Source organism: Hevea brasiliensis, chromosome 13 (assembly GCF_030052815.1).
Source record: "Hevea brasiliensis isolate MT/VB/25A 57/8 chromosome 13, ASM3005281v1, whole genome shotgun sequence".
In the NCBI taxonomy this organism is placed as follows: domain Eukaryota; kingdom Viridiplantae; phylum Streptophyta; class Magnoliopsida; order Malpighiales; family Euphorbiaceae; genus Hevea; species Hevea brasiliensis.
Window position 1 is genome coordinate 89,772,070 of NC_079505.1, and position 117,937 is coordinate 89,890,006.

The window sequence follows — 117,937 nt, forward strand, 5'->3', positions numbered from 1 at the left end:
CCCTTCCTGGGCCCATCAAATCAGTCATCCATCACAATATGTAAAATTTCAATTTAGTCTTTATAATTGATCATTTTTTCAAAAACTGCCCAAACAAGCTCTAAAAATTCTAAAACTTTGCCCCGCGGTCCTTAGCAATATTACTAGGCTATTGCAAAAAGAATCATAATTTTCTGAGCTACCACGAATATTTTATGGATTTTTAATCCTATTTAAGCACTAGAAAATTACGAAAAAGCAAGGTTCGGGTTTACCTTTGCCGATTCCGACTCCGGGGACGCGCTCGGGACGTCTAACAATGGTGGGGTAGCCAAAACCTCGATTCAATTCGGAGACTTTTTCCGGTAGCCGGTCTGTCTGGCCGGAAATTCACAGACCTGGACAACTGTCGAATTTTCGCTAATTGAAGATACCTACATGAAGCCCACAACACGGGGGTTAGTACATAAATTTTACGAAATTTTCTAAGCTCATTAAATGCTCGGAAAAAGACTGCGAAGTTTCGTGGGACCCACCGAAAAACGGTATCGAAAAAATTTGAAATTTATATCTCCGCGAAGCTCTCGACGAGTGGAGTGCTCTGGTACTCTCGGTTTTCTCGTGGGGTTCACGGTTTGCGAGAAATCTAGCCCAAAAGTCGAAATGGGCTAAAACTTCCCGGGCAAAAATTGGACAAACCGCTCGATGGATTTCAGTGTTCTTAGTGTCTATGGAAAGCTCTCGACGAGTAGATGGATTTAGACACAAGACCCGGTCCGATTGGTGGCCGGATCGGCCGGATTTTGGCCGGGAAGTCGAAAAGTCGCGTGCGCGTTTTTCGGCCGCCTGGGGCGTCGGCCGGCCGTGGGGAAGGGGTGGGACGGCGCGCCGGTAAGCTGGGGTGGTTAGGGAAGCGGCGGCGGGCAAGGGGAGGAGGGAGGAGAGAGAAAATGAGAGAGAAAGGGAGAAGGAAAAACGCGCGCGGGAGAGGAAGAAAAAGGAAGAAGAAAGGCCGGTCCGATTCGACCGGTCCGATCCGGTCTGTAGAGCTATATTTTTAGTTTTGTCACGTGGTCTTTAAATTAATTTTTAAAAATCATTAAAGTTTTATATTTTCGAGAAATCAAACCCGATTTCGAAAATCCAAAAATTTTCAAATAATTTCCTAAAATTTAAATAAAGTTAAAATATTAATATTACTCACAAAATAAAAAATTTAAAAATTTAGGGTGTTACAGATATGCAAATAATTTATTCCCCCAACAGTGCACTGAACTTTCAATGCAAATTTAAATTTAATGAACATATAAATTCTAATTAAATTTTGTATTTATAATTTTTATGTCCCAATGATTAAAATAAAATATAAAATTTATTAAATTAAATTTTATATTTTAAAAAAAATTATCGAAGCTTTGCATGATAACACTAAAATTTTCAAATCTTTATTTTAATATATATATATATATATATATATATATATATATATCAAAGCTTTACATCACAATATATATTAATAAAAATATCAATTTCTTAACTTCCTAACTTTTATTTTACAAATTTTTTTAAAAATTAACATTTTTATCACTAAAATTAAAAAAAGTTATCATACATATTATAAAAATTTATACACTATGTCAACATATTAGAAAAGCAAGTTCATTTTTTTTTTCTAATTATCACAAACTTAATACTATAAAAAGTAAAATCATAATATTTCACATCACATAAATATGCTAATTTAAATTTTGAACTAATTATAATTATTTAAATACATGACGCTAAATTTATCACATATCATACATATTAATAAAATTATTGTAATTAAAATATTAAATAAATATATCATATCTTATCACAATAACATTTTATATTAAATTTGAAAATATATCTTAATTGTATTATTTTTACTTCTTAATGTGAAAATCCAAGTAGGAACACAACTTGAATATACACACACAAAGAAAAAAAATTACTAGATACAAATAAACAAAAAAAAAAAATGAAAGAAATAAATCAAGAAGACGAGGAAAGAAGAAAGCACTTGATGCTTAAGGAATGGAAAGTCTTCAATTTTTAAGACTTGTTTTTGAGTTTTAAAGTCAGTAGAAAGCACTTGATGCTTAAGGAATGGAAAGTCTTCAATTTTTAAGACTTGTTTTTGACTTTTAAAGTCAGTAGAAAGCACTTGATGCTTAAGGAATGGAAAGTCTTCAATTTTTAAGACTTGTTTTTGACTTTTAAAGCTCGTAATAATTCACGAGCAACAAAAGCTCACGCGTGAGCAAAGAGAATTAAATTTTTTAGGAGAAAAATCAAATCTAATTAATTTTCAAAAATTAAATTTAACTAAGTTATTTTTTAATAAAAGATAAGATTTGAATAATTAAAATTTAAAATATTTATAAAAAAACTGAATTTATATCAAATGTTAATATATAAAATTTTTATGGTAATGAATATAATTTTGTATTTTATAATACAATATTTAATTTTAAATTTTAAAATAAATTGATTAATAAATTATTTTATATTATCTTTTAATTTAATTGTCATATACCAATAGAAAGTACAAATAAAATAGAAGAAAAAACACGCACGGTGATTTTTATATCTAAACTACTATTTTTAAAATTTTCAAATTTTAGATATAAGAAATATTTTTAAAATAAATTCTTAAATTTCATAAATAATTTTTTTAGTGAATAATTATTTATTTATATATTAATATAAATTTTCAAAAAGTAATTCACCTTTCTTCTAATCTAATTAAAATTTGTTTAAAAAATATTTTTTAAACATTATCTAATACTAATAATATGATTTATAAAAAAAAATAAATTAAAATTAAATTTAAAATATTTTAAAATTTACAAATTTTAAGCATTTTATATTTTTTAAATAAAATTATTATTTTAATTATGCCATGTGTCAAACAATCGTGAATACTTTTTGTTAACCAATATATATATATTAGATAACTAAAATTTCAGATGCTTTACGATTATAATTTAGAAGTTAAATAGTTATTTTTGCTAAATTTATTATTTAAAATATTATTAAATAATAATTTAAAAATTATTTTATTATTCTAATATTATTAAATAGTAATTTTTCAATATATTTTACTCAATGACTGTTACATTGCTCCACATTACTCTAAATCTCATTTACAACTTTTTTTTTTTTAACCAAAAAATCAATAATAATATATTCTGTCAGAAGAGAGCAAGAAAGTTAAAAAACACACGAAGGTGGATCTAATGGACCAATGATATTGTTCTTTTGATCTAATTGACCAATGATATTTCTGCTTTCTTTTATCTTTCTCTTCAAAAATACTTTATAGTTAAATTAATAGTTAGCAAAGACGGTAAAAAATAATGAATAACAAATAAAATTTAAATGGTAAACTCATTAATTTGAAAAATCTTATTGGTTAAGTGCATATCAACGCTAATATATTTCATACGTCTATTTATACTAATTTTAATGTTTAATTTCAAATTTAAATTATATAATTCGAATTTAAATAAATAATTAAAAAAATTTATCTATTAATTCTATTACCTGATACTTTTTTATGTATATATGCTTATTAGGAGGGGCAACCATAAGACTTGAGGAATTGATTTATTGTAAACAGTAAAATAGACATAGAAGATACTATGATATACTAAAAAAAAAAAAAAAAACTTTTCAATTATGATTTCAATTTTAGTTGGTTATCGATTGAGTTTGGTTTTAATTTAATTTAATGATTAAAAAAAAAACTAGATAATTAACTAATTGAAGAGAGATTAATAGAATGCAAGTAATAGAACGCATTAACAAGCATAGTTATAAATGCTACACACAGCATATTATCTTGGAACGAAAAGGACACCCTTCACCTTATTGGCAGCTAACGAAGAGGTGGCAGATTTCAAGTAGTTACGCTAAATGGGCACGGACATGGTGGAATGGGAATTTCAACAACTCCTTCAAGCATTTGTATAACTTGCTTCATCACCGGTCGCAGAGATGGATCTTCTTGAACGCACCAGATGGCAACCATCACAAACCTCTGTAGATTCTCTCTGTCATCCAAGGCGTCGGTGTCTTGTCCAACCAGAGTATCTAAACTCCCTTCACAATAACAGTCATAAGCCCAGTCAGTTAAAATTGCATTCTCTGTATTGGTTCAATCGATATCCATTTCCACACTTCTTCTCTAAATGATCTCTAGCAGGACAGGACCGAAGCTGTACATAACTTTCACTGTGATGGGCAAGTTCCTAAATCCGTGCAAATCACCCTTTGTTCCCCTAATGGCAGTAAGGGTATAGCTCTGATCCAAAGACAAAAGCTTTGCCAATCCGAAGTCACAAATCCTTGCATTGTAACAGTCGTCCAGAAGTATATTCTGGGGCTTTATATCACAGTGGATAATCTGAGTGTTACATTCTTCATGCAAGTATAGTAGCCCTCTAGCAATTCCAAAAGCAATTTGGATTCTTTTGATCCAACCGGGTTTCTTGTCGCCAAAAAGAAAGCTCGATAAAGTTCCATTCCTCAGGAACTCGTATACTAGTAATCGATGCTCTCCATCATCACAGAACCCCAGCAGTCGAACCAGATTTTTATGATGGGTCTGACCGATCACATTTAACTCAGTTCTGAATTCCTTCATAGCATCTCTTGTCAAAGTGTCTAACCTCTTTACTGCAACAGGGATGCTACACCCCACATTTATTACTCCTTTATATACGATGCCAAAAGCTCCTCTCCCCAGCTCTTCCTTAAATCCATCTGTAGCTTCTTCGAGCTCTTTGAAACCAAAACACCGCAAATTTGTTTCTACAAAACTATCCTGCTGCGGAATTCTTTTGAGTTTCTTTTGACGGATGAGGAAACAACCCAAACAAATTGCACTAACCAATAACAAGTTAGCGAACATGGAGCAACCCAAAAGTACGGCTCCAACTACTACCGGATCGTCTCTGTTTTTCTTTTCTTTCTCCAAGATTTCTGGTTTAATTCTCGGGACATCACCTCTCCTAACTTTGATAAGTGCCTTTCCGTCAAGATTGGGATCTACCCTTCCATTTGAGAGTGGCAGCTTCTTCTTCCAACACATATCGCCTGATCTGAAAATAGCAACAGCGCACATACAATCCTGTAAACAGGATTGCCTACAGCCATCTTCAGTAAAAGGCTGCAAGAGGGCATAATCCGACGTTGGCCAATCAGTATTTAGAAGCACTTCAAAACCATATAAATCTTCCACCGGACCCATCTCACTTTCTTCACATCTCTGTGTGAAGTTTGCTTTGCAACCGCCATACTGATCATTTGGATCAAATAAAGAATATCCGCTCGGGCATTCACAGGTCGGTCTCTGATCTTGGACCAGTGTGCAGACACTATTGAACCCACAGACGCCACTACCAGCGGTTACCCTACTGTTTTGGCAAATATTAATCGGTTTATTCCAAAGAGGAGTCCACCTTTCGTTGCCAGTTGATGCTTTTGGGCGATAATAATAAGTAAAAACTCCATCAAAATTGAGAGTTGCTCTGTGATAGAAGTTTCCAGTTGGAGGTTCCACACCGAGAGTGAATTTTTGGCGATTTTCTCTCAATATATACAAGTATCCTGATGAATTGAAGATCAATTGGTAACCAGGACTCGAGGAAATTGAATCGCCTTCAGTGCCGCTTTCATAATAAGGTTCATTAGTATGATCAGAGGGCAAGTTTACTGTAGCAAGGACAAGATTACCATCTTCTTGAAGTTTCAGCTGAAACCTTCCCCTGGAAAAATTGGTATCTGAATATCGAGAAGAAAGCACCCCTTGCCTGTCCAAGGTTTGTGAAGGCAATATTGTATCAGTAGGATTCTTGAAGCTTTCCCAAGCGACAGAATGACCATCTTGAAGCACAAAATTGCCAGCATCCGTCATGGCACCAGAAGTAACAGCGCCAGTTGTCACGGATCTCCATAGCTCCGCTCGTCGTGGGTCAGTAAGGACTAGCCCGCCATCGGTTAGCTCGACTTTTGAATTCTTGGGTGCAGGGTCATCTCCATTAGCATACCAAACAATGGTTTTGTCTGGTATTTGGTCATACCAAATAGCAAGCAAGAAGAGATCGACGCTGTTGTTCAGTTGACGAAAACCAAAGGCAAATTCACCAGAAGGTGAAAGCCATGAGGAGTTTTGATCAGATGCAGTGAGAGAAGCACCCACAGTTAGATTACCTCCGTTTTGAGCAAGAGCAAAACTTGGCAGCAGAAAGAGTAAGGAAAAGGAAAGAGGAACAAGAGCAAAAGCCATTAGCGAAGGCAGCCTGGTTACATCGTCAAAGTATAAGAAATTTAGAACCCACCAGAGCAAGGAGATATGATACAATTAAGAATTTTCCATGGAGCTTTAAGTCAAGTTCCAAGTCAACAGCAGGGTCTTTCTTTGTGGGGCCATGGTCCCCACAAACCCTTAATTAAGAGATGGACCCTCTTTGAGTCTTGAACACACCAAATGGCAATATCTTTAGGTTTTCTAGGTCATTCATGGCATCATTATCATCTTCAACCAAGATGTATAGTGTTCTGTCTCTATTAGCAATCATAAGCTCAATCAATCAGAATTGCCTGGTCAATCATAAGCCCAATCAATATTTTGAGGCTTTATAAATCGGTGCTTCACTCTTCATATAGGTAGAGAAGTCCTCTTGCGGTCCCTGAGGTCATTTCAGCTCTCAATCAAGGCTTTGATTTCCCAAGAGAATTTGTTCTAAGGTGACATTGCTCAAATATTCATACAACACTACCGGAGATGTCCCTCGTCGCAAACCTCTCTTCCTGCTTCTCGCTTGAAATCATTTGTAACTCTTGCAAGCTCTTTCTATGTAAAACAATGCACATTTGTTTCTACACAGATTCTTCCCTGACCATTTATTCTAAGTTTCTTTCGTTAGGAGAAAAAACCCTAGACAAAACGTTAAGTTGATTAAATCTCACCTGAAGATCATAATCTTTCTAAAGACAGGAGCCTACCCACTAAAACTTACATCGAGTCTTCCATCGAAGAGGGGCAGCTTCTTCTTCAAGCAGCTAACTGCAACTGAACACAAACAATCATGCAAGCAATAATTTCTGCATTAGTCCTTTCTGAAAGGCCTGAGCAGCTCCTTATCAGAAGTTGGCCAATCAGTATTCTTAAGCTCAACAAAATCAATCAAATCTTCCATGGGCGCAAGCCAATCTTTTTCACGGCTTACTTCAGAATCTGGCTTGCAGCTTCCTTGATCATCATTCGAATCAAGCGAGGAAAACCCTTGCGAGCAGGCAAATTGGCCTGCCTTTGCATATCATTAAAGAAACAAAGCCTACCAGTATCTGCACTTATTTTATTTTAATTCCAAAGTTCTTTTACATTCTATATTCAAATAAAAGGCATGAAAAAGTGGTTCAATACGTGAAAATGAATAAAAAAAACTATCACATAAGCTTTGGTCCTAACAGTACTGGCATGTTACACTAGATAATAAGCAATGCTTTCTGTAAATTTTTTTCCCCTGGCACAGCATCTTTTTTTCTAAGTCGAAATTCCCATAGATTTTAGTTTGGTCATCGGCTTTCTCTTTTCAACATTCTTTCTTCTAAACCAGTATTTATTGTTTTCGCCAAAAAGTATTATTGGCTTTCCTCCAAGTTAATTGCAGGTTATAACAGGTTCTGAACATTCAAATGTCAAATCATGGTAGAGCAAAAAAAAAAAAAAAAACCCCATAAAGATCGAAACCTATTTATTGTTTTTTATTCTACTTCTATTACAGCAGTGCACTGCTCATCCTGGTCAGGATACCATATTTGTTTTGTCTGAGACAATGGGACCATAAAGAATGACAATGCACTGAAAGACAGTAAAAGAAGAGGAGGGGGTGGAGGGTGAGATGGGGGCGCGGGGCGGCGCGCATATCATTCGCGTTCTTATGACCTTAAAGCATATAACCACCTCATGTATCTTCACACTGTTCAACTACAGGATTTTTAATCCGGGAAATATTTGCTTCTCCTCATCCCTACAAAATAAAAAATAAATTTCAATTTACGAACATTTCAATATTGATCACTGATATGCAAGGAAACTGGCAAACACACACTTGCACAGAGAAATTACCTACAGCTTACTTTGAGCGACGTCTTGTTGCCTTCTTTGGTCGTCCCCTTCTCCGTTTTTGTTTTCCCTCATACCTTCATAATTGAGTTATTGTTATCTATTGCCAACTTAAGAACAAAAAGAAAATTCTTGTATGTGTAAACAAAGAACATTTCCAAAACCAAACAAATAAATATATAAAGAAACAACCAGAAAGTTAATTGAAAGAAACAAAGAGTTAGTCCAATATTTAGATTGAAGAAAATTCCCTAAGTCTATTAGACTATTTTTCTATTTGTTCTGAAATTTTTGTTGTCTCCATATGTATTCATTTATCTATTTGGGGACTCCATTTATGGTCAAGGAATCTGTTTTCAGTGGCTTGAGAAGCAGAAATAACAGAGGTTCAAGTGATACTCACTCGTTAGGCATTCCCCCTCGGAACAAATTTTCGCCACTTTCTTGCCCTTGCAGACCATAAATGATTGGAGAAGGGAGGGATGATTCCTGGTTTAATAAACAATTAATGCTCTTGCTCCTTTGACTACCATCACATTCACTAAGATTCTCTTTCTCAGGCATTAATGCAGTCTCTGTCTTTGCCAAGTTATCAAGCATTGATGTTGTGTCCTTCTTTGCCTCTTGCTCAGGCATTGTTGTTGTGTCTGCATTTCCCTCCATAACAGAAGCTTTTGCTTCCTTTACTGCTTCCATTCTTTCAATTTTCAACCGACGGTACATTCTTTTCTTTAATGGCAATTCCCTTTCTGGTTCAGAAATCCTCAGCATAGATTTTCAGTGAACTTTTCAATGATAAAATTGGAAGGAATGCAAGAGGAAAAGAAAAATAATAATGCTGCATGAGAAGCTTACAGAAATTCAAAATTCAAAAAGAAATTCAAAAGCACATAGAATGAATCGCAAGAAATAAGCTTCAAACTAACCAACTTCCTCCTCCTGGCACTAAGATGGGTAACTGACTTGATCATTTTTATTGAAACAACCTTTATTGGCCTATCTGGCTATATCCGTAAAGCCAAAGAGTTCTCTATTCTGTGCTTTTCAAACAACAAATGTGCCATTTCCACACTATGTTTAGTTGAATCAGCCCCATGACTTTCATGAAGGCAAAAGTATTTGCAGTTGTAAATGTCAAAACAGAACCTAAAAACTCTGAATAACTTCCAAAACATTAACAATACATAATGCTATAATATGCATCCTGTAGACACCATATTTTGGCCGACCTTCGAAGGCAAAGATCTTTTAAAATTGAAACTTTATTATCCGTTTTCGACCGATGTTCCAATCACAGGTAGCTTTTCCGAACTCACTGATCGCTCGTCCCTGGAACAAATCGATCTCACGCTCAAGTTAGATTGCTTTCCGATCTCTTGATCTTTATCAGATGAGTTCGAGTCAATTTTGAGTCTTCGGACCATCCAATCTTGCCTGCTATTGTTCTCCAATCTCTCTATGTATAAATATCGCAGAATTTCATTTGACTAATGTTGTGATCGGGCTCCTCACTTGAATTCCCCAGATATTCCTCAAAATGAAGTTAAGGTTTTTATCCGGTCTAATAATAGTTCCGACCTTAAAAGTTCAAACCAGTGTCAAATCTTGGCAATTCTAATATTCTAAAGTTCCATTTGGTATTTGGTCATGGCTCCGTCCAATCTCATGTTCGCGTGTAATGTTTTTCCGATCTCTCAGAGTAATTTGATATCTTTTGATTAATAGTCACTCTTAGGTTTAATATTCAACTGCATTCAATCAATTAAGTACTCAGACATTTTGGTTTGGATGCTTTCCGATCTTATCAAGAAATTGAAAATAAAAGACTTCAATTCATTTCAAAAATAAAATATATACAAGTCAATTAGCAAGGGGGGTCTTCTCCGCCCTGCGCCCCAGTTACATTCCTCTCTCCCTCCTCACCCTCGTGCTCTTCATCGCTGTCCTCTTCGGCCTCTGGGATGAGCTTATCCATCCAGAAGAAGTCCTCCTCAGGATAGCGCTTCTTTAGTTCGGACAGGAGATCGTTATGGGCGTTCACATATGCCCCAGCCTCTTTTGTAGTACTCTCCTCCTCCTTTGCTTGGAGCTCCTCCTCCTTCGCCCGAAGTTCCTCATAAAAATGAGCGAGATCAACAGATCGACCAGCCTAGGAGACTTCAAGTTCCCACTCTGCTTTAGCTATCCTCTCTTTGCAATGCTTCACCCGATCTTCCAGTTTGACGATGTAATCATTGGCAGTGGCGAGCTGAGCCTTCGCAGCTGATGCATCCTAGACCGCCTTAAGAATCTACTTCCTTAAAACGTGGGCTTTTTCTCTGATCACATGTTGATTTGCAATAGCCTCCAAGCCCAAACTCATTGTTTGAGTTAGAATATCGTCAATACTCTCCTCAGCCAACCGGTTCCGATCTTCATGGAAGCAGATGGAAGCGCCCATAACCTTGGCTAGACCAGGATTCCCTCAGGTGGAACGGTTTCTTTCCAGCGATTGGATAAGGAGTTGAGCTCCTCGGAAAAGCGTTCTAACAGTAGGGCCAGAAGACTCCCCTTCTACATTGAAAGAGATTGGAGGAGGCGGACATTCAATCTGCTGAGGTGGAGAAACGACGACCTCTACTTCCGATACCGGCTGCTCCTAAGGTCGAGGAGGGGAGAACGGTACTTCTACCAAGTCTCGTCGAGGTGTCTGAGTAGCGGTGGCAGTAGCCTCTTTCATCTCTCGTACCTTTCAAGAGACCTCCCTCTTTTGCTTGCGGCTCTCTTTGGAAGCGTTACCACCCGCCGTACCTACACAAAGAAGAAGTCAGTGAGTTTGCTAAGATTGAGAGACTAGAGATCTGGATTATACCAGTAGCAGGACCGAGGTCAGAAAGCTGAAGCTCGTAATCTTCGTCGGAGATCAGCCGCATCATCCACCATTTCAGTTCGGCCATGACCGCATCTAAGCACTAATATTTATGGGTGGCCGCTTGAGTTTTTAATTCTTTCACCATGGCGTCTTCGTTTTTATTTAAAGTAAGCTTCTTAGGGACTTGGAGGATCAAATAATTCCAATTACATGGGATCCCCTCAAAGCCGTTTCGATCCTTGCTCCTAAGGATGAAAAACCGATCCTTTCAGTTCTTCAGCGAAGAAGGGAGATCGATGAAAAGCCCGCAGTTCGGCTTTACCTGAAAGAACTAGAATTCGTCATCCTTTCTTTGGGCAAGCCTATGCAGCTCGGCAAAGACCTTAATCGTGGGCTCTAGTCTCTTGGCTAGGCAGAGGCCTCTGAAGGCTATTAAAGTCCGCCAGGAGTTCGGATGCACTTGAGCTACCGAGACATGGTGAAATTTTAGGACGGCCTTGTAAAATCCATCCAAGGGAAAACGGAGCCCGGACTTCAGCTGTTCCTCGTACACTATGATAAGATCGCCTTCTTCAAAGAAGTGATCGGCCCAAAGATCGCCATGGCATCTGATCAATTCAAAAGAGTCGATCCGCAAATTGTATTCTTGACTTATGGATTGGAGATCAGTTTCTCTAAGGACTGACGGCAGTTCATCAACTGGCAGGTTTTCCTTTCTAGAAGACATTCCTCGCTTTGGTCTGGTAGCCAGACCAGTAACCGGAATAATGGCTGTGCTGGATCGTCCGCTTGGTCTAATCGCGTCGCCTTCTTCCGAGGTCCACGAAATATGGACGGAAGGCAGGCTCGCAGCTCTCTGACCCTTGGTACCACTCATTTTCACAAAATAAAAAGGAAAATTTTTCGCAAGGTGTTTTGCGGTCGCCTGGACGAACACTCACCGAAGTGGGAAAAGTGAAGAGTCGCCACTTTAATTTTGAGGGAAATTAAAGAAAACCATTTGTGAAAGTAAATTAAAATGAAACCACTTCAAAAACAGAGATTCTAGGTTCGGGGTCCGTAAACGGGCGGGGAAGGTGTTAGGCACCCCACCTCGTCCCTTAACAAGGGTAAGCAGATTTAACTTCACGTTCTTTATAGCTAGGAGGGCTTGAATGGAAATGTTAATCCTTTTGACAAAAAAGAATATTTGATTTTTCACTAATCCGGATTACCCAGATACATAAGTAAATGAGACAACCTTAGTGAGTTGCTATTGTGTATTTGTTTTATTTTAGGGGGGATCATCTTACGTAATTGTTAAAATTTAATTTGGGAATCGGATAAGAACTCTCTTTCGATCTCCTTAAAATATTTATTAAAATTTTTAGGCTTGAGAATCAGATAAGAACTCTCCTCCGATCTCTTTTTAAATATTTATTAAAATTTTTAAGTAAAAATCGGATAAGAACTCTCCTCCGATCTCTTTTAAATATTTGTTAAAATTTTTAAATGATAACCGGATAAGAACTCTCCTCCGATCTCTTTTTAAATATTTGTTAAAATTTTTAAGTGAGAACCGGATAAGAACTCTCATCCGATCTCTTTTTAAATATTTGTTAAAATTTTTAAGTGAGAACCGGATAAGAACTCTCCTCCGATCTCCTTTAAATATTTGTTAAAATTTTTAAGTAAGAACCGGATAAGAACTCTCCTCCGATCTCCTTTAAATATTTATTAAGATTTTAGATTGAGAATCGGATAAGAACTCTCCTCCGATCTCTTTTATTTTAATAGGGGTCGGATAAGGACTTTTTCGATCCCTCGAAATTTGATTACAGCTACCCATCACGGAAGCCTAGAACTAAGGGTTCTGGCATTCAAAGATGCCGGGGCTCGGAATAAGGCTTCTTTTAACTCATTGGTTCCTTGTGACTAGTCAGGGGATACCAAACTGAATTTTCCGACCTTCCTATGTGGTCGCCTTACCAGTACCTTTTGATACCCGATCTATCTCATTTGTTTATCTTAAGGTTCGGTTTTACTCTGCCTTGTGACGTCTTACTCAATTGTCTTTTGTGTTATTCTAGTGATTCGGCCTTGCTATTTTCCTGACTTATTATTCAGACCGTTCAGTATTTTAAAGAGACCCTTAAGATACAGTTATCTACATTTTATCCAACCACTTATACGCTACTTGGGACTAGAAGATTTACATTCAGAAATAACAAAGATTAACAAAAAGAATGGACTAGTCAACAAGGAAGTAAACTCGAGAATAACCTTCTTCATGTTCTTTAGCGCAATATAAACTTGGAGAAAATTACATATATAAAAAGAACAAAGGAAATACGTAAAGTAAGAACGAGCACTTAATAAAACGGCAATATGAGCACTCGCCTGTAAGGAGTCGGACTTATTGAACTAACTACGGGATCACAGAACGTAATGGGGGCCGCGGGCTGGTAACCTGAAGACTAAGGTTCGCCTTGAAATGAAGAATACCTTGTTAAAATGCAGTCCAATCAAAATTATAACCAAGTATGAATGAAGTTGAGCTTGGACAACGGAAGTGGGAATAAAGATAACAAAGATAGAAAGTGAGAGTGTCACAGAATAATGAACGAACTGAAAATGGAGAGTTTCAGTATTCAGGAATCCTTTGCAAGAAAATACTTCAGAAAACTGGTTTCAAAAGTTTTTCTTATGAAAGCTCAAAAATAGCAGAGTAACGAGCTTAATTAAGTTTTAGAGTCCTTCCGCTATATTCACTATTCGTCCCCCTTTGAACAGTTTTTCATGCAGGTATTTATAGGAACCGGGTGCTCCCCATGGAGGGTCAGGATCTTTTTTGAGGGAGATGGAGGGTTAAGATTTTGAAGAACATGATCTAAGGCTCGGGAATTAAAGAGAATCAGAACGGACGACTGAGATCCCTTCCGGAGTATTTGTCCTTTTCTCTCTTCTAATCTGACGGCCCAAAATTTTCTTGTCAAGAGCGATCCAAGGGCTAGGAGTGAAAGGCGCTGATCTTGTCGTCTTCTTCTTCGATCTGAGGGCTCCGAGCTAGTCCTTACAAGTAAGATCAACAGTGGAAATTAGGATGTACAGCGCTGTCATGACGTAATCTAGCACATGTCAGTAATGCGGGCGATTCTGGGGCGTGCAGTGGAGATTTCGTCTGCGACGATTTAACTACCTCGGCCCTGATTATGACGATAATCAGCAGAAGCTGTCTTATTCTCTTTGTCTTCCTCCTTTCCGGTCTTTTCAACGTGATCTTTTTCCGATTTCTCATAACGGGCTCCTCTCTTCCAATCTCTCCTGACACGCTCCTTTTCCGGTCTTTCATGCCGACCTCCCTTCTTCCGACCTCTCCTACTCTGGTCTTTTTTTCATCAGGTCCGGTCCAGTCAAAGCATTTATTCCCTCAATTTCCGAGGCGTGCGCTTCGTTTTCTGCTTAGTAATAAATGCTCAGACCACCCCCTATATATATACCTTCAGCAGGAAACCCTTCCTCATTTGATTTTTTTCTCTTTCCTTCTCACTTTTCTTGTTCTAGCTGCTCCGGCAATAATTCCGGCCATGGTGACCACTTTTGATCTTTTCTCGATTATTCTCTTTGTTCCTTGTCTGAAAATTTACGATCCCGGTGATCGGAAAATCATGATAACCCTATCCGATGAAAGTGAGAGAACCGGACTAATTAACCGATCTGGATCGAGGACCTCGATCGTACCGGTCTCAAATCGTTCGTCCGATATAATCGGCAAATCGATTTCAGGCGAGAAGACTGCTAATATTCCCCTCAACACCGGTGACTGCTCTTTGGCGTTCATCTGGCTCCTCTCCACACTGGGTGTTCCGACAGCGGCTCGATTTCGAGCGGTAACTTTGATGACGACCTCTCTCACTCTCATGAGAGTCATAGTCCCCCCAGTCAGTCTCCTGGTCAAACACATCTTTTGACTCAGCCACGAGACTAGGCTTTGACATAGACCTTTTAGATAGGATGTTCCACCGATCTCTAAAGATCGCCCTTATGATGTAATCAGACCTTTAATGTAATCCGATCTCTAGAGATCGCCCAAATGATGTAATTTGACCTTTTGGAAATAAAATTTATTTTGTCAGTTATCACTTTATTATTATTACATTGATTATTCTCCGATCTCTGGTGAGTTTACCCTATCTGGTTTCCAACTGAACAGCTCTTATCCGATTCGTACTTCCAAACATTCGCCTTAATTAGCCGATCCCTAACTAGCTGATCTCTCCTTATGGAATTTTTGGAATATTCGTGAGACGTGTCAGAACAGCTGGCGAGTCCCACTACCCGATGCACTGCCTGGAACATCGTGAGCATTAAATGCTCTGACGAGTATAAATAGGGGTGGGGTTAGCCAGTTGCTCCCTTATGCCATTTTCAGTTTCTCGCGAACAACTTCAAAATTCTCTCGTTTTCTCAAGTTCTTCCGACACCGATCAGACTCCGGTAAGGGTTTTGATCTTTCTTTTAGTTTAAATTCCCTATTTCTTTTGAAAATGAGCGGCGCAGAGAGTCAGAGAGCGGAAAGCCCCCCTTCTGTTCAGTTCTCGTGGTCGTCCGATGAGGTAGAGATTGCTGGGCCAAGCGTGCGACCTGAACCGTCTAGGGTTTCTATACCAGCTCGGGGGCAAGCAGCACCATCAAGGCATGTACCTTCTTCAGGGAGGGAGAATCTTCCCATGGATGAGTTGCCATCAGTCCTTCAAGAAACCGATCTGCAGTCGTTCAGCCAAGAGTATAACATTCGGCCTGATTCCTACGAGTTGATTAAGTGTCACGGCGATCTTCGTACCGATCACTTCTTCGAGGAGAACGATATGATCGTGGTCTACGAAGAACAATTAAAGGCCGGTCTGCAGTTCCCTTTGGACGACTTCTTCAAGGAAGTTTTAAAATATCATCAAGTGTGCATCGCTCAAGTTCACCCCAACTCGTGGCGGATCCTAGTAGCCTTCCGAGGCCTTTGCCGAGCTAAGGGACTCCGTCCTACAGCTAAGGTATTCGCCGAACTGCATAGGCTGACTCGTCGAAAGGACGATGAGTATTGGTTCTTCCAGGCGAAACCCCATTGTGGACTTTTTACCGACCTGCCCTCCTCCCTGAAGAATTGGAAGAACCACTTCTTTATCCTGAGGAGTAAAATTCCGAACGGCTTTGAGGGCTTCCCTCGCAGCTGGCTGCACCAGGGCCCTATTCCGAAGCGCATCACCTTAAATAGAGAAGAAGGCCTGATGGTGATGGAGCTGAAAGATCAGGCGGGCAGAGAGAAGTTCTCTTGTTTGGACGCAGTTACTGCCGAACTGCATCACTGGACAATGGAATTGATCACCGGCGAAGATCGCGGGCTTCAGCTCTCTGACCTCGGCATCGGTATTTTCTATATCTTAGACCTTTGGACCTTAGCTATCTCACTGACCTCTTCTTTGTGCAGGTATGGCAAGCGGCGAAGCCTCTAAGGAGAGCTGGAAGTGAAAGAGAGAAGTCTCCCAGAAAGTGCGGGAGATGAAGCGATCCGAACTGCTCCAGACACCCAGGCATGAAGCTGAGGAAATGCAAGGGGGCTCATCTTAACCTTCGGGGCAGCCGATCCCCGAGGTAGAAGTGATCCGATCTCCTCCTCGCCAAGAAGAGCCGCCTCCAGCTCCTCCAGTCTCCTCAGGTGTGGAAGGGGGTCCTTCTCAACCTACCACACGGACCCTCTCCCGCGGTGCTCAAGTGCTGATCCATTCCTTTGGAGAAGAACCGAACTGTTCGAGAGAATCCGGGTTTGGCTAAAGTTCTGGGGGCTTCTATCTGCCTTCGGGAGGATCGGGACAGGCTGTCTCCGGACAATCTTGATGACATCCTGACCCGCTCCATGAGCCTAAACGTGGAGTGCTTAGTGAATCAGCATATCGTCCGGGAGAAGGCTCACCGCCTGGGTAAGGAGGTCGAGAAGATGGGTCATGAAGTGGCTTCCCTCCGATCCCAACTCTCATCCGCTCAGAACTACATATCTGAAATTGAGGGGCGGATGAAGTTCTACGAGGACAAGCTGGCCGAGCAAGCTCGTGTTCTAGCCGAGCGAGATCGTGTTCGTGAAGAGATTCAGGCGCTCCGGGCTGGTGAAGTTGCTCAGCTCACTGAGGAGCTCAAAGCGAAAGAGGAAGAGGCGGTGACAAGGGAGGCCGGCGCTTATGTGAATGCTCACAAGGATCTCCTGGCCGAGCTCAAAAATTGGTACCCCGAAGAGGACTTCTCTTGGATGGTAGATCTGGCTCCCCAGGACGAGGGTGAGGATAGCGAGGAGGAGGCTGAGGGTGGGAGAGGAGATGAGCAAAATGTAGATCAGGCTGGGGGTGATCCTCCAGCCGAATGACTTGTACAAACTTTAATATGAAATGAAATTCGCTTTTTGTTCAGTGAATGGATGTGATCGGAAAATCTCTAAATTACTTAAGCACTTGATTGTCTGAGCATATTAAAACAACTAAAGGTGATTATTAATCTAAGTGTAAGAGGTCGGAAAACACCATAAGCATAAGATCGGCAGGGAACCAACGCTAAACAAGACTTAATTTAAAATTGAAATTTTGGCTTGAGTACTTAAGATCGGGATCGCCATTAAACCGGATTGGAACCTTAACTTGATTATTCTTAAACTTTTAAAATGAAGATTTAGTGCTGGTTCAGTTTCGTCTGACGAGAGAGATCGGGAATGTAATTGACTATTCAGGAGATTTGACAATTGGTTTGAGAGATCGGCAAGGCTTTAAATGACAAGGGGACTTAGTATTGATTTGATTCCTTTTGAGGAGAGGTCGGAAATGTGATTGTTCGGTAAAGAGAGATCGGAAATGTAATTGGCTGGCAAAGGGAGACTTAGTGCTGGGGATCAGTTTCGAAATTTATTGATTTTGGGGATCGGCCAAAATATGATGTCGACAAAATTAACTGAGAAAAGATCAAAACCCTTACCACAGTGTGAATCGGTACCTGAAAACTTTAGAAAATGAGGGGAAGTGTTGAAATCGCTAGGGGAAGGTCTGAAAATGACATAAGGAAACAAATGACTCACCTTTCCCCTATTTATACCAGTCTGAGCATTAAATGCTCACGAAATCCCAAGTGACGTATCGGTTAGTAGGACCGGGCCGCCTTTTTGACACGTCACAAGAAGATTCCAGAAACATAGTAAAAAAATCGAATAAATGAGATCAGTCAACTAAGGTCATCGGATTGAACAAATTTCCAAACCCACATATCGTCTAATGGCGATTCGCCTAGGGATCAGATCGAGTACACTTATCGGAGATCGGAAAAATAACCAATGCAATAACAAAACAAAAACATTCAAGTAAAAATTTCATTTCATTTCCAAAAGATCAGATTACATCATTTGGGCGATCTCAAAAAATCATATTACATCATTTGAGCGATCTCAAAAGATCTGATTATATATCATTTGGGCGATCTTAAAAGATCAGCACTACATTCTACCTAGCTTAATACTACTCCGAAGCCCAGAATGCTGGCCTATGTCAAAGCCTAGTCTTGTGGCTGAATAAAAAAATGTGTTTAATCAGAAAGCCAGCAATAAATACTGGGCAGATGTGCAGCTCAGGTGGGGTGACTATGACTCTCGTGATATTGAGCGACGCATTGTTGATGTCATCGACCAGAACCGAGCTGCAATCGGGACCCTCGAGATGGTAAGGAACCAAGTGAACTTAAGAGGCGGTCACCGATATTAAGATTGAAATTAGCGGTCCTTTTGACAGAGATCAGTCTACGAGTTATGCCGATGGGCCGATCCGAGATCGGTGCGTTAATTAGTTTTGACCTTGATCAGTTAATTAGTCCAGTTTCCTCACCATCATCGGATGACAACCTCATAAACCTCTGATTACCGGAGTTGCTCATTTTCGGGAAATGAATAAAGAAAGCATTCAAAAAAAAATTAAAGTGGTTGTCATAAGAAGTATTCTTGCCGAAAAAGCTAGGAACTGAAGAATGAAACATTGAAGGTTCACCGGAGAAAGTTGTCAATATGCAAAGGAAAATCCCTCGGCATATATAGAGGGCTTCGGCATTTATTGCATACAGAACCCGAAGCGACGCATCAGTAACTGAAGAATTTATTACTTTGAACAATGCAAGTTAGATAGAGAGGAAAGATCAGGAATGAGAGAGATCGCGAAATAAGAGGGGACCCGATGCAAGAGATAGAGATCGGAATAATGACCCTAAAAGGGAATGGTCATAATGGAAAGATCGGAAAAGCAAGGAACGACACGTAAGATCGGAGAACTCAGGGAGTTGAATAACTACCGATCATGGCTTTTAATTAGCTTCTCCCACCGTTAGATACGAGTTAGTCAAAGCATTGCAGGCGTGATCAGATCCTCACCGCACATCTCATTTGCAAGGACACCCTCCTAGCCGCCAGATGCCAAAACAGTTAAAGCAGCCCTGTACATCCCGATCTACACCGTTGATTATAATTGTAAGGATGGATCTGGAGCCCTCAGATCAAAGGCAGATGACAGATTCGATGCCTTTTATTCCCAGCCTTTGCATCCATTTTGCAAGGCGAGACCCTTGACTGTTGGATTAAGGGGAGAAAGGACAAATATTCTGAACGAAATCCTGACCCTCCATTTTGATTCTCTTTAATTCTCAGACATCAGATTATTTTCTTTTGAATCTGAGCCTTCCGTCTCCCCCTAATAAGATCCTGACCCTTCATTTTGGACACCCATTCCCTATAAATACCTGCATGCAACACTGTAGAAAAGAGAAGGTGGTGATTATCGTGGAAAGACTCTAAATTCTGATTCAATCTTACTACATTGCCATTCGAAGCTCTCAAAGTTTTGAGAAACTTTAGAAATCAGTTTTCTGAAGTATTTCATCTAAAAGAGCTCTAAATCCTGCGATTTTCATTCTCAGTACCTGTGCACTACCCTGTGAAACCATCCTCACTCCGCCTCATTCCCACCGCCCTAGTATCTGTGCATAACCCTCCGAGCTCAACTTCGTTCCGATCTATTCCCATTACCTCGGGTAAGCTCAAGTCCTTCGGCCGTTAGCTTTCACCTCTCCAAGATTTGTGGATACCGGAGTCAGCTCGCCTGTCTCCTCAACTTTCCACAGGTAAGCGTCTAAACTGTCATTTTGTTGAATACCATTGGTTTGTTTTCTCTAGTTTTCTTTTAAAGTTTCTTTTATATCCAGTCACACTAAATCTCAGAATAGGTTATCTAGGCCCTATAGTTATTTCCTGTGCCTTATTTTTCTATTTATTCATAAACTCCATTTATCATCACCTAGTTTTCATTCCTTTTGAGAGTAGACGTTCGAGTCATCAGCGACTCGTAAATACTCTAAAAAATATAGGCAGGAGTACTTTACCATGAGAGTTTTTGGTCTGAATAAATGAAAAATGATAAAGGAAGATAGATGTAACAAAGGTCGAATAGGTTGGAAACAAGATTAGGTCAAACAAATAAGTTATGAGATTGGGTCTTGGAACGAACCCAGCCGATAAGACAATAGATCGGGAATCGAGATAAGTTCGAATCTCGGGCAAGCGACTAAAAAGAGATTGGATGTCGCAAATCAAAGAGTTCTGATAAAGCGATAATGCGGATGATCGGCAAGGAGTTCGGCCTATCATCCGCCATCTAGTTATGAGGTCCCGTAGGCTAGGAAAAGCTTTACACAGGGGTTTCCTGTATCTTCGGTACTTCATTCCTCAGCTCAAAGTTCTTATAAAACGCCATTCTAATAAATATATTAAGAGATCAGGGGAGAGTTCTACCCGAACTCAGCCTAATTTTTAACACAACATATTAAGAGATCGGGGAAAGTTTTACCCGAACTCCGCCTAATTTTTTTAACGTAACATATTAAGAGATCGAGGAAGAGTTCTTACCCGAACTCAGCCTAATTTTTAACGCAATATATTAAGAGGTCGGGAGAGAGTTCTTACCCGAACTCAGCCTAATTTTTCAACGCAACATATTAAGAGGTCGGGGGAGAGTTCTTACCCGAACTCAGCCTAATTTTTCAACACAACATATTAAGAGATCGGGGGAGAGTTCTTACCTGAACTCAGCCTAATTTTTTTTAATGCAACATATTAAGAGATCGAGGGAGAGTTCTTACCCGAACTCAGCATAATTTTTTAACGCAATATATTAAGAGATCGGGGGAGAGTCCTTACCCAAATTCTCAGCTAGAATATTAAAAAAAGTATATAGAGATCGGGGGAGAGTTCTTACCCAAATTCTCGGCCAAAATCTTAATAAAAAATATAGAGATCGGGGGAGAGTTCTTACCCGAAATCTTCCGCTTAAAATTTTAACAAAATACACTAAAAAATCGAGAAAGAGTTCTTACCCGAATTTTCTTAACTTAAATTCAAACTAAAATATACTAAGAAATTGGGGGAGATTTCTTACACGAAGCTCTCGAATTAAATGCTTAATATACCAAAGGATCGGTGGGAGAGGTCTTCCCAAAGTATCCCGAATACTAGGTTGAGGCTCGATGGAGAGTTCTCCTCACGGTACTCATATTTATAGGACAAAAATTTTCCCCCTGAGATTATCACAACTTCAGTATTCAAATTAACCCCCAATAAAAATCCATTACACAATACCTATTCACTGAAGGGTCATCTCATGTACTCGTGTTCTTGGGCAACCCAAAATAGTGAAATATCAAATATTCCTTTCATCCGTACAAAGGATTAACAACATCATTCTAACCCCTAAATTATCAATTTATAAAGAGCATGACATTAAATCTGCTTACCCTCGTTGAGGGACGAGGTGGGGTGCCTAACACCTTCCCCACCCGTATACGGACCCCGAATCTAGAATCTCTGTTTTTGAAGTGGTTTTGATCTTTACAAACGGTTTTCTTTAATTTCCCTCAAAATTAAAGTGGCGACTCCTTACTTTTCCCACTTCGGTGAGAACCGTCCGGCTACCGCAAAGTCCTTGCGACACATCCAAAATTTATAGCAGCTTGTGAATTTTACTTCACATGATTTTAGAATATGTGATAGATTAGCACAACTCTTTGACAATGTTACATAAATGCTCATGACACATATGCAGACACTATAATTCTTTATACATCCAACCATTGTGGCCATAAAGCTACATTTAGGGAACAACATTCGATCGGTTTGGTTCCAAACCGAACCGAATACCAAAAATTGAAAAAATGAATCACTTAAAAATATAAACCGAACCGAACCGATCACATAAAGAGAACCGAACCGAACTAAACCGAAAAATATCGATTCGGTTCGATTCCGTTGCATTACCTTTTTACATTAGTTTTAGATGAACTGACGAAACATATACAAGAGAGTATTCCTTGGTGCATGATGTTTGCGGATGATATTGTTCTGATAGATGAGACACGAGGAGTCAATAGAAAGTTAGAACTTTGGATAAGTACTCTAGAGTCAAAGGGTTTTAAGTTAAGTAGAACGAAGACAGAATACATGCATTGCAAGTTCAGTGAAGGCTAAACTGGTGATAGGGAAGGAGTTAGTTTGAATGGAGTGATACTATCCCAAAGTAATCACTTTAAATATCTAGGTTCAGTCCTTCAAGTAGATGGGGGATGTGAGGAGGATGTTAGTCATAGGATTAAAGCCAAATGGTTGAAGTGGAGACATGCCACGGGAGTTTCATGTGATCGTAAGATTCCTAATAAATTGAAAGGAAAATTTTATCGTACAGCTATACGACCGGCTATATTATATGGTAGTGAGTGTTGGGTACTGAAAGAGTCGTATGCATCTAAGATAAGAGTTGCAGAGATGAGAATGTTAAGGTGGATGAGTGGCCATACTAGACTAGATAAAGTTCGTAATGAGAGTATTAGAGAAAATGTAGGAGTGGTGCCAATTGAAGATAAGTTGAGAGAAGGGAGATTGAGGTGGTTTGGTCATGTGAAGCGTAGACATACGGAGGCTCCAGTTAGACAAGTAAAGCACATTAGGTTAGAGGATACAAAGAAAAAAAGGGGTAGACCTAAATTGGCTTGAAGGAGAGTAGTACAACATGACTTGGAAGCATTACACATTTTTGAGGATTTAACCCAAAATTGTTCAAAGTGGAGAAAGCGAATCCATAGAGCCGACCCCAAATTTTTGGGATAAAAGCTGAGTTGAGTTGAGTTGGGTTGGGTTATGCATCTTGAGCCTTGAGGCTTATGCATCTTGGGCTGAAAAATTATTTGAGGCATTTTACTATTCGGTTTAATCAGTTTAACCGATAAAAAATCGAACCGAATCGAAAATCGAATATGTTCAAATTTTCAAACCGAACCGAACCAAACCGATAAAACTAAAAAACTGAACTGATTGAACCGAAATGGCTCGGTTCAGTTCGATTTTTCGGTTCACACCGAAAACTGCACAGCCCTAGCTACATTCATTGAATGAGCAAATCATGTTGGATATTTATAATGTGGATTCTGCATCAATCAGAATGAAGAGTCAAGTAGCTGATGTTGCTCTCATTACAAGGGAAGTTGTAGTTCACCTGGTCGAAAAGAAGTTGCTTGCAGTGCAAGGACAATATTAGCTGAAAACCTGGACCTATCTTCTTCCCTATTATTTCACAAAAAATGTAAAAATCTGTTTCATACTAATGGACCAACAGCTGATAAAGTTTGTCATCAAAATTTAAGCCTCCAAAGCAAAAATGAGAGAATTCATTCTTAAATTCTTTTTCATCAACAAAAGAAAGTTTTTGAACATGAAATATAGATTGAAGGATATATTCATAAATGAACCAAATTGAGAAACTCAAAGATGTTAAGGGTACATTAACAATAAATAACTAGAATATATGCGTGTCCTCCAAAATAGTTTTAATAATTAGTTTGTATACGAACTGATACGATATGACAGGAATAGAAAATGACAATAAGAATAGAACAAGTTCACCTATCAAAAGTCCCAGATAAATTTGATTTCCTGCCTCCATTGACAGTTTCTTCAATTTTTGGGGACACCTAAAGCACATATGCCAAAAACAAGCTATTGTAAGATATTTTTGTACATGCTAATCTTTGTCAATTAAATCAAATTCAATCAAGCACCATTAAGCCCAAGAAAAGGAAAATTGACGACAACAGAATCAATGATGAAACCAAAGGGGGCTTTCAAACTTAGATTAAATGCTTGAAAAAAGAAGAGGTCAAATGAAGGACTAATTACATGGCTAGGCCTCTTCAACATATAATTCTCTTTTCCAATTTTCTTTTCTACATGATTTAAGGATTTTGTTTCATCAGCTAGTGCCAGCTGCGACTGATCATGCAATTGCATTGCCTGAGTTTCTCGATCTGAAGGTTTTCTCAGTGGGCAGGATGACCATTTAATGAGCCGATTCACCTCTTCAACCAAGAATCGATCATCGAAGCATCGACCTCGTGAAGAAAAATAAGCAGACCTTGAAACTTCTTCAGGTGGCAGAGGTAGCAATGAACAGGACATCCGGCTGTTTCGAATTCTCATTTCAAGAATTGAGAGGAATTATATGAAAACAAAAGATGATTGCTTACAGATCAGATTGTGAAAGGGACGCTATGGCGGTGACTGCTAAAGACTATCTCAACTGGCCCTTACAAAATATGGAAAAAGAGAGTCCCAATCTGTCCGTTGCATGGAGGTCGTCAGGTCAGCAGCTACGTGGAGCTCTGTTCTGCTGCATTCATTGCACGTGCAGTAATTAGCCATTTTCAGTTTGGGACTAACAAGGGTAGACGACAGTGTGCATGAAATTATGTGTACTCACGTGTCAAAATCTTGAGAAAGATTAGATTGATCTCATCTTCAAGCTCACTCTCTTTTCAGAATGAACTGGTCTTCTCCTCCACCAAGCTTCCTTGTGGAAATTTCTTTCAACATTAACTCAACTTGGAGACTATATTCACTTTGGAAACAAATTAATCATGTGCATAACAAATTGTATGGATGAAATTAAAAGAAAAATGATAACCTGATGTATGACGATATTTATGGAGTTAGGAAATTAATTGTTCAGATAGGAAACATACCAGAAATGGACAAGATGATCAAGAAAGGTGAGAAGGAAAGAAAAAAGAATGTGCATATCGGCATATCCTGAAACGATATTGTTCTGCATTCTGACCACAAAAATTTTAGTAAGTAAACTCAAAATGGTGGAATTTGCAAGATTATTCCATATATCATTTCTTCACTATTGAGAATCAAAAGCACAAAAAAGGATTATTGAAAATAAAAAGGAATTTCACACCTAAAAAGAAATTTTGATGCATTAAAATGAAAATATGACAGCTCCTAGGCCAAAAACAACAGCACAACACTACCTTGGCATGACAAAGCACATCAGCTGGCTCTGCAATCCAAAGTACATTATCAGTAAATTTGGAATTGCTCTGTATTACAAATCACGCATTCTGGCACATGAAAATAATCATATTTTGTTATACGAAGTTAATATTAGACTATCTTTTCATGCACCGTATAAGGTATGGCATGGCAAAATTTTTTGGCAGTTTCTATTTACATGCTCAACATCACCCTAAAACAATCTTATTTAACTTGGATACACCCTCCAATCTAGAGATTATACAGAGTAGCTAAGACAGTTAAAAAACCATTTTTTTACATTAAAGGTTCAAATGGTCATTGGGCTATAACAATAAGTACAAAGAAACTGCCTCGTCATTTTTATTTTAGATTCTTACAGGTGTAAAACTTGTGTATGCTATGCTGAAACTATCCCCTCTCAATTCAGATCTACCAAAGGTTTGCAAGAAATACAAGTTATAATTCCAATGAAAATTTAGAGATGCCGAGAAATAATGGTATAATCAAATGGTATGCCGAGAAAGAACGGTATAATCAAATGGTCCTCCTCACATTCCTTTTGCATGAGCAGTAAATGGAGATCCAGATGGAGGGCATCAAAGAAAAAAGGGACGCACCAGTTCAGTGGAAACCGAAATGATAGATGTGTATGCTATCTTAAGGCAACACTTTCAGCCCAATTAAGTCCAAACCATTATCATTCTCCAGTTATACTGTAATTATTCACAATTCAAATAGTTAAAAGTTAGTGTATTCTAAATTTCTAGTTGCAAAAATAAAATTATGTATTCAAAATGGGTATCAAATTACTTGAATATAATATGAAATCACAGTCAACATTTCTAGTTACGCCATATGAGGTTAAATTCTCAAGGATCATTTAAAAAATTGCAGTTAATAACTGTACAAGCAATCGAGTCATATAATATGTGTGTGTGTGTGTGTGTGTGTGTGTGTGTGTGTGTGTGTGTGTGTGTGTGTGTGTGTGTGTGTGTGTCTGCAGACCATGAGTGCACGGGTGTAAGCATGGTGATAAAACCATTCCAGTTTATCCTGGGAAGCTGATAAAATCATAGAGTGTGTTCATCAGAATTAGAAATTAATGAGATGCCAATATTGGGATTTGTTTGGGAAGAGCAGAAAATGGGACAGAGGGCCCACAAATTTGTTTCTTCTTATATAAGCCCTGCATCTTATTTCCCCCTCCCAAACAAAGCCTTCTAAAAGCAGTCAAGATGTTGGGAGAAATGAAATTGATGAGTAAGATGATGTACTAAAGAACATTGACACTCAAAGAATCACAAATGTAAAGGATGAACCTGACTGAAAATTATAATATGCTTGGGGCAACAGGGTGGATGAAGAAAAATAGAGAGATTCATGATATCGCTGTAATGTTTTATTCTCTACCTAAAAGGATGTGCAAATTCTAATAGCATAACTGTTACATGGAAAATTTAACAGGTGCAGCCTCTTTTCATTAGTTTTTTGCCAAAAGATTTTAAAGCATCCATCCCATCCCTGCATTGCTCTTCACATGAGGCCACATGAAAAAATAACAAAAGCATGAGAGAAATTACATATTCTGAAAAAGTTTAAATCTAAAGGAAGAGATGAAAGAAAGAAAAATAGTTATAAGGTAGAAAAACAGAGCAAAATAATCAGACTACAGTTACAGTTTTGAAATTACTAATTGACAAGAAACTGGTGAATCTTTTGGAATAACTGAATCTATCTCTAATATAATTTTTACAGAGTTCCTGTAAATACAATTCCACCTTACATCCTCCATAATTTATTATAAAGACAGAGACTTAGGGGAAAAAATAAATAAATTACAGATCCATTGCTTGTAAAGGGAAAACCAAAAACAATTCTTGTACCTACTAAACAGTGAAACCAAGGAGGAAAAAAGAACTGCAAAAATTTGGAAAGAGAATGAGTTTCTCTTTCTTTTTGAGATGTCTACATGAATATTACTGATGTTACTTGTTCTGAGTAGGGTTTGAAAGGCTTGGTGGTGCCTTTCTCAAACTTGTCTCCAAAGAATTATGGAGATCTTTAATTGCTCCACTTAGATTGACTTTGTTGGATGAGAATGAGGAGATAGATGCTAGTAGTCTCCTAGGTTGATTGCCATTTCCCGTATGGATCTCCCTCTCACAGTGGAGGAGAGACAGTAGAGAACACGTGAGAATATGAATAAGAATCAAGGAAGCAAGAACTAAAGTCCTACTAGTTCTCATGTTTTTCTTTTGGAAAGAAGACGAAACAGGTTATGTTTTGGAGGTAGGACATATGATGATATCTTTTCCAGGAAGGCGGCAGTGGATTTTTACAGATAGTTCGCACTCAAGTCTGACTAGGTTTAATATATAGATGCTACTTAACAACACCGACATTCTCAACAGACTTTGTTTGGTAACTACGGACGAATAAGTAAGATTATAGGCAGAGACTTTACACCAACCAAACTTACTTACACTGTTAAAAAGGGTAGATTTAATCAATCTCAAAACAGGGTCAGCAATAATTGGAACAAGGATATCCCTAAACTCAAATTTATGCAAATGTATGATTATGGAAAGTCATTCAGGCAGAGGAAAGTAACAATGACAGTGAGACAGCAGGTCAATGAGGTATCCCAGAAGTGCATGGGAGGAATTCACTTATATGCATGTTTAAACTAGTAGAAACATGATTGGTCCCTGTAACAATTTCCTTGTGACGTATAACTTCGGAGATTTCTTAATTTTATCATCATTTTAGTGATGGTCCTTTTATTCTTTAATTGGTTGGAACTTGGAAGTAGCTAATCATGTGATACTGAATAGAGTATTGTATTTATCTGACTTCTGTGCAGACCCTCCAAATATTAAGCATAATTTCTCATGTGATAAGTTACATGAGATTAATTCAGTCATCAATTTTCTGTCCTTCATTGTTTAATAAAAAAACTAAATGGTTATGCACCTCAATTTTAGGGTAACAAATACAGCTAAAGTAGGTCAGCGAACCTGCTTTCCACAGCATAAATCAGCCTATATTCTTCTAGGAAAAAAGCCTTATTTCTCTTCCACCTCTTATCTGGTAGGACTTACCATTTTGACCTGGGTTCTATCAAAATTTTCCCCAAAGATGATCCCTATCACTGACTCTTACAAAGCTTAAGTTGATTTATAAACCTGGAGTCAATGCTATATGCCTCGTGGCTAAAATAACATATTAACCTTTTGCACGCACTAAATTTAGCTGGCTTGTCAGCCTTTGACAAATGTTTTTTGGATTCATAAATATATTTGAATTCAAAATTACCCTCATGGCCACTTATTTTTTCTCAGTATAAGAGATGGATTTAATTTAGAACATAGATTTAAAACATTACGGCATAGTAAAAGAAGTATCCACCTGTTCAAGGTCCATCAGCAATGTTTGAAACATCATAGAGGAAGATATTCTTCCAAACTTAGCAATCCTTCAACCATTAAACCGTGTGATTCAGCATCACTGCTTAGTTACTTCACATTATTCAGCTTATTCGAAGTGCTTTATTCATACAAATTTCAACCTCATCGCCATGGGTAGAAGAGAGGTAATCATAGAAGCTAAAGAAGAAATTATATTGCAAGATATGATCAAGGAGTTTGAATAAGTGCTGTGATGGTTTCATCATCTTTGATAACAAAGTGCATGTGGACTGCAGATTTTGTGTAGAAGAAACAAGTTTTCTGTTAACAGGATCAGAATAGAAGATACAATACTAACTTTCACATTACTTGAATGAAAGATCACCGTAAAATTTGTCCATAAATGGCACAATCATGCATGTATATAATGCATAACTTGAAGTATTTGGGAAAACATTGAGAAGATTTCACTCATTAAAGGCGCCGATCCTGGATCTAACAATATTACTAAAAGTTCACTAAAATGATAAACCACTATTTACTAAAAGGTTACTATCCCAACATGGTCAACAGAGGACAGTCCCTTCCATGGGTGTTTTCAGTTGCCTTTAAACTATTTACATATCAGTATAATATAACAACCTCAAATGCGAAAACTTTCTATCGATGATCCTCTACTTGCTGTCTCTATTCCTCCAATTCCTTGAAATAAATTAACCATTCTTAAATCCCCTATGAAAATCAAATAATATACTTAAGTGTTGCAGAATCCAAAAGTATTCAGTTTCTGATACTATTTTCCAACGCATATGTAACACATCACCTCAGATATCTAAAACAGATTCAACTTTCGAACACATAACGATAACTAAAACTTACTGATTTTTCTTCAAGGAATAAATCAATTATACAGTGCAAAAAGTACATGGTTTTTCTACCATGTCTCATTCAGCTTTCTCATTATATGACAACATCGAAGCATAAGCAGTCATATTTTTCACTTTCCCATCATCTGATAATACCGAATTATTTTCCTTCCAAACAAGACTACTAAAACCAAACAGTCGAGCAAAACAAGAAAGCAACTGCTCATGGATTACTTCATCAGAAGGAAGCGCAGTAACTGTCTCCCTTCTCAAAGCTGTAACTTCTTTATCCACAATCCCACAAGGTACGATATGCTTAAAATAGCTTAAATCGGGATCAATGTTGAATGCCAATCCATGAGAGGTGATTCCAGATGATATACGAACTCCAATTGCACCAATCTTTCTATCTGCAACCCAAACCCCCGTCTCACCCTTTTGTCCAACACAAGCTTTGAAGCCATACAGTGATGCCAATTCAATCATAGTTAATTCAAGTTTCTCCACATAATTCCGTGCACCAAGTCCAATCTCACGATGGGAAATAATGGGGTATAAAATGGCCTGATGGGGACCTTGATATGCAATGTCACCTCCTCTTTGTGTATAGTGAAGTTCAGCTACTAGCTTCTGGAGTTCAGATGTGGGGATCAATAGATTATGATCAGTCCGCCGTTTGCAAAGGGTATAAGTGTTTGGATGTTGCAGTGACAAGAGTGTCTCTGGAATTTTATGAGCTTTTCTATCAGAGACCAGCTTTCCCTGCAATTTCAGAGCCTCCAAGTAGCTGAACGTTCCCAGTTTCCAAACCTGAAGGCTTCGTGAAGATCTCATTCCCTGCAAACCATGAAATAATTAAATTCTTTGTCCAATGCGGAACCAGGTATATGATTCGCCTATTTCAGTTTTATAGATCCCCAAACTAAGAAGGAGAAAGAGCTACCAACAAAAGCAAATATTCAAATCTCAAAATAATATTAACCAGACAAAAGGAATACATTATTGAATATTTGAATACGTTTTTTAGAGCATTTTACACTTGAAAAGAATATTATAATGTATTAATTTTTTTTTTTATATTTTTCTCCCCCGTCACTTATTTCAAAAAATATATTTGTCTTTTAATTAATAAAAATATTTTATGTACACAAATTCAAACATTTCAATAATAAAAAAAAAATTCATTAGAAAATTAAACAATAATAATAATAACTTATATCTAAAATTTTAAGGAAAAATAAAACATAAACATGGTTGAAAACTCAGATTAAAATTCATAAAATTTCAAAATCTCCATCAGTCTGAAATTTTCGCCTTGCTAATTTTGTATCTAAATCAACAATGATGAAAAAGAAACATGATTTCATGATTGAAATAAAAAAAAAACAATTTTTTTATCAGGCAATTCATATTCCTACAAATCGATTACTATCATAAACAAAATTCACACAGGTGATATTTTTCATTTCCCCGACTCCATGAACTACTAACCGAATAAGCCAGTATCCTTAAGTTTGCTGTAAGTTTGAAAAACTCAAGTAGGTTTCCCATTCACCATGAAATGGATCATAATCCCGTATGAGAACAAAAAAATTAATAAAAAATATGTTTCCACCTACTACCAACTATAACAACATAAAGCAACAAGGATAAACACATTTTACATTTTATTGTCGGAACTCCCAAGGAAAACTTGATTCAACAATTATATACAAGTTAAAAATAAATATTATTTTGATATTTGTGATACATGCACGCAACTTATGAAAGAACAAGAAAGCATGCAGACTCTGGCCGACAAGCCCAAAATGGTGGCAGGCGAGCATATTTTTCCATTCCTGGTCGTTCGTCATTCGGCCGCTCTATTAATTTAAGCAACCTCCTAACTTCCCCCAAATCACCTAGTTCGGCTGTGTCAATGGCTGTCTGGCATAAATAGTTCCGGAGAACATATTTAGGATTTACAGAATCCATCTGAACCTTCCTCTTCTGAACCTTCCTCTGCTCATCTGAAATACCGCTAGCAGCCAGCTGCAAAAAACAGAAAGGGATTGTGTAAAAGATTTTGAATTAAAACCTTGCAAAATGAGAAACACCTCCCTATGTATTCGCAGGGGACAAAATTAAGGGCATAACAAGGACTTTGGCTTTACTAGTGTCAGAATATCAATGGAAAGTTGAAATGTTAAACCAATATGTCAATGATGTGAGTGTCACATCAGTGTAATTTGATCTATAAGACATCTATAGAGATGCATACGGCTGATGCGATGAGTTTTCCCAAAATAGTTAAGGGTATAATATGTATTTAGCCAACAACAATCACATAGCAAGTGCATAATGAAGAGAATATTTTCTGTGTATTTTCTTGAATGAGATACAAGGTATTTATACATAAAGAGTCCTATAATTAAGTATTCTAATTAGAAAGAGATCCCAATAATTATGCTAACTAATTAATAAAGAATATTATATACATAATTATAAGATTTACTTTATATAACACTCCCCCTCAAGTTGAAGAAAATATATTAATCATGCCCAACTTGTTACAAATGTAGTCAACCTGAGCCCTATTCAAAGCTTTTGTAAAGATATCTACTAATTGCTCTCCGGTTTTGACATGCTTTGTTGAGATGATCTTCTGTTGAATCTTTTCTCGAAAGAAATGACAATCAATTTCAATATGCTTAGTACGCTCATGAAACACTGGATTTGAGGCGATATGAAGAGCGGCTTGATTGTCACACCATAATTTGACAAGAGATGAGGTCTCAAGACCCACTTCTTCCAGTAACTGACGTGTCCACATAACTTCACACACAGCTTGGGCCATAGCTCGATATTCTAATTCAGTACTCGAACGAGAAATTACAGTTTGTTTTTTACTTCTCCAAGATACTAAGTTTCCTCCAACAAAAATATAATATCCTGTAATGGATCTTCTATCAATCTTTGAACCTGCCCAATCTGTATCTAAAAAGCACTCAATATTTAAGTGCCCATGATTGTTATATAAGAGACCAAGACCTGGAGCACCCTTCAAGTAACATAAAATTTGCCCCAAAGCTTTCCAATGGGTAACAGTAGGAGAGGACATAAATTGACTTACAATACTAACTGAATATGCAATATCTGGACAAGTTACTGTGAGATAATTAAGTTTATCAACTAATCTTCTATACATCTCAGGGTCCTCAAATAGTTCACCACTCCTGCTGTGAGCTGAAGATTGGGATCATCAACATATATTATAAGTAGGATTAGTCCAGCTTTAAAATGTCTAAAAAACACCGAATAATCAAACTTGCTCTTTTGCATACCAAACTGCTGAACTACCTCACTGAACCTGCCAAACCAAGCTCGAGAACTCTGTTTCAAGCCATAAAGGGATTTTCGAAGTCTACATACTTTGCCTAACTCCCTCTGAGCAACACATCCTGGTGGTTGCTCCATATAAACTTCCTCCTGGAGATCACCATGAAGGAAAGCATTTTTGATATCCAACTGATGTAAAGGCCAATCATATCTAGCTGCCAAGGAAACAAATAAGCAAACAGAAGCTAGTTAGCAACAGGTGAAAAAGTGTCAGAGTTATCAGTCCCATAAGTCTGAGCATATCCTTTAGCTATAAGGCGAGCCTTGAGACGAGCCACAGTACCATCGGGGTTCATTTTTACTGTAAAAACTCATTTAAATCCAATAGCTTTCTTATCTGGAGGCAGATGCATCAATTCTCAAGTACCATTAGTATCTAAAGCCACCATTTCCTCTTCCATTGCAGCACGCCAGCCAGAATGAGACAATGCCTTAGCAACAGTTTTAAGAATGAAAATAGTGTCTAGAGAACTAACAAAACAACGAGATGAAGGAGACAATTAATCATAACATACAAAGGAAGAGATAGGATAAGTACATTGACGCTTACTTTTGCGAAGAGCAATGGGAAAATCTAAGTCAGACTGAGGAGCAGTGGATGAAACTGGATCTTCTGACGAAGAAGGTAGTGGAGGATCTGAGTCAAGAGCCTCCAATCTCCTGAAATAAACATGAACAATAGGTGGGCAATGAGGTCGAACATGTCACACCTTACCCCTCTGTAAGGCATAACATGATCCCGTAGAATACATAATAAACTATCGAACTTCACCTACCGATAACTCATTAAGTACCCTACAAGAGATTTTAAAACAATTTTCTTACTTTTGTTAAGTAGTGAACATTTTCTAATAGGTATTTAAAACATATGATTAAAAGTAAATCTAGTTAATATTTTTGGCCCATTTTATTTTTTCGCAAATTTTATAAAAATTTTGACAGAATTCTATCTGTATTTTGAGAAAACAGTTCTTCAAATACCTGTAAAAAGCACTTCTAAAAATTTTTCTCAACCACTACTTCAAATTCTCAATCAATCTCAAATCTCAAAATTTCACCATCAACATTTCTCAATTTCCAAAATTCAATAATTCTCAAAATACTAGCAATTCATCTCATTCAAATTAAATAAAATAGTTCCACTCATATTTCATTAGAGACAAAATAATTTATATATATACATCATTACAAAATTTACATCAAAGGAAATTCTAACTAAATTTTTATTACAAACTTTGTACAAGCTGCTCGAGACCCATTTTACATGTCCATACATTTATGTGCAATACATACATCAAAATAAATATTTATAGGCAGGGTATAAATTATACCCGATAACTTCAAGTTGATAGATCCTCAATCCTCAGCAGCTCAATCTGCTGCTCCTTTAGTCTCTATATCTGCGACAGCAATAAAAGCTATGGCTGAGTACTAGGACTCAGTGGTGCACAATATACTAAAATAATCTTTATGCAAAATATAAATTACATTTATTCAAAAATTTGACTAAATATGAGCATTAAACACAAAACATGAATTATGAGATTTTAATGCAAACCAAGTTCATTTCAAAGTATCAAAACACATTTCATAAAACCCACAGTTAGATCATGCTATTCGAAACAAATAGAATCTCAATAGCCAGAGGCTAAAGAGAAATCACATCACAAGGCTAGCTAGCTCAAATATATGGATATCCATTCTCATCCTCTTCTACTGGCACACCTCAACACTTCTCCAGAGAAGGAATCAAAATTCGAAACTAATTACCCCCACTAGTCGTGCTAGTGAGGTGTTCAAATATATGGTCATGACACTGTGGTTTCAAAACTTATCTTAAAAATTTGCTAAACATTGTCATTTCAAATATACACAGTAACTTTCACAATTTAAATCAAACATCATAAGAATGTCATAATCCAATATTTCACATTATTCAAAACAGTATATAAAAGATGATTATAAAAAGTATACGTTGTGCACAAACCTCAAGCGAGTTGCCTCTTGGCCTCGACTCGATTACTCGGGTTCTTTCCCAGTATTCTTTCCAACTGAAACACACAATTTTATAATGCTTCAGTACTAAAACTTAACATAAACCCAAAATAAATTTAGCTTCACTTTTACCTAGCTCTAACGAGCTAAACTCGACGTTCTTGAAATTTTTGTGTTTCGGGTTACTATTCACTACACCATTCAAGTTAAATTGTTGACTTTTTAAGGCTTAATAGGTATGGGAACTCCAGCTTCACCCACATACCACATTTTGGTCATCAAACTTGTTAGTTTTGGTCCTTTTCTCAAAACTTAGGTCTTTTAGGCAAAATTGCCAAATTTTTAGTTTTGGTGTCCCTAGTTGTACTGTTTCATTAGTCAGTTTACTGTTTGAATTTGGCAAAACTTTCTTCATAGAAAATGTTCCCTATTGTCTTAAGTTTATTCTCCTTTTTGAATCACCCCAATTGAAGTTTTGTAACTCAAGTTAGAGCCCAAATACAGTTACTGTTCATGCTGCAGAATTTGGTTCTGCAGATTTATTGATCCAACTTCATTCAGCAATTTGATAAGTTAAGTCCATAATTTGGTCTAATTTTCTTCATATGAAATGTTCTACTATGTCTTAGGTTTCCATCGGTTCAAGAATCACCTAAATCAGAGTTTTCTAGAGAGAGTTATAGCCATTGAAACTTTACTGTTCATATGACAAATCTGCAGTTCTGCAGGTTCAGGTCACCAACTTTGCTCAGTAATTTGAGTGGGTTAATGGCATAATTTAGGTTTGTGTTCTTCATGAAAATTTTAGATCTATATCTCATCTAACCATTGGTAAAATTTCAGGTCATTTTGACCTGCCTAGCTCGAGTTATGACCAAATGAACAAACACTGTTCATTTGGTCAGTTTGTGCAGAGGCAAACTGTGATTTCTTAACTTTGGTCAATTTGTTCACTAGGTTTTAGTCACTTTTTGGGCATGCTTCCTAAATGAAAATTGTGTCATTTAGTGCTTATTTTCATTTCCAATTGGTCTCATACCAATTGGACTTGCAAAATTTCATTTTTGGTCCCTCAAAGTTGACTTTTGGTAATGGTGCATAACCAATCCGAATTTGGCTTTAATTCAAACACTTCTAACACACTTAATTAGGTCACACATGGCCATTTCTTTCCTTAAACTATGTCAAAGACATCATTTAGCACTTCTTCACATTTTTTGTCCCTAAACCCTAATGTCCAAACCCTAATTCACACTAAGTTTTGCATTTACTTGATTCCACGCCTTTAACCATAGTCATTCAACTAACTAAGGTTTATATACCCCTTTCAAACCATTCAATTCATGCAAATCATCCTCATAACCAAGCTAGCCGAAAATTAGTTTAGTCCCTCAACATGAAAATTTTTTTCATGTTTTTATGCAATTAAACTCTTGTTTAACCACAATTTCATACTAAAAATTCAATTCAAATTCAAATTAAAAGAGGAAACTTACCTTAATTGAAGCTTTTTCAATCTCCCTCAAATCTTCAAATTCTTTTAATTTCTTGCTCCAAATCTTCTTCTTGAGGGTCAATTTAATGGTTTCTATAATTATTCTCAAAGATTAGGGGGTGAAATCTAAAGTTTAAGAAGCTTAAATCTAAGCTTTAATGGTAGAACAAAATAAGAAAAGAGGGAGAGAAGAGAGCTACGAGAATAAGAAAAAGAAAAAGTAAAAAAAATCTTTTTGAATTTTTGTTTTTATGCCACATAATTGACTTGGTCAAAGATTAAATTAAATAAAATTTATTTTTAATGTCATGCATGATGTCATTTGGGTGATGTCATAATCCTATTTTCTTTTCCTTTTGTTTTTTTTTTGTAATTATTTAGCTATTTGACTTGGTCAAAAAGGTTGAAAAATTAAAATTAATTTTGACATCTTATATGATGTCATCATCATAATGTAATAAGTCACATTTTTATTCTTTTTCTTTTTCTTTAATTCTTCAATAGTTCTTTAATTTAATTCTTGATCCCGAAATTTTCTTTTCTTCGATTTTATTTGACAGTTAGGTCAGGAGTCAGCTCTCAGGGTCAATTGACCAAATTGCTCTTCGTCTGTTCATCCCAGTTTGTAAATAATTTAATATTTCTTTCGGCTCCCTGACCTAATTATTTAAATGACTTAACAGTTCTTTTTCGTGATTTTCTCTTTTCCACTGTGTTCATAAGGGTCCTAAGGACCGCGGCGTCACATTTTACAGTTCGAAATTTGAGTTTAAAACGACTTTGCAGTCATTCCCGAGAAGGTCACCCATCGCTGTAACTCTCGGCTCGTTTAACTTCTTATGTTCTGTTTTTCTTATTTATACTTAACTAATTGACAATTACTATTTATTTGTGTTTATGGCTTATTTAGTTGTCTTAGATGTGGTTCTAATCCCCTTAATTGTCCAGACCGACTCCGGTCACCGGAACAGTAAAATATACTAGGCTATGCAATTAGGGGTGTTACAGAGCAGGTGCTGGTGCAAGAGGATTCTGAGGACTTGGCCGAGGACTTGACACTGGATGGACAGAATAGACTAAGAGATCATCTTCCTCCCCTCTAACTCTCATAACTAGGAGAGGGAGGGAAGAATGAAGTAGATTCAAAAAAAGGTAACATCAGCAGACACAATATAACGTTTAAGGGTTGGAGAAAAATATTTGTATCCTTTTTGAAGTCGAGAATAGCCAAGGAAGAGACACTTAAGAGATTTGGGATCCAAATTAGTAACATGTGGACGAACATCTCTCATAAAACAAGTACTGCCAAAGATACGAGGTTCAATAGAAAACAAAGATTTAGATGGAAACAAAATCGTATAAGGATTGTCACCATTAAGCACAGATGATGACATACGATTAATCAGGAAACAAGCTATAGAAACTGCATCATCCCAAAATTGTTTAGGGACCTTCATTTGAAAAAAGAATGCCCGTGCTACCTTAAGAAGACGTCTATTTTTTCTTTCAGCAACCCCATTCTAGGATGGAGTATCAACACAAGATGTTTGATGAAGAATGCCCTTTTGTGACATATAGGCTTGAAAATTGCCAGAAATATATTCCTTAGCATTATCACTTCTCAATATACGCACATAAGTATTAAATTGAGTTTGAAACTCAGCACAAAAGACAAAAAAATAAAAAACAATTCCGAACGATTCTTCATTAAAAACAACCAAGTAACAAGGGAATAATCATCAACAAATGTAACAAAATACTTGAAACCAGTTTTAAAAGTAATAGAACAATAATCTCAAATACCAGAATAAACTAACTCAAAAGGAGATAAAGCCCATTTATTGACTCTAGGTGTAGAAGCTAAACGATGGTGCTTAGCAAATTGACATGACTCACACTCTAAGAAGGATAAAAACTGAAATCGAGGACATAATTTCTTCAAGATAGCCAAGGAGGAATGGCCCAAACGGTAATGAATTTCAAGCGGAGTTAAGGTGCTGGAGCAAGTAAGAGATTGCAGTACATATTTATTCAGAATGTAGAGACCACCGGACTCATATCCTCTACCAATAATCTGCTTTGTCGTAAGATCCTGAAACAAACAATAATCAGGAAAAAAGAAAACCGAACAATGTAAGGCACGAGTAAGTTTACTAACTGAAAGCAAATTAAATGAAAATTTAGGTAGACATAAAACAGATGATAAAGAAATAGATGACGTTGGGTTTGCAGTACTAGAACCCATGACATAAGAAGTAAAACCATCAGCTAAAGTAACTGTAGAGAAGGTAGGATGAGACTAAAAAGGTGATAGAAGACTAGAATTACCTGCCATATGATCTGTAGCATCATAATCAATGACCCATTTGGATGAGGAAGATATAAGACATATAGTGAATTTACCTGACTCAGCGATAGCAGTGACAGGGGAATTAGAGGCTTTTAGAGATGCTTGATATTGGAAAAATTGTGCATATTCCTCTACAGATATTAAGACAGTTTTCCCAGATGAGGGTGCAACTGTAGACTCATCTATTGCCATGTTTGCCATCTGAGACCGCTGATTCTTCCTCTGAAGCTTTAGACAATTGTATTTTGTATGATCAGGCTCATGACAATAATAACAAATAACTCCTTTTGAGTCCAGATTAGAATTGGTTTCCCCATTATGCTGATTACTTCTATTGCTTGAATTTCCTCCTTTATTTCTCTGTTGTCCATTCATATTTTGACTAACAAGAGCACCACTAGTAGTTTGTGGAAGTTGGGTACTTTCTGTACGAAGGACACGTGTGAATGTATCATGTAGAGAGGAAATTTCAGAGCTAGATAGGATTTGAGATTTAGCAGTCTCATATTCTGAATGAAGACTTGTAAGAAAACTCATAACAGCCATCTGCTCTCGTTGAGCCTGCTGGACTTTCACATTGGGGTTAAAAGGCAACAAAATATTAAGTTCTTCATATACTTTCTTAAATTCCATAAAATAGGCCGTGAGAGACTTATCTTGCTTCTCAACACGATAGAATGCTTTGCACACATCATAAATACGAGAAATATTTCATTTACCAGAATACAGGAAATCTAAGTAATCCATCAATTCCTTAACAAATTCACAGTGATTAATTAAACTAATTACCTCACTATGAATCGAATTCCGAAGTTGCAAAAACAACCAAGCATCTTCTCTAAGCCAAGCTTGCTTTGTATCATCAGTGGGTGAATCTTTAATCAGATGATCATCCTTGTCAATACTTCGTAAATAGAGCCTGACAGTCTTACTCCACTCCAGGTAATTTGAACCATTAAGTTTGTGTTTCGTAATTTTAGTCATCATTGGAATCACATCAGAAATAATAGCCTTATCGTCCACCATTAGATGAAATTAACAAAATTCTAACACAGATTAATAACCAACTCTGTCCCAATCTTCAAACAAATTCAATAAAACTTAGAAACAAAAGAATTCCGTAAAAACAGAACCTGAAATTGCTCAACAGTGAATTGCCCGAAGGAGAGAAATATTTAAGATCCATAAGAAATGGCCCAAACTGAACAATGAACCACGGAACTAAAATCACAAAGTTAAGGCGACCCTGGGACAAGAGGCGCGACTGTCGAACGTCACCGGAGGACGGCACACGCGCGTTCACCCTCTGACGCGTGGAATAGGGATCAGAACTTAAGAATGGCGCATGAAGGCTACGCGCTTCAAGTCCGGTCACCGGACTTCCAAGGGTGGTCAATTGGCACCTGGGCCTTCTCCTGAGATGGGTGGTGAGACATTGTGATAACTCTATTGAGTTCTCCTAGAAGATAGCACTTGTCGGAGGAGAAGAACCAGAGAAAAAAAATATATTTCAAAAAAAAAAAATTCCAGGCTAGGGAACCTAGGCTCTGATACCATGAAGAGAATATTTTCTGTGTATTTTCTTGAATGAGATACAAGATATTTATATACAAAGAATTCTATAATTAAGTATTCTAATTGGAAAGAGATCCCAATAATTATGCTAACTAATTAATAAAGAATATTATGTACATAATTATAGGATTGACTTTCTATAACATATAACAAACAGTTTCATTGCAAGCTATCCTCCACAAGGAGTATAAGCCACGTGCAATGTGAAAACTGAGGACAAAATTCTATATCCCAAGTAGATAGAAGAAAAGAGAAAAAGAAAAACAGAAAGAGAGAGCAGGAAAAAAAAAATACAAGATTGATGAAGCAATGCATATTTGAGACACACATTTATTGTACCTCCTGCTCATAGGATTGCACCCAGTTGGTCCATGCCTCTTTGCGCTCCTTGCCAATATCTAGCAGAACAGCCTTCAGAGGAACTATCAACTCATCTTCAAGGATGTTTGGACCTGCTTTGATATTGGAAAGTAACCAGAAGAAATTCGTGTAGTCATCTTTATCTACAGCCATATTATTAAGAAGTTTACTGATCAACTGTTTATTGTACTTTGGGAGACCAAGTTTTCTAGTCATTATAGCTTGATACTCATCCATGAATTTTGTTCCATATCTGTAAAAAATAAAGAGAGAATTTTACTAAACTGAAACTCAGGAATTTACAAGTAAATTTCTATTAATAAAAAAGAAATTACAAATACCTTTCCGTGGCATAGTTTACCTCCTTATCATCAATCAACTGGGCACCGGATAGAGAAGCTGTGAACTGTGCAATATTCCACAAACCAATGTCGGGCTGATTTGCAAAACAGTACCTTCTACCAGGAAGATCAGTAGTATTTGGAGTGTAACTTGGATCAAAAGCATCTAAAAAGCCAAAGGGACCATAATCAATTGTAAGACCCCATATACTCATGTTATCAGTATTCAGCACACCATGAGTAAAACCAAACCCTTGCCAGCTTGCAACCAAGGAAGCAATTCGTTCAGCAGCCTCCACTGTCCAAGCTGAAATATTCCATCACATAAAACAGGGAAGACACAAGATAATGAATACTTTCCACACTACTTGGAGAAAAGGATCAGATGGATCAGGAAAAAAATATTAATCAGTGACTCACTAACATAAAGCTGATAAGTGAAAATAAAACATATCCCAGTGTTATATTAGCTGCAGGTGAAGGTCAGCTTGTAGATGGCAAAACACATGTAAAGAAGGAAATGGGAGTGCGAGTCCCCATAAAGCACCATCCTTCTGTCAATAGAACAATAATCATTTAATGAAAACCAGGAGGATGATCTGATGCAAACTGCCCAATCATTACCATCTCTAATCCCAGTGCATAGTGAACTAGATGGAGCATTGCTCAGATACAATTTTGTTATATTCTTCAGAAGGTAGAATGTACCTGCATACTTGTTTGAGGTTAGATCCACAACCGAATGATCTTGATTGCCCGTACTAAAAGATAAGCTCTCACTTTTGCTCATGTTCTCAATGTGAGGAAAATGACGCCTAATTGCATAGTCAGCTAAAGCACAAACAATATCAAGGTCTTCTTTTCCTCTAGAAGCATGTATCTGGTAGGAACCAAAACGAAGAAAGGATTGTGCAACTCTGCAACAATTGCACCAGGTTCTTCCTTTGGATTGCCACTGAATATGCAGACATAAAAACCTGTGGTCAGCATTCACTTGAAAGCATCTTAAACTTGTCATCTAAATTTATTGATCAAATGATTGTTTTTATAAACAAGATATTTATGTGCTCATAGTATAAAGTTCTAGTCTCCATTTCCAGCTGTTAAAGTCACCGCCGCACCCAAGGTCAAGTTCAAAACATGAAGAAAAAGACTGTTTCTGTAAAGAAAACAAAAATACTTGTACATATTTCACATGAAGCTCAAAATTAGAATATTCACATGAAGCTCAGAACTAGAATATCTTACAATTCTTGTGTCAAAGGAGTAAATGTATTTTGAAATCCTATCAAACCTCAGATCTCCCACGCATAACAAAATAGAAATTCTTACAATATCAAACAATTTCAACAGAGCATTAGCGCACAAAGAAAATAGTTACTGTGAAGTGCAAAAAAATATTTATCATAACTCAGATTCTGCTAACATACTCATAGAACATGTCTCTAGTGACATATTTCCCTTTTGTCAGAAGAGAAAGAGCACGAGTTGTTAGGATGCCTAGATGGTGCATTGCTTCACTGCAAAGAAATTCTCGAATGCTACTTCGCAGCACGACCAGGCCATCAGCAAAGCGGTTGTATGGAGTTTTCCCTGCAACTTTATGCTGAAGCTCCCATCTTTCAGACTTTGAATTTAGAACCTCACCTAGTGTTATAGCCCGGCCATCACCCAGCTGACCAGCCCACATGCCAAATTCATGTCCCCCATAGCACTGTGCATATGGCAACCTGCAGAAGAGAAATCAATCAAAGGATGAAAGAAGGAAAGGTGAGAATGTAACACCTATAATTTTTAAATATATTATTTTTGGGCAAATATTGATATTTTAATTTTATTTAAATTTTAGGAAATTATTTGAACTTTTTCGGATTTTCGAAATCGGGTTTGATTTCCTGAAAATATAAAACTTTGATGATTTTTAAAAATTAATTTAAAGACCACGTGGCAAAACTAAAAATATATTTGGAGTCTACGAATTTTTCTGAGTTTTCTGAAATTTTTTTCGGAATTTTTGGACCTCGTTTTTTGTCCCAAGGCAGAGTAAAAATTCAAAATTTTGTATCCTAAATTGAACCGGCCGAATCGAATCGGACAGGATCGGACTGGTCGAATCGGACCGGTCTTCTTCTTCTTCTTCTTCCTCCTCCCCGCGCGCGTCCCGACCTCCCTCCCCTTCTCTCCAGTTTTCTCTCTCCTCCCTCCTTCCCTTGCCGCGCCGCCGCCTCCCCTGCCACCCCAGCTCGCCAGCGCCCATCCCAACCGTCCCAGCCCACCTGTCGCCGCCTGGAACGCCGGAAAACGGAGCCCGAAGCGACGCGACGCGCAAGCGCGCCGCTTTGTCTTCCCGGCAGATCCGGCCGCCAATCGGACCGGGTCTTGTGTCTAAATCCATCTACTCGTCGAGAGCTTTCTATAGGCACCAAGAACACCGAAATCCATTGAGCGGTTTGTCCAATTTTTGCCGGGGAAGTTTTAGCCCATTTTGACTTTTGGGCTAGATTTCTCGCAAACCGTGAACCCCACGAGAAAACCGAGAGTACCAGAGCGCTCCACTCGTCGAGAGCTTCGCGGCGACATAAATTTCGAATTTTTCTAACACCGTTTTTCGGTGGGTCCCACGGAACTTCGCATTGTTTTTCTGAGCATTAAATGAGCTTAGAAAATTCCGTAAAATTTATGTACTAACCCCCGTGTTGTGGACTTCATGTAAGTATCCTCAATTCGCGAAAATTCAACAGTTGTCCAGGTCTGTGAATTTCAGGCCAGACAGACCCGCGACCAGAAAAGTCTCCGATCCGAACTGGATCGAGGTTTTGGATACTCCACCATTATCAGACATCCCGAGCACGTTCCTGAAGTCGGAATCGGCAAAGGTAAGCCCGAACCTTGCTTTTTCGTAAATTTCTAGTGCTTAAATAGGATTAAAAATCCATAAAATATTCTTGGTAGTTCAGAAAATTATGATTCTTTTTGCAATATCCTAGTAATATTGCTAAGGACCGCGGGGCAAAGTTTTAGAATTTTTAGAGCTTGTTTGTGTAGTTTTTGCAAAAATGATCAATTATAAGGACTAAATTGATATTTTACATATTGTGATGGATGACTGATTTGATAGGCCCAGGAGAGGCTGTGTGATGTGATTGAATTGTGGATATATGAGTTGCGAATATAGAAGTGTGTTTTGAGCCCTTTTGCAGGTTGAGTAGGTCTTAGGTATCGGGGAGACTCTGCCAGATTTTCGGCACGACTTAGGACGTATTTAGTCTTTTCATGATTTGTATTGAGTCAATTGTGTTAAATAATTGTAATGTAATTGTCAGGTGAGCCGGGACAGCTTTCTTCCTCCGCTCAGCCGTCACAGTGACCGTTGCCAAGTCTGTGAGTAAAATATTAATTTTAAGATATTATTATATGTTTAAGCATGCCCATGCATCACTTATATGTATGTATCTATGTAGTTAAACTCTAGGCAAGTTTTATGTTGCATTCATAACTGTTAAAGTGCCATGGATGTTATTGTGGTAATTCGGAGCAGTGTGTGTGCGTTGCTGTGCGTGTGATATGGTGTGTACTATGGATAGGACGGGTAGTCACGGCTTGAGATCTTCGTTGGGACCCAATCCTTCGGGGTAGTCAAGGCTTGAGTTCTTCGTTGGGATCCCGATTTGGTTTATTAAGCGAAAATCCGGCTTGAGTTTTTCGCTGGCACCAGGTTGGATTTAAGAGAGCTGTATAGGGGATCAGCTCCCATATATTATTATTGATATTACTGGGTGTGTGAGTGCTCCAAATTACATTTTTGCTGTTATGATGTGAATTTATTGCTGATGTTGCATTTCACTCTACAGGGTGCATTAGTTTCAGATTGTTATAGAGATTATGGTTAAAATTGATATTTTACTCTCTGAGTCGAACGCTCACTCCTGTTCAATATTTTTCCAGGCCACAGGAGGATATTTTTGAGGTTAACCCGCTTTCTCCCTCGCAGGTTATTTATTCATGTTTGTGTAATTTTATAAATTTCTAGAATTTTCGTCTGTGTTAGAAATATTTAATTGATTTGGGTCTATAATATAAATTGTTATTTTGGATCTGTAAAATCATTATCACATGCATGTTTGATAGACTGAACGAGGGAGCTGAGCTCCCATTTATTTTTATGTTGATATGAGTATGTTTTGGGTGAGCTGAGCTCCCCAATTGAGTATTTATTTTATTTACAGGTCGGGTGAGTCAAAAACTCCCCGTTGAAAGGTCAATTTTGTGGCCGGACTCTGTCCGGTTAAATTCTTAAAATTGGGTCCAAATGGACCTTAGAGTTGGGTTAATGAATAGTTAAGTTTAATACGGATATCGGGGGCTTTAGGCTGGCCCAGGTCCTACTGCCGGTCCCACCCATAGGTTGGGTCGTGACAGTGAATGAGAAAATAACTGGAACAAAAAAACAAATAGATACATAAAAGCTTCGTTATTCGACTTTCATTCCAGTCAATCACAAAACAAATTGAACTAGGAGGAAGTCACAAAACTTACGCTCCAACCAAAGGAGTTGCCACAGAAAATAGAAGTGGAAAATCCGGTCTTTCAAATCTGCAATCCAGGCAGGAAAGTTGGCTCTTAGTTGAATTCATACCGAAACAACATATACAGAAGAGATAGAACCAAGTAACCAAAAAAAAAAAAAAAAGTTTAAAGATGTGAAGTTGATAAAGGATTACGTCATTGTTCCCGGTAGATGTATCCAATTTGACCAATATCTGTAATGTTAGAAACTAGCAAATGCGCTTGACCTCCCAACAAGAAGGAACACAAGGCGAAACTCACTCTTTAGGATCCAAATCAAGTAACTCCAGCTACTGACTCTGACCACGTAACAAGCTGAGGATTCTCTACCTCAGCTGATGGAGAAATTTTTGTTAACAAGCATGCAACACCTGGAAAAGTAAAAAACCATTAGAGTATGAATCACTATTGCATCTCAGGCTACAAAATAAATGGAAGAGAACTAAATTTAGAAGCATCAATCATGCAAACCCTAAAGGTAAAAAAAATATGATATTGTTTCAGGACACTGATTAAAATCAGTACGTTCAAATAGAATCGCAGGATAACCATAAGAAATAAATTATTAAAAAAACTATAAATTCATAATTATTGTGCACTTATCCGACATATCCAAATAACAAAAACCACAATCGAAAACGAAAAGAAGAAATTGGAGAACCACGAAAATCAAAGAAACGAAGCAAGAGACCAATACCTGACGCGGAATGTTGTCGGTTCTGGGATCACCAGGCAACTCTGTAACAAAAGAATGGTCCCAATTCAGATCTTCAAGCGTATATTTATCCTTACTAGTATTGTTATTGCTGCTATGATCGTTTTTATCATGAAGACTATCATCGGCGCCTAAACTCTGATTCTTGAAGTTATCTGTGAGCGAGTCGACAGAGGCTATGGCTTCCGGCGAAGAAGAGTCCATGAAAACGCTGCCGGCAGAAGGGCAGGGTCGCTGGGGGAGAGGATAAAGTTGAGAATTGAGGAAAGAGGAAGGGTAGAAAGGGAATTTGAAAGTACGGGAAGAGGAGAGAAGAAGGCGGAGAGAGAGAAAAAGAGAGAGCGAAGATTTTGGAGAGGAATGAGGCAAAAGAGGCAGGGTTAGGATTTGGGATTTGTTTTAAGTACGTTCTGGAAATGCGAAAATGGTTTGTATCAAAATGGAAATGTGAACCTCAAAACGATGACGGTTTTGTATATACGGTGATAATTAAGTACCAAAAATGAAATATTTAAAATTAAATTTAAGATGTATTTCATAATTACTTACTTAAACAAAATAAAATTATTCTATTACTAAAAATTATAAAATGATTTAATAAAATTTTATAAGTAATTTCATTCAATTTTTATAGAATAATATTTTTTTATAAAATAGTTAATTATAAAAATTTATTAATTTAAAAAGAATTAAAATATTATAACATCTCAAATTATTATTTTTTATAACATTTTAAATTTTAATCAAAATAATAAATATGAAATATGAAATGTTAAATAAATATATTTTATTTTTTATAATATTTTTTATATTTTTTTATGTGAAAAAATTTTCAATAATTCAAAAAATTTGTATAATTTATTATTTAAAAAAATTATTTTATAAAAATTTAATGAAATAATTTATGAATTTCGCTAAATTACTTATAACAAAATAATTTCATTTTATTTTAAATCAAGTAATATTTAATATATTTTTATTATAAAAACCTTTTCTTCTCAAACAGCGCTAAAGCGACACCGTTTTGCACGCCGCCGCGGAACTCAAAATCAACCATTAACAAAAAGAGAAAAAAAAAAAAAAAAAAAAAGAGCGACAATAACCATTTCAAGTCCGGCTTCCCTCTCTCGTTCAACCCAAGCTCGTTTTCTCCTCGCTCAATCAAATATCTGTTTCTGAATTCTCACTCAAATTTCTCTTTTAAACCTCAAATTTCTCGTAAAACTAATCCCTATATCTCTCAAAAAGATTACTACTCCAAATTTGAAGTACTCAACGTACCTTCTCAAAATCGTTATGAGGGCTCAAAATTGCAGTTTTGAAGCACCTGTTGTCCGTCTTTTGGAGCGTTGAAGATTGAATTTTCGCTTGGGCAACAAAGAATTGGCTGTGAATTTATGGGTTTTGAATGCTGCAGGGAGCTCAAAGTTCGAGTCTTTCTGAAAGACCTTTCTCAATTTCGAATTTGCTTACTTGGACCATTTAGTATTTGTTGAGGCTTGAAATTCGAAGAATTTTAGCAAAAATTTCAGTCTTTGACTATTGCGAGGTGCTAGCAGTTCCTTTTTTTTTTTTTTTAAGCAAGCGGTCAATTTCAGAGGTCATTGAGTTTTTTAAGGTTTGGAGAAGCTTCGATGGACATTCAGGCCATGGACAGTAGCGGTGAGTTTATGGTGGATTTTTTTCTCTTCGTGTTGAGTTTGGTTGTTTTCGGGAGATTTTAGGAGCTTTATTTAGAGAATTAAGCTTTAATTTTGTTAAATTTTTCTTTATTTTCTCTATAGTAGCGTTATTGTTGGTGTTTAGATCTAGTAGTAACTCGCGAGATTGTGGAGCTGAGTTCAAGATTGTGCGTCTAGTGAATTTTATGGTTTTAGATAGAGTTTCCAGGAGCTTAGATTCTTGCAGGAGGGATAGATTTGTCATTGAAGTTCAAATGGGAAATTCATTATTGATATATTTTTTTTTTTTTTCAGGTGTTTGTTGCTTGGGTTTTTGAAGACCCACCCCCCCCCCCCCCTCTTTTTTTTTTTTCACCTTTTTAATGTTTGCCGAGTTCATTTCTAGTGTTTGCAAGACTAGAACGGCTTGATTTTGAAGAGTTGCAATGGACTATGAGCTTTCCGATAGTAGTGGTGAGTTGATGAAAATTTTGATGAAGATTTTTTTATTTTCATAATTTAATTTGCTCGTGTTTTTTTAGGACCTCATTTGATGGATTACAGTTTACTGTTGATATGAGGTTGGTTTTACGTTCTAAGGTAGGAGAAGGAACTAGGTAGAATGTTGAAACTTCTAAACTGGATATTATGTTCAGTATTTTAAAGAATGCGGAGATTCTGAGGTCATTATCTAGTTTTTCTTGGTGTTATAGAGAACCTTTGGGGCTCTATCTATGTGGTGAAAAGTTGGTTTGAGAAAACGCAATGGATTACTCTTGGGGTTGTATGTTGATATTTTGTACATACATATGACAATTTGCTAGCATGTTATCATGCATGCATTTGTTAGATGAAACTTTTTCTTAACCCGGGATGTCGTGGGCATGGTTTTAAATAACAGCCATGTTATGTTACCGAAAAACCATTATTTAAAGATTTTTTGGCTTATCGATACCGTTATCACCTTTATTTAACAGATTTTTAAATTTATAACGGTAATGGCGATCACTGAACGTTATGTAACAGTCATAACGGCATTTACTTTTCCAGCTAAGAATTCTTGGCTATTTTTACCTCTTTCATGTGAAATTTCATCGAGGGAACTTTTTTGGGCAAAAAATTATCTTGACTCGTTCATTTTAGCACCTTTTCATTTTCTCTTTAGGCAACTAAGCCATTTTCTCTCAAAATTTTCTCAATTTTCCCCATAACTAACTTAAGTGTTTAAAACTATATTGTCTATTTGATGATCCATGCTCTTAAGCTCAAAAATTTGTAGAGAAATAAATGAGTGAAGGAGATTGAAGAGTGAGTTTTTTTTTTTTTAACTTTAAGCTATTTTTGAATATTTTTAGGTAAATACATAAATAATTAGAAAACCATATCAAAGAAAATTTCAAGCTTTAATAATATTTGCTAAGTATAAATTTAAGCTTTGGCACGATAAAATTTAAGAAAAATATATAATCCTGAAATTAACTCTTGAAATTGATTTTCTAAATTAAATAGTCAGTAAGTGTACAACCTAATTATGTAGTAAGTTAATAACCTAAGTACATAGCAAGTTTACAGCCTAAGCTAATAATCAAAGTCCAATCCTAGGATCAAAGTCAAGATAATCAAGAATCTCCTAGACATTCATTTTATTGGTAATAAGGTTAGTAAATTACATACTATCTTTTTAGTACTAATGATGCATAAGTAGTGGATTTAATTTCTTTATTTGATATATTTGTGTTTATTATTTAGTTGTATATCTTAGTTTTAATTATATATTTGAATATTTATTCATTTAATGAACTTTACAAATTTTTCAAAAAAATTTGCGGGGTTTCTGTTACTCGCTACTGTGAACGTGTCGCAGCCACGATTAAAAATCATGATTGTGGGTTTGTAAACTTTACTGCTTATGCATGATGCCATATGGTAAATAAACTGTCTTTGAGCATTGGTTGAAGTAGTAAACATTGGGATGTGGTCAAACTAGTTTCCAGTTTCTAATCTTACCAACCGCTCTGAACGCATAATACTATTTTTTGGGAGTAATCTCATTATAGAAAACCCTGAATAGGAAATTTGAAAGAATAGCATAAAAAACATTTTCCTGAATAGAAGTAATAAAACCTGGAAGCTGTTAAATAGCTAGAGCTTTCACGTATTTGGCAGTGTTGAAGGAGCTGTATTATTGTTCACAATATTTATTATAACATACCATTTGCGGCAAAAGATAAATAACGGCATTATGGTCTCACATTAGGTACATGGTTAATCTTGAAGGGCAGTGCTCTCTGATGCATCAAAAACTTGAGGTTTAGTTAATTTGGTTTTACATAACTTCTTGATTGTTTCTTTTAAATTGTTTTTATACTTTTTATAATATATATTTGTTTCATGCATATATATGCAAGGGTGGGGTTTGTTATCTTCATTTATTATGCAGTAAAAGTTTAACATGCTGTGTTCTTAATCATTTTAATGGTAGGTACTGATGATGACCTCCCACCATCACATCGAAATAGATTCCAAAGTGGGGTACGACCTGCTGGGAATGGAAGATCTGCAGCAGTTGGTTCTGCTTCATTACCTAGGGTTCATAGTGACATGGAAACTCAAATACACAACATTGAGCAAGAAGCGTATACTTCAGTCCTACGGGCATTTAAAGCACAATCTGATGCCATTACTTGGGTATCTGATTGCATACTTCCTGTATATATTATATTTTAACTTCTATAATTACATGTGTAAACAAAGTTGGATGTGTTTTATAACTTTTTTTCCCAGGAAAAGGAGAGTTTAATTACAGAACTCAGAAAAGAGTTAAGGGTATCAGATGAGGAGCACAGGGAGCTCCTATCCCGGGTTAATACCGATAACATCATCCGCAGAATAAGGTCTAATTATTTCATGGCATGTTCTGCTGAGCAGCTTTTCCAAAAATCTAACTTCTTCTGGTCAGTTTTGTTCTTTAACGGGAAAGTATAATGCATTATGATGCTAGGGAATGGAGAAAGACAAATGGGCTTCAACCTGGCATGCCAAGCACAGCCCAGCCTGCTCATGATCCCACACCTAGTCCTACTGTTTCAGCATCGCGCAAGAAACAGAAAACATCACAATCAGTTGCTTCATTGTCTATGGGTGCACCTTCTCCTGCATTGCCATCTACGCAACCATCTTCATCAGCGCTGAGGCGGGGTCCTCCACCAGGGCCTAAGAGCAAGAATCCCAAATCAGTAAGTTGAATAGTTTTGCAGGGTCAAGAAAATGATGTGATTTATGTTACCTGCTTTATTATTACCTTGAGTTTTTGTTTTATGTGACATATTGTGTGCTGCACCTTCAATGAAGTCCATGCAGTATCCTTCTACAGGTTTGACCGGAAGAGCACAAGCTGCTATGCGGAGTTCTTCAGGTGCATTTGCCCCCAATGAACCTGCAGAAGCTACCAGTTATGATCCATTGATTGGAAGGAAAGTTTGGACTCGGTGGCCCGAGGATAACCAATACTATGAGGCTGTTATAACTGACTATAATCCAGTTGAGGTATATTTTATTTGACTGTTGATATACAGTGTTCCAATTGTTTTTAGGCTTCTTTTGAACATGATCATTTTCTCAATGTTAACAGGGGAGGCATGCTTTGGTTTATGATATTAATTCAGCAGATGAAACTTGGGAATGGGTTAATCTGAAAGAGGTATAATTTTTACCTTGTTCCTATGGACTAATAACTTTAAATGCTTCATTTTACTTTTAGTTGTTCTTTTGCTAGTCTTATATTATTATATAAATGCTGAATGTTGTGAATTCGTAAAAATATAAATGGGAGAAGTTTTTATTCTCTTTCTTTTCTGAGGGTGGTGGAACTACATGTATTCTGTAGTGTGCAGGTCTTTTTTAATGCAATTCATCATACTTAATTTGGTGTCATTTGAAGAGTTAATGGCTATATCTTGCTCATCAATGGAGTAAGCATGAAACAAATTGATTTCTATTTATCTGTAATTAACCTCTACTAGTTAAATGAATATCGGAAACCACATGTTATACAAAAGTTAGATTGAATATCCATTGAAATGAAAGTTCCTGGTTTCTTCATCTTGATCTTTTGATATACAAACCTTTTATTTTACCATATTTTGTTGGAAAGGGGAAGGGATTATGGCAAAAAGCATTGTACTGGCTATTGATATGTACATATATTAATTGGCAGATAACTCCTGAAGATATTAGGTGGGAGGGTGAGGATCCAGGAATTTTTCATAGAGGTGGCTGGCCTGGACCAGGCCGTGGGAATAAGAAATCTATGGCACGTGGTGGAGCTCTTGCTGGGGCAGGAAGAGGTAGAGGGACCATGAAGGGGCAGTCTAGAAAAGATTTCCCATTATCACAAAATGGTATTGGAAAAAAGGCCGTAGGGGACATTGAGATACTTCACACAGATACTCTAATCAAGGAGGTAAGTTGGTGGCTGGGGGACTCCTTCAAAATGCACAATGGTTCCCTTTTCCCCTAATTTTTTGATTCTGAACAGGTGGAAAAAGTTGTTGGTGCTAGCCATCCAGATCCAATGGAAATTGAGAAAGCAAAGAAAGTACTGAAAGTAAGAACCAAGTATCTTTTATTGGTCCGTAGTGTTACATTGCGCGAATTTTATGTTTTCTTTGTTGCAGGAACATGAACAAGCGCTGGTTGACGCGATTGCAAGGCTTGAAGATGCATCTGATGGTGAAAGCGGTAATAACTAACTGCACATAACCATGTTTATATTATAGAGTGTCCTATAAAGACACACTGCCCTTCTATTGTATCATCTAATTGTAGTTTTTGGATCTTCGGATATAACCTGTAATAGTTGTGTACAATTTTATCACTTTATTAGTATTGCTTCAATTCAGTGCAAGAGAATGGGCTTAAATGTTTATTCTGTAGTTCCCCAAACATTTAGCTGCTTTTGTTTTTATTGTCTCTTGAATTCCAAATCATAATTTTTCCCACTTTAAGCATCAGTGAGATGAGATGGAAGAGATAAATAATCCAAATCTTACTACCATGTTGGGCTTATTATGCTGTAGATATCCCGTTCCCCATTATGGTGGATTTATCTCACTAGGAAGGAGCACTGGGTCGATTATATTGATTGTGAAAACAATCCAATCTGTCTTCTTCTTTTCTTTTTTTTGGTAAAAAACAGATGGGGAGCATCCATCTTCCCATGGACAATCAATGGACCAAGATCGAGGATGGAGAAAAAGGCCATACGATGATATGGGTGGTGAAGGTAGAGCATCAGATGGCAACAAAATGGCAAGAGGTGGTAGGGTTGGATCTGGTGAACATCAAGTGGATGGCGATGAAATATAATCGTTAGCCATATTGATGATAATGACTCTTTGTTGTATCATTAGGACTAATTTAATGACAACTCAAGTGCATGTAGCCCCTGGCTTATAGTCTACTGGTCAGACAGGGCGTAGTTTGGTTCCGTTGTAATTTTGATTTAATTGAATGTTGGTAAATGCTCATGTAAATTATGTTGAAGTGAATAACTTTTCTCTGTAAAGATCTCTTAAAAATTCTCTCCTCCATTGAGCTATAATATTTGGTTAAAAAACCAAATTCACTGGGAATGGTTGCTGTATTTTCACTGTGATGTCACTCAGCATATATAAACCATCAATTACATCCTGCAAGTTAAACAAAGATTAAAAATCAGCAAATGCTAACAATACACAGTGATCACAGAAGGCAATCTAAACCATCACAAGTAGAAGATACCTACGAGTCCTATAGATGAAATAAACGTCAACTCAGACTACCTAATAGTCCTATAAAGATGCAATAAATGTGAGGATAAGGTTCACCATCTGAGTATCATAAACAGGGCCTTCCATTTGGAAGTGGCCAGCTCCTTCAATTAGATGTGTTTCAATGCGCCCTGAAGCAGATCTTAGCTTGTTCTGCAGCTGCTTAACACTGGTAAACCCATCCCGGGTTCCCATAACAAAGAGTTTTGGCTTTGGAGACTGTAAGATGGCCTTGTGATGTCGCCCAAAAAGGATTGAGGCCATCATGCCAAAAGGGTATCCCAAACTTACATATCCAACCACTTCCTTAATCTCATCTACTGCAGATCCTGCAATTGGAGCACCTGTACAAGAAGGCATACGATTTACTTTATCCAAAATTAGTGACCAGCAGCATATGAGAGAAGCCCCTTTTGCTAAGAGGAAAATTCCCACAATTGACAAAATGGGGAACTGGAGAAAAAATTGACACTGACTGACATGGTTGTACAGATAGATTGGAACAAACACTGCAAACAACATAGCTTTCTTTCTTTCCATGAAATGGCCATCGAACATTTTATACCTTCTTTCCATCAAACTGAAATTTGGTCAGATGTGTATACTGCCAAACACATTTTGCTCCACTATTCACTTTTCCCCTTTCTAAGGGGAAAAGAAAGAAGAATTTTTTTTCAAAGTTCGATGGATTTTCAATAAAAAGCAAAATGGGATAGGAATAGGGTACAGCCAATTTTCTGGAAGAAGAAGTTCACCTGAATATGTAAATGATATTTGAAGGAGCAACTTTGCCAGAACAACAATATGATATTCAAGAATTCCATACCCAAGTGTTAAAACAGTTTTCATCACTAAAACTGCCCACCATCATAACTAACTGAACCTTTCAACGACAATCCACTCAAGAATATCCATATCAAAACAGACAAAATCCATGAAAAACAGGGAAATTATCAACAGAGCTACAAAAAATCCCCAAACAACACAACAGTCCAAGCATCTCAAATCATAAATTCCCATCTATGCAAATTGATTTGAAACATCAAATCCTATCTAATCAGCCCTTGACATCAAAAGTATGATATAATTTTTGCCCAGACGTGTTGAGAAGCAGTTAAATGTTTTCCCTTTTTGGACGTAAACAAAATCAGCAACATAAGAAGAACCTAATAGCTGTAACGGATTCACAAACGAATAACCTTCATAGATCTAAATAGTCACCCATTAATACCAATCAAACGAGCATTTCTAATCATTATCCACTAGCACGTCATCCATTAATCAAATGAAAATAATAGCAAAAATCACGAAATCACATACCTGCAGAAGAACCCACCAACAAAATCCTGTCAGTTGATAGATTTTCACAAACCCATTTGCAGACAGCAATTACATCTTTGATTTCAGAAAAACCAGTGAGAGAAGGCCTCCCTGTGGACCTCCCAGCACCTCTCATGTCAAAAGTCACAGCCCTGTAACCTTTCTCTGCCAACCCAATTGCTATTCCTTTCAAAAGAGCTTGACAACCACCCAAGACTGAATATGGATGGACAAGAACAATCACCAATTTGTCTTTGACCTCATCGTCGTTGGACTTGAAGAGCCTTGTCCGGAGCTTCACTCCATCACTGGTCTCAAGTGTGGTGGACTCAACTGCATAGCTTGACATGCTTACAAGAGATGAAAATAAAAGCTCAGAAATGGCAAATTGATGATTGAGAGAGTTGGACAATACCGAAGAGAAGTTTTAGAGACTTGGGTCATAAATTTCTAAGTTAAATTAAGCATATTTTTTGGTGAACTGGTGGGCTGCCCTTTGGACTTGGCTGTTGGGATTCATTACAGACTTTATCATCTACAGTTGATCAAAATTGACAGATTAATTTCTCACTAAATTCATCACATAATCTTAATTTATGTGGAGAGCTAAAATTTGATGTTATATTTTAATTAAATATTTTCTCAGTTTCATGAAGATAAATGATTAATAAAAATTTTAGTTCCATAATTCTAAATTATAAATCAAAATAATAATATATTTATGAATTTATTAATATGCTTATATTCTACAGATATTAAAAAATAAAATTTATTAATTTTAAAAATTTAAAACATAAATTATTGAATTTTAATAAAAAAAATATGAGTAGAGGGTATGTTGAAAAAGACTAAACACAAATTATTATGCTAATTATATTAATTACATTTAATAAGATTTTTAGACTTAGACCGATCATAGAATCAGTGAAGACAGATGGATTTAAAGTTCAACTGAAATTAAATCAGTATAAATTGGTATACTATTTAATAAATATTATAAAATTATTGATAATGATACTTTATTATAATTAATATTTTTATATATTTTATAAACAATTATTTAAAGGAAATAATTGAATTTTAATGTGTAATTTTTTAAAATAATTTAGATATTTAATTAAAATTTTTAAATAATAACATTTAATCATTTGCAATAAAAAAAAAGTTTAAAATTGAAATTTTTTACAATAATTTTATTCATATTAATAAAACAAAGCATTAATATATTAATCTATATAAAACAACAAATCAAAATATATAATAATAATAATAATAATAATAATAATAATAATAATAGAAAGAAAATTCAATAATTTAAGTCAACATACTAATATAATAAATTATTAATATCTTTAATTATTAAATTTGTAAGTGAATGAAATTAAAAAGAAAGTTATTAATTATTTTAAATTAATATATATGCATTCAAATCATTATAAAATAATGGTGTGGTTAAGTGGCTCAAAATTGTATATTTGGTCTTATGTTTAATATTTGTTGCTGCCTATTGTAAAATTTATTTTTGAGTAGATCAAACTGGAAATTAGTTTAAACTCAATCATCTCTGATTCTCATAAAATAAGGGTTTAATATCTAAATCAGATTGGACCATGGTTCAATTCCTGATTAAACCAATATGATCAATTGGTCCGATCCAATTTTCAAAATTATGATATTTAATAAAATTATTTAAAAACAAAAGTAAAAATATTTTTATGGAAGAGAAAATATTAAAAAACATAGCAATACTTTGGCTGAGATTTTTTTTAATTACAAAAGAGATTAAAACACAAGCCCTAAACAACAAAATTATGAAATATTAATATTTATCGTTTTTGAATTATATTAATAAAATTATATTATTTTTAGAAAGTATTATTAAAAAAAATTTAAATAGATTTGCATCAGTGATAAATCCTATAGATATTTATCAATGAAGATGATGTATGAGTGGTTGTACATTCACATAATATTGATTATTTTAAATTTTAATCAGACAAATTTAAAATTTTAGTGAAATAAAATATCATTAAAGTAAAATATTTAAACAAATAAAGTTAGTATGAGTAAGTTTACTTTGAGAATAAATTTAAATTTCTAATAGGATAAAATGTTATAAAAATTAAATATTTAAATAAATTAATAATATTAATAAAGCAAAATTACTTTAAGAATACATTTAAAATTTCAATAAAAACTAAATTAACATTTTAGTAAAGAAAAATTCAATGTAGATCCACCGCTGATTTGAACTAAATATTTGATATGAAATACTGGACCAAATACTTTAATTTAACGAATAGATGGAGAGCCTACCACTAACGGTTTTCTCTTCATCCACCAAACGCAATAAATTTCCTTTTTTTTTTTTAATAAAAAATGTGTATGATACAAATATATTGACCACACGTTTAATAAAAAAAATATTATTTTTTTATATTTATATATATTTAGAAGCATTCCATCTTCTTTACGTAATCTATGTTAAAGTCAAAATTTAAAATATTTTTATGGATAAAATTAATTAAACATAAATATGTCTCACATTAAAAAGTATGTGATAAAATTTGAACTTAAAAACCTTTAAAAGAATCTTTCTTAACACCTAAATCAATTCTTTAAATGCAAATCAAATAAATCTCTATTAATTAATGAATCAATCTTTAATATCTTCCTCTTTTTTTTTAATAGTTTAGAAATAAAGCTTTTGGCTTAAAAGCCTACGTCTAATTTTGTTAATAAAATAAAGTTTAATTAGAAGTAACAAAAAATTAATATATCTCATATACTAATTGCGTATTTTCTCCTCATATTTATCATTCATTTTGCCACATTTAGAACATTCACAAGCCTAGTGGAAGCAGTGACGGAGAAGCTCAGAGAGCAGGCATTGCATCATGGAAGATGTTGCCCATTAACCTGTAGGGTCAGGACCCAGAAAATGCATTTTGCATGATTAACCAAACACAAAGTGCAGAAATTAGAACTTAAGATCATCCATTTATCCTTATCCTCGTACATTTTTTTCCCCATTTAACAAGAAGTATATCCTCAAGATTATTAGCCTATAAGCAGGGATTAGATGAAATTTTTGACATTGGAAATTTTATGAAAAATCAATTCATCATTAGTTTCATAATTTTCTAAATTTGTTTTAAGGTGGTAAATTTTTATTCTGCTAAACTAATATTAAGTTTATGACTATAAAAGAAAGCAAAGTGCAAAAAAAAAAAACCCAAGATGACCTATCATTCATGTGATCCCTATCTACATATGCTATGTATATGCAATGACTACTACAAACATTCTTTTACAAGTTCATAATACAATCTCATTCTCTTCTAATCCTCTCTCATTTATCACTGAATAGTAACAATCTAAACTTATAAGCATTTGAAAAAAAAATCCATATATATAACTCCGAACAATAATCACATCATACAGCAATCATCATCACCTCCTTGACCTCTTCCTTGCCCTCCCACCTCCAACCTCTACACGTGCATCACCATTATCTCTCCCTCTCTTCTTCCTTATGCCACCACCCGACTCCACTGTACTTTTTGCCTGCTTCTTTGGTGGCCTTCCAATTCTCTTTGCACTTCCACTCTCTTCTCTAGCCCTAGAACTCCTTGTAACTCTTTCTGTAATTCCATCTCTATTTCTTCCTCTTTTTCCTTTCTCCTCTTTTTCTTTCTCATCTTTACTCTCATCCTCAGAGGAATCATCTTCAACATCATTCTCCATAACTTGACTCGGTGAATTTTGCTTTATTCTTTTCAAAAAGCTAGCTGCTCCTTGCCTCTTCCTTGTGCTACTTCCTTTTCTTTCCACCTTCATCTCCAAAGCATCATGGGAACTAAGCTCATTGCCACCATACTGATGCTTTATCTCTCCATTTTTTTTGGTGTTATTAGAATTTCTATGACAGGATATCGACCTCTCTTTTGTCATTTTCTTCCTTGTGCCCTTCTCCTCAATCCTAACAAAGGAACCTTCAATCTTTTTCTCATTTGCTTTTGTTTTGTTTTCACCCTCCCTATCTTTTTTATCAACCTTTTTAGTGGCACTTTCAGATATTCCCTTTGCTGAATTTCCCTTGCCACACACAACGATGGTACAAGATTTGTTGGGCTTTGAAAACGAAATGGGTTGTTGTATGGGTATAGGTTTCACAGTGACAGGTTCAGGTTTTGCTTCACAAAGCTTCTCCGTCATTTCCTTCCGAACTATAGTTAGGAGGTCACGAGCAGCAAGATTTTCTGGTGAATTTTTTCCAAAGAAAGTAATAGCATTGTTGAATAAAAGGAGAAGATCTCTGAAAAATTTTTGAAGACATAGAGAGTAGGCCCCTTCATCAAGCCTACATTGAATCATTTGAAGATCTATATGCTGCTTGATCAATTTTTTGTACCTTTTAGATTCCTGCAAAATAAATACAAATATTATTGATAACAAGTTAGATTGTATTAACAAAAAATTGAACACCTACGGAGCTTTTTCCCTTAAAAAATTACGGATCAAAATCAGCTTCCTATTTAAGGTTCAGGGCCGTTAAGCCCCTTGAATTGTTGACAAGGGCAATTCCAATTTTGTTCCAACCTAACCCAGAGGCCGAATCGCTCCCCGACTGGCTGAACTCACCTCTTCCCACCGCCCACAAAATGTGCTTGCCACCTAGTTAAAGTACAGTACCGGTGAGTTTTGGCATCCACACTACACAGATTCAAGAGAGCGTTCGCTATGTCATTTGGGCTTACGTAATGATCCGAAATTTGTACATTTCAAAAAAAAAAAATTGTACGCAAAGTTTGTCTTGTAGGAACCCAATCGCAATGGTGAATTTTATAATTATTTTATTTAAAACAAAATCAATTATAAAAAGATAATTTTAACACTATAAAATTTTTATAATTTTTATATTATAAAAATGTATGGATTAGATTGTAAAAATTAAAAAAAAAAATCAAACAGTAATTCAGAACAAATCCATTTCAGGGGTAAACTGTAATATTTTTTGAATCCGTGAGACTTTGCAAGCCTTCCGCGTGGATTTAACGGTGCGTTAAGAATCCTTAGTGGGTCTATCCTACGAGAAATCTGTCCCAATCACTTAATGCCACGTGTAAAATGAACACCGCCATAGACATAGCGGGCTTTCTAAAACTAATCAGTATTGGCATACGTGGGTCCAGGTCAAGCACTTTGAGAGCCAAATATTGGAAACGCACCATCCACGGCCACGTTATGCATACTGCAATGTTCCTAATTTAATTGTCGACGGTCGACGGCTCAAAGATTTTCCACAACTTTTTTTTTTTAATTATTTATTCATAAGACAAATATTCTCTAAAACATATATTCATAATAAATTCTTAAAATTAGTATATTTGAAAAGAATTTACTATAAATAGATATTTTATAACGTTCCAATGGAAAGAAAAATTCATTACTCACCTTAAAAATGGAAATTTCCATCTAACAACAATAAAGGATTTATTTAGGCTATTTTATCCACTTCTAAAAGTTCCATTTCTATATTATTAAATATTTGATATTATTTTTTTTCTTAAATATATGTAATACTCAAAAACATCAAAGTTTTCTTTTTTAGAAAAAAATTCTGCCAGAAAAGAATAGCAAGGACAGTAAACATCCTAACCTAACCTGAGAGTTAGAATTGAAATTATATATATATATATATATATATATATATATATTAAAAAAAAAAAAACCGAAGATGCCAATGGGTTATATCTTTAACTGTACGCTCAATGATCCAGTTGTTTCCAAAATTCTTACTCACGACCCAACTAAAGCCAGACGCACTGCATCTACGCCGTTCAGCACAGCGCAGCTCAACAGACAGCCAACGCAAATACACAAATGACGATGCTAGGGGATTGAGAGAAATTATCGGGTGTACTACTCCCTCTCTCGTAGAACAAATGAGACTATTTTCTATAATTTAAGAAAAAATTATTTTTTAATTTTAGAAGAAACAGTGTATTTTAAAATATTTCGACTTTGGAGTATTTCTAAAATCAAAATTCTAGGAATTATGGTTTTTATTATATTTTTAGGTAGAGAACATTCCATAAAAGCTGGTAAATTAAATACCTGACTTTGAAGCCGCCGCTCGAACACAGAGCCAAGCCGATGAGACCGAATGATCCCTAGGAGTTTAACTAACGGCTCAGATTTGACGGCAGGCATCCGCTTCATGGCGGGAGAAACCTCGTCACCACCTTCGGGCTCCTCTCCACTACTGCTACCAACTCCAACCCCGTTTCCACCGCCAGTAATCAACTTACGACGTCGATTATTCCTCTTCAGTGACAAGCTAGCTGAGCTTTGCACGTCACTATTTTGCTTCTCTTTATCTTCCCGCTTAGACTCTCCCACCGACTCGCCCAGCTCATTCGACTCGCCGAGCCCACCCGTCGTCTGACTCGTTTTTATTTCAGGTTCCTTTTTATCCGTCGGTATTTTATCATTTTCGTCATCATCAACCTCGCGCAACTTACCGTTGTGGGACCAATCCCTCTCAGCCTCTGGGTCGGATCCAGTATGAACCGGATTCTTCTCATTTGTATTTGCTGGTTTGGGTTTTATATCAGGCTCTCCATTTACGGCGTCGTTTTGATCTGTCATCGTTGTCCTTTCAGCTTTTTGTTGACTGGTGGAGTTTGACTCGTTGAAAGATCGATTATCTCGCTCATCACTAGACTCGTTACCGTGGGCGGATTTCCCGACGATTAGTTCCGGAGAGGTCCCTTTCTCCCTCGCCAGATCTGCCTCTTCTCTCAAACTGCGCTCTCTCTCGTCCTCTAATCTCTTTACCTTTAATTCAAGCGACCTGCAGCGACAAACAGAGAACAATACAAAAAAATTCTCAGATCTCAAACAATACCAGACCACCTAGAATCGGATCTTCAACAAGAAGAGCGAAATTTACACGATCGACACATCACGTCGTTGGACCTCGCGTCGAAGCTCCTCCACGCGAATCCTACGGAGTTCATCGACCATGGAAACGAGGCTGGCAGATGTGCCGTTTGAGGGCATGAACCGGCGTTTAAGGTCGTTGAACTTGTCTATACAGTGTTGAGAAGTGAGGGAGGAGAGAGTGGTGGTTCGGTTCTGTACTTCAACAGCGACGGAGTCCCAGCTCTGGGTACCGTGGCGGTTCACGGCACATGCTAGCAATAGCTCCTCTAACGTGCCCCAAGGTTGTGCGGTCCTTTGGTGTTCCCTAGCCATTAATCTCTGTTATGCCATGATTATTTGTTTTCTGGTCTTCGTTTGTTTTCTTTTTTTAATTTGTTTTGAAAATTAAGGTTTTTGGCGTTTTGATTGATAGGGTTTCCTTTTATATATATACTGTTTGTTGATGGACGACGATGGCTTTTTTATTATTCTTATTATTAAATCTATTTTCTCATCTTTCATTTCTTTGGTTTATATTATATCCATTGAGAGTGTCGCGGCTCCTTCGATTTTCTGTGATGGCGGGTTTGGGTTTGGGTTTGGGTTTGGGTTTTATACTTTAAAGAGTTATGGGCTTTTGATTGATCTAGATTAGAGCTCAACCTCAACGGCTTTCAAATGGCCTAATTGAAACACCAGCTGCTGTTATCCAAATCCAATCAATTTGGTTGTTGATTACATAACACGAATCATTAAAAACTTGAAAAATGAAATGCATTTTCAATCACCCATGCATGATTTCAGACATTAATCTTTTCAGAAGGTCGACAGATTTGCAGCCGTCAATAGCCAAAGCTTTCACAATCTATATATATATATATATATATATAAAGTAGACAATAATTTTTTTTTAGTATTAACAGATTTTTTATTTGTACAACCATATATCACTTACTATATAAAGACTATGATGTTTTAATTTTTCTTTTATATTGTCACGTAAATAATTTTTTTTTTAAGTTTTATCACATTATGCTTATCATATAGATATGATCAAATTTTATAGTTATAGTAATTGTTAATTTTTATATTAAATATTTAATTCTTTTTTTATTTCCCTTTTAAGTATTTAATTCTATTTTTAGATGAAAGAATAAAATAAAAAATAATAAATATTCCTTTATTTTTTAAAAAAAATTAAATATTATAATCTTTCAAAGTTTTTTTTTTATTATGAATTATTGCACGTGAATTATACTATAATAATTAGATCTTTAGAAGTAAATGAAGTACTTAAGAGAATAAAAGTAGGTAAAGCTTGTGGACCCGATTGAATACCAATTGAAGTGTAGAAGTGTTTGAAAGATAGGGGAGTAACATGGTTAATTAAATTATTTAATAAGATTATAAACTAAAAGAAAATGTCTGGTGAATGTAGGATGAGTATTTTAGTACCCATTTTTAAAAATAATTGAGACATACAGAGTTGCTCAAACTATAGATGAATTAAACTCATGAGCCATACTATGAAGCTGTGGGAGAGAGTTATGAAACATCGACTAAGTCATGACACTTCTATCTCTCATAATCAATTTGGCTTCATACACGGTCGTTCAACTATGGAAGCAATCTTTCTCATTATAAGCTTGATAGATAAATATAAAGATGTGAAGAAATATTTACACATGATTTTTATCTATTTGGAGAAGACTTATGATAGTATTTCAATAGATGTCTTATGAAGAGCGTTAGAATAAAAGAGGGTATCTATTAGGCACATACAAGTGTTGAAAGATATGTATGAATGAGCAATTACTATTGTGCACACAGTGGGAGGGGACACAAGAGATTTTCTTATCTCAGTTGGATTACACCAAAGTTCAGTTGTAAGCCCTTACCTTTTTACATTAGTTTTAGATGAATTGACGAAACATATACAAGAGAGTATCCCTTAGTGCATGATATTTGCAGATGATATAGTTCTGATAGATGAGACGCGATAATGAGTCAATAGAAAGCTAGAGCTTTTGATAAGTACTATAGAGCCAAATGGCTTTATGCTAAGTAGAACGAAGATAGAATACATGCATTACAAATTCAGTGAAGGCCGAATTGGTGACAGAGAATGAGTTAATTTAGATGAAATGGTACTGTCCCAAAGTAATCACTTTAAATATATTGGTTTAGTCCTTCAAGTAGATGGGGAATGTGAGGAGGATGTTAGTCATAGGATTAAAGTCGGATGGTTGAAGTGGAGACATGCAACGGGAGTTTTATGTGATCGTAAGATTTCCAATAAATTGAAAGGAAAATTTTATCATACAGTCATATGACCGGCCATGTTACATGGTAGTGAATGTTGGGCACTGAAGGAGTCATATGTGTCTAAAATAAGAGTTGCGGAAATAAGAATGTTAAGGTGGATGAGTGACCATACTAGACTAGATAAAAGTCTGTAATAAGAGTATTAAAGAAAATGTAGAAGTTGTGCCAATTGAGAATAAGTTGAGAGAAGAAAGATTGAGGTGGTTTGGTTATGTGAAACGTAAACATAAGGAGGCTCCAGTTAGACAAATATAGCACATTAAGGTAGATGATAGAAATAAAAAAATAGGTAGACCTAAACTAACCTGGAATAGAGTAGTACAATATAACTTATAAGCATTACACATTTATGAGGATTTAATTCAAAATAATTTACAATAGAGAAATAATCCATATAGCTGACCTCAAATTTTTAGGATAAAGGTTGAGTTGAGTTGAATTGAATTGAATCTGTAACAACCTGTAACTTTCATGTATACATATCATCATGTCATATTTTTGTAAGTTGTTTAACAGATAATTAATTTAAAAATAAAAACTTAATGATGGTAATTTAAATAAAAAGGTTAATTTCTTTGGAGAATTATTAATTTAATCAAGAATAAAGGTAAATTTTTTTAATAGGATACAAATTTTTTTAATTTAATTAAAATGTTTTTAATAATTTACTTTCTTTTAAAGTTAACTAATAAATATGAGAGAAAATATTTTAAATGAGAATATCACTAATAATATTGACAAGCTTGATAGAATCGTTTTGGGTTGAAGAAGCTTTTGTGGCAGCGTTGAACATTTTAGCTTTTTGTGGGATGAAAGGCCCAAAGTGCTTCTGGTGGACTTTCCCTTATTCAATTCAAGAAAAGCAAAATATGAAGATTCGCAAGCCCAATAGCGTCGCGCATTGAGAAGATGTGATGGATTAATGGCTCTTTTCCCCTGCAATGAAAGAAAAATTACATTAAAAGAAAAAGTGAAGGAAACAAAAGGATATTGCTAAGCCTGGTCACACAGTCTGATTTGAATTTAAAAAACAAAAAGAACTATTAAATTTAATTAAAATAAAGATTAAAATAAAATTAAAATTAAAATTAAAAATAAAGAATCCTGGCTAAGTTAAATGTATAGCTGTAGGCTGCTGCTCTTCTTATAGGAAAATTTGCAAGGTAGGGAAAAATAAGAAGGAAAAAAAGAGAAAGAAAAGGACAAGAAAAAGTCTCATTTTGGCAATAGGGATGGTCACGTGACAATTACAAGAAACATGACAAAAACAGAACAAAACGTACGGTACTTGAATTTTTTTTTTCAAATTTTCAAAAATTGAAAATTCCGCTTCAAAACAAGAAATCAAATTCAATTCCAATCTCTCCCCCACCCACCCTTAATGCAGATGCAGTCAAAACAAGTACTGCAGCTTTCCCCAGCCAATACAAAGTTGGGTGAGAGAGAAAAGGTAAACTAGCTAACGAGGTGCTAGCTCCATAATTAAAACGGAGGATGGCAACATATAAAATTCAAGTTTGACAGGTGCCATAGTCTCACTATTCGCCTAATACTCAGTTGATATAGGACTTAACATATCCCTCACGCTCGATGACTAGACATCTAGAATGTAAAATTTATAGCATTGGACGTCTCTGCTAGTATCAAGATTGGAATTACTCTACTGAACCCATTTTTGGAGTAGAGGCTTCTGCTAAAACCAATAATATACCCTGCCAAAGAACCACAAAACAAAAGATATGGAGATTCTTATCTTATTGCTGTCCAAGTAAACTCCAAAATGTAATGATCTAATATGAATTTGGTCATGTTCTGCAACTATATATATAAAAGTAATACAGCTGCATACAGTACCCAACCTGTTCTTGATCAGCTTGCATTCATTACATCTTCATTTATGAGTACAATTCTTTAGAACAAAACTCTGTTCACCTAAGGTCATGACGTTGCTATGGACCCCTCTCAGTACAACAAGCTTTTGGTTGTTTTCATCAGACTAGTTGCAAGCCACAGGAACACTTGCGTTTAGACTTTATATATGCCATGAAACTAGTCTAATACTAGCCAGTTCCTTTGAAAGCTAAAGTAAAAATCATTTGTTTGTTTGTTTAGAGACCCCATAATAAACTCATTGTCCCTACTTTTTGTATCTCTCGTGGTCTATTTTACAAGCATATATGTCTCAGAACTTCATCACATGCGAAATTAATCACCATATCTTAATACGTACATAAGGCCAGATAAACTTCAATTTGAAGGGTCCAGCATCAGTCCTATTAATTGAAAACATGACGCCTTCACATTTCACCAACTTTTTAGGAAAAAGCTACAGCTTCATTGCAGTTTGCAAGTCTTACCCGAATGCATGAGAAACTATTTTTAATACTTAATCAACTATTACAGAAGGACCCATAATTTAGACATTAAAAAATCTCTATATTTTTTTTTTTAATAATTGACTCATTGATGTTATTATTAATAGCTTAAATTCACGGGTCTTAAAACCCAAATCAAAAGAAACTAAAGCTAATTTGGGGCATTGTCACCCTGATTGTTTGATTAACATAAAAAAGTTAGTGATAGTGATAAGAGAATGAAAATAAATATATAAAAAATGTGGGAAATGAAATTGGAATGTGAATGCTTTTCTCTTTTGTCTAATGATATATATATATAGAGAGAGAGAGAGAGAGAGAGAGAGAGAGAGAGAGAGAGAGAGGGGCTGGAATTGCAGAGTCTTCATATGGGACCCGATTCTTAAAATATAAGAATATGATTAACCAAAAGGATATGGGTTGAAGTCACTTAAGTCACGATGATTTCTTTTCTTTTTCAATAGGCACGTGAATTCTTTAAAAAGTGATTGAATGAAGAGCTCCTCCCTCTTCTAGCCCCTAGGGTTTGACAGTGCACCCACCCACTATTCAATTTTGGAGATATTTTGCATGCCTATGTTTATATATTATGTTTGGACCTTTTCTAGTACTATGCTGATAAATTAGAAAAGCTTCTTGCATGCTCACATGCATGGCCGACCTACTGCAATCATTAATTCACCATTGCATATTCTGAAATAAACAGAATAATATAAAATTTTAATTTAAATTAAAAAAAGAAAATTAGATAAAAATTCATCAATTTAATAAAAAAATTCATGAAATTAATCATTGAGGGAGTCGAATTATCATAGAGAGAGATATATATACAGTTGAGAATTTTGGGTATGGGTAGGAAGTGAAAGTGAAATAGAAGAATTGGAAATTGGAAATGCAAAGAGAGTTTTTGTTGGCGAGTAATAACAAAACATACAGCTCACGAAGTCTGCGCAAAACAAGATACGCTGATGTGACTCAAATAGTTCACACTTCACATGCTCCCACTCTCACTGTAACATGTCTAATATCTATATTTCTTGAATTTTTTTTTCTCAATTTTATGTCACCACATCTGTTTAAATTCTTATTTTATCTTCTTTAAATAAAAAGGAAAGACAGCTAAGTGAGAGAACCCTCATAGCAAGGACACGAAACAGGAGTAATTTAGTTTTCATATTTTATACGCTTAATTTATACATAAATAGATACTAGATCTGTGACTGGATCAAATATTATTAGAAGACATGATTAATTTCATTGTCAAGTCCATTCATTCCCATCGCCTACTGTAGTTGTAGCTTGGACGGCAAAAACACTGGTTAATTATGGGCTTCGTCTTTTTGTTTTTGGGAATTATCTAAATTTATTGAGCAATTTTGATAAAAAAAATCGAAATCTTAAAAAATTTAAATAAAAAATTAAAAAAAATAAAAAAGAACAGGAGCGACGAGCGAGTGGCTTGTTTTCACGCTGTCTCGCAAGGCGCAAACGGTGGAAGACGACTAGTCAAACATCCAATATAATTGATACACAAGATAAAAGTAAAGATACATCCAAAGACTACATACTGGAGCCCCAATGGAGGCTCGAGCGTGGGAGAACACCCCACATATGCTTTCAATTTCATACACCGTCTAAACGTCAAATCACAGACTTGCTTCATTTACAATTTTTATTAATTTTTTTAATGTAGGAAAAAATAATTAGGCAAAGTGTTTCTCTGCTCTCGCGTGTCCAACAAGCACATGGGCTTGCATGGTAAATTATGCAATCATGCAGGCCACCAGGGGGTTAGCATCTTTTCAACCACACTGCTCTTTTTTGGCATTCTTTTTCCAATAGTCGTTCACCACAAGTCTAGGCAAACCTACATACAACTATATTCTGGAAAATTTGTTCAACCTCTCCACCCCATAACCTAAATAAAAATACAAATTTTAGTTTAATGCATCACAAACCTACTTTCAGAAAAGAAAACCTTTTATCCATTATTAACTTTAGCTAAATAAGTTGATGTTCAACCAATAATTCCAGTGGATTAGTTCTAACATACATAAAATGACCAACATCCAAAATGACTTCATTTATTTTGGGATTTTTCTGGGTTGGCATACGCACACACTGGGAATTTCACCCACATGTTTGATCCGAGCAGGGTCACTCAGGGTCCACCCACTACAAAATCTTTCCCTTTTCAATGGTCCATTGAAAAGGTACAAATTAGGTAGTTTAAAAACTGATTAAATCTAAAGAAAAACACAGAGAATAATAAAAAAGATTTATTTATTTTTAATACATAGAAATGGGCAAAGAGTTTGGGATCAGACTGACGTGCAAAAGATTATTCGTCAGAGCTGGCACCTCTGTTAATTTACTGTTTGAATCTTGTCATCATTTCCCAGACTCCGCCACTAAGCAACAAAAGCTCACTCGAATTCTATATCACTAATGGATTATAAAACATAAAAACAAGATTAGCAGGGAAAAACAAAAATATAGATATCAAAAGGCCTCACGACTTGCTGAAGCGCGTGCACAACAAACGAAACCGGAGAGATTCCATGCCTTTCGGTCAAGAAACAACTACAGGATTAGCTGGTGGTTAGATCAGTAGAACAAGAAAGACAACAGTACAAAGATAAGGAAACCACATGAACAACAAGAACAACAGAACGAAAAGACCCCCTGCCGCTTATATACAACATCCCCTTTTCATATGGTAAATTGGCTTCACTTAAACTAGGAGAAAGAAAAAAAAAATATTAAGAAAATCCCATTGCAGAAATCTCAAGAATAGCACAAAACAAACTCTTAAATGCTAAATGATGTTGTAGTTGTTACCCTTCTCAGTTTTACTCTTCTCTGTTATGTTCGATCAGTCCGGTTCCTGCTATTCACCTGCTGTTGCTGCCCCTTGTTGCTCCCTTCTCTTTTTTGAGGCGACGAAGAAAACAGCTGACCAAACCCAAATACGGAGACTGACTTGGATGTCCCTCTCAGGGAACAAACGGGGACATTGAGAACCGGAGTCACTCTCACGTTTGCTGAATATGACCTCTCCATTCCCCTGTGCTTGAATCTTGGGCCTCCGTTAAGGCTACTTGGACTGCTGGAACTCCTCTCCAAGCTCTGGAATACTATCTTCCCTGACGAATTCATTCTCGGACTGTCTACCGAAACCCCCCTGCTTGTCACCCCACTCGATTCCCCAACTGCCCTCCGCATCGGGCTCCTCCCTACTCTCGTACCAGCCGTAGGATTATTGCTACCGTTGCTATTGCTATTCCCATTGGTCTCTGACCTGGGCTTCACCATTCTCATTCTAGGAGGATTTTGGTTTGGATTCCGATTGAGAACAAATGGGTTTGGGCTCGGATTTGGATTTTGGGGCGCGTTTAAACTCGGGTTTGGTTTCTCTGAATCGAGAGAGAGTCTAGGGAGATCTTCATGCTCGTGGCTCGAAGACGAAGAAGAAAGCGATAACCTAGATGAGGAAATGGAAACGGACTCGTAATCCGAATCCTTTAACAACGGCCAGCTCAAAGAGTGATCTAATGAAGATGAGTTGCAACTGCAGGATTTTGAGCTTCTATGCAGGAAATGCTTCAAAGATTTTGGGTTAGGGTTAGAAGAAGATGACGATGTCGTTTTGTGGGATTCAGCTTTAGCGTTCGCGTTCTGGTAGAGCTTTTTTAACCCCAAGAGCTCCTTCCATCGGCTTGAACACCTGGGGGCTTTGGGAGAAAACAAGTAGGGGTCAGTATTAGATATTTCCATCTCCATTCTACGGCAAGACTTCGCAGTCTCCGGCGACCTGATCTCGCTCAGAGCATTGGCAGGTTTGGCGCTCGTAACTTGCAGCGGCATCAGCATCCCGTCGGAGAAAAGCTCGTCGGCGGGGAGCATAGTTACAGGATCCTCCAGGCGGAACTCAAAGTCAACAGAATCCATAATCTCGGACGGAACTTCAGCTGGAGTATCGCATGAGGCGGTCTTAGAGGATCCAGGTTGCTTGGAGGCATCCTCTTCACGGCTGAAGGATATTCGCGGACTCAACCAGCCGTAGGACGGGTAACTCGCCGGAGAGAAGTTCTCCGGTGACATGCTGATGTTGTTAACGCAAGCCGAGGCCATGGCCTACGATCATTCAATGAAAACAGTACTGGTATAATTGAAAGTGTCAGAGTGCTCGTGGGTTCGCGGAGAGCTGTAGCACATTAACGGAAATGCTCAGGTGGATGAGATCTAGAGAGAGAAAGAGAGGTTCTTTTGGCGATTTTGTTGGGGTTTGGAAGTTAAATGTGCGCAGAGTCCAAGTGGCTTTGTGCGTGTGCGCTCTAGTATCACAGTGAAAATGAATGCCCACGACGCCAGGGCACAGATATTTATATGACAAATGAGTAATTACAATCTAACGCCTGAGCGACGTCGTTTCTTCAGTTGCAGCACATAATGTTTGGTAAAATAGAGAGAGAGAAGTGCGCGTTTGGAATCCTGCATTGGGATTGGCTAGTTCAACAAGTCGAATACCATGTTGTACTTGTATCGAATGGGGCCAATCGGAGCTCTATACTTCTTTCTCTCTTCCCCTTATATGCCTTTTACCTTCTGGATTTTTCCAGTTTCCATTTTTTTGACACCTCTCTATAATAAATTTCTTCTTCATAATTAACTTTTTTTTCTAGTATTAGGAGGGAATTATAACAGCTGAAAGTATAAGGTTAAAGCGCTCTTTTCTATTATTTTTTAAAATACTATATAAACAACAATGGAATGGCTTAATCCTATAAGTAAAGTTCATTGGCAGTGGCACTTTCAAAAGATGTTAATGCTACATAAAAGCAAGGGAGCATTTTGTATGATCCTGTTTGAAAATGGGTTATGAATAATTAGCATGCAAAGTGTAATTTGGGTTTGGCAAAACAATAATTAGGCAATCATTTATTTCCACTTTACTATTCTTCACAGGGTGCATTTTGATTTGACTTGTTTCTATATAATCCATTTTCATATAACAAATTGCTTCTTATAAAGCACTGGCCCATTATGTTTATTTTTCTTGAGCATAAACTAAAAGTATTTCTTCGATATAATTTTTCAATTTTTTTATTGATTAAATTTCTACTCAATATATATTGGTTTGATATGAATTTCTAATATTTTAAATATGATGGTCTTTAACTGAAATTAATAGTCCAACAGTCCTTATCACTTAGGTCCAGAATAGTGCTGTATCGTCATCTGTACTCTTCTTCTTCTTCTGTTGATATTGTTGGAATTTGGAAATAAACATGCAACGGGAAGGCGGTGCGTGAGGATGCTTATCCATCCATTCTGTCATGAAATCACCTCGATGATCCGAATGTCACGCATTACCATCTCATCTCTCTTGCACTTTTTATCTTTTTATTATTATATTTCAGCTTTTCTATTTTAATGAATCTCTAGCATCATCATCATTTTTTTTTTACACCTTTCAACATGCTAAATTGCATTAAAAATACGTTGAGAAAGATATACAAACTGGTTCTAAAATATACATAGGTAAGGAAGCCCCCACTGAATAATGAAAATCGTCCAGACAAAACAATCATCCCAAGTCCCAACCCAATTAAACTACAACCCAAGCACACAACATCAAATTCAACCCCGAACTTACAACTTTAAAGAAAATAGGAGGAACTAATAATAAGAAAACTAGCAGACCACTACCACCTAAGATTGCCGTCTTCCAAAATGCTGAGCAGACCAAAGCCAACTACAGGTTAGCAATGCAAAGAACACAGAAAAGATGCCCATCCACTCACAGCACTTCAATGGAATAACATTAGCGTCCCAATACTACAAATAGTGGCATAAAAATCACTTTATATGGAGGAGAGAGGCCATCACAAAGCTCTAGCACACTACATTGACAGGGTAGCCTTCCAACCATGGTGTAGAAACAAATCCTAGAGATACTAAACGACAAGAGCAAATAAACATTCCCAACATGAAAAACAACCTAACAGGGACAAAGAAGACGATAAAGATCCTTCAAGCAGGAAAAGAATCTTCCTCTTGAAGAAGATCCGCCATTACCTCTTCGTCTAACACTAGTATAACAACTCAAATACTCCAGGTCTGCAAAAGAAGCCTAAGCTGAAGATTAAACTCGCACGCAGAGATAAGAAAACACCAACAAACAACATATTTATATATAGCCGAACCCAGTGATGGAAGGGCATTCTACTTCGCCAGTACTTGTAACCAAAACCAAAATCAAAAGCTTTCCAGGGAAAGCCAGTGGGAGACGATTGGAACTAGACGAATCGGACAGTGAACAACGGTGACAAAACCAAATTTGAGAGATATTTCTCTCTCTTAAACGAAGAGAGTTTTTATGACATGCCTTTCGCCTACCAAGGACCTAGCATATCTTTGTTATGCAGGCAATCCATGATGCAGTTGCCATTTTGTGGCTCTGATTTTATAGTGATTAATTTTTCATATATTCTCTTTCGCCTGACATTGCATAATTAGAAAATTTTAAAAGAAACAAATCAAACCCATCAAAAATGAAAAGAAAAGAAACTAATATGAAGATACATAAATTTTATAAGCCAATCAATGGAGTAGGAATTTCAATTCATTCGAAATGGTGCTCAACCACATTGCGGTATCAAGAATGAAGAAAATATATTGAGATTCTGGACTAATCATCAAACAATTAACAATTGTATTAAGGTTTCATTAAAGCAAAAACCACCGAAAAACCTCAGCCCCGAATCATCATATTAATCTCTTATTCTGATACTGACTGTTGCATACCTTATCAATTAAGGACTAGTTATCAACAAAAACCCTTGTAATTAAGGCCCGATATGACTCATGTTTGTGGGTTACGGAGCTTCTTCCTTCCTTCAATTTCACTTGTTGGTCTCATCAATCGCTGGGGATTTCTCATTTAATGCATTGCTGCTAGCGCTAAATCAGAGAATCAAATGACCACTTTGTTTTCTTGTGGGGTGTGTCAGTTCATTTTTCACAAAATGTTCACACTCCTTAGCTTCAAATTAACTCAGCACGCCTCTCCTCTGCAACTGCAATATCAGAAGTTTAAATTGGGTTTCACTTCATTTTCCAAGGGGTGGATGCTGCTTGTGATGAAATCTACAGTCCTTCCCTGTAAATAAGAGAAAGAAAACTAATATTTAACTTCAGACCTCAAAACCAATGATGACTGATGGGAGCTTTTACTCACAAACAACATGATATCAACAAGAAACACTGAGAAAGCACATGAACTAATGTAAGAAGCTCCCAGTAACAGTTGGTGTAAGAGTTAAGAACAAAAGTAAGTTACTTCATTGGAATCCAGTAAAACAAAAGTAAGTTTCCTCATTGGAATCCAGTAAAGTGAGAATAGCCTCAATTCTGCATCTTCTTTAAGACTTTGTCCATCCAATCATATAAATAAACATGCACATGTGTTTAGCGGTTTAGCAATGATTTCAACGCGGTATCTAGTTTGACATTAATCGCTATCCTTTATAAATAGACAATCATTCCAAGACCAATCCAAAAGAAAGCATAACATATAAAAGGTGAATAGTCAGTAAATGAAAATCAATATCAAGAATTTTCAAGAGCTCTCTTTAGCTGTGTTCTTTGCAATTACTTCTGCATCTTGTTTAAGACTTTGTCCATCCGATCATATAAATAAACATGCACATGTGTTTAGCGGTTTAGCAATGATTTCAACGCGATATCTAGTTTGACATTAATGGCTATCCTTTATAAGTGGACAATCATTCCAAGACCAATCCAAAAGAAACCATAACATATAAAAGGTGAATAGTCAGTAAATGAAAATCAACATCAAGTGTTTTCAGGAGCTCTCTTTAGCTGTGTTCTTTGCAATTACAACTGAACTTATAACAATTAGCAAGTGATTCTAAAGAAGTGATTAAGTCTAAAGGTTAAGTGATTCTACAGAAGTAATGCAATAACAATTAACAAGTGATTAAGTCTAAAGGAAATCAAGCACATAAATTTGAGCTTCCATTGATTCAAGCGATTAAGTCTAAAGGAATCAAGAACATAGAGAGCAAAGCTAGTTTTAATGTAGGAGTTGGGCATTGAACTTGACATTGACTACGAGCATATGATTTTTAATCTAACAAATACGCATAAGACTAATCACACACAGTATACACAGGACGAGACAAAATATAAATACCTTGAAGGACGGCCACAGATAAAATCAGATCCATTCTATCAAGACTCCTGAAATCTTCTCAGCATACTGCATAACGAACGGAAAGGGCGCATCTTCTAACAATTGATCAAGCTCTAATACCACTCAAAAGACATTAAAACTTTTCATCTTTTAGAACACATACACAAGAAATTTTACAAGAAATAGAGAAACCAGAAATAATTCAACATCTTAGATAGCATGATAACCTCGGGTAAGACTATCTATGGCGCAATTAAGGTTATCTTGGCTTTTGAGAGTGTCTTGAGCTTTAGAATCGAAATCCCTAATACTGGCAAGCATCATAGATAAACCCTTGGCCAATGCATCGCTGCTCTTGTTGTTTTCATTGTCAGTATTGGGCTCAGATTGGTGTTCTTGAGGGTTGCTTTCACTGGGATTGTTATTGCCATTAGAGGAAACCGGAGGCTCTATTTGAACAGAAACAGCTAGGCTACTTTCGTCGCTGGGATTGCAGCCGTCTTTTGGTGCTTCCATTTACAGTGGGAATTTCGAGTATCGGAACCAGGAAGAAAGATGAATTACACGTGGCAACAAACTAAGAAACTAGAAGAGGATGGCTTCTAACGAATGGGCTAGACAACCCATTTAACAGTTCATTGGATCTGAACAAGGCCGATCTTATTTTCCTATGGATCAAACAGCCCAAAAATGCAAGGACGAAAATAACCCTTAAGCCTGTGATGGGTCGGATTAGGGTTTCCTGTTGCCTATAAAAGTCAGAGATCGGCCCTCTTTCGTCTTAAAACTTGGATAAGAAACTCTAGTTCATTCTAGAGGAATTGCCGAACAGAGTAAGACAAACAGATCCTTAGAGCCTGAGGCAGGATGAGAGCTAAGGTATGTGTGGCTTTGATTGTTGATGCTAGTTTTATGCTTTGCTTTGTATCTTGTTTTTCGAATGCTTACATGGGTCTGGTTAATTTTCGGATATTTTCTAGATTGTGAATACTCTTTGATAACAAGATCTGTTTGGTTTCTGGGAAATATAAGGGAAGACACGACGCAGGAAGAGTGATTATAATCGTGTTTTTCCTTTTAATAATAAAAAAAATATTTGTATCTGTTACATTTCACTGAACAAAAAAACCTATAGAAAGAGTATTTAAGTTAGATCACATTGGAGATGGTCATTGTTAATATATTATTTTCGTGGATGCCGGTTATAAATTTTTTTGCTTGCATTTCTTCATTAAATGAAGGATCGAAAATGGAATTAGGGAATTGATTTATAGCCTTTTTTTTTTCTTACTGAGTATCTGCGATCACTTTAATGGGTTCTATTCCTGTTCAGTTCAATCAACTTATTATATTAAGAAACTTTGTTTTAAGCTGATGGGTATGTAGCAAATTTGTTTTAATTATTAGATGTGATTAAGTGTGCTGTTTAGCATAAATGATTCTTCTTCCATCCTGTGGAGGTGTTGCTGTGTGATTACTTCATGGTTTACTCTAGATATTTGGTTATCACCTTTACAAATTTATATAGGCCAATTTGTTAGAATTCTGATTCTTCCAAACATTTTCTTGAGATTATGAACTTACTGATTGCTATAACGTTTTATTTTTTTTGCCTTAATATCATATGTAATTTTAAATTTACTTGAAAACTGTGTTGAAAGGTTATTTTTTCATTTCTTTTTTTTTTTTTTGAACTGCGAAATTGCATTACAAGGCCCCAAAAGCTTATTTTTTCTTGTGTAGCTGAAAATTTAACTCCACTTTTCTCTTATTGTATTTTTTTTTCCAAGCCTACTATTGCTATTGTATAATGATGGCTATTGCTTTTGTTTGAATTCTTTTAATCTTAACTCATTTATAATAAAAGTTTAATGTATTATTACTTGTACTTTTCAGTGGAAGAAGAAGCGTATGAGGAGATTGAAGAGGAAACGCCGAAAGATGAGACAGAGATCCAAATAGGTGTTTGGACTGGGACAAAATGGGATTTTCTCCTGATATCAACAGCTTTTGCTGCACGAAGTAGGTTGCTGTAGGATGTTTGTTAGGGGGAACTGCATTTGTTTCTGTCTTCTAGTTTTAGTTGTAGCAACTTTTCTAGGAATTAGTGTTCTTCAACTTGCTGGTTAAAATGTTGAGTTGTGTTTGGTTTGCTGTTACGTTTCTAAATTGATTATAGAGCTTGTTAAAAAGCTTTATGTACTATGAACTGGTGCTGAATATAACAGTTGATTTTTTTTTTCATTATTTTTAAATGCAAAAATCCGATTTTGGCTTGGAATTAGAGTGGCCATTTTTGGTTTGGTTCGAGGTCAGTTTCCATCAGTTTTGTTTTAATTGGCTTTGGTTAGGCGGTGGTCAAGTTCTGAACTGTGGCTGGGTCTACTTCCCAGTAGCAGATGGTATTTTTCTATGCTACTGTTCTAATTGCTTGACTGAAGGAAAAACACGGGAAAAATGTGTTGTAAGGAAGCTGCTTAGGCTAAAGCTGCGTTGCTTTTGTTTTATTGGTTTCATGTTGATTATAAATTGATTTTTTTAAGTAGTTGTCGTTGCTATGACTTTTGGTCACGCTAACATTCCCAAGCGGGCATAATGTGTGTGTTGAGGATAAATGCTTACATTGCAAGGCTGTAAAGGGTCGCTAGCGTGGTCCTAGGTTCTTTTTAGCTGGTGGGTGTAATTTTTTGTTTTTCGATAAAAAGAATAGAACGAAGGCTGTGTTCCCGGCCTTGTTGTGGCCCAACCCATAAAACATAAAGTATGGAGTGCAACTACAACTATTTGGGGGATTAACTCGACCTTAAAATCAAACTGTTTTGCTCAACTTGTTCGGAGTATTTCCAGGTGGTACTCTTTATTTGCCTAAAGATCACAATTAATGAATGCGTTACGCGTACAATCAGCAATCCTTGACCGTTCACTATGGCCCATACTGATCAATTTGTCTTCTTTTCATCTTTTATTAACATATAACGGAAATTTTATAAAAAATATTGTACCCATAAAATATTAGACTTTGCTTAAAATCCATGATTTCAGTTGAATAATTAAGAAAATTTGAATCAAAGCAGCATTTCAATTTTGATTTTAATTTGGTTTCAATTTGACATGGTTTAGCATGATTTTGAATAACTTTATGATTGAATCGAAGTTGGAACAACTGATTACGGTACAGTTCAAAATCCATTTCAATTAGATCCATTTCATTTTCAAATTAAATAAATTCAATTTTAAATTTGAATCGAATCATGGCTAGGCTTAATTTAACATAACATTACAATAAAAGACAATATATATAATATTATGATCGCTTCAATTATCAAAAATAACATATAAAACGAATTTTCTATGGCATAATAAAAATATGATACTATTAATATTTAATTTATTTTTTTGTCAAAAATTAATATTTAGATAAATTCAATAAAATATTTTGATTGCATTAAATTTTGTTTATTCCTGCTACTATTAAATGTAATCTTACATTACTTGCCAGATGAGAGGACCGATTTCTACAACCAATGGGGGTAAATAGCCTGTCTTGTCTTTTCCTATGGGCCTAAGAGCCCAATCAACCTGCAAGGACGAAAATAACCCTCAAGCGTGAGTGAGGTTAGGTTAGGGTTCTGTGTCGCCTATAAATCTCAAAAGAAGCTATTCTCTACCCCTTGATAAACTTGGAATAGAAAATCTGGTTCATTTGCTGGAAGTCGCCGAACAGAGTGAGACACGCAGATCCTTATCGCTTGAACCAAGATGAGAGCTAAGGTATGTATTGAATCCTTGTTTTTGTTTTTATGGTTTTCATTATATTTTATCCTCTCGGATGATTATATGGTTGTTATTATGGATATCTTGGTTGCTTAATTTGCTTTGTAGGGTTTTAAAATCATGGTAGCTCTTGTCAATTTCAATTGATGTAATTGATTTTGCTAAAGGGTTTTAACTGATTTATTCAATTACTGGCTCTCATTAAATTGTAACATATAGAGTGCATGCTTCTCCTTCCATCCAGTGGAGAACCTTTAGCTATTTTATCTATTCTTAACATGTATATCGCGTCCTGAGTTACCTAGCTCGTAGTTTGGTTTGGTTCATGCGACGGGTATGGTTACAGGACCCCTACTTTCCTACGTATGGGGTACGCAGGGTGGACTTGGTTGGAGCGCTATTTAGGGTCGCGGTACGCTAGATTTATATGCGGAAGCCAAGGAAAGAATAGGCTGCAATGCATTTGTATCTTTCCAAGTTTCTTGAACAAATGCTGTGCAGGCCTAGGCTTTAGCCTATTCGAACTTGATTTAAAATTTAAGTAACAGAGTGCAAGTTAAATAGGAAACTTTAAATAAAAGAAACCTGTTCTAATTAAATGAATTTTGTGGATAAAGATTTTGAGTTCTAAGTTAAACCACTAGATAACTTTCATTTAATTAAAATCAGGATATGGAAAAGGCAAAATTTCGATCGCCAATTTTCACGTTCTGGACTGTGGGTTCCGGAGCACCTTTCTTGAAGAAGAAAGGGAAGGAGAAGAGGGGGGGGGGGGGGGGGTGTTGTGGTGTTGTGGAATGAGAAGAGGGGGTGGGGGGTGGTTTGTGGTGTTTTGGAATGAATTAGGTAACTGTGATGGCGTCTTTTTAAAGCGAATTGCTATTGATTAAGTTCTTACAAGCAAGGTTAATATATTGTAATTTGTATTCTTCAGTGGAAGAAGAAGCGTATGAGGAGATTGAAGAGAAAGCGCCGAAAGATGAGGCAGAGATCCAAGTAGGCGTTTGGAATTTCAACAAGATGCGGTGTTCTCCTGTTACCTTCAGCTTTTGCTGCTTGAAGTTGATGGCTGGAGGTTGCTTTTATGGAAATGCTTCATTTTGTTGTCTTCTAATTTTAGTTTTAGCAACCGTTTTTGAGACTTGTTCGATTAAATGTTTTGAGTTGCATTTGATTTGATATTCTGGTTATCTGGTATGTTTCTAAATAGATGATGGAACTTGTTTTAAAGGTTTATGCACTATAACCTGCTTAATCTGCTGTTCTGTTCTGTATGTGCGAAAGATGTGTAAACGGGGAATTGTCTTGAGGATGATTGTCCATTCTGCTGATTCTTGCGTTGAAGCTCCAAGTGATGTGTGATCAGATTCAACTTACCATGTTAATGGAATTGAATTTAATAATTATCCCATTTTCTATGCCCGTTCACTTGAAAAAGGAAAATTGAGAATTCTGTCCTGCTGGTCTTTTGGCCATGCCTCTTCAATCCTGCCTTCCTTGCACAGTCCGGTTAAAAGAACATTGTAACTAGCCAAGTTAGGCTGCCCACCCTTTGCGATTAGGATTATCTCATCTGAAAGCCTTATTGCTTGATTTACTCCTTTCTCCTTATAAGTTGCTTCAAGCAACTTGAATGCATTTTGGGCCAACCCCTTTTGCATTAACCTATCCGCAATCTGAAAGCTTCTATTCAAGTTACCATGCATGCAAAGCCCTCTTAATAAGCGAATTATAGGTAAAGAGGAAGCAGCAGCAGAGGATTAATAATACCAGGTCCAATCATCATTTCTAAAACTTCTATTGCCTTCATCATCTTATTTGACGTCCACAAGTTGCTTGAACATCAGGCTTGTGGCCCTTTTTAACCGTGTAGACCAGATGGAAAAATGCATCATTAGGCCTAATTTCTCTATTTCTATGGTAATTCTTACCCGACCTCCAATTGGGTAATGTGGCAACAGTCTTTGGGGGAAACTGTGATCTGGGTAGATGCCAGAACTCTAGTAAATCCCTTGTTAAGCGAGAACGAATGGAGATTTGGTAAAGCTATTCTTGCTGCCTCAGGGAATGGGTTGGTTAAAGGAGAGACTGAATTTACCAAAGCTGCCATGGGCAACAACTACGAAGCCTCCTAATTATGCTGTCCCTAAGGCAACGGATTTCTTGTAGGGAAAAGACATGAGCTTTTGCTCGTTTGCATTGACAGAGCAAAGGAATTAGAACGCCTAGGTTTTCCTAATGCCTGACTTTCCAGTATGAGCACAAGTAGGAGAAGGGAATCGTATTGCTATGCATGAAAGAAGAGGATATAGAAAATGTGAAATACACTAGAGTGACATCTGATATATGAGTACATATACATTCAAGATGCAATTGAATCAAGAAAGAAGAAAAGTAATAACAGTGAAAAATGTTAAACATACAGCGAATATGGCTTGCTTTATGTATCAAAAATCGATTCTTTTCTCGACCCAGAAAAGTTTGAGCAGGTAAACGTAAGACCCAGAAAGAGAAATGCGTTGAATGCTGACACTTTAGTCCAGTCCGTAATTGCTCTTTGGCTGTCCAAGACGACAAGTGTGGATTAATTTGACGCCAAGAGCCCTCGTATACACCACGTCTTGTCGTTTCAAAAGTTTCTGTAGCATGCCAGCACTGGATTTGCGTGACAGTGAATCACGCGCCAGCTCAACAAATTTTAGTAGAGACTTCTCCTCTGCTCCATATAGCCCCAGTAAAATTGGCTGAAAATGCCTTTCAAATCCTGCTCTCAACATATACATTGCGTAAATACTGATGCTTGGGGTTAATATTAGAGATGCTTTTTATGAAAAATATTTTTAAATATATTAATTTGAGCATATTAAAAATTTATATAAAATTAAATTTAATACTTTAATTATATAAATATTAAAATATAAAAAATATTAAATTTGCCCTTTAAATATGTCAATTATATAAATATTCAAATATAAAAAAATATTAAATTTACCCTTTAAATATATCACATAATTTTTCTAAAAAAAAAATAATAATATTAGATATTTTTCTCCCCTTAACTCAATAGTTGATAACTCGAAGGGAGAATACGTGCGCAAATATGGCAAAACTAGAAAGAACAGAAGCCACGTGCCTCAATCAAGAGACACTTGTCAATCTGAAGCTCTCATCATTTGACACGTAATACAACATGAATCTATAAATGGAAGGGCAAAGGAAAATTGTTCATGTTTATTTAGTTGAAAGCAAGCAAAAAGGGAGAAGAATGGCGAAGAGTGAGGATGATATAAAGTACGGGACTGCACAGGCAAAGGTTTCTGAGGATGAATCTCTAAGGGTGAGATACAAGCATGGCACTCCACTTGAAGGAGGAAAGATTGCAGATTCTGAGACTTTTGATCTCTTTTCAAGTGCTAATAATATTTCCAGTCCTACCTCCAAATCCAATCCCCAACACCACTCAATCTCAGTCTCAGAATAACACGGGAGGAAATGCCACCACCGGTTTAGATTTCAGAATCTCTCTTATACTTTGTTTTGCTTTTATGTTCTTGGAGAAAGTAGTTTTTCAAAGCAAGATGCTGTGATTATCTTGGATATGTACCAAATTAAGCATAAATAATAAGAATATATCTGTAGTTTTGCATAAAGACAAAACTTAAATATATGTCACATATTTATGGTCTAATATACATATAATTATTTTATGATGCTAGCTAAACTGCAATGCTTTCAAAGATCAGGGAATTCATGTTTTCCTGGAGGCTTGGGAGTTTTACTGTATGATTGTCATCAAAGCTATGCATTAAAGGAGCCAATCTTGCACAATTAAGAGCAGCCTTAGTGAAAGAATCTGAAAATGGATTTGGAGAGAGACAGTGCCTGTTGAGTTGCTTCCAAGTATCTAAAATCTTGTTCAGCACATGCTTTTTGGCGTCCTGGACTGAAGTCCCTGGATATTGCCTCTTGTAGCACTCCATATACGATCCAAGCCCCCATTTTTTATCCTCACCCTGCATTAAGTCCAGTCATGCTTAATTAAGATCTGCACATAAAATTTATTAGTCTTCTTTCACTTTACTTTCTTTCTCTAAAAGAAAAAAGATCATTTTACCTTGGCACCTCCAATGCCATCACAAAGACAAAGAATGGTCTCCGCAGAAGATATAATGTCAGGATCATTGTTGACAAGGTGCACAGTTTCCCTTGTTATGCCCTCGCCCAATAGAAAGAAGGCGTGAAGCAGCAGCACATGTATCCCAGAAGTACTATTTGCAATCTTTAAATACTCTTCAGCCCTCGGAAACTGCCCAACAGCCACCCATTTGGCTTCTCCTAGCAATGCATTGCAGAGTCTTGTCCACTGTTGATTAAGAACACAAATTTTATTAAACGTGTATGCATGGCAACTTCAATCTTCAAAAGCTAGCGAGTCTAATTAAGAATATGCGCATACCGCATTCTGTAGAGAACGTTTTGGGTTATATGCATCATCTCTACAAATCTTGTAAGCAATTCCTTCAGTAATGTCAAAAAGAGCCTTTAAACACATGTTCATATAATCTGGTAAGTTGTTTGCAGCAACAATGTCCCATCTGCGTATGTGATCATTTCTTACCATCATATAACAGTATAAAAATGTAATACTAGAATTTTTCGTTCTAGTTGATTTTTATTAAGATTCACCTATTGACTGCTTCTACGAAGTGACTAAGTTGATCGATCCTCCCGCAGCAATGAAAAACGTCTTGTATAAGGTGGAAAAGTGAAACGACTTTTGCAAGCTCCACTCTTTGTCCTGACAGGCTTGGCTCTGTAAGGCTTGCCATGGGCCAGGCGAACCATTCAAGTGGTTTCTCTCGAGCAAACATCAGCTCCCTATTCAATTCAATGTCTCTCCACCATCTTCATTTCAAACAAGAAAATTAAATGAATAATTTATAAAAGAATTTTTAATTTCCAACAAGTACTATTGTGTTGAACTTACTTGGAAATATGAACTATTTCTTCTCGGTGGGAAGATTGAAGCATGTTGAAATCTAATTTGGCGAGTTCCAGAAAAGTCTCTTTAGATTGGATGGTACATTGAAAATTAAGTAAAAAGATTTTAATCACTGATCTTGATAAGGTCTTGTGGTGTGGATGCTTCAATGTATTTGCAACAATTCCAGCTAGATGATCATCAAGATGCATTGCGGATGAATTAAGAAGATGGCCACTGAAGACTTCAGCTTCATCAAGTATATATTCTCCTCCGATATTCAACTGAGATGCCTCATACAATTCCAATAATCCCTTGATGTCCACAGCTAATTCTTGTTTGAACACCCCATTCTCGTTCTTGAACTTGTTAAACACATCTGCAGGCACGTGGTAACCTTGCTGCCTTAACAATCGAAAGCGAAGGGCAACCTGAGAAAGGTCAAGGTTTTGATTATTGGAAGAAGCAGTACAAATCTTGTAGTGACTATTAAGAACTGCTTTAATTTCGTCTTGGAAATGGTAGTCAATTCCCAATCGTTGGAGGGCATCGATCGTTCTTAAACTTTCTGAGAGTGAGATATCATCTTCTTTTGCTTTTCTCAAAGCATGTTTAGCTTCCTTCAATTTCTTTAGTCGTCTATTGCACATTTTATCCTGCAAGGAAACAGAGATCAGCTCTAATCCAAAAAGAAGAGGTAAAAAAAAAAAATAATAAATAAATAATCATACTCATAGCTGGGAAATGATAATAATAAATACCAAGGTTTCATTGTCGAGAACATATTTCACAGCAATTCGTGGGATTCTTTTCAGAGGGATGGGATAGCGGGAGACTGGGGAAAAAGCTGGCTTTGAGAATGCCATGACTGTTGTCCGAGTGGTTTTGGTTGTGAATTATGGCTTGGGGCGTCGGCCCATTTTATACACATATGGTGCGTCACATGAAAACCAATTAAAAACAGATCAACTCCAATGCTTTATAATACGGAAAAAATTCTCGTGAACATTAGCGTCCTACCTCTTCCAATGAAGTCCTCAGAAGAAGACTAGCTGATATGGTGTAGTGTTAACATTAGTTTTTCATATCCATTAAAGGAATTTTCTTATCAAAACTCGTTTTATTATTGACTCGGTTTATTTTGTATATCAATTTTTTATTTATAAAAACTTTATTATTTTTTAAAATAAATCTAACAATATATGAATAAAGTGAATTTTATCCATAAATTTAAATTTAATAATATTAAGATCAATTTTTAGAATTATAAAATTTTAAATTCGCATCTTAATTAAAATTAAATAAAAAATAACATATATGTTTTCTAAGTTTAGTGGTATATATTATAGCATTTATCCTCCGCTTAAATAAAATAGAATAACAATTTCCTTCATAAAAAAATAATAAACAAAGAAAAAAAAAATCCTCCACGTGAGGTTCACGTGTAAAAAACTGAAGCAGTGATTTCTAATGGTCTGGAAATCTATACGAGGTTGACGTTACATAGGAAATATTCGGATTCCCTTATGTTTTGGTCAACAAAGAACGGCACTTGGGATCCCAACACCAAAGCATCATAAGTTCCCTTAAAAATTAATATATATATATATATATATATATATGAACATATTTGCGAAAACAAAGCAAATATAGAAAATACGGCAAGAACTGTTCTTTTTGATCGATTCTAAACTTAAATCGAATCAATTTAATTATAAAATTAAAATTATATCAAAATTGATTATTTTAATTTTAAATAAAAATTAATTAAAAAAATAAAAATATTTTTAAAAATTAATTAAAATTAAAATCAAGTCGAAACAATCCTATAATACGATTCCAATCCTCTTAAACATTGAATTGAAACTATGATCTCCATTCAACAAAAACTATGAATCAAGCAATTTAATAGAATTTCTCATTGATTTATCTTCCTAAGATAGGAGAAATCAGTTTATCCCTTAAGCAATGTTATTAAAATATCATTCCAAGCATCGATGGGGCCTGGCATGCACCATTGTACACAATCGCGGTAACCTTTCATCCATTTTTGTACCCCAGTAAGCATCACGGTGACCGTCAGGTCTCATTAGCATAGACCTGGTGCCATCCAAAACCTCAAAATCTTTTCCCTTTTTCTTCTGCTTTTCTTGCCTTTTCCAATCTAAGCCTTCCAAGCTAATCTCTGATTCATGGAGAGGCGTTGTCCTGTCGCAATTTCCTTCTGTGTTCCATGACCCATTCTCCATTTAATGATAGATTTGGTGAGTAGGTCCTTAGCAGGGTCGCTAAGCCCTTGCATCCTTTGCAGTCGTTGATGTAGTTGAGCACAAGTCTTATTATCCTCTCAAGGGCAAACCCAAGGCTATAGCTTTTGATGTTGGGTTCGTCGGAATATATGCATCCGATTATATTTCCATTATAATACAAGAAATGCTTCCGATAGAACCAATGCACGACTGAGATGATTGCAAAGTCCATTTCAGGGAGTTTAATTGTCCAATTCCTGTCAATCTTTTCTATATGCAAATCAAAGGAACCTGAATTTGTTCCACTGATCACTCTTTCCTCGCCTATCACCAAGAACCAAGTCCATAGGACCATGAGAGTGAAGTCATTGTTTGGGAAATGCCAAGTATGAAGCCGATCATCAGCATCTCTGAAAATTACTCACTGGGACTTCCTCCTGCAAAATTTATCAGCTTTGTTATGGCAGAGGCAGTCTGATAATACATAGGTAAATAGAAAAAATAAAAAAAAATAACTAACCAGTGACAAGACAAAGAAGCGATTCAGCATGGTTCCGAGAAACTGAATCTCCTATAGATGCCATCGTCTTTCCTCGAACAATAATCTTGGAAGCTCACAGGTATCAGGTTTCATCTCCAGTTCAAGAAATCTGTGTCTTTCTATCACGACCCAACCTATGGGCCGAATCGGCAATAGGACCTGGGCCAGTCTAAAGTCCCCGACGTCCGTAGTAAGCCTAACTATTCCTTAATCCAACTCTAAGGCCCATTTGGGCTAAATTTCAAGAATTCAACCAGACAGAGTCCGACCATAAAATAAACTATTTAACTGGTAGATTTTGACTCGTCTGACCTATAAACACAATATATAATAAATTTGGGAGCTCAGCTCACTCTCCACATAATCAAAATGTCATAACTCAAATGGGAACTCAGCTTCCTCATCCAATTCCATCATGCATACAGTTAATAATTTTACAGATCCAATATAATTTTTATAATACAAGCCCAAAATAAAAATAAGTGCTTCTAACACATGTAGAGTCTAAAATTTAACTCAATTGTACAAAATACATTAAATACTATTAATGGACCTACGAAGAAGAATAGTAGATTAGCCACAATAAATAATCCTCCTATAGCCTGGAAAAATAGATGAACAGGAGTGAGCGTTCGACTCAGAGAGTAAAATACCGATGCACCCTATGGAGTGATATGCAACATCCTCATAATTTTCATACAAATCATATCATAACAGCAAAAAGGTAAATTTGGAGCATTCACACACCCAACATTGTTAAGCAATACATATATGGGAGCTGATCCCCTGTACAGCTCTCTTAATCCAACCTCTGCCAGTGAGTGTCTCTCAAGCCGGACTTTCGCTTAATAAACCAAATGCGGGGTCCCAACGAGTGTCTCTCAAGCCATGTCTACCCCGAAAGACCGAGTCCCAGCGAGTGTCTCTCAAGCCGTGTCTACCCATTCTGTCTATATTCAATACCATACCACACGCATGCACACTACTCCAAATTATCACAAATAACATCCATAATACTTCATTAATTTAAAATGCAACATAAATCATGCCTAATATTTAACTATATAGATATATATTTATAAGTGATGCATGGGCATGTTTAAACATATAATAATATCGAAATCACAATTAAAATTAATATTTTACTCATAAATTTAACCAAAGTCACTGTAGCGGCTAGGCGGAGGAGGAAGGCTGTCCCGACTCACCTGACACTTTTATCTTAATTATTTAATACATTTGACTCAATACAAACTAAGAAAAGATCAAACATATCCTAAGTCGTGCCGAAAATCCGACAGAATCTCCCCTATACCTAGGACCTACCCAACCTGCAAAATAGCTTAAAACACACTTCTATATCTACAAACCATACACCCACAACTCAATCACATCACATAACCCCTCCTGGACCCATCCAAACAGTCAACAATCATAATATAGAACATTACAGTTTAGTTCTTATAATTAACATTTTTTGCAAAAACTATCCAAATGAACTCTAAAAATTTTAAAACTTTGCCCCACTGTCCTTAGCATTATTACTAAACTAATGCAAAAGAAATTATAATTTTCTAAGCTACCACGAATATTTTATAGATTTTTAATCAAATTCAAGTGCTAGATAATTAAGAAAAAGTAAGGTTCGGGTTTACCTATGCCGATTCCGACCCCGAGAACGCTCTCGGGACGTCTGATAACAGTGGAGTAGCCAAAATCTCAACCCAATTCTGAGACTTTTTTTGCAGCCTGTCTGCCTAGCCCGAAATTTACAGACTCGGGCAACCATTGAATTTCCCCGAATTGAAGGTACCTACATGAAGCTCACAATACGGGGGTTAGTACATAATTTTTACGAAATTTTCTAAGCTCATTTAGTACTAAGAAAAACATTACGAATTTTCGTGGGACCCACCAAAAAACGGTGTCCAAAATTTTTGATATTGGTATTGCCGCGAAGCTCTCGATGAGTGGAGCACTCCGGTATTCTCGGTTTTCTCTTGGAGTTCACGGTTTGCGAGAAATTTCGCCCAAAAAATAGAAATGGGCTAAAACTCTCCAGACAAAAATTGGGCAGACTGCTTGAGGGATTTTGGTGTTCTTAGTGTCTATGAAAAGCTCTCGAGGTGTAGATGTATTTTGACACAAGATCCGGTCTGATTGGTGGCCAGATCGGCCAGAATCGGCTCGGGAAAACGAAATGACGCTCTCGTGCAGGGAGGACTTCGTGCAACTTTTCCGGCCGCTCGGAGCTTCGGTCGGTGGTGGGGAGGTGGCTTGGAGATGCGCCGGCGTGTGGGGGAGGCTGGGGCAGTGACTGGCCTGCGAGGAGTGGAGGGAAGAGAGAGAAAATGAGGAGAGAAGGAGGGCTGTCGGGAACGCGCGAAGAGAAGAAGAAAAGGGCAGTGGGCAGGTCCTATTTGATCGGTCCGATTCAGTCAGGTTCGATTCAACCGGTCTGATTCAGGATACAAAAATTTAAATTTTTACTCTGTCTTGGGACCTAAAATAAGGTCCAAAAATTCAAAAAAAATTTTAGAAAACTCAGAAAAATTCGTAGAGTCCAAATAAATTTTTAGTTTTGCCACGTGGTCTTTAAATTAATTTTTAAAAATTATCAAAATTTTATATTTTAAAAAAATTGAACCCGATTTCTAAAATCTGAAAAATTTTAAATAATTTCCTAAAATTTAAATAAAATAAAATATTAATATTTACCCACAAAATAATAAATTTAAAAATTAGGGGTGTTACACTTTCCTCTCATCCTTGAAACAATTCCTCACATTTATATATCGAGACGCCCTCAGGTCAGGAACCGAGTGACCACTGAACAAGTTGCAATTATCTCCTGAAAATTGAAAAAAGGATAGAAACATATGAAAACAGATGGAGAAAAGCAACCGGTTCCTCGTTCTTCCAACGGGAACAGAACAAAGAGTGGTGTTAATTAATTAGAAAGTTACCGTTTTGAAGTGGAAACCATTGATGAAGGGTCGGATTGTTCGTGGGGTAAAATGTGATGGGTGAAGGTGAGTAGAGAATCAAGAAGCTGAAGGCAAAAGTCAATCCCATCAAATAATATAGGAAATTCATTTTTGGGCGGAAAGAAAGGGGAAAATCTCTGGAAAATAGACATTGCAACAGGGAAACACATTTCGGGACAAATATTGGCTTTCTTCAAAACCACAATGGAAATACTTCTATTAATGTTTTACCAGTTCTTCCTATTTTTAATGAATCTGCGTATGGAAAGATGCACAGAGAAGCAGCCCAGGAGTAGTTGGATTTAGACTAATTTTAAACCTAAATTTCATCTCAGAATGTCATGTGTATGGTTTCTCATCCGCTAATCAACAATCTTTGTTTACATTTACCATTTGGGATTAAAATTTTGTTAGCTTTGCCACTGCATGCATTATATGAAAATGAACTTCAATTTAGACAAAAAAAAATTGTCTAATTTATTAAAAGAATAAAATTCATTATTTTTTATTTTTAGATTTTCTTATTAATTCTAAAAAGTGATGTCATTATGTACATACTGTCGATAACTTGTGCATGAAAGATAAAAAAATTAGAGAGGATCCTTCACTCTAATTGTGATGTACTCCAATAACAAAGTAAGAAAGCTGAATTTCTCTATTATAAATGGATTGTAAAAACTAGTTAGATTGCATGCTTAATAAATGTTTATTTATACTTAAAAGAGTATTGATTCTTTTTAGATTCATTCATTAAAGACTATTTTTATCAAACTTTCTTAATAGAAGTTATAAAATTATTTTAAAAAATAATATTTAAAAAAAAAAAAACTAATTTCGCGATCAAAGTTGAATAAATTATAGCAATGTCAAATGCACTTTCTGTCCAGCTTTATTAATTCAACCGAGCAATCTCTATAGTAAAGTGTTGTCCGATCACTAACAGAAAATACAGATGAACAACGTCTACCCATCAAGCTTCACTCCCGTGAAAAAGCACAATGCTAATAGATTTGACAGCAGAAACAAGCTAATTAAACAATAAATTTTAGAAAACAAAGATGGAACGGAGCTAAAGTCCAAAGAAAGCACACCAGCATTATCAGTGCTGAACAACTAATTCAATCCGAAATATGCTAATGGAAAATTCACTAGGCATCCCCTCAAGCAGGTTAAACTTGCTAATTACATGAGAATTCAAACACAACAGTATTCCATATCGGAAAAACAAACAACCAGCATTTGCAGGCTTTATTCCCATTTACTAAGGAACTATGACACAGCATACAGGCCTCATAACAGAAAAACATGAATTTGGCATCGCCCCACCTCCTGGATAACAAATTTTAGAGAAGTGGGGAATCTACCCTGTACACCCAACGCCTCCATATTGAGAATTCCACAACAGAGCATCAAATAGATCCCTAAAATAAGACAAGAAAATTCTCAAAGGAATGGAAAAACCCAACAGATTTCTACCGCAATACAACACAGCCCGGTTACAGGTTTAGCCAAGGAAATTGAGTGAAAATGACTAAAATATGCTAAAATCTGAAAGAACTAAACAGAATTTGCAATAGGTTGTTCCAAAGCTTCTGCATCATTCACACCATGTAATCCTAATTACACATGGTGTGCAGACACAAATTAAAAACAAATACCCAAGAACATTGCTGGTCCAATAGTCTCTTTTATATTCACTCTTTCAGAACTCAGCACCATCTCAGGACTAATGGTTTTTAAATTCCATCATATTTTCTTGTAGCCTTGTACCAACTCAACACTAATTAAGAATTCATGTGTCCACCATTGCCACCATCTTGACCAACTAGGGAACGCTGGGAAAGATCATATAACATCTTTTTCTGGTAGTCGTTTGTGTGGGGAACACTGACACGAAGGAGCTCCATAGGTAGTTCTCTCTTAATAGCTTCAGCTGGATCTTGTAGAGAAGAATGCATAATACTATCATATTTATTTACACAATACTTTATAAGAAGTCCAAAAAACTCATCAAATGAGGCCTTCCAAAGTGCTCGATTTGTCATATTATAGCTGCTAGCATCTTGAAGCTCATTCAATAGCTCTGTTGCGGTCTCAAGAACAGACATTAGAATGAGAGAAGCCCCATTTCCACCAGAGCTTCCAAGAGGGCGAAGTGGGGGCTGCTCTGAGGAACAAACAACAGCTGCAAGACAAGCACTAAGGGAACCAATATCCATGCGGCAGGCACATAATGATACAACTCTTGCAAGGTTATTTGCAGTGTCTGCTGCTCCAAGATCAGAGGGGGGACCTCCAAACAGAAACCTAAGATGACGAAAAATAGCCATGCAGACAATTCGCATGAGGTCACCACCTGGAGAAAGAAATTGAAGGTACCTGGCAACAAGTTTACGGCCCTTGGGAAGAGATACTAATCGCATGAACACAAGATCATCCTTTGGAGCAAGTTCCACTGTATGTCCATTCTTTCCAAGTGGGTCAACCAATTGCAGTGATGCTGCAAGCCCTTCCAGCAATATCTGCCTCCTATGTTTTAATTGGGCTCCACCATCTTGAAGCTGATTGAAATCTAGAAAACGGTCAATATCATCTACATCAAGAAGAAGGCAAAGACCATCTTCGACAGTCACTCTAGCTGCAAGCATTGGCTCCTGTTCTAGGGGTTTCTCAGAAACTTTCTGATCAGTCCCACCACTAATAGATGAGTTAGGAGGGTCAACCTCAAGAAGTGGACGAGGCCTGCGAATTGAAGAAAAGGACGTCCTCCCAAGTGCATCAACTTGGAGAAAAGCATGAGGCTCTGAGTTAGGGCGTGCTCGAGGTGGAAGATCCCTCAAGAGAGTTGGGCAGAAATGATGCTTGAGTTTTGCCCCAGCTGACTTTTTTGCAAGACAAGCCTGGTGATAATAATCATCCACATATGGGTCATTACTGTGCGTTGCAGCAAGCTGCATTCTGAGAATGCTCTCAATTTCATCAGAGGTCATGTACTTGGATCTGAACTGAGACCAAACACTGTCAAACTTCCGGCCATTGGTATCAAATCCCTGTTGAGAATAACGCAGATTTTGATTTGGTCTTTGATCTCTAATATCACCCAGACCAAGCACTTCAAACTTGCTCATCATGGGTGGCGGTGAAGAAAGATGAGGACTAAATAGTTGAGACTGCATGCCTGATAAATGGCTTAATGATGGCTGAATTGGATGGTGCAGTCTATGCTGCTGCGGCTGCAGTTGTGGCATCATCTGTGGAGGTATTAAACCATTTTGATGAGATAGTTGTTGCTGCAAATTGTTTGAAGGGTTGGGATGATCTCCAGGATATAGATCCGTATGGTTAACCCACTGGTTAGGTAGCCGGCTATTTGCAGATGGACTGGAAGGAAATTGTGACATATTTCCACACAAATGCAGTGACCCATGATGTAAGCCTGTCAACTGTAGCGGACTAGAAAAAGGAGAGAGGTTTGGTAAAGAAATTGCCATTTGGGGACTGCCACCAAGATGTGGAATATTTAGTTGACTATGATTTGGTGAAGCATGAGGAGATTGTCCACCAGGGAGAGGATACGAAGTGTAAGAAGACTTGGGCACAAGAATTGGTTCACTAGAGAAGTGTTGATGGTGTTGTTGCTGCTCAGGGTATGAAGATGTTCGGTACAAAGGCTTTAATTCCAAAACGCGAGCAGAAGCATATGGCTGTGAAGACCATCTTTTACCCTCCTGAAAGCCTTCAGGGTCAAGTAGCTGCTGCTGATCCAGCCAGTTGGAAAAATCCTTCCCCTGTGCCCATTCAGCAGCAGACGAACCTATAAGGAAATGTTACAAATGGCTTTTCATTTTCCCCAATCTATGATGAATAATTCAAAAGTTGACCATATTAAATGAAAAATAAAAGAAATATGCAAGGATAACAATGTGATGCATTAAAAAGTATCATAATGCACAGCAAAGGCCAAAAACGTAGGTTCTACTCTCCCAAATGTAGAATTTCAACTGATCAATTGTTTTACCAATTTCTCCCTCTATTCATGAACTCATATAATCAATAGATGGGCAACTTGTCAACTTATTTTAATCGCCCCACTTCATTGCATTAGCTCACCCAAACAATGGATAAAACTTAACGAAGCAAAGTAGAAAGATAATGTAGTGCTCTCTCACTAGAAATCAAAAGTTTTGACAGATGCATTGCAGTAAACTCAAACAAATATTAAATGATAGAAAATATCATATCCTGATTTTTGTTGACAAGATTTATTTTTTAAATGAGAAACAATAAATACATGAACGGTTTGAATCTTCACCACACAGCACATTTTTTATTTGACGTCTAATATTTTGGTTTTAATAGCTCTATGAAAAGCCAAATGCATCATTTGACATTCACCAAAAAGGCAAGGTCGCCTTGCTTATAGTCAGATCTTCACTCTATGCAGAAAAGAATCAAAAAATGCACAATTAAGGTGCTCAGGATACCATAAGCTAAACCTACAACTGGATGGACCCTGGACATCAAATTGTCATCCAGACGCTAAACTTTAAACCCACAAAAATGTCTAGAAAGAAACGGAATAATTATGTCTCGTTCATGCTGCTTCTGCCATCTTTGATCAAGATCATTTTTATTGTCCATGATATTTATTTATTAGTCTCTTTATCTTTTAGCTTTAGCGGACTAACAATCAATGAAAAGTGCATAAAAACATAAAAGAAATAAGCTTATCATATACAGATTAGTTAAATTTCAAAATTCAAATTTGGTTATTAAAGTATGTTATGCAAGTTCTATACTCACTTTCTCTGGATCCCCTATCACCAATTACTCCTGCACTTCTTGGTCCATTGATAACCTTGTTCAACTGCAAGAAGATAAAACAATCAAGCATACAAGAGTAAGCAACTCATCATAATCTAAATTATGAATTCTTTGTTGCAATTAACGGCAAACATAACCTGGTACAAGTATGAAAGATTGAAGGTAAAAATATAAATCTTTGATACAAAGATACTAATAACAAGCCAACACATACTTGCTACATGCCAGTAGTAAGTTGAGAGGTAAAATAAATATTGATTTAAAAAAACTGGTAAGGCTGAAACCAAGGATGTGCCGACCCACCACATTCTTTATTGAAAATGGAAATAGCCCCAAGGGATGAAGGTTGAAGGCATAATCCAACTACCTATTGTGTTTCAATTCAAAATTTCGCTTCCAAGATAAACAAAAGATTCCTCAAATTTTGTTAAAATATCAACACATATACTTTATTTAAGTATATTTGTAGAACAATCAATTTTACTTGTGTAACGACACCAAAAAGCCCATTTGAAATTTAAGACAACAACTAGATTTAAAGCTCATGATTGACGAAGCAAGAAAAGAAATAAAATGCCTAGCACTACAAGAAGGAAAGGGGGGAAACTTCTAGATCAGCTTAGAAAGGCAATTTATTTACTTTTTTATTCTTTGAAAAAGGACAGATAGTCAATAGGCATTTACTTAGTTTCCAAACAAACTGAAATTCTAACATTAAACTCATTCTCATAAGAAGACGTAAAGGCAATATCAGAAGCTTGTGTGATGACTTTTAAACGCTAAATATAATAAAAGAAACAGATCAACTTTTGCGACAATACCCATCAAAAATACTTTTCCTGTAACACCCCAAAATTTTAAATTTTATTATTTTATGAGCATTTTTGGTATTTTAATTTTATTTAAATTTTAGGAATTTTTTTGAGATTTTTCGGATTTTAAAAAAATCGAGTTCGATTTTCCGAAAATATAAACTTTGATGATTTTTAAAAATTAATTTAAAGACCACGTGGCAAAACTAAAAATATATTTGAAGTCTACGTATTTTTCTGAGTTTTCTGAAAATTTTTCGAAATTTTTGGACCTCGTTTTCGGTCCCGAGGCAGAGTAAAAATTCAAAATTTTGTATTCCGAATCGAACCGGCCGAATCGAACCGGACCGGACCGGTCGAATCGGACTGGCTTCTTTTTCTTCTTCTCTTTTCTTCCGCGCGTCCCGACCTCCTCCCCTTCTCTCTCTCTCTTTTCTCTCTCCTCCCTCCTCCCCTTGCCGCGTCGCCACCTCCCCTTGCCGCGTCGCCACCTCCCCTGCCTTCCTACCTCGTCGGCGCGCCACCTCAGCCCTCCCCACGGCCGGCCGCCGCCTGGAACGGCGGATAACGGTCCCAGAAACAACGCGCAGCGCGCGCGCGACTCCTCGGCTCCCCGGCCAAAATCCGGCTGATCCGGCCACCAATTGGACCGGGTCTTGTGTCTAAACTCATCTACTCGTCGAGAGCTTTCCATAGACACCAAGAACACCGAAATCCATCGAGCGGTTTGTCCAATTTTTGCCCGGGAAGTTTTAGCCCATTTTGACTTTCGGGCTAGATTTCTCGCAAACCGTGAATCCCACGAGAAAACCGAGAGTACCAGAGCGCTCCACTCGTCGAGAGCTTCGCGGCGACATAAATTTATAATTTTTCCGACACTATTTTTCGGTGAGTCCCACGGAACTTCGCAGTGTTTTTTCGAGCATTAAATGAGCATAGAAAATTCTGAAAAATTTATGTACTAACCCCCGTGTTGTGGGCTTCGTGTAGGTATCCTCAATTCGCAGAAATTCGACAGTTGACCGGGTCTGTGAATTTCCGGCCGCATGCACTGCTACGGAAAAGTCTCCGAATTGGACCGAAATTTTGGCTACCCCCCCATTGTCAGACGTCCCGAGCGCGTCCCCGAAGTCAGAATCGGCAAAGGTAAACCCGAACCTTACTTTTTCGTAATTTTCTAGTGCTTAAATAGGATTAAAAATCCATAAAATATTCGTGGTAGCTTAGAAAATTATGATTCTTTTTGCAATAGCCTAGTAATATTGCTAAGGACCGCGGGGCAAAGTTTTAGAATTTTTAGAGCTTATTTGGGCAGTTTTTGCAAAAATGATCAATTATAAGGACTAAATTGAAATTTTTCATACTGTGATGAATGACTGATTTGATGGACCCAGGAGGGGCTGTGTGATGTGATTGAACTGTGGATATATGAGTTGCGAATATAGAAGTGTGATTTGAGCCTTTTTGCAGGTTGGGTAGGTCCTAGGTATAGGGGAGACTCTGCCGGATTTTCGGCATGACTTAGGACGTATTTGGTCTTTTCTTGATTGTATTGAGTCATTTGAATTAAATAATTGTAATGTAATTGTCAGGTGAGCCGGGACAACCTTCTTCCTCCGCCCAGCCGCCACAGTGACCGTTGTCAAGTCTGTGAGTAAAATATTAATTTTAATTGTAATTTCACTATTATTATATGTTCAAGCATGCCTATGCATCACTTATATGCATATATCTATGTAGATAAACTTTAGGCACGATTTATGTTGCATTCATAACTGTGAAAGTGCCATGTATGTTGTTGTGGTAATTTGGAGCAGTGTGTGTGCGTTGGCGTGAGTGTGATGTGGTGTGGACTATGGATAGGACGGGTAGACACGGCTTGAGATCTTCGCTGGGACCAGATCCTTCGGGGTAGACACGGCTTTAGTTTTTCGCTGGGACCCCGATTTGGTTATTAAGTGGAAGTCCGAGCTGAGTTCTTCGCTGGCACAGTTGAAATTAAAAGAGCTGTATAGGGGATCAGCTCCCATATATATTATGATTGATGTTACTGGGTGTATGAGTGCTCCAAATTACCTTTTTGATGTTATGATGTGAAAATGTTGTTGATGTTGCATTTCACTCTACAGGATGCATTAGTTTTAGATAGTTATAGAGATTATGGTTAAAATTGATATTTTACTCTCTGAGTCAAACGCTCACTCCTGTTCAATATTTTTCTAGGCCACAGGAGGATATTTTTGAGGTTAACCTGCTTTCTTCCCTCGCAGGTGGTTTATCAATGTTTGTGTAATTTTATTAACTCCTAGAATTTCTCCATGAGTTAGAAGTATTTATTTGATTTTGGTCTGTAATATTATTATCATGTTGGACCTGTAAACATATAATGATATGTATGTTTGATGGACTGGATGAGGGAGCTGAGCTCCCATATGTTTTTATGATGATATGAGTATGTGGAGGATGAGTTGAACTCCCCAATTGAGTATTTACTGTGTTTACAGGTCGGGTGAGTCAAAAACTCCCCGTTGGTAGGTCCATTTTATGGGCGGACTCTGTCCGGTTGATTTCTTGATATTGGGCCCAAATGGGCCTTAGAGTTGGGTTAGTGAATAGTTAGGCTTACTACGGGCCTCGGGGGCTATAGGCTGGCCCAGGTCCTAGTGCCGGTCCGGGCCATAGGTTGGATCGTGACAAATGTGGTATCAGAGCTTAGGCTCCAGATTCTTAGGGAAAAATTGTCTAAGTGTTGGGAAGAGTCTACTAGGAGTCACATGCGGAAAAATAGGGTCCACATTCGTCTTGCATTGTCATCTTTGCTTCTAGTTTCTGCTTTATATATTGTGTGTGAATATGAGTCATAGAGCTGTGTAACGTGCAGTTTGAATTTTGTGGGCTAATGTCTTGAATTTCAGAAAATGCGTAAAAGGTGAGAGCTGCCACTACACTGTAACTGATGTGCCTGACGAGGTGTCAGCACAGGATGAGGCGCCTGCCCCGAGGAGGCGGGGTAGGAGGCCTAGAGCTGCTCAAGTAGAAGAGCAGCTGCCAACAGTTCAGGATCAGTCTTTCATGGCACAGGGTCACATGGACCCCACGGCAGCTACTCTAGCTGGGTTGCAGAGAACCATCGATATGATAGCACAATATATGGTCCACCCACCACAGCAGCAGCAGTCCACCGCACCAAATGAGGAACCTTATAAACAGATCATCAATTTCAAGAAGTTAGTGCTTGGTACTTATGATGCGTCAAACGATGCATATCGATTTTTGAATTCCTGCAGACAGACAGGAACAGAATTGCAGTTGACTGATAGAAGACTTATAGAGTGTATACAGCATGTCATGGGGCCTATGCCTAGACAATGGATGAATGACTACATATTACCTCGGATGGAGGGTTTGTCGTGGACTCAGTCTGTGGAACTGTTCATCAACCGGTTTGTACCAGAAAGCTTCAAGGATCAAAAGCAGTGGGCCTTTGAGACCTTAAGACAGAATGGCAGGTCTGTAGATGAGTATGCTACAGAATTTCTGAAACTGAGCAGGTATGCCCCCACAGCAGTATCTACAGAGACTATGAAGGTGAAAAGATTCCTAAAGGGACTTGACAGGAGGTATGCAAACCTGGCCATGATGTCTGATCAGTCATTTGATGTGGTAGTTGATCGAGCCAGACAGATAGAGATTAGCTATGCTGCGGATGACAGCGGAAGAGCAAAGAAAAACAGAGCAGAGGGTTATTCAGGTGTTCCCCACATGGGCACTACGGATAGTGGTGGCCAAACTACTTACAGAGGAAGAAGCAGGAATAAGAGGAGTGGTTTTAGACACAAATCCCGAGGGTTGCACTGTGGTACGGATCCAAAGAAGGGTCGAGTTCGGGTACAGCAGCCTGGTCCAGTTCAGATCCTCCTTGGCACCTTGTGCACAGTGTGGAAGAGGACATTCAGGACCTTGTATGATGGGTTCAGAGTATGCTTGTGTGGCCAACGTGTCACTTTGCTAGGGAATGCCCGTGTTCAATGAACCACAGATGGGGTCACAGTGGTTCATTGCAAATGTTCCTCGCCATTGTATCCGGTGCTTCGGCATGGCAGATGGCGATCGATTCAACAGGGCCGAGGACAAGGGGGACGCGGATTTGGGGGCAGATCAGGAGGGAGAAGTCAGTATCAAGATTCTACCACTCAGGGTAGGGGTCAAGCTCGGGTTTTCACCCTGACCCATCAGGATGCTCAAGCTTCAAATGCAGTTGTAGCAGGTATTCTTCTGGTCTGTTCCTACGAGGCTCGTGTTTTAATAGATCTGAGTGCTACGCACTCATTTGTCTCCCCTGTGTTTGCCATAAGGTTGGGTAGAAACCCTACAACCTTAGAATGTCCTTTGTCGGTAACTACCCCACTTAGTGACAACATAGATGTAGATATGATTTTTCTGGGTAGCCCAGTAGTGGTGGATGGAAAGATCCTCCCAGCAGACTTGGTTCCTCTACCAGTGATTGATTTTGACGTAATCTTGGGGATGGATTGGTTGGCAACTCATTATGCCACTTTAGACTGCAGGAACAAGAAGGTGTATTTCCACATACCCGGTGTGGAAGAGTTTAGCTTCGATGGTGACAAGAGCGTGGCTCCATATAACTTGGTGTCAGCAATTAATGCTAGAAAAATGTTGAGGCGTGGATGCCAAGGGTATTTGGCATTGGTGAGAGATACATCTGTAGAAGGTGTCAACATGAAGAATGTTCCTGTTGTCAGAGAATTTATGGATGTCTTCCATGAGGAGCTTCCAGGGTTGCCACCAGAAAGGGAAATAGAGTTCTGCATTGATGTTGTTCAGGGTACAACTCCCATATCCATGCCACCCTACAGGATGGCACCAGCAGAATTGAAAGAGCTAAAGGAGCAACTACAGGAGCTTTTGGACAAGGGTTTTATACGTCCGAGCACTTCACCCTGGGGTGCTCCGGTGCTATTTGTAAGAAAGAAAGATGGGTCATTGAGGTTGTGTATTGACTACAGACAGCTGAACAAGGTGATTGTGAAGAACAAGTATTCACTTCCTCGGATCGATGATCTGTTTGATCAGCTTCAAGGGGCTAGATTCTTTTCCAAGATAGACCTGCGATCAGGCTACCATCAGTTGAGAATCAGGAATGAGGACGTGTCCAAAACGGCATTCAGAACAAGATATGGTCATTATGAGTTCTTGGAGATGTCTTTTGGACTTACTAATGCACCAGCAGCCTTCATGGACTTGATGAACAGGGTGTTCAAGCCATTTTTGGATCGTTTTGTCATCGTATTCATAGATGACATTTTGGTATACTCTCGGACCGAGGAAGAACACGTGTGGCACTTGAGAATGGTGTTGCAGACTTTGAGGGAGCACCAGCCATATGCCAAATTTTCAAAATGTGAATTTTGGCTAGAAAGCATCTCATTCTTGGGACACGTGGTTTCTAGTGACGGCATTCAAGTGGATCCCAAGAAAATTGAAGCTGTAACTGATTGGCTTAGGCCTACAACAGTCACTGAGGTGCGAAGTTTTCTGGGTCTAGTTGGCTACTATAGGCGTTTTGTGCAAGATTTCTCCAGGATAGCGGCTCCCCTAACTAAGTTAACTCGGAAGAATGTTCCATTTATTTTGACAGATGACTGTGAGAGGAGTTTCCAGAAGCTTAAGGAGTGTCTAACCACCGCCCCTGTGTTGACACTACCTATGAGTGGTGAAGGATACACCGTGTACTGTGACGCCTCCAGAGTTGGCCTAGGGTGTGTTTTGATGCAGAATGGAAAAGTAGTGGCTTATGCTTCAAGACAGCTGAAGAGGTATGAGCAGAACTACCCCACCCATGATTTGGAAATGGCGGCTGTAATCTTTGCACTAAAAATCTGGAGACACTACCTGTATGGTGAAGTGTGCGAGATATACACCGACCACAAGAGTTTGAAGTACATCTTCCAATAGAGGGATTTAAACTTGAGACAGAGGAGATGGATGGAGCTTCTGAAAGACTATGATTGCACCATCCAGTACCACCCTGGGAAAGCCAATGTAGTAGCAGATGCTTTGAGCAGAAAATCTTCTGGCAGTTTGGCGCACATTTCAGCAGAGAAGAGACCGTTAATTCAGGAGGTACATGAGTTGATGGATCAAGGTTTAATCCTAGATCTTTCAGATGAGGGGGTATTGCTAGCTCATTTTTCAGTGAGGCCAGACTTGAGAGACAGAGTTAGAGTTTCCCAGCACAGAGACCAACAATTGATGAAGATCATAGAAAGAGTACAGCAAGGTGAAGGTGGTGAGTTTGGATTTGCCAATGATGGCGCCTTAGTGCAAGGTTCTAGGATATGTGTGCCCGATGTGGACAATCTCAGAAATGAAATCATGCGAGAGGCACACTGTACACTGTACAGTGTCCACCCAGGCTCCACTAAAATGTACCATGATGTGAAGAATAACTATTGGTGGAATGGCATGAAGAGAGACATAGCAGACTTTGTGTCCAAGTGCTTGACTTGTCAGAAGGTGAAGTTTGAACACCAGAGACCGTCAGGGAAGCTGCAAGAGCTCCCTATCCCAGAATGGAAGTGGGAAATGATCACTATGGATTTTGTGACTGGATTGCCTCGTACCACGAGAGGATATGATTCGATAACGGTAATTGTAGACCGTCTAACCAAATCAGCTCACTTCTTGCCTGTGAAGACTACTTATTCTGTGGCACAGTATGCCCGGCTCTACATCCGAGAAATAGTCAGATTGCATGGAGTTCCGGCTTCCATAATATCTGACAGAGGGCCCAGTTCACTTCTCGGTTTTGGAGAAAGTTGCAGGAGGCACTTGGCACCTGATTGAACTTGATGCGGCTTTCCACCCTCAGACAGACGGACAGTCCGAAAGGACAATCCAAACACTGGAAGACATGCTTCGCATGAGTGTCTTGGATTTTGGAGGTCAATGGGATGATCAGCTAGCTTTGGTGGAGTTTACCTACAACAACAGTTACCATTCCAGCATAAGGATGGCACCCTATGAGGCACTATATGGAAGGAAGTGTAAGTCTCCTCTGTGTTGGACAGAAATGGGGGAAGCGAAGGTGCATGATGTAGACCTAGTGCAATACACTTCAGAGGTAGTTCCTTTAATCATGGAACGATTGAAAACAGCTTTCAGTAGGCAGAAGAGTTATGCAGACCCCAAACGAAGGGATGTGGAGTTTGCAGTAGGCGACTATATATTCCTGAAGGTTTCTCCAATGAAGGGAGTCATGAGATTTAGAAAGAAGGGCAAGTTGGCACCTCGGTATATCAGACCTTTTGAGATTACGGATAGAGTTGGAGCAGTTGCCTACCGGTTGGAGCTACCACCCAACCTTTCTCACGTTCATCCCGTATTTCACATCTCCATGCTCAGGAAATACATTCCAGATCCTTCTCATGTACTACAGCCGGGGGTAATACAGCTAAAGGAGAATTTGACATTTAAGGAGCAACCTGTAGCCATAGTGGACTACCAAGTGAGACAGCTAAGATCACAACAGATCCCTATGGTTAAGGTCTTGTGGAGGAGCCAGTCAGTGGAAGAGTGCACCTGGGAGTCAGAACGGGATAAGCGTAGTAAGTACCCTTATCTGTTCAATGTATAATCATGTGCTTTATTCTGCCTTATGTAAAATTCAAGGACGAATTTTCTGCAAGGAGGGAAGAATGTAACACCCCAAAATTTTAAATTTTATTATTTTATGAGCATTTTTGGTATTTTAATTTTATTTAAATTTTAGAAATTTTTTTGAGATTTTTCGGATTTTAAAAAAATCGGGTTCGATTTTCCGAAAATATAAACTTTGATGATTTTTAAAAATTAATTTAAAGATCACGTGGCAAAACTAAAAATATTTTTGGAGTCTACGTATTTTTCTGAGTTTTCTGAAAATTTTTCATAATTTTTGAACCTCGTTTTCTGTCCCGAGGCAGAGTAAAAATTCAAAATTTTTTATTCCGAATCGAACCGGCCGAATCGAACTAAACCGGATCGGACCGATCGAATCGGACCGGCTCCTTTTTCTTCTTCTCTTTTCTTCCGCGCGTCCCGACTTCCTCCCCTTCTCTCTCTCTTTTCTCTCTCCTCCCTCCTCCCCTTGCCGCGCCGCCACCTCCCCTGCCTTCCTACCTCGCCGGCGCGCCGCCTCAGCCCTCCCCCACGGCCGGCCGCTACCTGGAATGCTGGAAAACGACCCCAAAAACAACGCGCAGCGCGCCCGCGACTCCTCGGCTTCCCGGCCAAAATCCGGCCGATCCGGCCACCAATTGGACCGGGTCTTGTATCTAAACTCATCTACTCGTCGAGAGCTTTCCATAGACACCAAGAACACCGAAATCCATCGAGCGGTTTGTCCAATTTTTGCCCGGGAAGTTTTAGCCCATTTTGACTTTCGGGCTAGATTTCTCGCAAACCGTGAATCCCACGAGAAAACCGAGAGTACCAGAGCGCTCCACTCATCGAGAGCTTCGCGGCGACATAAATTTATAATTTTTCCAACACCGTTTTTCGGTGGGTCCCACGGAACTTCGCAGTGTCTTTACAAGCATTAAATGAGCTTAGAAAATTCTGAAAAATGTATGTACTAACCCCCGTGTTGTGGGCTTCGTGTAGGTATCCTCAATTTGCGGAAATTCAACAGTTGACCGGGTCTGTGAATTTCCGGCATGCACTGTTCTGGAAAAGTCTCGAATTGGACCGAAATTTTGGCTACCCCATTGTCGACGCCCCGAAGGCGTCCCAAGTCGAATCGGCAAAGGTAAACCTGAACCTTGCTTTTTCGTAATTTTCTAGTGCTTAAATAGGATTAAAAATCCATAAAATATTCGTGGTAGCTTAGAAAATTATGATTCTTTTTGCAATAGCCTAGTAATATTGCCAAGGACCGCGGGGCAAAATTTTAGAATTTTTAGAGATTATTTGGGCAGTTTTTGCAAAAATGATCAATTATAAGGACAAAATTGAAATTTTTCATACTGTGATGAATGACTGATTTGATGGGCCCAGGAGGGGCTGTGTGATGTGATTGAACTGTGGATATATGAGTTGCGAATATAGAAGTGTGATTTGAGCCTTTTTGCAGGTTGGGTAGGTCCTAGGTATAGGGGAGACTCTGCCGGATTTTCGGCATGACTTAGGACGTATTTGGTCTTTTCTTGATTGTATTGAGTCATTTGAATTAAATAATTGTAATGTAATTGTCAGGTGAGCCGGGACAGCCTTCTTCCTCCGCCCAGCCGCCACAGTGACCGTTGTCAAGTCTGTGAGTAAAATATTAATTTTAATTGTAATTTCACTATTATTATATGTTCAAGCATGCCCATGCATCACTTATATGCATATATCTATGTAGATAAACTTTAGGCACGATTTATATTGCATTCATAACTGTGAAAGTGCCATGTATGTTGTTGTGGTAATTTGGAGCAGTGTGTGTGCGTTGGCGTGCGTGTGATGTGGTGTGGACTATGGATAGGACGGATAGACACGGCTTGAAATCTTCGCTGGGACCCGGTCCTTCGGGGTAGACACGGCTTTAGTTCTTCGCTGGGACCCCGATTTGGTTATTAAGTGGAAGTCCGAGCTGAGTTCTTCGCTGGCACAGTTGGAATTAAGAGAGCTGTATAGGGGATCAGCTCCCATATATATTATGATTGATGTTACTGGGTGTGTGAGTGCTCCAAATTACCTTTTTGATGTTATGATGTGAAAATGTTGTTAATATTGCATTTCACTCTACAGGATGCATTAGTTTTAGATAGTTATAGAGATTATGGTTAAAATTGATATTTTACTCTCTGAGTCGAACGCTCACTCCTGTTCAATATTTTTCCAGGTCACAGGAGGATATTTTTGAGGTTAACCTGCTTTCTTCCCTCGCAGGTGGTTTATCAATGTTTGTGTAATTTTATTAACTCCTAGAATTTCCGCATGTGTTAAAAGTATTTATTTGATTTTGGTCTGTAATATTATTATCATGTTGGACCTATAAACATATAATGATATGTATGTTTGATGGACTGGATGAGGGAGCTGAGCTCCCATATGTTTTTATGATGATATGAGTATGTGGAGGGTGAGCTGAGCTCCCCAATTGAGTATATACCGTATTTACAGGTCGGGTGAGTTAAACTCCCCGTTCTTAGGTCCATTTTATGGCCGGACTTTGTCCGGTTGATTTCTTGATATTGGGCCCAAATGGACCTTAGAGTTGGGTTAGTGAATAGTTAGGCTTACTACGGGCCTCGGGGGCTTTAGGCTGGCCCAGGTCCTAGTGCCGGTCCGGCCCATAGGTTGGGTTGTGACATTTCCAATCTAGGACACCTCTTGCGACAATACCCATCAGTAAATAGAGAACTAACTAACCAACATGGAAACTGGTCAGGGGTAATGTGCGCAAATTCCTTCCACTTTCCAATCTTAAATTTTCTTCTAAAAAGCAAATTAGCTCACATCACCTTTACATAGACTTATTACTCTACAAAAAGCAATTGCCAATATAGCATTCAGATAGGTATGAGTACTATCAATTCTCATCCTGCATATCCAGCAAATTACCTAAGTGAAATCTCACAAGACACCTTCCAAAATCTCAACTTATATAAAGGAATAGAACTCTAAGCGTTCAAGAATGCAGTAAATAACTAAATATTAACACAAATATTTTCAGTGATTTAAGAAATAATAGAAGCCATAATTTTTTAAAAGAAAAAAAAAGATGCATGCTTGATGTTATCATTAAGTAATGAACTAACCTTTGAAAATGTACTAGTAAGATCATCAATTTCGGAAAGAGAGCTTGTAACCTCACCCTACAGATAGAAAAAGAAAAGTTAGTTGCTGGAAATCCCTACAACTTGAATATCATCATTGATCATTCAGAATTTAAGGTTGACATAATAGTTGTTACATAGAATCAATGGATAATACAAACTGTAATAAACAAAAAGATCTATAAATCTGACAAGGAGGAGGTCATCGAATTACACTATGATTGTAAAAACAAGCACGTAACAAGCAACTACTTCAAGGAATAAATTTCTTTTGCTCAAAAATGGTCTGAGCTTTGACAAACCTTACAAATAACCCAATGTAGAACAATTGGCTGACCAGAATAGCTACATAATAACTTATCTATGTTGTTTGAAATCCTATGATAAAATCAAGAGTAATTACACTCATAACTAATTCTGATCAACATAAACTTATTTTTTGGTGAAACCTCAGAATCAATCAAAAGTTAAAACAAGAAAGACAATTCACAAAAAGGAAAGAATGCGTAACCTCTTGTCTACCAAAGAGAAATTCCTCCTCATCAAACTCAACTAAAGGCAAGTCCTCTTGTTCATCCTCCAATCCCCCTAACTCAATTCCTTCGACAAGATCTTTACCAAAGAATGCATATTGAGATGCATCAAACACGGCATCTTCTGCACCATGAAACAATTCAAATCAAAACATTATATTAGATTATTTGTTAAGAAACAACTGAGCATAATGGACACCAGGTGGAATTCACATATACTAACATTTTCTATACATTTAGAGAAGCTCATGTCATTCATAAATCCAAAATTGATCATACTAATAGATGCTGAGAGTTTAAACACGACAAAGTTGTGCATCAAGCAAGCATAAAGATTTATAATAATTAACATCTCATGTAGTTTAATTGATGCGAAATCAATGAACCGCAGGCCCACAAAACCTCATCCAAATAGATAAGCCAGGAGAGAACTCCATGTCAAAATGAAGAACTATCAGACAATTTATTTGACTCATAACGGAACACACTAATAATAAGAAGCTCAAAAAACATGGATCCTGAAATAAAGAGTATGCATAAAATGAAAATTAATCCAACATTTGACGTTGACCACAAAAGCAAATACCACTTAAATAAAAATAAATTTTGATGCAATACTACAAACATGTAGCCCAGTTACTGGGCAACCAAACTAAAAATCCCAAAAAGAAAGATCTCTAAAAACCCAATTCGGAAAGTGAAGATCCAGCTAAAACAAACAAAACAGAGATGAAAAAAAAGGGGAAAAAAAAAAAGTAAAACCAACCTGTGGAGTTGTCTCCGAATAGATTAGGATCGCCAGCTTTGGGAGCCTCTTGAGCAACACCCCCACTTTCAATTCCTTCCATGTCTACACTTGTTTTTCTTATCACTAAAATCTAAAAGCAGCAAAAGATTTAAAATAAGAAGAAGAAGAAGAAAAAGAACAACCCTAACAAAGAAACTGAATTCTAAATCAAGGAAAAGCAACGCCAAATACTAAAAACCCTTAGCACTGAAACTTCTAGGGTTTCGGAGAGAATATCTATACAGAGAAATGAGTACAGTGAATAAATTTTACCGATGGTCTGGAACTTTTAATAGTCCTAATATTACAGTAGATTAACCCGAAAATATGTAATATAAAACTTTTAAATTCTTAAATTTTAAATATTAAAATTTTTTTAATTTTTAATTCTTAAAATTTTTAATTATAAATTAATTTGATAGTTAATATTTTTTTCTCTATTATATAAAATGTAAAATTATTTTTTTTATACGTAAAAATTATTTTATTTATAAAAAAAATTTAAATTTATATATAATTTGAGAGAGAAAAAAAAATTAATCTCTATATTATAATTGTTTAGATTAATATTTAATTAAAAAATTAATAATTAAAGACTAAATAAATTTTATCATGTAAAATTTAAAAATTAATAAAATTTTATATTATATTTTTAAATTTAAAAATTAAAACATTATAATAAGATAAATTTAAAAATAATTATTAAAATTTATTAAGTACAGTAATTATTTAAAATTAAAATAATTTTATTATATAAAATTTTAAAAATATAAATTTAAAAATTTTAAAAATTTTATATTATATTTTCAAGTTTAAAACGATTTTATTACGATTTATAAAGTTGTTATTGAAATTTATCCTTTCATTTGATTATAATATTCAAGCAATTACTAGATTTATTCATTTTTCTATCTCTGCTGTTTTTTTTTTTTTACCAGTGATTTTCTTTTGTTTTTCCTTTTATAGTTTCCTTTTTAAATAATAATAATATTATGGGAGTTTCTATGTAAAATGGAGAAACGTTGCTGTACGCCATGGGCGGACTAATGGAGATGGATTTTTTTTCTTAATTAGAAAAATTAGATTAGAAATTATTAGAAAATGATAATAAATAAGATTTTTTTATATTGGATTCAATATGATTGTATCATAATAATTTTATTTAATATATAATTAGTTTTAAAATGAGTTTACAAGTAATAGTATATTTTTATAACTTTAGGTTTTATTTATATAAATAAATAATTAAAAATAAAATATATTTTGAATAATTGTTAAATATAGATTTTTTAAATAAATAATTAATTAAAAATATAAAATTAAAATTCATATTATGTTTAGATTTAAGGTGGATGCGTTTAATTTAAAATGAAATTTAAATAATAAAATTTTTATTTTAATTTTTTAAAATAAAATTATTATTAAAATTTGAATAAAGTTATATTATGAGGTGAAATTATTATATAACCCTCTTTTTAAATGTATGCGTCTACTTTTTTAAAATTAAGAAAAAATTAATTTTTCTCCTCTCTAAATAAGTACCATATTTTAGTGCTTTAGATATATAATAATTTTTTATTATTAGAGAAAATATATTATCGAAATAAATTATTATAATTAAAAAATTAATTAAATTTTTATATAATTATATTTTATTTTTATTTTTATAAATATAGTTAGCAGTAATTGTTTTTTATTTTAAACAATAAAATTAATAAAATCAATTAAATTGAGTTCTTATAAAATTTTATATTTAAATTATAATATATGTTTTATAAATTGTGGAGTTTTTATTAGAATTAAAATTTCAAGGTTATCATATTTTCCTTGGTAATATTTTCATCCTTTCAATCATCCTTACCATCATGATATACACGGCTCATTAGTCATTAGTGTGGTTTGAACAATATTTTCAACTCAATCAGATGATTTTATTAGAAATTAAATCAATCAATCAGATGACTTTATTAGAAATTAAATCAATCTAAAATAAAATTTAATTTTTCTATGTATTTGACAAAAAAAAGTCATCATTAGTCAATTTTTAACTATAGCGTCAACTTAAAATTTAATTGATTAAAACTAAATTACGAGTTTAGTGTTCAAATCTTTGTCACAAAATGGAGAAAAAAAAATCAGAATAAATTATTCTTCTTAAGTAAATCACGGCTAAATTTAATTTTATATAAAAATGAAATTAATAACCACTAAATTAAATGTTTATATTGATTTTTTTATTTTTTATTATTTTTTAAATAAAATTAGATAAAATATTTACATATAAATTCATATATTTATTATATAATTTTAATTAATTTTACATAATCATGATATAAATATTAAATTTAATGACTATTAAATTTATTATTATTATTTAAAAAAACTTATCTGATATATAATATTTGAGTTTTACATACTAAATATATCATTCTAATTATCTATAAATATTAATTAATTTTATATAAATCTCAAAATATGTTCTACTTTATAAAAGCGAAATCAAATTAGAATCAATGTTTTTTTTTTTTTTCAATGGGATTAAGGGGGTGTTTGGTTCACTTATTGTATACAACTGATAGCTGATAAATATCTAAATAAGTGAACTATAATATTTGACAAGCTTAAAATAATAAAACTGATAGTTGATGGGCAACTGATATGATATTTATCAGTTACAGTTTGTATCAATTTTATTTTTAGGGTCTGTTTGGTTTAACTGTTGAATACAACTGATAGTTTTTAGGGTCTGTTTTGTTTAACTGTTGAATACAACTAATAGTTGTTACTGTTAGCTGATGATAGCTGATTTATGTTAAGTGTTTGGTAAAATTATATTTAGCTATTGCTGTTGATATGTGAAATGACCAATAAGGGTATATATTATATAATTTATTTTATTATTAAAATAAATATAAAATTATAAATTTATTATATTATTTATTTTATTATGAAATTAAATATACAATTATCAAATTAATATATTATATCATTTATTATATTATTAAAATAAAAATATAATTATTAATATATTATATTATATTATTTATTTTATTATTAAAATAAGAAAATAATTAATTTTTTTAAAAAATAATTAAATTTCTTAAAAAATATAGATAAAATAATAAAGTAATTATTATAATTAATAAAAAAATTTATAATTAATTTTAAGTTTTTAGATATAAATAAATATTTTACATTTTATGTTGTTAATAAAAAGTATTTTAACATAGTTAAAATGTGTTAATTAAAATATTAAAATTATAAATAAAAAATATAAAAGTATTAATAATATTAATTTTTGAATTAAATATGAAATGATAATATGGTCAAAATAAAAAATAAAATTAAATCAGCTATCAATTGATGAGAAACTGCTCTAAAAATAGAGCTGATACAAACTGCAGCTGATGAGTATCATATCAGCTACTCATCAGTTATCAACTTTATTTTTTAAAACTTACCAAACACTCTAGTTCACCTGTTTATGTATCTATCAACTATCAACTGCACCTAACAAGTGAACCAAATTGTAACACCCCTAATTTTTAAATTTATTATTTTTGGGTAAATATTGATATTTTATTTTATTTGAATTTTAGGAAATTATTTGAAATTTTTTGGATTTTAGAAATCGGGTTCAATTTTCCGAAAATATAAACTTCGATGATTTTTAAAAATTAATTTAAAGACCACGTGGCAAAACTAAAAATATATTTGGAGTCTACACATTTTTCTGAGTTTTCTGAAAATTTTTCGGAATTTTTAGACCTCGTTTTCGGTTTTCGGTTTTAAGGTAGAGCAACAATTCAAAATTTGTATTCTAAATCGAACCGGCCGAATCGAACTGGTCCGGATCCGACCAGTCGAATCGAACCGACTTCTTCCTTTTTCTTCATCCCCGCGCGCGTCCCGACCTCTCTCTCTTTCTCTCCCGTTTGCTCTCTCCTCCCTCCTCCCCTTATCGCGTCGCCGCCTCCCCAGCCACCCCAGCCCGCCAGCGCCCCTCCCCAACCACCTCCCCTCGCCTGCCGCCGCCTGGAACACTGGCAAAAGGCGCAAGAAGAGACACGACGTGCAAGCGCGCCGCTTCGTCTTCCCGACCGAAATTCGGCCGATCCTACTATCAATCAGAATGAGTCTTGTATCAAAATTCATCTACTCGTCGAGAGCTTTCCATAGACACTAAGAACACTGAAATCCATCGAGCGATTTGTCCAATTTTTGTCAGGGAAGTTTTAGTCCATTTTGACTTTTGGGCTAGATTTCTCGCAAACCGTGAACCCCACAAGAAAACCGAGAGTACCAGAGCGCTCCACTCGTCGAGAGCTTCGCGGCGATATAAATTTCAAAATTTTCAGACACCGTTTTTCGGTGGGTCCCACGAAACTTCGTAATATTTTTTCGAGCATTAATTGAGCTTAGAAAAATTCGTAAAATTTATGTACTAACCCCCGTGTTGTGGGCTTCATGTAGGTATCTTCAATTCGCGGAAATTCGACAGTTGTCCGGGTTTGTAAATTTTCAACCGGACAGACCGATTACCAGAAAAGTTTTCGAATTGGATCGAGGTTTTGGCTACCCCACCATTGTCAGACGTCCCGAGCGCGTCCCCGAAGTCGGAATCGGCATAGGTAAACCCGAACCTTACTTTTTCATAATTTTCTAGTGCTTAAATGAGATTAAAAATCCGTAAAATATTCGTGGTAGCTCAGAAAATTATGATTCTTTTTGCATTAGCCTAGTAATATTGCTAAAGACTGCGGGACAAAGTTTTAGAATTTTTAGAGTTCATTTGGGTAGTTTTGCAAAAAGAGTCAATTATAAGGACTAAATTGAAATTTTACATATTGTGATAAATGACTGTTTGGATGGGCCCAAGAGGAGCTGTGTGATATGATTGAGTTGTGGATATATGAATTGTGAATATAGAAGTGTATTTTGAGCCCTTTTACAGGTCGGGTAGGTTCTAGGTATAGGGGAGACTCTGCCGGATTTTCAGCATGACTTAGGACGTATTTGGTATTTTCTTAGTTTGTATTGAGTCAAATTTATTAAATGATTGTAATAAATTTGTCAGGTGAGCCAGGACAACCTTCTTCCTCCGCCTAGCCACCACAGTGATTACCGTCAAGTCTGTGAGTAAAATATTAATTTTAATTGTAATTTCACTATTATTATATGTTCAAACATGCTCATGCATCACTTATATGTATGTATCTATGTAGTTAAACTCTAGGCACGTTTTATGTTGCATTCATAACTGTTAAAGTGCCATGGATATTGTTGTGGTAATTTGGAGCAGTGTGCGTGCGTTGGCGTGCGTGTGATGTGGTGTTGACTATGGATAGGACGGGTAGACACGGCTTGAGATCTTCACTAGGACCCGGTCCTTCGGGGTAGACACGGCTTGAGTTCTTCGCTGGGACCCCGATTTGGTTTATTAAGCGAAAATCTGGCTTGAGTTCTTCGCTGGCACAGGTTGGATTTAAGAGAGCTGTATAGGGGATCAGCTCCCATATATTATGATTGATATTAATGGGTGTGTGAGTACTCCAAATTACCTTTTTGATGTTGTGATGTAAAATTATTGCTGATGTTGCATTTCATTCTACAGGGCGCATTAGTTTTAGATAATTATAGAGATTATGGCTAAAATTGATATTTTACTCTCTGAGTCAAACGCTCACTCCTGTTCAATATTTTTTCAGGCCACATTAGGATATTTTTGAGGTTAACCTGTTTTTCTCCCTCGCGGGTCGTTTATTCATGTTTGTGTAATTTTATAAACTTTTAGAATTTTCGCATGTGTTAGAAATATTTAATTGATTTGGGTCTGTAATATAATTGTTATTTTGGACCTGTAAAATTTTTATCACATGCATGTTTGATGGGCTGGATGAGGGAGCTGCCATTTATTTTTATGTTGATATGAGTATGTAGAGGGTGAGCTGAGCTCTCCAATTGATTATTTATTGTGTTTACAGGTCGGGTGAGTCAAAAACTCCCCGTTGGAAGGTCCATTTTATGGCCGGACTCTGTCCGGTTGATTTCTTGAAATTAGGCCCAAATGGGCCTTAGAGTTGGATTAGTGAATAGTTAGGCTTACTACGGGCCTCGGGAGCTTTAGGTTGGCCCAGGTCCTAGTACCGGTCCGGCCCATAGGTTGGGTCGTGACAAATGTGGTATCAGAGCTTAGGCTCCAGATTCTTAGGGATTGTTTGTCTAAAGTGTTGGGAAGAGTCTACTAGGAGTCACATACGGAAAATAGGGTCCATATTAGTCTTGCATTGTCATCTTTGCTTCTAGTTTCTGCTTCATATAATTATGTATAAATATGAGTCTATAGAGCTGTGTAACATGTTGTTTTGAATATTGTAGGCTAATGTTGCTGAATTTCAGGAAAATGCGTAGAAGCAGGAGAGCTGCCACTGCACCAGAACCAGATGTGCCTGACGAGGTGTCAGCACAGGATGAGGCGCCTGCCCCGAGGAGGCGGGGTAGGAGGCCAAGAGTTGCTCAAGTAGAAGAGCAGCTGCCACCAGTTCAGGATCAGTCTTTTATGGCACAGGGTCCCATGGACCCAATGGCAGCTACTCTAGCTGGGTTGCAGAGAACCATCGACATGATGGCGCAGTATATGGTCCACCCTCCATAGCAGCAGCAGTCCACCGCACCAAGAGGGGAACCTTACAAACAGATAATCAATTTCAAGAAGTTGGTGCCTGGTACTTATGATGTGTTTGACGATGCATATCGGTTTTTGGATTCTTGCAGACAGGCAGGAACAAAGTTGCAGTTGACTGATAGAAGACTTATAGAGTGTATGCAGCATGTCATGGGGCCTATGCTTAGACAATGGATGAATGACTACATATTGCCTCAGATAGAGGGTTTGTCATGGACTCAGTTTGTGGAATTGTTCATCAGCCGGTTTGTACCAGAAAGTTTCAAAGATCAAAAGCAGTGGGCCTTTGAGGCCTTAAGATAGAATGGCAGGTCTGTAGATGAATATGCTACAGAATTTTTAGAATTGAGCAGGTATGCCCCTACAGCAGTAGCTACAGAAAATATGAAGGTGAAAGGATTCCTAAAGGGGCTTGACAGGAGGTATGCAAACCTGGCCATGATGTCGGATCAGTCTTTTGATGTGGTGGTTGATCGAGCCAGACATATTGAGATTAGCTATGCTGTGGATGACAGTGGAAGGGCAAAGAAAAATAGAGCAGAGGGTTCTTCAGGTGTTCCCCATATGGGTGCTTCGGATAGTGGTGGCCAGAGTAATTACAGAGGAAATAGTAGGAACAAGAAGAGTGGTTTTAGACACAAATCCTAAGGGTTCAGACCAGGGTACAGATCCAGCAGTGGTGTCCTTGGCACCTTGTGCATAGTGTGGAAGAGGACATTCAGGACCTTGTATGATGGGTTCAGGAGTATGCTTCAGGTGTGGCCAATCGGGTCACTTTGCTAGGGAATGCCCCGTGTTCAGTGAGCCACAAATGGGGTCACAGGGTTCTGTTGCAAATGTTCCTCGTCAGTTGTATCCTGGTGCTTCCAGCATGGCAAGCAGTCAGTTCAGTGGCCAACAGGGCCGAGGACAAGGGAGACATGGATTTAGAGGCAGATCAGGAGATAGAAGTCAGTATCAGGGTTCTGCCACTCAGGGTAGGGGTCAAGCTCTGGTTTTTACCCTGACCCACCAAGATGCTCAGGCTTCCAATGTAGTTGTGGCAGGTATTCTTCTGGTCTGTTCCTATGAGGCTCGTGTTTTAATAGATCCGGGTGCTACGCACTTATTTGTCTCCCCTGTGTTTGCTATGAGATTGGGTAGAAACCCTACGACTTTAGAATACCCTTTGTCTGTAGCTACCCCACTTTGTGACAACATAGATATAGATATGGTTTTTCAGGGTAGCCCAGTAGAAGTTGACGGAAAGATCCTCCCAGCAGACTTGGTGCCTCTACCAGTAATAGATTTCAATGTAATCTTGGGAATGGATTGGTTGGCAACTCATTATGCCACTTTAGACTGCAGGAACAAAAAGGTGTATTTTCACATACCTGGTGTGGAAGAGTTTAGCTTTGACGGTGATAGGAGCATGGCTCCATATAATTTGGTGTCAGCAATTAGTGCTAGAAAAATGTTGAGGCGTGGATGTCAAGGGTATTTGGCATTGGTGAGAGATACATCTGTAGAAGGTGTCAACATGAAAAATGTTCCTGTTATCAGAGAATTCATGGATGTCTTCCCTGAGGAGCTTTCAGGGTTGCCACCAGGAAGGGAAATAGAGTTTTGCATTGATATTGTGTCGGGTACGAACCCCATATCAATGCCGCCTTACAGGATGGTACCAGCAGAATTGAAAGAGTTAAAGGAGCAACTACAGAAGCTTATGGACAAGGGTTTCATACGTCCGAGCACTTCACCCTGAGGTGCTCTTGTTCTATTTGTGAGAAAGAATGATGGGTCATTGAGGTTGTGTATTAACTATAGACAGCTAAACAAGGTGACTGTGAAGAACAAGTATCCACTTCCTCGGATTGATGATCTGTTTGATCAGCTCCAAGGGGCTAGATTTTCCAAGATAGACCTGCGATCAGGCTACCATCAGTTGAGAATCAGGAATGAAGACGTGTCAAAAACAGCATTCAGGATAAGATATGGTCATTATGAGTTCTTGGTGATGTCCTTTGGACTCACTAATGCACCAGTAGCCTTCATGGACTTGATGAACCGGGTGTTCAAGCCATTTTTGGACCGTTTTATCATCGTATTCATAGATGACATTCTGGTATACTCTCGGACCGAGGAGAAACACGTGTGGCACTTGAGAATGGTGTTGCAGACTTTGAGGGAGCACCAGCTGTATGCCAAATTTTCAAAATGTGAATTCTGGCTAGAAAGCATCTCATTCTTGGGACACGTGGTTTCTAGTGAAGGCATTCAAGTGGATCCCAAGAAAATTGAAGCTGTAACTGATTGACTTAGGCCTACAACAGTCACTGAGGTGCGAAGTTTTCTTGGCCTAGCTGGCTACTATAGGCGTTTTGTGTAGGATTTTTCCAGGATAGTAGCTCTCCTAACTAAGTTGACTTGGAAAAATGTTCCATTCATTTGGACAGATGACTGTGAGAAGGGTTTCAGAAGCTTAAGGAGTGTCTAACCACCGCCCCTGTGTTGACACTACCTATGAGTGGTGAAGGATATACCGTGTATTGTGACGCTTCCAGAGTTGGCTTAGGGTGTGTTTTGATGCAGAATGGAAAAGTAGTGGCTTATGCTTCAAGGCAACTGAAGAGGCATGAGCAAAACTACCCCACTCATGATTTGAAAATGACGGCTGTAATCTTTGCACTAAAAATCTGGAGACACTACTTGTATGGTGAAGTGTGCGAGATATACACTGACCACAAGAGTTTGAAGTACATCTTCCAACGGAGGGATTTAAACTTGAGACAGAGGAGATGGATGGAGCTTCTGAAAGACTATGATTGCACTATCCAGTACCACCCTGGGAAGGCCATTGTAGTAGCAGATGCTTTGAGAAGAAAATCTTCTGGCAGTTTGGCGCACATTTCAGCAGAGAAAAGACCGTTGATTCAGGAAGTACATGAGTTGATGGATCAAGGTTTAATCCTAGATCTTTCAGATGAGGGGGTATTGTTGGCTCATTTTTCCGTGAGGCCAGACTTGCGAGATAGGGTCAGAGTTTCCCAACACAGAGACCAACAATTGATGAAGATCATAGAAAGAGTACAGCAAGGTGAAGATGGTGAGTTTGGATTTGCCAATGACGGCGCCTTAGTGCAAGGTTCTAGGATATGTGTGCCCGATGTGGACAATCTCAGGAATGAAATCATGCGAGAGGCACACTATACATTGTACAATATCCACCCAGGCTCCACCAAGATGTACCATGATGTGAAAGATTGCTATTGGTGGAATGGCATGAAGAGAGACATAGCAGACTTTGTATCCAAGTGCTTGACTTGTCAAAAGGTGAAATTTGAACACCAGAGACCGTCAGGGAAACTGCAAGAGCTCCCTATCCCACAATGGAAGTGGGAAATGATTACTATGGATTTTGTGACTGGGTTGTCTCGTACCACGCGAGGAAATGATTCGATATGGATAATTGTAGACCGCCTAACTAAATCAGCTCACTTCTTGCCTGTAAAGACTACATATTCTGTTGCACAGTACGCCCGGCTCTACATTCGAGAAATAGTCAGATTGCATGGAGTTCCTGCTTTCATAATATCTGACAGAGGGCCCCAGTTCACTTCTCGGTTTTGGAAGAAGTTGCAGGAGGCACTTGGCACACAGTTGAACTTTAGTACTGCTTTCCACCCTCAGATAGACGGACAGTCCGAAAGGACAATCCAAACACTGAAAGACATGCTTCACATGAGTGTTTTGGATTTTGGAGGTCAATGGGATGATCAGCTAGCTTTGGTGGAGTTTGCCTACAACAACAGTTACCATTCCAGTATAGGGATGACACCCTATGGGGCACTATATGGAAGAAAGTGTAGGTCTCCTCTGTGTT

General features: G+C 36.8%; 11 protein-coding genes, 1 long non-coding RNA gene, 1 other non-coding gene and 2 pseudogenes across 22 annotated transcripts; 3 read left to right on the forward strand and 12 right to left on the reverse strand.

Moving 5' to 3' along the window:
* Positions 1-3,742: 3,742 nt before the first annotated feature.
* On the reverse strand, positions 3,743-6,367 carry LOC110661985 (G-type lectin S-receptor-like serine/threonine-protein kinase LECRK2). The gene is given in 1 exon segment (XM_021820852.2): positions 3,743-6,367. A coding segment is annotated over 1 exon segment (2,391 nt). The 5' UTR covers positions 6,296-6,367; the 3' UTR covers positions 3,743-3,904.
* A 1,384-nt stretch (positions 6,368-7,751) lies between these two features.
* Positions 7,752-30,622, reverse strand: LOC110661988 (octanoyltransferase LIP2, mitochondrial). 4 transcript variants are annotated; one of them, XM_058132848.1, is made up of 7 exons: positions 25,092-30,622; positions 24,830-24,915; positions 24,250-24,739; positions 23,977-24,044; positions 8,541-8,886; positions 8,145-8,214; positions 7,752-8,042 (listed from the first exon to the last, which is right to left on the reverse strand). In XM_058132848.1, exon 1 carries the CDS (start codon positions 30,494-30,496, stop codon positions 29,741-29,743), a length of 756 nt encoding a protein of 251 aa, XP_057988831.1. In that variant the 5' UTR covers positions 30,497-30,622; the 3' UTR covers positions 7,752-8,042; positions 8,145-8,214; positions 8,541-8,886; positions 23,977-24,044; positions 24,250-24,739; positions 24,830-24,915; positions 25,092-29,740. The 4 variants fall into 4 exon arrangements, with proteins under 4 accessions (XP_057988831.1, XP_057988829.1, XP_057988832.1 ...); XM_058132846.1 differs by having other exon boundaries at positions 8,141-8,214; XM_058132849.1 differs by lacking the exon at positions 8,541-8,886.
* A 682-nt stretch (positions 30,623-31,304) lies between these two features.
* Positions 31,305-46,848, reverse strand: LOC110662030 (uncharacterized; annotated as a pseudogene).
* LOC110661992 (uncharacterized) lies at positions 38,500-39,663 on the reverse strand. The gene is made up of 2 exons (XM_021820857.2): positions 38,934-39,663; positions 38,500-38,622 (listed from the first exon to the last, which is right to left on the reverse strand). Exons 1-2 carry the CDS (start codon positions 39,511-39,513, stop codon positions 38,594-38,596), a joined length of 609 nt encoding a protein of 202 aa, XP_021676549.2. The 5' UTR covers positions 39,514-39,663; the 3' UTR covers positions 38,500-38,593.
* A 665-nt stretch (positions 46,849-47,513) lies between the features above and the next one.
* LOC110661993 (protein EMSY-LIKE 3) lies at positions 47,514-53,664 on the forward strand. 4 transcript variants are annotated; one of them, XM_058132852.1, is made up of 11 exons: positions 47,514-48,099; positions 48,414-48,572; positions 50,581-50,786; positions 50,883-50,992; positions 51,100-51,334; positions 51,459-51,644; positions 51,730-51,798; positions 52,315-52,560; positions 52,636-52,704; positions 52,775-52,838; positions 53,296-53,664. In XM_058132852.1, exons 2-11 carry the CDS (start codon positions 48,545-48,547, stop codon positions 53,463-53,465), a joined length of 1,383 nt encoding a protein of 460 aa, XP_057988835.1. In that variant the 5' UTR covers positions 47,514-48,099; positions 48,414-48,544; the 3' UTR covers positions 53,466-53,664. The 4 variants fall into 4 exon arrangements, with proteins under 4 accessions (XP_057988835.1, XP_057988834.1, XP_057988836.1 ...); XM_058132850.1 differs by having other exon boundaries at positions 47,515-48,099; positions 51,450-51,644; XM_058132851.1 differs by lacking the exon at positions 48,414-48,572 and having other exon boundaries at positions 51,450-51,644.
* A 56-nt stretch (positions 53,665-53,720) lies between these two features.
* Positions 53,721-55,740, reverse strand: LOC110661994 (uncharacterized). 3 transcript variants are annotated; one of them, XR_002496235.2, is made up of 3 exons: positions 55,229-55,740; positions 53,880-54,252; positions 53,721-53,788 (listed from the first exon to the last, which is right to left on the reverse strand). XR_002496235.2 is itself a non-coding variant. In XM_021820862.2 (3 exons), exons 1-2 carry the CDS (start codon positions 55,575-55,577, stop codon positions 53,930-53,932), a joined length of 672 nt encoding a protein of 223 aa, XP_021676554.2. In that variant the 5' UTR covers positions 55,578-55,740; the 3' UTR covers positions 53,721-53,788; positions 53,884-53,929. The 3 variants fall into 3 exon arrangements, 2 of the variants coding, with proteins under 2 accessions (XP_021676554.2, XP_021676553.2); XM_021820862.2 differs by having other exon boundaries at positions 53,884-54,252; XM_021820861.2 differs by having other exon boundaries at positions 53,782-54,252.
* Positions 55,741-58,459: 2,719 nt separating this feature from the next.
* Positions 58,460-62,646, reverse strand: LOC110661996 (uncharacterized). Its single transcript, XM_021820863.2, has 3 exons — positions 62,187-62,646; positions 61,349-62,087; positions 58,460-59,653 (listed from the first exon to the last, which is right to left on the reverse strand). Exons 1-3 carry the CDS (start codon positions 62,489-62,491, stop codon positions 58,682-58,684), a joined length of 2,016 nt encoding a protein of 671 aa, XP_021676555.2. The 5' UTR covers positions 62,492-62,646; the 3' UTR covers positions 58,460-58,681.
* Positions 62,647-68,361: 5,715 nt separating this feature from the next.
* On the reverse strand, positions 68,362-71,263 carry LOC110661997 (uncharacterized). The gene is made up of 2 exons (XM_058132854.1): positions 69,700-71,263; positions 68,362-68,776 (listed from the first exon to the last, which is right to left on the reverse strand). Exon 1 carries the CDS (start codon positions 70,990-70,992, stop codon positions 69,724-69,726), a length of 1,269 nt encoding a protein of 422 aa, XP_057988837.1. The 5' UTR covers positions 70,993-71,263; the 3' UTR covers positions 68,362-68,776; positions 69,700-69,723.
* On the reverse strand, positions 69,173-69,261 carry LOC131172417 (small nucleolar RNA Z122). The gene has a single exon (XR_009142894.1). It is a non-coding gene; the product is annotated as a small nucleolar RNA Z122 (small nucleolar RNA).
* Positions 71,264-73,517: 2,254 nt separating the features above from the next.
* Positions 73,518-75,744, reverse strand: LOC110661998 (uncharacterized). Its single transcript, XM_021820867.2, has 3 exons — positions 75,307-75,744; positions 75,080-75,192; positions 73,518-74,023 (listed from the first exon to the last, which is right to left on the reverse strand). The coding sequence occupies exons 1-2, from the start codon at positions 75,593-75,595 to the stop codon at positions 75,104-75,106; spliced, it is 378 nt and encodes a 125-aa protein (XP_021676559.2). The 5' UTR covers positions 75,596-75,744; the 3' UTR covers positions 73,518-74,023; positions 75,080-75,103.
* A 65-nt stretch (positions 75,745-75,809) lies between these two features.
* LOC110661999 (uncharacterized) lies at positions 75,810-77,360 on the forward strand. The gene is made up of 2 exons (XR_002496236.2): positions 75,810-75,958; positions 76,976-77,360. It is a non-coding gene; the product is annotated as an uncharacterized LOC110661999 (long non-coding RNA).
* Positions 77,361-82,072: 4,712 nt separating this feature from the next.
* Positions 82,073-82,541, forward strand: LOC110661964 (SEED MATURATION PROTEIN 1). Its single transcript, XM_021820818.2, is given in 2 exon segments — positions 82,073-82,303; positions 82,305-82,541. Coding segments are annotated over 2 exon segments (321 nt in total). The 5' UTR covers positions 82,073-82,118; the 3' UTR covers positions 82,441-82,541.
* A 28-nt stretch (positions 82,542-82,569) lies between these two features.
* On the reverse strand, positions 82,570-84,700 carry LOC110661963 (probable terpene synthase 4). The gene is made up of 6 exons (XM_021820817.2): positions 84,596-84,700; positions 83,841-84,490; positions 83,540-83,758; positions 83,310-83,448; positions 82,968-83,216; positions 82,570-82,866 (listed from the first exon to the last, which is right to left on the reverse strand). The coding sequence occupies exons 1-6, from the start codon at positions 84,698-84,700 to the stop codon at positions 82,570-82,572; spliced, it is 1,659 nt and encodes a 552-aa protein (XP_021676509.1).
* A 901-nt stretch (positions 84,701-85,601) lies between these two features.
* LOC110662032 (xyloglucan O-acetyltransferase 3-like) lies at positions 85,602-86,667 on the reverse strand (annotated as a pseudogene).
* A 4,073-nt stretch (positions 86,668-90,740) lies between these two features.
* Positions 90,741-107,657, reverse strand: LOC110662001 (protein PAT1 homolog). Of its 2 annotated transcripts, none has more exons than XM_021820869.2 (5): positions 107,370-107,657; positions 106,582-106,724; positions 106,053-106,109; positions 94,415-94,478; positions 90,741-93,425 (listed from the first exon to the last, which is right to left on the reverse strand). In XM_021820869.2, the coding sequence occupies exons 1-5, from the start codon at positions 107,449-107,451 to the stop codon at positions 91,396-91,398; spliced, it is 2,376 nt and encodes a 791-aa protein (XP_021676561.2). In that variant the 5' UTR covers positions 107,452-107,657; the 3' UTR covers positions 90,741-91,395. The 2 variants fall into 2 exon arrangements, with proteins under 2 accessions (XP_021676561.2, XP_021676560.2); XM_021820868.2 differs by having other exon boundaries at positions 106,582-106,727; positions 107,370-107,656.
* Between the last annotated feature and the right edge of the window lie 10,280 nt (positions 107,658-117,937).

Bases quoted from the DNA above. Each gene is read 5' to 3' on its own strand.
- LOC110662001 (XM_021820868.2), bottom strand. From the start codon at position 107,451: ATGGAAGGAATTGAAAGTGGGGGTGTTGCTCAAGAGGCTCCCAAAGCT. The intron at 106,110-106,581 runs GTTACGCATTCT...TTCTATCTGTAG, and splicing joins TTCTCTTTGGTAGACAAGAG to GGTGAGGTTACAAGCTCTCT. The intron at 94,479-106,052 runs GTTAGTTCATTA...ATCTTCTTGCAG, and splicing joins TTACTAGTACATTTTCAAAG to TTGAACAAGGTTATCAATGG.
- LOC110661997 (XM_058132854.1), bottom strand. From the start codon at position 70,992: ATGGCCTCGGCTTGCGTTAACAACATCAGCATGTCACCGGAGAACTTC.
- LOC110661996 (XM_021820863.2), bottom strand. From the start codon at position 62,491: ATGGCTAGGGAACACCAAAGGACCGCACAACCTTGGGGCACGTTAGAG. The intron at 62,088-62,186 runs GTAAATTTCGCT...TTGTCGCTGCAG, and splicing joins CGACGTGATGTGTCGATCGT to GTCGCTTGAATTAAAGGTAA. The intron at 59,654-61,348 runs GTATTTAATTTA...TTTATTTTGCAG, and splicing joins AGCGGCGGCTTCAAAGTCAG to GAATCTAAAAGGTACAAAAA.
- LOC110661993 (XM_058132851.1), top strand. From the start codon at position 48,072: ATGGACATTCAGGCCATGGACAGTAGCG. The intron at 51,335-51,449 runs GTAAGTTGAATA...CCTTCAATGAAG, and splicing joins AGAGCAAGAATCCCAAATCA to TCCATGCAGTATCCTTCTAC. The intron at 52,705-52,774 runs GTAAGAACCAAG...TCTTTGTTGCAG, and splicing joins AAGCAAAGAAAGTACTGAAA to GAACATGAACAAGCGCTGGT.
- LOC110661988 (XM_058132849.1), bottom strand. From the start codon at position 30,496: ATGAGATCTTCACGAAGCCTTCAGGTTTGGAAACTGGGAACGTTCAGC.
- LOC110661994 (XM_021820862.2), bottom strand. From the start codon at position 55,577: ATGTCAAGCTATGCAGTTGAGTCCACCACACTTGAGACCAGTGATGGA. The intron at 54,253-55,228 runs GTATGTGATTTC...CTTCTTGTACAG, and splicing joins GTTGGTGGGTTCTTCTGCAG to GTGCTCCAATTGCAGGATCT.
- LOC110661963 (XM_021820817.2), bottom strand. From the start codon at position 84,700: ATGGCATTCTCAAAGCCAGCTTTTTCCCCAGTCTCCCGCTATCCCATC. The intron at 83,449-83,539 runs GTGAATCTTAAT...TCACATACGCAG, and splicing joins TTCGTAGAAGCAGTCAATAG to ATGGGACATTGTTGCTGCAA. The intron at 82,867-82,967 runs GTAAAATGATCT...GACTTAATGCAG, and splicing joins ATGGCATTGGAGGTGCCAAG to GGTGAGGATAAAAAATGGGG.
- LOC110661998 (XM_021820867.2), bottom strand. From the start codon at position 75,595: ATGGAAGCACCAAAAGACGGCTGCAATCCCAGCGACGAAAGTAGCCTA. The intron at 75,193-75,306 runs GTTATCATGCTA...GAGTGGTATTAG, and splicing joins CATAGATAGTCTTACCCGAG to AGCTTGATCAATTGTTAGAA.
- LOC110661992 (XM_021820857.2), bottom strand. From the start codon at position 39,513: ATGGAATTTAAGAAAGTATATGAAGAACTTAATATTTTGTTGCCTTTT. The intron at 38,623-38,933 runs GTAAATTCACTA...TGTTTGTTTCAG, and splicing joins CACTGCTATCGCTGAGTCAG to GATCTTACGACAAAGCAGAT.